This window comes from Amblyomma americanum, chromosome 1, assembly GCF_052857255.1.
Source record: "Amblyomma americanum isolate KBUSLIRL-KWMA chromosome 1, ASM5285725v1, whole genome shotgun sequence".
NCBI classification, from domain to species: domain Eukaryota; kingdom Metazoa; phylum Arthropoda; class Arachnida; order Ixodida; family Ixodidae; genus Amblyomma; species Amblyomma americanum.
Genome location: NC_135497.1, coordinates 407165058 through 407309236, shown reverse-complemented (window position 1 = coordinate 407309236; position 144179 = coordinate 407165058). Strand labels below are relative to the sequence as shown.

The window sequence follows — 144179 nt, the reverse complement described above, 5'->3', positions numbered from 1 at the left end:
CCTAGCAACAAGATTGCTGTGACTGAAGAAAGACAAATTTTCAGGCTACTTTTAATTTCGGTTGCTGGGATTCGATATTGCAGCGGCACCAAGCATATTTGTTCACGGCTTTAAGCACGCCATCACTTACGAGTGATTAGCGAAATCAGTGTAAAAATGCAGTTTTTGAACTATGGATGTCAAATGTTGCCTGATGAATGCACTTCTGAAACCAGCGTACCATGTAGTATCATGATGACAAGTTATTTACTCAGAAATCATGAATTTTCCAGAGACTGACAATTTTTTTGTGCTTCACAACATAGCTTCCCGCAAGGGCTTTTCTTGCGAAACATAGCTCACACATTTAGTGCATGATCTACAAGCTAATCTTGATTGTAACATTCAAACTGATGCCATTTTTTATTATTCTGTAACAGCCTTTCACACCGTACCTCATCTACATTTGCTCCTAAAGTCAGAGCAGCTAAATTTACATCTTTGCATGAATCGAGGATTTTCTAACTGGTCCCAGTTTTTTTTTTAACAGCCAAATTTCTACCTCACTCGCTATAACAGGCATCTGACAAAGCTCTGTCTTTTTTCCACTGCTGCTGTTAAAGATTTACCATTGCATAGCAAACATGTAAGGTTTGCATGTTTGCACTGCCGGCTTATCTATTGCACAATAACACATCCCCTCAAGCAGCTATTCAAAAATGATCTTAATCAATTTCAGCAGTGGTGTGACCAATGCCTCATATAACTAAAAACTAATAAATGCAAACCTGCCTTCTTTCTCAGTCACCAACAGCCCCTCCTGTTTGTCTACATGGTCATCACCTCCACAGGTGAACTTGTACAACCTTATGCTAAATACCTTGGCAAAACCTTAAGCAGTGATCTTTCTGGGTTTAATCTGTGGCAATGTGTTTGAGTGCTCGCCTCGGCTTCGGTGGGCCGGGGGCTCGATATCCGTGGCCGCCGGTTCACCCGGCACCTCCACCAATAATGTAACATGAAGGCGTCTAACACAAACACGGAATATACTTACAGAGGGAAAGCACACAGCGCGGCACAGCCAAGCAACCGGGGAAGCTGGGCTCAGCACTACCAACGCGCTTTGTTATCTTCACGTTGCACACCCGAGCGGAGCATGTGGTTCACGTCTATGGCCGTAACAATACCACTAACGTCATATTATTTGAAAACAAATATGCACCGCAGCAAGTAAAATTACTAGCATATACACCACTCATCAGGTTTAGACTAGAATACGCACATCCATGCCAAATAAAACTTAACTAACACACCTAAAGCTTAACAAAATCATGCCGTAAGATTCATTCACTCCAATTACTCTTAATACCAGCCTAACAGCAATAAAATTTCAGTCCGAACTTTTGAACCTTGGCACTGATTGCCACATCTCTAGCCTTTGCTTTCTTTATAAGGCATTTCACAGCTCGCTCAATCAACTTCCATACATAACCCCACCTTGATGTACAGTCTTTGCCAAAAGTAACCGAGCAGCCGCGACGGCCACTGCAGTGGGCTCTCAGCCTATTAAATATTCTGAGACAGTGACGTGCCCCCAAGGTGTCTTCACGGCACAACATTGCAAGCCACCCACTGTGTCTGAGGGAAGGACGCCTCGGCCGCTTCCAAGAACAGTTGGGAAGCGCCCATTAGTCCCTCCTCAGAGGAAGAGCGGTGTGGATGTGTGACAACTATTTATGTGTGTGAGGGCTGGTTGTGCGAAGGGACAATCGCGTTGCCAAGGTCAGCAAAGCCAGACACCCAGCGACCCCGGAGAAGCGAGGCTCTCATTTCGACACTCTCCGGCCTGTGTTTCTTTTCTCTTTATGTAGTGGCAAATAAATCCTAGTTCGTTGTTTTCAAAGACGTCGTTCTCCCGTACGTCACTGAAAAACGAACACAGCCAAGCGGCGACGCTGCTGGTCCCCGGCACTGGCCACTGCTGCCCGGCTACGAGCGTAAACTGGGTGACTTTAGCCTGTGCTCTCTCCCTCCTTCCTTGGAATATAAGAAGTGAGCAGGTAGTATGTGCGGCGAGCAATTTCACGCCTCCGAAGTGCTGTCATACTGAGCACGAGCGCAGGCTTACGTCAGCCAATTTACACTCGCAGCCAGGAAGCAGCGGCCAGCGCGAAGATAGCTGGGTCATCGCTCGGCTGCTTGCGCAGCTGCTCGGGCACTTTTGGCAAATGCAGTACATCCTATTGCATTGTGCATCCTTTTCATATTGCTTGACCACTTCTTGGAACCGCTGTATTGCTGGCTGATTTTATCCCTCGAACAACTGTTGACTTAAATGGCCTTCCTCACGTCATTGCTGCCGTCACCAGGCCATTGACATATGTGACGACGACTAATCATACTGAAACACTGCAATCATCACAGACATGGAATCATACCCCTTACACCTCGAAAGGGGTGTTTATAAAATGGATCGAAACAAAGCATGTCCACGCAAGCTGTCCAACCTCCTAGAATGGACTTCAGATACTGGTAGAGAATGCATGCCTTCGCGCATGCTATGCACCGCTCTTTTCATATCACTCAAAGTGGTGGTGCCTGGCCGGAGCACAACGACACACACTTTCTTCAAATTTCCACCTTTCCTGACCAATCATATGTGGAACCTGGCAGGAGGGTGAGATAGCATTTATACGATGCAGGTTGCGTTTGTGCACGTCCTGTCTTGAAAGCAAGTAACGAACAGATGCAGCATATCCATACTGCATTGCATACATAGCAGGCAACGCTGCCAAAGCTAGCATGCCTGTTAGCACATACAAAGTCCGCGCCAAAAAAGTAGTTCACCCTACAACCAAAGTGAACACAAGCATATTTCGTTGCGACATATTTTAAGTGTCTTGAATGGCAATCTCCTGGACTTCGCATCACCTCTTGCCACATTTTCATCCTTCAACTCGTCAAGACTTTGAGAACTAAGAATGACTGGTGGTCTGATACATGGCAGGCAGGGCGAATCGCCCTTAGTCCATCCGCACCTAAAAATTAGTTCACACTCGGTGACAATTACAGAGGGTTCAAGTCCTCAGCGGCTCACAGCTTCCAACATAATTTTCAGTGCTACCACTTCGTTTTATATCGCTCTTTGGTTTCGTTAAAACACTCCAGAGTTTTCGAGAAGGATGAATGATAGGTGGGGGAGAAATACAGGTTAGCACATGCACTACTTCTGCAGTCTCTGCTGTGTTGCCTGCTACGTATGAAATAGAGTACAAAAAAAGGGCACTTAGGGCTAACAATTGGCCCATGCCTTAGAAATGCCGTTTTCAGTTGTTTTGAGGGAAGTGCTACTGCATAACTCCTGGCGTCAACACCACTGTCATTCAGCCAGCAGAACAGCAAGCGAACATGCACCAGCCTTTGACATGGCCACTTCAGTCGTCCAGTTATTGGGCAGTCACAGTGCCCAGTGAACAATTTGTGTTTTTGTTTGCCTCTGTTGTATTAGTGCACTGCTGATGTAGGATCTCTGTGTATCGTAACCTCCCTGCAGTGCTCTGTGGTAAAATAGTTTCGTGAACTTTCGACTCCTACCCAACCCCTGCCTTGCAACCGCTGGAAGCTGGGCACCAAACGGCCATCTCTTTTTCTTACTTGGTAGTTCGACTTAAGCTGAGCTTGTTGCATAAGTCGAGGACATCATATGCGAGACTGGAACAGCTGCCCCCCCTCCCATCCCCCACACTCTAAGAGTCTGGGTACACGCCATTAATGTGTATGTCACAATGAACTAGTTTTTAAGTTTCTTTCCAAATGTTCATTTGGATGAGCAGTGGGGCCTTGTTAAAATACACCCATCTAAACCAGACCACTGTTTATAAATTAGCCACTCCCAATACAAATATTTCTTGTCGAGGTACGGAAGTACAAAATTTAGGCAGCGACACGATGCTTCACTGCAAATTCCAATATTTTCAAAAGTTAACGTGATTAGATTAAATGCAAAATCTTTCTTCAAGACATGTGGCCATGCATAGTAAATTTATTGTACAGTAAATATTTCACACGCTGTTTTTACTACATAGCTGCACTAAAAAAAGGCGATCTCTCAGTTTGTCTCCATGGTTGACTGACAGGTGAGCTTACTGAACTTTGTGGTTACAGAATGCGAAGTGTTTAAAATGTTCTGCCAGCAGATGAGTCATTCTGCTCACCAAATTTTGTTTGCAAAGTAGAAAAAGTCATTTCGTAGACATGACAGTAGCTCTTGCAGCCACTGTCATGCAGCCAGGCCTGGATGGCACGATGGTGCCCAAAGCGTCGCCCTGTCGTCTCAGCAACATGGTAATGATAGTGCCATTTTACAGGTGGAGGTGATGAGGGTAAAAAGACTGATTAAAATTTAGTGCACTTCCACTGTGTGCACCTCATTCTGTGATGCATCCGCTGCGCGGCATGGTGCTACTGGGAAAGAAAAGTGACAATCGGAATGGGTGTTTTTCTAGTAATCTCCGCTATTTTTACAACATGAAGTCACCGTTCAGATCTTTCCACGAATGGCATCTCATCCAGCAATGGTATGACAAACTGAGGCTTGTGATGTACTAAGTCCAAAGCTATTATCTTCCAAGCATATGAAGTTGCCCACATGTAGTTCCCGCCTCAACACAGAAAGCACAGTCTGGTTCACTGCCATCTTTGAGATGGAGATTAAATGGATAAGTGCAGCACTAACAGTGTACTGCACAGCAGGTGTGCCCACACCTGGTGAGTACATCTGTTTGGGTTAGATGACGCCAGCACAGTTGCAAGCTATTTCCCTGAAGCAAGACCACACCATCACTGCATGCAAAGAAATTTTTCACTGCACGGGGAAGCTGACTACAGTCGAGCCCGCTTATAACAAACATAGCGACACGCGGCGTCCATTCATTATATCCCGAAGATCGCAGTAAGTGGACCACAGCTTTAAAGACAGTTGCTTGTCAAAACACAAATTTTTTTCTTTGCGAAAGTCCGTTATAGACATCTCTTTGCAGCGCAGATGCGATGAGGGAGGTTTCCAGTCTATTTAAAGCAGAAGTGTACTCTTCGCCGAGGCCCTTGGCATAGACAAGTTGTCTGAGGCCCTCTATTGCTACAGGTGCGCTTATGTGTGCTGGCTCCAAAGTTTCGTCCTCAACCGCGTCACTCTCGTTCGTCCCGCACTTTAGAAACCATGTGCTCGTCCGTGCATGGTTCCGCGGTGTCGGCATCGTCATCGACAGAAATAAAATCAATCCACCCAATGTCATGGTCACCCACGTCGGAGTCGACAACCCGCTGCCACAAATCGCCGCCGGGCTGGTCATCTTCCGAAGCATCAGGCTCAGCATCAGACAATCGACGAAGCCGGCATTGCGCAGAAGCAGTTCCGCTTGCCAGTGGCCGTCACCTCTGCCTAGGCTGCTTTCATCATTTCTACCGCTGAATACAATGAAAATAGGCACGGTGTTCCCGTCCGCCATTCCGAATTACCACGGCCCGAGATTTTAACGAAGCCAACGAAACGTCCGCACCGCAACAAGAGAGAGAAAAGCGTGCGATGGGGTAGACGCGCAATGCATACAGGCGGCAATCAAGCCAATCAAGCTGTAGATATAGATGCACAGTGCCAGCAGAGAGACCAATGAGGGGCATTCATGAGCGTCAGTGCAGCCACCTCTTGGCTCCCACAAAAGGCCTGCTTCACGGAGCGTGGCCTCTGCAATGGGCACATTTGATTGCTGAGGCCACGCGCGGATTTGCAAGAGAGTGACGAGAGGGGAGCGGAGTAGTGAGGAGGGGCAGGAGGATGATCTTGGAAGATGCATCGGCGGGGAAGTGTAGCTCGCTTGAAAGCGGCACGAAACAGGGCGGGCAGTCCGCCTGCGATGAGGCTCGGCCCGAAAACATACCGCGCGCCAGGCGCACAAAGGGGTCGGAGGCAGGTTATCTCGCATCGCGCCGCTGGGTTTACGCCGTCCATTCACTGTAATCGATCAGCAGGGATTAATGGCGTTCGTTATACGTGTGATTTTGTGCCATTGAAACAATGTGTAGTTTGATGGTCGCGCAGGTCTCGTTCGTTATAAGCGAAAGCTCAAGTGGGGCCATTATATGTGGGCTCGACTGTAGTGTGTGCGTGTGTTGGGTTTTATGGCGCTAAGCAGCTGAGGTTTTCATGCGCCAAACTAGGGGTAGTCAGATCTCCCTGTTGTGCTGGCAGAATAGTTCTTAAAAAATCCACAATTTTCTGATGACATTTCCTTTTTTTGGGAATGAACCACTCGTTAAAAGTCTACTATTGCATTCTCTCCTAAGAGCAAGCTAGGGTGGAAAGGGACATGTTTGTGGTAAAATATTGTAAAGCACTTTTTTCTTCAGTTTTCTATTTTTCTACATGAAAATCAAACATGGTTTACTATGACCACTTTGACTATGAAGTTGCGCAACGCGCATATGTCCAATGCGAGGATGGCATCACATTACTTCAATAAAGCATTCTTGGTATTGACACGACTTCCATACGCCAAAGATGTGCTTCACCACTCATCATCCCAAGTGAACTGCCATTTCTTATTAGTTTACTCTTTACTAGTTTTAACCAACCATTGTGCGGAGTGTTTACACTGTCTAGTTTGCTTTGGTGAGCGCGTGCCGCACAACTGCCAGCTCTTTCATTATCGGATTGGCTGACATGGCTCGGGACCTAGCATAATTTTACTGTTAGTCTATTTTTGGCTGCTGCTATACTGTGGATTATATCTTCTATTAATGGTTGTACTGCGTTACTGCAGTGTAGCCCTTTTAGAATGCTTACAGAGTGTGTGTTAGACCTCTTGTATTATTTTCCCCGTTGCAACGCAGACACCGTAGCATTCGGCTTTGAAGAATGATGAGCTCTGCAATAATCTTATCGTCTACCAGTTGTCTTGTACAACTGCGCTTCCAACATAAACTGCTGTTTTTAACCCGTCTATGTCGAATTCAACGCAGTTCTCATACAAGTGTAAGGTATTCTCACAGGATGTGCTTCGGTGGGGTTTGATTCTTATGAAAGCGTGTCAGAGAAAGATCCCACACTGCAGGGAGGTTGTAACATGGAGGGAGTGCACGGTTTCAGCTTGTGCACCGTACCTGGCTATGTTTCCATAATTCCAGTTCGATGCATTTATCCTCAAATCGCATTAGTAATGGCCTGACTGCTTGTTGTTTATTACCGACTATTGTTCTGGACGTGCACTGGATGACTATGGGCTAGCAGAGGTGGTGTAAAAGTTTGGTCTATTTGGTTTATGGGATTCAACGTTCCAAAGCGACTCGGGCTATCAGAGAAGATGTAGCGGAGGACTCCGGAAAATTTCGAACACCTGGGGTTCTTTAACATGCACTGACATAGCACACTACATGGGCCTCTAGGATTTCGCCTTCATCGAAATGTGACCGCCACGGCCGGCATTGAACCCGGTCTTTAGGGTGAGCAGCTAAGCACCACAACCACTGAGCCACCGCGGCGGCCGGTGCTCTAGAAGTGATCGAATTCTAAGGATGTATGCGCATGTCAGCATAGTTCTATATTCAAGGGGTGGCTCAATCGTTTCGACATAAAGGCTAGTTATGGGTGATGTTCTGTGCGCGCCTGTTGCAAGGCACAGTCCCAAGTTGTGCACCGGGTCTAGCTGTTTTAGGCAAGACGACGTCGCTGATCTGTAAATCGTACACCTTTAATCTAAAGCAGAACATACTAGGGAAGGGTAAGTATGTATAAGGCAAGTCTTGTGGGCACTGAAGTGCACTTGAGTTGAGCAGAGCGAGTCCTTTGAACTAGCAGACATTATGGCCAGTAGCCACGGGCTGATATTGCAGTTTCTAGCAGCATTTGTTCTTTTCATGCGAGTGAGGAACACTCGAAGTCATAAAAGTTGTTTCTGGGTCCTAATGCACTAAAACATATCTGACAGATAGGTGGCAAGATCATCATCATCAGCAGCAGCAGCACGACTACACCAACTGAAGGGCAAAGGCCTCTCCCATGCCTCTCCAATTAACCCGGTCCTTTGCCAGCTGCGCTCTCCCTATGCCTGCGAACTTCTAAATCTCGTCCGCTCACCTAACCTTCTGCTGTTCCCTGCTACGCTTACCGTCTCTTGGCAAGCGTAGCAGTTTGGAAGTGCCACATCGGCCACAAGCGCAGATGAATAGTACAATTTTTTAAAAATACATACAAAATTCGAGTGCTGCTTTCAGAGACGATGTAGTAGAGGACTCCGGTGCAACTTGACTCAAATGTACGGGACCATTCGCAGGTTATTCTACATTTCATATATTTAAACGCACACCACAAATTTCCTGAAACGTGTCGTGCAGAGCCCAATTTTACCCGATTAGATGACACAAGTACTGCTCGCAAGAATGGTCACCAAGTCTCTCGGGCAAAAGCCTTGCTGGACTCGCAGCATGATAGCATATCTGCGTGGTGCTTGTGACACGGGAAAGACCGCGTTGTCTGACACTTACGTAGAGTCCTCCTTTACTTCCTTTATGGGTATGCAGTAAGCAACAACCAAAGGTCGCTCAGGGTAGCAGGGTGCAGTCAAAGAATACAGGCATGGCAGGGGAAGGCATTCTAGTCCCCAGGGGCAATGGTATCAGGCATTTTACGTGGATGGGGTGGCTGTAGCTGGCCCTAAGCACACCTAATTAGAGATCAATAAGAAAGGTTCCATAGCAGACAAATCCTGCCTGTCAGTGGCGATTATCATCATGTGTCTCTACAACATCTCTCTAAATAGCATCAGAACAAGCTCAACTTGCACTTCAACTGGCCGTTTGCTAGAGGGGACCCACTACTGTGCATGCGCATCACCATTCATGCTTTTGCCTGCACAGTCAGCAACAAGACTGCACTGAATGAGATGGCGCACAGTGCCGTGTGGAGGCTACACGTGCATGCAGAATGCCAGAGCTATTTTATCAGTACACTGGAAAAAAGCTCTGCCTCCCCACCCTCCCTTAGAAAGTAATGAAACAATTCTACATTTTCGAGGCTGGCTCTGCAGGTGGAAAAGAAAATATTCTCGTGACGAAGGAAAGAAGATTACAAGATGAGTGGATGAGAGTGGCACAGATGAGGAGAAGATGGACCTTAATCTGAGCTCCTACAGTAAATGACTTGCACCGAACTAGTGGACATGAGTGAAAACAGCTTCACTCCCAATATAACAGCTATTTGCAACAAACAATGAAGCAGTGATTCTTTAGCTGAGGGAGTCTGAATACTAGCTCTTGGTTTTCAATTAAGGGGTGCAGAGACCGATAAATGAAAGTGTTAACGGACCCCGCCCATGTTTCGTCAGCAGCACCTAATACTTTTGTGTTCTTGTGTTCCCGCTTCAGTTAGTCTGTTCATATGTTTCATCTGACACTGATGGCACAGGTTTGAACTTTTCCACTGCACAAGTAGCACACAAGTCTCAGGGGGTAAATAAAGCAGGCATGCATAGCCTTCACTTCAATGTGTCCTACTGCATGGAGGCTTACAAATGTACCAGACACAGGCTGTCCCAGATCAAAAAACCCTGCTTAAAGGTCCCTCTGGGAATGCCAGGCGGCTGCTGAGGTTGCACTGGACATTCAGGTCTAACGTGCACCTTAGGAGAACCACGACCACTGTAAGCATGGCCGGCTAGAGAAAAGAAACCCCACTTAATATGAACCCATGCCAGACACTCCTTAGCTCAGCATATGGCGCACATGGACTTGGAGCCTAACACGTGCATGCCCAACATGTTTGGCATGCACATGTTGGGCATGCATGTTGCCCAACATTGCATGTGCAAGCAAGACAAGCTCCCAACTCTAGCAGAGTGCAAGAGAGATACGAGAAAGGGCAAGAGCTAGTGCTCTTTAATAATAAATACAAAAATATTAGAAATCTCACTTAAGCAGAAACACAACAATGCCAGAAATGTGGTACCAAAATTTGGCCCCAAAAAGTGGTGCCGTAACAAAACTTGCAATTGGTCAAGAGCGGGAAAATACAAAATGAAACCAGTAGTTATTACTAGTACTTGCAACCCACCCACCACAAAGGAATAGAAAATAATTTCAGTGGACTGAGAATATAATTATAACGGAATTGCAATGCTTTCGCATTACTCGCATGCTCCTTAAGTGCCACTCAGTAATTTTTTTTCGGTTTTACCGTGCCAATGTGAGGAACATGCATAATGAAGAGAACAGAAATACTGCTGGAATGGAGAGTACGCCACACGATTTGTTCTTTTTGCAGGCATGAGACATGGCAGCATGTGATTGATCTAGGGGGTATACAATATGGGTAGAACAGAGGGCACAGCCTGCACAGCAAAACAAGCCATGGAGCAAAGTGGACATGCACTGCAATGATGGACTGGATGGTGTAATGGCTAGCAGGCAGCATTTAGAGCCAAAGGTGCCAAAACCACTAAAGTAACACGCACTACGATACTCGGGGTCAACTTTTTGGCAATGCAGCAGAGGCTAGGTAGGAGAGGGAAAGAGATTGACCTTTGTCTCCGTGTTGTGGGGAGTGGACTCCTGAGGCGTAGTGACCCGTACCATCTCTCCCATTCCTCCCTTTTCACCCCTCCGCCCAACAACAAAACCCCACCACCCATGGCATGCGGACAAATGCCAGTCTGTCTGTTTCCTACCTAGCCTCTGCTGCATTGCCAAAAAATGTTGTCTGTTAACATAGTTCCTTGTGCCAGCCACACATGGCCAGACATCTTTTCACTGGGTCATTGCTACAAGAGATTGATTCTCTCCAGTGATCACTCAGCAGTGAGCAGTGAGGTCAAGGCTTGCGGCCTAGGGATGCGGTCGGTCACGTGATAAACGGCAGAGAAGGAAGGGGATAGGTCCTCTGTATTGTTTTCAAGTAATTTTTAACTTGATAGTTGGCTAAATTGGCCGGATATTGTGCTCTTGCAATGGTCAAATTTATTAAAGTTTTCACGGTATACGATCGCTGGCGAGTATTCGGGAATCCACGAATATCAATTTTCGAATAACAATACGAATCGAATATCAAACATATTCGATTAGTATTCGAAATTTCGAATATTCGCACACCCCTATTAAAGAGCTCACAGTGCCTACTGGTTTCACTAACAGCCATCATGAGCCTAACAAGTGCAGCGCTTCCTCCAGGCTACTCAAGGCCTGTACAAGTAACCTCTGCAGGAAACTTCCAATGACCTTTCGTATAGAGCGGTACGAGAGGTTTACAGTCGTGAAGCACCTCCACTGAATGCAATCGCCAACAGCAGAAATGAGCAAGCGTAAAGGCTCAGGTCATATAAAGCATTGAATGTCACATACCAAGCCTGTAGCCATCTGTGCTGTCTGCTGCTCCTGCAGACCTTGGACTGTGGACTGCAGCAATGACAAGGTGGATACGTTGGCTGCAGCACATTCATCCACAAGTTTCCTGGCTTCTGAGGTGTGTGCCACAAATGCAGCCTGGTGTTGCTGAATGAGACTGCACAGTGGTGCTGCAGGCCAAAAGAAAGTATGCGGTCAGATGGAGAGTTCTTATTCATGGCTTAAAAAAATGAAAAAAACCTGAAGGAAACTCAATGCTAGGTAGTCAATCTTTGCAAGCCAACCTTTATAAAAGCCATTCTCTCCTAAAAAGTACCCAGGTTTTCTCTATAAATTCAGTGCGTGGCAGGTAAATTAGACCTGCTTATTTGTATGCTTCATGAAGAATTTCATTCTTTCATGACTGTCATAGGGCAAGTGAATTCATGTTTTGGGATAAAGTCTAGGTAGTTGTGCTCTTTGACCAGCTATTCGAGACAATGCCGTCACAACCCTGTGCAGCCTGTCAGCCACGCAAATTAGCATACTTTCCGTGCACAAAATACTACAGTAGTGCCTAAAAGGGCCCTGCCACGGAAGTCAAGCATTAGGTATTTATTCTTTATATGCAAAGCATGTGACATTTTGATGCCTTAAAGGCCAAAGACATCGCCGAAGTCACAATATTGAACATTTTATCTTCTCTAGAAATGCTGGTTTCGAGCCGATTGTGTCGAAACACACTGGCAATTTTCGGCGGTGGAAATAAGGTGGCAGCCAGATTGGGTGTTCCCTTTCAGACTGGCTAATTCTCAGATTGTTTTCTGCTCCTCTAGTGAGTTCCAGCCATTGACCTAATGTCAAAGCATTTCACAACTCGCATCACACAACCCACTGAACAGATTATGAGCAAAAAGATATAGAAAGGTATATAACAACTTCAAGGATACAACTACAGAAAAAAGCAGCAAATGGCCCTTAGTAGAGGCCCCTTCCAACAAATGGCACTGACCTATTGCCACAACATCACGGTCAACTGCCCAGCACCTGCTAGCATAGCACTGCAGGTGGCTACCAGGAACAAAGTAGTTGACCATAGTGTCACACATTAAACTAACATCATTGGTTGCAAAGCCTCCTTTTAGGACCAATCCCTTGTTCGTTCTCGAAATGCATCTTACTATATTCTGAATGCAAATTGTCTGTTAAGCTCGAGAGGAGTGGATTATCATTACAGATCAAATATTTTGCACTCTTGTATACCTATAGCCCTCCAGCAACACCACTGATCACTAGTTAGTACACACACCAAGGCTTGCAAGCAATGAGACAGGTTTCGAGTGTGGTGCAGAAAAATAATGCGTGAACATTGCATGTTTCAATTAGAGACACGTCAAAAGAACATCGCCACAGCTGAAATCAGACAGGAGGAGATGTCATGCAGAAATACTGCATGGTACTTTAAAAAGCCTGGTAGCGCACACATCACAGCACACTTAGGCTGACCACCGGGGGCTGATAAATTTCTTAAACCATGATCAACACACGTGACCATCTGCAGTATAATCTAGTGAACACTTGGCAGTTGCTCAACTCTGCATCTTTCCACTGTACAGTTTCAGAGGTTAAAAAGATTGGAAGGACCACTTTAGACTGCAACCTAATTTCCAATTCCGCAATAGAAACAGTCCCTTTACACTACACTATCATAAGAAGTCTACTTCAGTTTTAGGGACCCCAAAGTGCTGACTACACCTCCGTTATTGTTCGATGCAAAATCCAAGTGGTAGTGAATTGGGCAAGCAAAGGTACTGTCGAGTGAACCACCTAAAGCTGGTGTCCACTTGAACCAGGAGAAACAGAGAGAGAGACTGCAATGCAAATGCAAAGGCGGCTCTGCTTACTGACTGCTCCAGTGATGTCAGATGGCTGCAGACCTACTGGAGGTCTTGATGTAAGCACCTCAAAACAGCCATGGTCTGTGTCAGCACGGCCCGCTGGAACAAATCAATAAGCCGTACTTGATGTCACTGATGCCAAAAAGACTTTTGATGAGCCAAGCACCCAAAATCAAGATTAGCCAAAGGCACACTTATACTGCACAAAAATTTCTTATGCTCCTTTCTTGCTACAAGCAGAAAGAAGACAGAGGATAAAACAAAGGCTTTTCAGCTTCCTCCAGGGCAAAGCTAGCATCAGTGCTCTCTCCACAACCCAGAAGCTGCAAGATACGAGAGTCACAGCTGCGGCATATTGTGTTTACAGCAATATAGCCCTAGTTTTTTTTTTTTTTTACACCGCGAGCTGTATCCGTCATGAATTACAAGTGGTGTCTGGTGGCGGTTCAGGGAAGCTTATCCGGACCAGTGTGCAGCTGGCATGACGTTGCTAGTCAAGCGCGCATTACGTCACACCTCAGAAGCAATAGACTGGAATAGGCAGCCGCTGCTAGATCCCCTCAATGAACTAAAGGTAATGACATCTCCTCCCTCCTCCTCCTCCTCCTATGCTGGTGCTCCTTCTCTCAACTCTTCTTGGACACCAACAGTGGCAGCAGCTAGGCCGGGTGCGCATAGTGGATGCACCCAACGCTCCCGCCCGTGGTCGAGCCCGCGACAGTGGATACCCTCGAAGTGTTTTTCGGATGGTGCCTTCTTCCAAATCTCACTTGGAACTTAACGCTGCCAAGAATAATTGGAACGACATGCACTCTGGGTGCAAATATTTAGCTTTTACTTTTGTTAAAGACACGTACAGTCTAGGCTTTATATGAACCGGTGGTGGTGTAATGCTTCCGTAACATATTCTACACTCAAAGGCACGTTTTCAAGCATAATCTGTTGTGCCTTTCAGGACGTAGTTGCCCACTAGTCTTAAATTTTATTTCAATTTTTTAGTTCTGCAAAGCTCGGCAATTGTTTTGCAGTGACTATGCCCCAGATACATCACAGGCTAAGGTTGAAAGGATCTGAGTGGCTGTAGTTACTTGTGTTTGTGTGTAGACTGGTGAACACGATGCCCTTTACATGGCTGTGATCAAAAGAATTTTTATGTAGGATGAATTGTCTTAGTTGACTGTTGTAGTTACTTGTGTTTGCGTGTAGACTGGAGAACACGATGCCCTTTACATGGTTGTGATCGCAAGAATTTTGATGCAGGATGAATTGTCTTAGTTGACTAACGGCAACCACAAAAGTCTTAACCATAGCTATGCGCGAAGCAGCAGCACTGCGTGACTCAATAGAATGCTGTTCGCTTGGGTGACTGAATCTTGCGTCAACACAGGCAATATTAGCTGATAAGAGGACACTGGCTTCTGCTGTGTAATTTTCATGCATAACGTGAAGCAGCCAGCCAGTTTTGCACCTCTAATCTGTGGCCACGACGACGACTGTGAATATGTTTGCGAGTACATTTAACGAGGGTCCTCGCTTGCATACTCAAATGTTAACTGCGAAGATCCAGTGCATTGAAGAGAGCTGCTGTTATTGTGCCTAGGCAGAGTAATGGCTGACTTTCATAACCCCGCCAGAGGAAATACATTCAGCAATAATAGCAACATCATAGCTAGACCTGCACTGCGAGCAGCATGAACAGTGGGGATGCAATATTGAGAACCGCTGCTTTAGTCTCGAATTTGTGAGTGAATGAATCCAACTACAACAAAAGAAATACGTCCCGCAATGCACGCAACGTCACAGCTAGACCTGCACAGTGAACATAGCGTGAACGGCGAAGCTCTAACATGAAACGAAACTTTTGAGACGAGCCCGCCAACGGGTCCAACTACAACCTAACGAATATGCCAGACAATCCCCGCAACATCAATCCTTGAGCTGCAGAGCCAGCAGTGGGAACAGCAGGGCTCAGACAACACGACGCGTGGTTTTTGTAGTCAGCACATCATCCTCATCATCAGCCTGACTACACCTAGAGCCAGAGCAAGGCAAAGGCCTCTCCCATGTCTCTACAATTACCCCGTCCTTTGCCAGCTGCGCCCACTTTATGCCTGCAAACTTCCTAATCTTGTCCGCCCACCTAACCTTCTGCCGCCCCTTCCCATGCTTGCCTTTTCTTGGAATCCACTCTCTTACCCTTAAGGACCAGCGGATATCTTCCCTTCGCATTACATGCTCTGCCCAAGCCCATTTCTTCCCCTTGATTTCGACTACGATGTCATTAACACGCATTTGTTCCCTCACCCACTCTGACAGCTTCCTGTCTCTTAGCGTTACACCTATCATTTTTCTTTCCATAGCTCACTGCATTGTCCTTAACTTGAGTTAAACCCTTTTCATTAGCCTCCACATTTCTGCCCCGTAGGTCAGTACAAGTAAGATACAGCTGTTTTACACTTTTCTCTTGAGGGATATTGGTAAACTGCCATTCATGATCCGAGAGAACTTGCCATATGCACTCCACCCCATTCTTATTTTTCTAGTTATTTCCCTCTCGTGATCCGAATCAGTGGTCACTACCTGCCCTAAGTAGACTGATTCCATCACCGCTTCCAGCACCTCGCTACCAATTGTGAACTGTTGTTCCCTTGCTAGACTGCTGAACATTACTTTGGTTTTCTGCATGTTAATTTTTAGGCCCATCATTCTGCTCTGCCTGTCTAACTCATTGATCATGCTTTGAACTTCATCTCCTGAGTGACCCAGCTAGGCAATGTCATCAGCGAATCACAGATTATTTAGGTATTCTCCATTAACTCTTACTCCAACTGTTCCCAATTCAGGCCTTGGAATACCTTCTGTAAACAGCCAGTGAATAGTATTGGTGAGATCGTGCCTCCTTGCCTGATGCCCTTCCTTATTGGAATTTTACCGCTGACTTTATGGAGGACTATGGTAGCTGTGCAGTTCCTATATATATCTTCCAGCATTTTGACAAAAGGCTCTTCTACCCCCTGATTACGCAATCCCTGTATGACTACTGATGTTTCCACTGAGTCTAATGCTTTCTCGTAATTTACTTCAAAGAAAGACTGCATTCGCTCGTGCTTCACACCAAATCTGTTTAAAAAACACTAATGAGTAGTGAAGATGGTCACTTGGCTCACAAAGGCGCAGATCCAGCACGTTAACCAAGTTTGTCCAGCCTATACTGTGGAGCCAAACCATTCAGTGAGCCGCGTGCTTTCTCCAAGATGGTATAACGAAAAGTATTTTGATGTTGACTCCTTGGCTGTTGCGCCCATAAGCACAACGAAAGCTAAGAAAGCTCAGTGTCATCGCAATATGCAAACACTCTCAACTCAGGCAAAACCCTTCCCGCTAAAATTCCGTCGCACAAAAACAAGAGGACGAATGCCTGGGAATGCCGTTGGCATCTGCTATGGAGCAAAAAATGCTTTAATACATGACTATGGCGCTTCGACCAATGGCAGGATCAGCTCTCCCAGGGCGTGGTAGGTAAGTGGGAAAGCAGCAAAGTTCAAAGGTCATACTTGCTTTCGATACATTCAAGGGTTTTAGCAGCTGCACGCTTGGTGCGGTTATTCCAGCTGTATTATCACTGGCATGGAGCATGCATCAGCCGCTACTGTTCAGTATAAGTATAGATGTAGAAGAGACTCATGTGCATGACCGTGAGCGAAAGCGACGATGAAGACTAAACCCAGCTGTGCTCGCTGCTATGCAGGAAACTATACAGGAAATCGATGCAGAGCTCAAACTGAACATCGTCACACAATGAAAACCAAGTATCAATAGCAGAGCACAAGCCACCCGGCAGAGCATACAAGATGCAGCAGTTGGACAACAGCACCCCGAAGCCACCAACCAGTGATCAACATCTAAGCAGAATCACCTAACTGCAGTTTCATTTTATTGCAGTAGCATGTGCCAGTGCACTGTCATTATTGTATGCGCCACCGAGCGCAGCCCATTTTTTTTTTCGTTTATTCCCGGAATCATTGTTTAAAGAGATACTGCATTAAATTGCAGGTGCGATTATCCAAAGTTGCAGTCTTTATTTCATGTATTTTTGCACAAATGGTGTTATTTCGTACGCTTTGTGCGTGCACGCCTACCAGGCGGGAGGCGGGGGTGACGTCACATGTCTCATGGCGGCCTGCACCCCGTCGCATCGTGCTGGCATCACTTAAGATGTCGCGCCTGTAAGCTCAGCGTTGGCGGCATGAAAGCGTGAAAGACAGAAAATTACAGCCTGGAAAGTAACAGTGGGAGTAACGATTACAGTAAAACCTCGTTGATACGTTTTATTTTTTAACTGCGGGAAAAACGTATTATCCGGGAAAACGTATGATCCAAACCGCCTGATTTTGAGAAATGTAACTGTAGGATGGGGTAAAAAGACATTTATTGACACCTTCACTTTATAAAAATGTCGATTGGCATTTCTCGGCATAAGAGCTGAACAGATCCCATTCCAGTGTTCACTGAATTCAGTCCGCGTTCGCGCTGTCTTTAGCGCGGAAGGAAATTCGTAACGCATCCGGTCCGTCGACGGCAGTGAAGAAAGTAACCAAAATCTCTTCGTCATTTTTCGGATGCCTCGCCCCTTTGCTTCCAAGTATTGTGGAAAAGCCACCGCGGCGGCTGATTGTCGAAGTGTTTCTGCTTTTTAAGCCGCGTTTCACAGACCCGGCCCGTTCGTATATATGCGCATCGCTGTAGCTCGTAAGAAGCTTCGCCTCCTTTCCCTTATGCACCGCGAAGAAACTTCATACCGCGTCCCCGCAGAAACGGCCGTCGAGAATGCTAGCGCGCCGTTTTTATATTTTGCCCTTGATAATGGTGCTTCACCTCGTGGCATCAAAGTATTGCAGAGAAGCCACCACAACGGGTGACTGCCGCAAAAACCATGTTGCGTGCCCTCTCGTTCGGCCCACTTGTATGTTTGCACATGTGCGGTTGGTCAATAAACGTATTATACGACCGCAGTTTGTCGAAATTTCAAACGCAGTAGCCTGGAAATCGTGTTTTCCGGGAACGTATTAACCGGGAAATAATATAGTGCAACTCTATGGGGCTTTTTTTAATGTCCGCGCTGTTGAGCGTACGAACCGGGAAATCGTATGAACCGGGATCGTATCAATGAGGTTTTACTGTATATCATTCAGATATCGAAATGACTATGGACCAGAGACATGGATAGGAACCCGCCGAGTAAAATGAGCCTTGAGGATGACATATCGCTCAGTCGGGCGCCGCGAAGTGGTAGCTGTGATATAATAATCCAGTTTGATATGACCCAGACAAATTTTCTTGAGTTAGGTATTAAAAGATTTCCTTTGCCAAAGGCAATTCAATGTATCACCTTCATGAATTGCTCCAGCTACACAAAAAGAGCAGCCGCAGCGCTGGGATGGGGCGGGGAGGGGGTTTTGAAATAGGACTTGTATATCACGTAAGCAGCGCGAACAGTGGAGTTACTGCACGATGTATAAAAGCAGCCAACTTAATTGCATCGGCACAGCGAAAATATCAACTCGACGCTGAGGCAGCATCCGAATATCGAGCGCTAGCACACCGAACATAGGTCGCCGGTGTGAATCCGTGCCGCGAGCTAGGCTCCAACTAGTAAGTTTATGCTGTACAAAACGCTTAATCGTATGACACCATCTGGAACATTCTGCGGCAAATGGTTGGCCCACAAATTTTACATGAACATCGGGACTGAGTGTCCAGACTGACTCCTGCCAGACAGTAATATATATATTGGATCGACATAGTTTAGTCTCGAGTTGGGGTGCTAGGGTATCACGTTGCTACCTGTTATTTTATTCCATTACGTAACCACCTCGGTTACCATGGCAACCACTGGGTTAACATTTGTGTTTATCGATGACACCTGAAACGCTAAAAGTAGAGCTTAACGCTCTAAAAGTATCCAGCATACAGTTTTTGTGAATGGAGCACTGTTACTACGCTGCCAGACTTGCGTGCCTAACTACCACAAACGGGGTCCGGTGCGTGATGCTCGTGGCACTGGCCTTTTAGTAAACTGCCAACGTTGTTACTTTCTGAAGGTCTCCGATATGAGCAAAGAACCTCTCCGCTCATTTTTTCTTATAATGGCGCATGCTCGCATGAAAACAGTATAACACGATATATTTTTTTTCTGCCCATTCAAGCATGCATATATATTGCCTGCTGGCAGTTTGTTTGGTGAATTTGCTGCTAATTCGGAATAAGGAAGCTAGAGCATTTATAATGTACATTTCTGTTCCGCCTGTCATCCGAGATGATTTTTCATCAAAGGTTGAATCAGCGAAACACTGGAACCAGTGAAAATATTTGGAAATTGTCTCTTGACAAGAAAAATACACCTGTAACAAATGCTGCATGTTTTAGCCTTCATATTCTCTGTAATTATGTGCACTAATATGTGCTAAAGAGTCACAGTTTTTCAGTAAACAGTGCTATATATAAGTTACCTGTAATTTTCTTCTAGTTTGGGTCCCTTTTTCGCTAAAGCACGGCAGTCATGCTTTCGGTTTGTACTTTCTAGGGAATATTACTGCCTTGTATTGCGAGGTGGCGCACAGCTGAACTGGAAGACGGTGATGTAGCGCTTTCGCACTTGCGCTATAGCTTATCAACCGCCATTACCGTGGTATTGAGGACAACAACAACTGCTTCCTCCTGCCTCGCTCCAGGTCTTCAAGAATGTCTCCCTCACAAGTATACTTCACATTATATATGGCAAAGCGTCAGGTTTGAGGCACTGTTGTTTCAGTGGGATGAGGATTCGCAACAGAGAAAGATTTATGTTGCAGTCGCTGTCGATTAAATTGCTGCGATAAAAATTCGAACCTAGAAGGTTTGTCGCGGAGGTTCGCCTGCGCCACATGGAACCATTCTTCAGAGCTTAGCATCCTTTGGGAAAGCATGACATTGCGTGTCTCTTCCCCCACTGCACTACTGTTACAACCTTTAGCGGAATAATACTTCAGCACCCCGAACCTTCAGTGGCCTGCGCAGCAGCGTGAATCAAATTCGAGTTCAAACGACTCCGGACACAAGCGGTGGCACTCGCAGCGCATCTCCTACGCAGCGCGTAGCATCCACGCAGCTGCAGCAGGTGCATGCTGCGACATAAGCGGCCAAGCCGGCCGGGCGCAGAGGCATGGAGACATGTGAAGTCACAGCTTCCCAGGGCGCCACCGCCAGATGCACCAGTTTAAGGAAAAAATGAGGGGAAAAAGTGCTTTCCCCTGGCTTCGTGCAAAAAAACGATGAGGTTTCAGTCGACTTAGGAACGCCAGCTTTCATTCGAATACAAGCCGCCGCGGTGGCTCAGTGGTTATGGCGCTCGTCTGCTGACCCAAAGGACGCGTGTTCGACCCCGGCCGCGGCGGTCGAATTTCGATGGAGGCGAAATTCTAGAGGCCCGTGTACTGTGCGATGTCAGTGCACATTAAAGAACCCCAGGTGGTCGAAATTCCCGGAGCCCTTCACTACGGCGTCCCTCATAGCCTGAGTCACTTTGGGACGTTAAACCCCTATAAACCAAACCATCATTCGAATACAAAATTAAGACCGCCTGAAATTTTATGCAGTATCCCTTTAAGAATGCACCTCATGTTATTAGTGAGCTAGCACTAGATGGGTCATAAGTGAAAAAGACATGTCCAGGTGAAGCCTCCACCTGCCAGCTGTGGCCGGCAGTATTTAGGGGGATTTCCCTTCTCCACCTGCCAAAAGAGAAAAGGAAATCCAGCTCTCCACTTGTAGGCAAGAGGATAGACAGAATGTCTGAGACAGACTGAACCAAGAACGACTGAGTAAGAAACTGAAGAAGACAGTAAAGCTCAGCCCTAATACTATGATGCAATAGCGTTAATATGTTAATACCCCTACATGTGGAAATGGTAACTTGATTTTAGATTCACAGATCGCTGCAAGTCATCCTACCAGTCCTGGTGCAATGGTGTAGCGGTTAAACGCTGGGCTACTGTGTCAGCAGTGGTATGAGCATTCTTAGCGATCAGTGAATGTGAAGTCAAGAATTATAAACGATCTGCCACTGCCCTGCGATGGCAGGTACTGCCCCCGGTGGGGCTTGTGCGATTCAGGTTGCTCTTCCCGGGCAACCTCTCGTGAACAATCATTATTTGTCACAGTGGTCACTTTGCTGTGACAAATAATGCCACCCCGCCAACCCGTCAAGTGGGAACTTTGCTCACAATCCAGTGGGCAGGTTGTGATGGCTGCACAAGGCCACATGACCTACCTAGGTCGCCAGAGCGGCCAGTTGCTCCGGATGCTCTGGCTGCGAGGCTTCAAACAGTCGCCGATGCAGACACCAGACAATTTTTCCGACATTGGAATATTAATGCTCTCGTGTTAAAATGAAAATTACTCACAATGGGTGAGCAAAATTAAATGCATCTGACACAGGCAGCTGAAATTGCCGAGGAGAAGCAATGACGTGCGGCCCTACACTCCAGCTTATCGACCTAAACAAGGACGTAAATGCTAGCGCACCTAAGCCATGTTTAGCTAAACCTGGTAAATGGGGGCCATTTTTGTTTTTGAAACCAAGGTGAGAGTAAAAAGATCCCTTTTCCGCTGCCCCTCAAGAGAGCTACAGCAACCTTCACCACACAACTCGTAAGACGCTGGCAGAAGCCGCCTTTTAGAAGACCCTAGAGCCATGGAGCACTCGCTGATAAGAGAACGCCCTGAGTGAAGCAGGGAAAGAAAAGGAGGGAGAACGGGCATAGGAATGGGCTGCACGAAACAGAATCAACGCTGACAAGGTAGTGACGGCATGAAAGAAAGGGCTCTGAAATACCTTCCGAGGAGAGCACATCAACTCACTCAATCATTGTATTGTTTTGTCATGAGTACCAGAGCCGAATAATACACTTCTGCACACAGAAGAGTACCCACAATCACGCCCGAAAGTTGGCAAGCCCTTTCCGAATGCTTTTTCATGCTCGCACCCTCCTCCATTGCACCGCTCCAATGTATAGCTGTTCAGAGATGGCTATTGATTAGTCTTCCAGACATCACGCAGCTACCATGGATGTGACCAACAAGTGGCATAGCTCCAGCGAATCACGAAGCTGCACCTCCGGCTATGGGGTCGGTGGAGGAGCTCTGACCTTTCAGTGTGCACAAGGTGACAAGAGGCGAGGAAAAGGTGCGAAGACACTGAAATTCAAATTTTGACAACAGATAACAAAGCTTCCACACAGCACATCAAAAAAATTTTTCCTGGAGGACATTCATGAAGCAGCATCTTTTAACATCACAGGCACACGTAAACTTTCTTAGAACCCGTTTCAAAGCCCCTTTAAGATGTCAAAAGGCTTTGCTTCGCCCAATGGTGCCACATGTATTTTCGTACCTCACAAATATGAACAAATTCATTGCTTCCGTGTATTTTACCAATCTCATTTCCTTTTTTTCCCCAAGTGTTTGGCTGTATTGGTTTGTAATTTATAATCAACTTGTTTATTTTGCGAGAACTGTAACTTCCTCATCCTGTTACATTTCATTGCAACGTCGTACTTGTGTAAACAAGTTAACGCTGGTGCCGCTAACCCCCAGAGAAACGTGGCTACCTGGAACAGTTTGTACCTATTTAGCACGGAAGAAAGCAGCAGCAGAAGGAACGTGCAAAAAGATCAGTGACGATTTTTATAAGTGAATTTGTGTTCCTGAAGAGCAATCTCTATTCCCACACAAGCAATGGCACCAATTTTTCTGCAGTGGTCGCATGATAGGTTTGTGCTCTTCACAATGATGCACACATGTGTGCTCTGCTATACTGGACGAATAATCCGTTGTGCTCCAGCAATCTCCTTGTGTCGTTTTTTTTGCATGTGCATTCTTTGTCGCACTACTTTTTGCTCACGCAATCGGTCATTGCAAAAGACTACACAAAGCAGAAGGAGATGGAACGCAGCACCTTAACAGTCATTTCAGAAAACGACATGCACTCACCAGCTTTTGGCGTGGTGTCATCAGCACATGTCACCTGCAATAAAAAAATGCACAGACATCAAAGCTACACTAACGAATGCAGGGCACCCCTTTTCTGCTCACCCACAACGGTGGCGAGAGCATGAATGCAGAGCCTATAGTGCATCCCATGACTAACTTGCAGCACTACCAAAGGCAGAGACCTCCTCACCCAATCAAGAGGGTGCATTAAATGTGTTCTTGCGTGCTTAGCAGTCTGTGTGTCGTCTGCTTGCAGTGTACACAGATATGGTTAGGAGTATAAATCGACGCTATGTACCGTATTTACTCGCATAATGCTCGCACTCGCGTAATGCTCGCACCCCCCACATTGGCTATCAAAAATAGGAAAATTTTTTTTTCCCCGCATAATTATCGCACCCCCAAAATTACTGCCGCGAGCCGTCTGCTTGTCATAGCGATCGCCATCTATTGACTGCGGCCACAACTAACTGCCATGGTTGGGCGCGCGTGCTACTAGGCGGCGGTACTGTGCTATCATCCGCTGCCACCACCGCTACCGCTCATCCACTCACCACCGCTACGCCATTTTGCGAAGGTGTCTCCAGCTCTCCGGTGTCTCGTAGGCCTCGTTTGCCTTGTTTGCGTGTTGCACCGTGCTCTTTGTGCCGCTTCGCCATGGGACGCTTCGCAAGCTACACAGCTGCTTTTAAGCTAAAAGCTATTGAGTATGCGTTGGAACATGGCAACCGCGCCGCCAGCAGACACTTCGGCATCAACGAGTTTTGCGTCCGGTATTGGAGACGGCAGCACGACGAACTCAAGACGACTGGTAAGACGCGCCGGGCCTTCCGTGGACCGAAGACTGGGAAATTTCCTGCCGTCGAAGCCTCTTTACTGGAATATATCAAGGCTCGAGGAGCAGATGGGTGTGCTGTGTCGATTGATTTGATACGGGACCAGGCGCTCGTAATCGCAAGAAAGGAGGGCATTCCGGTGCAAGACTTCCGCACTAGTAACGGGTGGGCCACACGATTTATGCGGCGCAATGGACTCTCGCTCAGGAGGCAAACGACGCTTTGCCAGCGCCTGCCCGCAGCCTATGAAGAGAAAATAGTGGACTTCCATCGATTCATTATCAGGATCCGGCAGTAGAAAAACTTCTTGCTCTCCCAGATAGGGAACGCGGACCAAACTCCGCTGAATTTCAATATGCCCAGCAGCAGGACAGTCGAACAGACAAGTGCCCGGACTGTGCACGTCAGGACTACAGGTGCCGAAAAACAGAGGTGCACGGTCATGCTAGGCATGACGGCGGACGGGCGGAAGCTCCCACCGTACGTCAATTTCAAGCGGAAGACCCTCCCGAAAGGAAAGCTCCCCCCGGTATACACGTGCACGTCCAAGAAAAGGGGTGGATGACCTTATGGTGGACTGGGTGAAGACTGTGTGGGGGCGGCGACCGGGAGCGCTTCTTTTTCCGTCGCTCCTCGTGCTTGATAGCTTTCGGGGCCATCTTCAAGAGTCGGTTCGGGCGAAGTTCAAGGAACTGCGCACGGACCTGGCTGTTATACCCGGCGGCCTCACACCAATGCTACAGCCTCTTGACGTATCTTTGAACAAGCCATTTAATGATAACGTCCGGAGGCTGTACGCAGAATGGATCGCCGAAGGTGAACATGCTCCGACGCCGGGCGGCAAGATCAAAAGACCGTCCGTGGAGCTGCTGTGCAGCTGGGTATCAGAGGCATGGGGGATGATTGATGTAAACATGGTGGCCAGAAGCTTCAAGAAAACAGGAATTTCGAATGCCCTGGATGCGACCAAGGACCACCTAGTGTGGGACAACGAAGAAGCATCGGAAGATGAAGAAACCATCGATTCCAGTGTCGGCACGGACTCTGATGAAGAGTAGGATTGCCTGCAGGACGTACGCAACGCGAGTAGTGACGGGGAGGTTGCGCGTGGCAAATAAAGTGCTTTAGCAGCTTGAGCTTACGTTCACCCTGTACTTTCATAAAGAAGGTAAGTTATGCTTGAAAGTAATGTTTTTGTTATATTTACAATTGCGGACCTGACAATCCTGATCTTGCACCCATTCATCTTTGCATTTAACACTCCGAAACATTTGCTTGAAAATTTTCCCCGCATAATTATTGCACCACCAAACTTCGCGTTGATTTTCAGGGAAAAAAAGTGCGAGGATTATGCGAGTAAATACGGTATGTACCATAAGCGTAAGCACGCTTACATCACCTAACGACAAGCATTTTGCAGGGCGTTATGCCATTTGTCACATTTGCACTTTTAATTCAGTGTATGCAAACGCAGACTCAACAATAAGTCCAGCCAAGTGGTGCCATCTGGTTCTTAAAACACGAACCATTTTTGTTAACGCACTTCTTTACAGGATTACAAACGGCACAATTGTCACTCTAAAAAATAAAAGCCAATTCATCGCTCATACGTTTTGTGACTGGAGTGAGATGAGATGAAGAGAAAGCTTGGTGCCTCATTTATGGCTAAGGAATGTACAGAGAACTGCAGTAACAATGATGAATTTAGTCTGAGGCAAAGGATCCTGCTTCGAAGGGTATCGCCATTTTGAAAACAATGTTTTAAAGCACGTGAGAGTCGCAAACGTTAAACTCTGAAAAAAGTATATGTGACGTGAGCGTACGTTAAGTCTCAATATGAGAGTGTCTGGCACATGCACACTTAAAGAATGCTATCCCATATGCCCGTATGCTTACCTGCTACTGGTGCTACATTCCGCAGAGTGAGAAAGTTGCCTGTGCACTCATCACAGCTTTGATAGTGCTGCAAGGAACTACTGGCATGCAATATATTTTGTGGTCAGATGGAGCCAGAAAAAAAAATGAGTCGCTCCAAAATAACCCCCAAACTCTGCCCGCATAACATGCACAGCTACTGGTGCATTGCATCTTGCTTGCACCAGATAACAAGAAATTTTGCAATGCAGACACCTGTTGATGACTGCTCTTAATCTTTCATTCCAGAATCGGTGGAATGCATTGTTTTATGTGTTGAGATGCTCATTGCCTCATGTGCTATTCTGGGTTATTACCCAACAAAAAAAAGTTCGCAAATCTACTACTGCAAGAGTGACATGACCATGTGCTACCAAACCCCATTCCATCACAGCTCAAGAAAAAAACTCACTTCTTGTGCGCAATAGCACTTTGCATGCATCTGGTTCTGAATAAAAAATTGAACCAGGCAGTAAAACTAAAGCAAGAAAAAAAGCACACAGGAGCGTATCGCGCTCCTTGCCAAGGCTCTCATGTCATTTAGAAGCCACTCGAAAGAGTGAAGCGATATGATCATGAGGGAACTGGATGATTGACGAAAAGATGCATGATGTTTATATAGAAGATACAGAAACATTGGCTGAAGTTGATTCCTCAATGCCCTGCTGGGCCAGTACCCAAAATGCAAAAATGGGAGCACGCGGTTTGGAAAGAACTGCGAATTTGGAAGCAGGCAGACAAGAAATGTGCAGTGACACCAGTGAGAAGCTGAGAGAGATGCAGAATGCAGGAGGCAGACTGAGGGGAGAGACAATAGAACAGTGAAATTTTAATGCAATGTCTGGAACAAGATTTCAAGGCACGGCAGCAAAGACGGGAGGCAGGACCTGAAATATGGCTTGCTCGAGAGACAATTTAAGTGGTGTACATTCTAGCATGAACAGCAGTACACAGTAGCCATCGTGTTATGCATGTGCTGTTGAAATGCAATTAAATGGGCTTCATAAATTTTATCTTTACCATTTGTTTGTTCATTCATACTGGTTGTTAATTATATACGGCCAATGCCACCAACAGCAAACTATTTAATGCGTCCACAGGCATCGCCACACTAACAGTACATGAAAGATGGTATGATATTGGGTCGGGTTCCCGTTCCTGTTGGAAACAGCTGCGTGCAACACTTGCCCAATTTCACTGCAAAACTAGCATTTGTGGCAACATGCCAAGTGCAGATTCTGTGGTGCAGTTAGGTACTGTGCAGCTGGTGCAGCATACCACCACTGTTTCCTGCATCTGGAAGCCAGTGAGGAAATGCTACCTTTCTTCTTTTTCTGTATAAATCCAGGGAGAGAGCTCGAACAATCAATGGAGCGGAGGCCAAGTGCAAACAACTCACAGGTGCATCGGGACACGGAAAGAAGCGACAAACCTCTGAGTTCTCCTGGCCTTGTGGTGAAGGTGGTGGTGAGGCAGGACTCTGCAAAGCTGGGTGGCAGAACTGCACCAGAGAAAGAAAGAAACAACTTTCTTGCCTGCAAGTGAATGCTAAGCTTAAAGCAGACGTGCATAAACTGCACAAAACAGACTGTCAGTCGTGTGTAAGCATAAAACGAACATCCACCAGCGTTTCAAATGAACCAGCAGCCCACCAAAGGGTAAGTGAGTGCCTGCTCTGTGACGTCCAACAAGAACTCCAAAGCAAAGCTCCAGCGGTGGCATAAAAGTCTCACTACAAGGATGACACAAGCGCTTCTTTCTGGTGCAGAAACACTCACCCCAAAAATTGTTTGGTTTTAGTTATGGGGCTTGACATCAAAAAGAGACTCAGGCTATGAGGGATGTCGTAGGGAGGCCTCCAAACAGTCTCGACCAACTGGGGTTCTTTAATGCGCAGCAACAGGCCTCCAGCATTTCGCCTTCATCGAAATGTGACCACCGTGGCTGGGATTGATGGTGCGTCTTTTAAGATCAGCAGCCAAGCACCATAATTACTGAGCAACAGCGGCAGCTTAGCACAATAAAAAGAAACAGTGCCTTGGTACACCTTATACAAAAACATCTTTCCCACTTTCCTGTTCCTGACAAGTCTGCTACAGTCTTGATAAAGCCACCAAAGCATGCAGGCTATCTGAAAAGTGCTAAATTCGACCAAATAAAAAAAAAACTAAGGTTTTCTTTAAGCAACTCATGCCATCATGCAGACACTCAATTTCTACCCGAGCACAAGGATTCTCACGAGATTTTGAGCCTCTTTCTTATTTAAGAAGATTTCGTGCAAGTTACTGTCTCAAGCGACCGAACCCCATAAAATGCTACAACATTTGTTGACCAGATTTTTGTCATATGCTGTCAAAAGCTACTACATTTGCTATTCCCTTCCTATGAACGCTGCAAGGAACATGGAAAAGCCAAATTATTGAGGAAAATGATGAACTACACCTCATAGAAGACTTCAAATTTTAGTTCAGCATTTCATGGAGCTTCTATTGCATTTCTCGCATGCCAGCAGTACAAGGAGACAGGCAGGACATCCAAAAAATCTGCCCTCTTCACATGGGTGTAGTGTGGTGCCTTTGCCGGTTGCCAAATGGTTTGGTTTGGTTTATGGTGGTTTAATGTCCCAAAGCGACTCAGGCTATGAGGGACGCCGTAGTGAAGGGCTCTGGAAATTTCAACCACCTGCGGTTCTTCAACGTACACAGACATCGCACAGTCCACGGCCTTCTAGAATTTCACCTCCATCGAAATTCGACCACCATGGCCGGGACCAAACCCACGTCTTTTGGGCCACCAGCCGAGTGCCATAACCACTGAGCCACCACAGCGGCCAGGTTGCCAAATGCCTCAGCACAACTGACTAGAACCTACCGTTGCATCTAGAATACTAGAATAGTTAGTCAGGTGCATTTCCTACTATGCACATGGTTACCTTGCTCTTGTGGGTGGTAGGAATGATCAACGGCCTTAAAGCATTCCCATAGAAAACCCACAACCTGAGGTTTACATCAAAGTTGCCAAAAACTTTGTAGCTTTTCGATAATCATTACTCTTTGACAAAGATGTGTTGTGTCATAAGTAACGCAGAATGTTGCCTCAAAACTTTAACCAGGCTTGTGTTAGTACCACGTGCTCATTTTCCTCAATGACCGATAACCACGTGTGCTTAAGGATTTTTTTAGAACAGAAATGGTGCAGTAACTCTCACTTCTCGGCGAACACCTCAACAGCCCCATAAGGGAAGGAAGGAAGGTGGGAGTAACAGAAGAGTAAGGGCTGCCGTAGTGGAGGGCTCTGGAATAATTTGACCACCTGGGGATATTTTATGCACTGACACTGTTCAGCACAATGTTACGTGCACTGCTTTTGCATTTTTTTCACTGCGTGGTTCAAGTGTACACCTACAAAGTGAGCCAGTCATGAGTCTTTCCTTTCCTCAAATCCAGCGGGGAACCTAGATTGCAAATAAGGAATAAGGCTAGCGCCATGAGATAGAAACACGAACGCCGACTAAAAGCTTGTTTCCAACTAGAGATCCTATTTTTCACTCCCGGCATGTTTGAATTGTCCACCGGGAAAGTGAGTCAGTTAAGTGCTTTTCCTTCACTCAAATCCAGTGCAGGATCTATCTAGCCCACTTCTAGCAGCGTGGTTAAGACTGCGAATAAGGCTGGAGCTGGTAACCAGACTGTCTAACTTTCTTCAAGCAAGTGCGCCGTGGCCTGTGCCAAGGATGATTGAAAGGGGCAGTCCACGATGCAGAATCAGGCATGCATCTCTGGTTGTGCACACTGCTTTCTAGTCCCGTCCTGCACTGCACCCGCAAGCAACGCTATTTCAGTCCCGGCCGTGGCAGCCTCATTTCGACCTTCCCATCTTTTTTGGTGCTGCACGCTTGAGGTGTCCACCAAAAAAATTAGCCAGTTTTTGCCTTTTCCTTACTCAAATCCAGGGGAGGATCTCTACTGTTGTGAATAAGGTTAGACTGGGAACTCAATAGTATTATTTGTTTCGTGCAAGCGGGCCCTCGAGACCATGAAGTGCGCAGAGAACACAATCGATCTGAGACTGCTATCTATCATAAGAAGACAGAGTATGCACGTGAGCATAGAGGTGCCCAACAAGACAGTCGCCCGTGAAACGTCGAAAGTGGCCTGCAGCTCCAGGTATCTCGACCACTAATGCAAGTAGGTAAGCTTAGCTCTACTAATTATTTCACCTTTCTTGAAAAACTTCTTGAAATAAGTATGACGCTACTACATCTCTTTCCCCATTTTCCCGCTTACTTTAACGAAGTAAGTTCTACAGAGAAACCTTGTTATTGAGAGAAAGTAAAAAGTGTTAAAATAGTTCGCTATAGCTGAAATTTTTAATATAAAATTTCATCAAAAACACTCCCAACAGCGGTGAAATTTAGTCATTGAACAACCCACAAACCTCGCGATCTTTACTACAGAAACGAAGAGACGTTTTGTCAGGTTTTGGCGGCATTTCGAAGGCGCTCGCGGATCCTAAGGCCGCAAAAAACCCCCCGCACAGCACAAGCGCAGATTGAGCACCGGCTATGGTGGCTTTCTGGCATCACAGCAGTGTCGCGTGGAAAGCGGTATGTCAGAGTGAAAGCTATCGTTTTCACCACTTGTGCGACAGCAGACATGAGTGCAGAGTTGTTACTGCAAGCTTACAACCACTTGCGCTGTTTTTTCCAGGGTGCTAACAATGGATGCCAGAGGTGTGAATGTCTGCTGACTGCAACCCACAATCCGCTGTTGGCAAGGGCGAGATAAAAGTGCAAACCTTGGCACGAACGCTTGCCACATCGCCGCCAGTCACTTTTGCAGTGCGGCGAAGCTGCTGCCTGCATCTGAACGGGCAGTTCATTAAATTATTATTATTTATTGATACCTCACAGGCCCCGAAAAGCATTGAGTGAGGGGGACATCAAGGAAAAGGCATATACCGAAATAATAAACAACAATAACATTACATTGGACACGGTACAATATTCATTTCATGGCCAACCACGTTCGATATATAAAGTAGAAATTTTGTGTGCTTGTCAAAAATATTTACGAGGAAATCAATATTGCCAATAATTAGCAATATTCATGCTCGTTATATCAAGATTTAACTGTATATGTTTCTACTAGGGAATGATGTTTACCCCACCCTGTCTTAGCCCATGTGCATTTTTCTAATAGGATCTGTGCTGAGCGGTGCCATGAGCATCTAGTAATTTATTCATTGTGCATAATGGTGGCCGGTCAGTACTTGCTGCTTTACAAAGGTATAAATTATGGCAGGTAGTGAACTCACGTGCACAGGTGGGGTAGGCTCAGGAGCCACATCCCGTCGAACGGCTGTGGCCTGTGGTTGACTGTGCCTGTGCACCGACCCGAATCGCCTGAAACGACATAGCAGAATGAACCAACTCTTCTTTTGAAAGATATCAGCTCAGAAGACAACACACTTATGTGATCGATGTTCACGAACTAGAGTCAACACAAAGTGCAAGCTTTTCTTGTCGTCGCCATAAACAAAACAAAAACAGAAGACATGTAAAACAAATTCCCAGACTTCATGCCCTGGGCCGAAGAAGTACCAGCGATAGCAGCACTGCCCTCTCCCTTTCTCTGGTGGGCAATGTCCACGTGACTTCGGCAAAGTGGGATCACATGAGAAAAGGTTGAAAGTTGACACAAGCATTGATTTCTTTGAAGTTAGTCCTTCAAAACACTGGGTTCAATTGCAGGAGTGCACGTTGCCCATTCAGTAATTAAACCAGCCATAATTCCACAAAAAATGCGTTCTTTGATTCCGAAATCTGATGAAATGGCGAGGTGTTATCAGGAATGATTGTAGCAAACCACTAGCGATCGGAAATGTCAAGTCCTTCGCATCTGCAAAAAGCTCCGGCCTGCAGCGTGTAGCATGTAGCAGTGGGCCCGTAGAGCGAACAATGGGAGATGGTGAAAACGCGAGAAAAACAACCAACCACACTGCACAGGACCGAAAGCGACAATGCAACACTCAGTGAACCAAGGTTACGAGTGGCTAACTTGCACTATTTCACAAACGGAGCATACATCCATAATGGTGCCATTTCTGCTACCCTTCCCTACAGTTCTTTCTTTGTGAGGGTTTTCTTGTTTTTAGGCATGCGCAAATCATTTGAAATTTTGAAAAACCAAATCAAATATATTCTTTGAATGAATCGAATAATCCAGGTAAATAGTAATCGAAATGAATCTAATCCATTTCCAAGTTTTTGGATAGTTTTCAAATAATTGGCACGAAATTCGAACATCACACAGCAATTTTTTCGACAATTGTTTCAAAAACAAGGCACACTCCAGCATCACACAGCATGCTCCCGCAGTTGGTTTTGTGCATGCTGGAAAGTCAACCAGTGGGAAGAAGGGCTCCGCAACAGCACTCGGTCCATTCGTATGGCGTTCATAATGCTCATACATCAGATCTTTAAGATTCAGCGACCCATATGGGTTCAGCCAGGTTAAGCAAACCTTCCCTTCATGACCAATATTGGGGGCATAAGGTTGAAATTCATCTCTCTCAACAACTCGGAATTTCCACTAGTCTGTTGGCAAGTTGCCTTCAGTAACCAACAGCAATTTTCTTATGCGTACAACATGACCGTCATAGAGTGAACCCTCACTTCGCTATTTGTGTAAGCTCTTGGATATCAGTGTTGAGTCTGCTGACAGCTAGAGCCTTATGTCCATGACTTATTGCGCCACCTATAGCGCTTTGTTGTTCCGCGCGAATATTCCTTTTGTTTAATAATCACTCAAGCAACAAATATACACAGATACATTCAAATTGTATTAGATTCGGTTATATTACTAACCCAATTCATGCAGGATTCTGTTTTTAAACACATTCTTTCCTTAGCTTCTCTATTCCAGTGCAAACTATTGGGAATAAACTAGTCTGAAAGCGGAACCCATCGCAAGTGCATCGTTCCTTAAGGCCTCTCCATGCAGTCTGGTGGGCCATAATACTAGCTCTGTGGTTCCATGCGGCAAGCCTAAACAGACAAATAGTTTATAGATTATGGGGTTTATCATCCCAAAGAGACTCAAGCTATGAGGAACACTGTAGTGGAGGGCTCCGGATATAATTTCAACTGACTGGGGGTTCTCTAACGTGCTCGGACATAACACATTACACTGGTCTCTGGCATTTTGCCTCCATCGAAAGGCAACTGCCACTGACAGAATCGAACCAGTGTTCTTCGCGTCCGCAGCCGAGCTCCATAACCAGTGAGGCACAGTGGCGGCTAATCAGACAAATGTCATTTTCAAAGTGTCATTCCATTATCTCTGGAGTTATTACTGCACTGAATGCACCAGTACCACGGGCTCCTATGTTTGCTATAATGGCTTTTTATCCGGTAACTGAAGAAGACAGATCAAGCGTGGGCCAGGCTACATCTCTGTTATCTTGTGACCCTGCAGCCTCCTCTTCAGGAAGTGCTTGCCACGTCATTTTCGTGCATGCACAGCTGCCTATTTGGCAGCAAGCATGCAACGCTTTTGTTTCTCGGAATTCATGCGAGTGGGAATGTTATGCGAGGACGCTGCTTCGTGCTAGTAGCAAAATGAAGACGGATTCCACGAATGTGGCGCCAAGCGCGAAACCTTGAGAGACTCTCGGCATATGTCGCCATAGGGGCAAGCTTCTCGGCATATAGGTACGGTACTGAAGAGTCATTTTCCTCATAAAATCAGTGAACGGGAAAGTCGTCATTGAGCGTGCATTAAATAGACGTGTTAAAAACGGCCTCGGCAGAGCATTGCCTGGCCTCTATACAGGGTGTTTCACCTAACTAAGCCTTTCCAAAATTAAAAAAAAGTAGGCTTTTTGACTTTGAAGAGCACTTTTTCAGCACAGCATTGTCACCAGTGTAGTACATCAAAATTCAACTAAGACATGCTAACTAGCAGGCTGGACAACTAAAACTGATAGTTCAACTTTTTAACTACAGATCGGCTCATTATTTATTGAGAGGTATGTAGCCCACTATAAGCAATATCCATATCAGTGTTTATAATTTTGAAAATGTGGCTGCCTTTGCTACTATGGCCCAAAAAATTTTGGCTGCATGACGAGAAAATACATGCGCATTCGAGAAGCTTGTAGGCAAAGCAACCCCTCCTATGCATCTAACTTGTCGAAATAGCCAAAATTGTTTGGCCCACAGCATCGAGGGTAACAGTTTTCTGATATGGATATTACTTACAGAGGACTACCCGCCTCTCAATGATTGAGGATCCTAACAGTAATAGCAGTTAACTATTCAATATCATTAACCAGCCTGCTAGTTAGCATGTGTTAGCTATATTCTGATGTACTATGCTGAAAAAAGGTGCTCTTTAACTCCAAAAGCCTATTTTCAAAATTGTGGAAAGTGAAACCCTCTGTATAGAGGCCAGATCTAAGTGATTCAGCCAATGCACGCGTAGTACGATTGTTCGCGGAGGTCGCTGTAGAGCCGGCGAGCGCTATGGGCATTCAAACAGCGAAAGGAACCTTACGAATGCGCCAAGCAGCGTTGCACGCGCCAGCTTCGCGAATAATAAGCGACTGCAGTCTGCGGCGCCTATAGCAGCTGTAGCGACCCTCGTGACTAGCGCGGGATACGTGCCGGAGAAGAGCAGATGGCGCCCACACGCGGTAAGGCTGCTTCGACGCTGGCGTCTACTGAACGGCAGAGCGGCGTCCGGCAGAGGGCAAGGCCCCACACCGTTCTGCGCAGGGTGTGCTGGCGCCACCTCTTCTTCGGCACGCGACGCTCGTCACGCGGACCGCTACACACAAAGAGTGCCCAAGGAAGCCGAGCGCGCGGTCCAGCTTACAAAAATGGCCGATGACGGAACTTCCTCAAAACCCGAGTGCGGCTACCACCATTTATCAGATGTCCTAGAATGGGCTACGCCTTCTCTGCGTAAAGCATTTCATGCTTACATGTGCTATTGACGACGAGATAACTTATTTCCGGGCCTGTCCACTGAAGCACAGCATAAACGATGCTTAGGTCATTACTGAAAAAGACAGCTTGCCTGTTAGGGTTGCAACTCTCGCCGCGCATGTAGTCGGCGCAGATGCAAATCCCCTGGATCGTCACCTTGCAGTGGAATTGAATGCTGATGAGAGGCAGCTGCAGTCCACTCGATTGCCAGCGAGCGTCGAGCCAGTTGTTTCGAAGCCGACCGACGCCAGACACTCCGAATATATGCGCGCGTAGGAGATCGCCTTGCGGTGGAAATGAATGCTGATGGGAGGCAGCTGCGGCCCACCAGATTGCCAGTGAGCGTCTAGGCAGCTGTCTCGGAGCCGACCGACGCCAGACACTCCGAATATATGCGCGCGTAGGAGATCGCCTTGCGGTGGAAATGAATGCTGATGGGACACAGCAGCAGTCCACTCGATTGCCAGCGAGCGTCGAGCCAGTTGTTTCGAAGCCGACCGACGCCATACACTGCGAATATATGCGCGCGAACAGGTCTCAGAACAGCCCAGCCAGCCACTTCGATTCTCGGCTTACCTGGCTGCTGGGACGAGGCCGACCAGACGGCTTGGGCTCCCGCTTCGGGGACCCTGTCCTTTGTCTCCGATCTCGATGGATGCCGGACATAGCCGGAGCTCATGGTATCAGCGGAACAAGGCTGCACAAAATGCCTGCGCGCACCTTAAACAGAAGGCATAATAAGGCATCACGCCACTGTGCAATGCAGGCACCCTCACACTGTGGTGGCGACAAACAGGTTTACCTGACGTCCAGATGAGCAAGCCTTGGATCCAGGACGCCCACAGTTCGCCGAAGAGCGTCCCTGCAACCAGCCACGACGACAAACGTGCTCTGAAAGAATGCCAGCACACGAGATGATCAAAGCCGAGAGCTCGCGACTTTTTTATTTCTTTCTCGGTGCTTCCATTACATGATGATGATAGTCGTTCGCTGAAATCCGGTTGTGTGGCGCCCACATTCGGCGCTGGCCGAAATTAATTCCGTAACTGACCCCTTTGCGCTTGACTTGTTCCTCGTGTGCCGCAGCTGTTTCGACTGCGAAAGAGCAGCAGTTATCAGTGTCATGTTTTGCTTTACGCCGTTGGCAGACGAAACAAGCTACGAAGATGTGTTGTTGTTGGGCTCGTAAAATGGCACATGCCCCCAGGGGGGTTGGCCAGTGGTAGGAAATTCCGGCTAGTTTCGGTTTCAACTACTTGACTGCACCTGGCGACTGGAGATGAACTGATACTTAAAAGTGAATGATTCCTGCCCACGCAGGTAGCGCGCGAAGGCTGCTGCCGTCGCCGTGTGGTCTGAGCGGCCGCTGTATGCGGCTGCTGTTTTTTCGATGGTGGTGGTTCTAATCCGTCACGGGGACGAAGTTTTTTCTGCTGGACACCGGTCATGGCCACGATACCTATGTAGCACCGAACACTAGAATAGTGTTATAAAAATTGTATATAAGTAACAGTAATGTTGCATGTTCCATTTTAATGTTACATTAACATAAACAATTAACACATAACGTGTGTTAAATAGAAAGCGCACTTTAACGCAGTCAACAAACATTGTTTTAATATAGCCTTCAAAATGTCATTATAATGTTAGTCATAACTATAGAACAACATTGCAAATATATTTCCAGCAGTAATTTCCAGAACTTTTCCCACTGTTTTTGCAGTAAAGATGTTTCTCAACTAGCAGTGCTTTGCAACCACATCTCTTTGATAGTCGCCATAGACTGCATGCACAGCCTCATTTCAGAAACTGAGTTTCTGGAATGGAACTTCAAACAGTCGCCTTTTTAGCGATGAGGAACGACGACAATAGAGAAGCAAGTGATCTATGCTGTTTCCGTCTCAGCACAATACGGATCGACAGAATGGCAAGATCGCAAGACTAGGCCTGTAGAGGTAAAACTTTAGTTGCGGCACCGGGTAATTTTTATGGAGGAAAAACGCTAAGGCGCCCGTGTGCTGTGCGATGTCAGTGCACGTTAAAGATCCCCAGGTGGTCGAAATTATTCCGGAGCCCTCCACTACGGCACCTCTTCTTCCTTTCTTCTTTCACTCCCTCCTTTATCCCTTCCCTTACGGCGTGGTTCAGGTGTCCAACGATATATGAGACAGATACTGCGCCATTTCCTTTCCCCAAAAACCAATTATTATTATTATTATCACCGGGTAACATAGTCATGCCAAGGAAACTTCACGTTTGCGAGATCTCTGGCGATCAGGGAGTTTGCGAGATCGCCAAGCTTTAAGGCGGGTTTCTCTCTGACGAGTCGCAAACGTCGCGCGACCAATTTAAGGCAATTAGTTACGGTTTCTGAAGTACTGCAAAGCGGGGAAGGAGCGTAGTAGGTCGATTTAAACCTGTCGCGCGACCTCCGCGACTCGCCAGTGTGAATCCGCCTTTACTTCTCCAAGGGAATATGAGATGCCGAAAATCGTCCAAGGAAGTAAGCGCTGATGCGCCATATTCTCACATTAAAGTGCATGTTTGAAACTGAGCCGCCGTAATAAACGCTAAGGTTGGATTTAGGGGGTAATCGATTGGATCACTCAAGGCTGCCTTCGTTAAAGTATCAGCTGATTCATTTAAATAAAGGCCGCTGTGTCCAGGAATTCACCCAAACAAACCGAATTGTTTGGACATGCGGAGGGATCAGAAATGTGAGTGTTCGAAATGGCTGCGACTCAGTAGACGCGGATAGGGAAGTGCATAAAGATGATGAGTCAGCAGTTATCACCGCAGAAAAACAGTTGGGTAGCAGAGCGAGAACCACCGCTAGAAACTCAGGCAAATAAATAAGGGTAAAATCTGGAAGGCGAGAGAAAAAACACCAGCCAAGGGATTGGAATAAAATGCCCACGCCTGCCTTTTCTTCACACACCGACCGAGGCATCGGTCGCAATTGCAACATGCGAGCGAAGATCATCACGTAGTATTGCAGCAACATGCTATTTAACAAGGGGAAATGCATTAATTTGACATTGCGTGGATAAAAATAATCGAAGATGATGTCCACAAATGAGGTGATGGACCAATCCAGAACAGTTTCCGGTATTCGCACATTGAGTGCTCCTAGCAAGGATTCAAACAGACCGAGTTGGGGAGTTTGAAAACAAGAGCATCCGGCACCCATGCAGGCACACCGCCGGCTGACCAAACAAAATAAACTGGGACATATGCTGCTCCGAATCGCATAAACTTAAGAATGTTTGTACCGTCAGGAGGCAAAACCTTGCGGATAGAGATCGCACCCGCGCTTCAAGATACGAAACACTGTTGGTCACATATTTAGGGAGACCCACACAGAGACGCAGTGCTTCTCGCTCTAAGAACAGAAGAGGGCGCAGTTGGTATGCAGCCTCTCCAGAAAACAGAACGCAGCCAAATTATAAGATAGCGCGGATACACAATTTATCAATCATCAGAAAAGCGTGTCTGCGCATACGCATACCGCAGCGGGGGCTAAGTACTCAGCCCGCGCAGCAGATCGACCGCTCGAGTACCTTTCGCAGCAATCTGATCTATATGTGTGTCCGCAAAGAGAGATCTAGAGATGTCATATGCTACCCCGAGATACTTTACAGAACATACTTGTGGAAACAGATGTGCCTCAACGGAAGGAGTCGCAGCACTGAGTCAAAGCGATTGGCATCACCTTGTATGCGTAATTACGGTGACTGAGGCGGGAATTTGGAAGCGAATAACCCGAAACACGGGCGTGCAACGAGAATTGTGCCTGATGAAATAGCCTTTAAAAATTCGACCGCCACTATAGTTGCCGTCATAAACATATATCACTACAGTGACTAAAAAGTTTACTAAAAGATCTTTATTATTCAGTTGATTGGTGACATTGATCCTCTAACTAAAAGTCCGCGTGGTGCCATTATCTGCGGGCAGTAAAGTCTTTCTTGTTTGTTTTAAAATCGCTTGGTTATTAATATCTGAAGAGCCTATATACGGAACATCCTGTATATATCTCTGCTTTTGAAGTAAAGAGGAATTTTAAGTGAGAGCTGTGCTTCTGTCAGGATATTGTGGGCGGTTTGATGGTTGGTTGACGCCGAAATCATAACTGATCAGGCCAACCTGCCCATCACTGCACTCTGCGTTAAGTTTGGAGAGCGGTGGAGCGACAAACTTCTCCACCTCGCGTGCAAAAGATGACTCGGACTGGTGACCGGCGATAGGGGCCACGCCTGGTTAGCCGTTGACCGGAGCCATGAGGCGTATAAAAGTTCGGTAACGACATTTAACTCACGTAAACATCAACTATGAAATGTTACAGAACAAAGCCCAGCAAAATAGTGTCGGTACACAGGCGCGACGGAAATACCAAGCACAATGAGGCCGCAGACAAACTATTAACACGAAGAAGGAAACACGAGGGCGATAACTGTACAGCAACGTTACAAGATTAAAGCGATGCTGTACAAAAGATTAGGACGAGCAACAGTGGGAGCGACAAGACAACGAAAAGAGTTCAGGCGAGAGGGGAAAAACGGTGGCTTAGCTGCGGGGTGGCAAGGTCCGGTCGCGTCGGGCTGCGGATGCTCGTCGCAGGGCTGATGGGGTGCTGCGAACATGGCCCACGAGTCTTCGGGGCCGCCGTCACAATAGGCGACAGATCCCCGCCTAGGCTCGCTTGCCGACCACTTCCCTGGCTGACCTCACTCACGACCGCACGCACCGAAATCTCCAAGCCATCTGCTCGGCTCGCGGTTTTCGCGCCGCCGCGTTCTCGTGGCAAACAAACAAACAAGCAACCAAACAAAGCTCAAGGCACAGCGCGCCAACGATTCGCAGACGTGAGAGAGAAAAAAATATAAGCGGAAAGGAACGCAGAAGGAACGCGAGAGAAAGCCACGGTCCTAACGAGGAGCGTACACGCAAACTTGCGAAGGTCGGGAAGGGTGCGGGGCGTTGAACCCACAGCTCCCCGCTCCTACAACGTACAAGTGCTTGCGTCCAGGCGGCAATATGAGGGAGTAGCCTTGACTTCCCCTCCAGGGTCGCCAGAGGTTAACCGTCCACGCAAGGGGGCAAAACCTTCGCCGCCGCGTCGGGACATGTTTGCGAAAAACAGAGTCGCCGTGGTACTTGGGCCCAAAAGTAAAAGGCAGGCAGACATGAACTTTGTGAGTGTTTCTTTCCGTTTTTTCAATTGGTCTGCAAGAAGTGCAAAGATTCAAAAAATTAGCTGCGGTTTAACTACTGCTGCACCTGGTTAGAGAGCGAAAGCTGTGGTGTATCGGACAACTAGACGCGGCTTAGCGCCTGCAACGTTGAGTGCGTTCCGCGCACTAGATAGGCAGCACGTTCACCCGGCCGCCCTGGCAGTTAAATTGATGGTTGATCGCGAGGGGTTGGTCAGCCAGTGAACGCTGCGGCCTATTGCTGCAGTGTCTGCCACAACGTTGTCAGCGCTCATGCATGCAGCCCACATCTCTTTCTCACCATGGCCACGTATCTCAAAGCGCGATTGAGGCGTCCACTGACCCGGGGAGCCAGTTATGCGCTCAGCCTTTCCTCAAAATCATTCTAGAAAGAAGTCAATGCCTACGCCAATGAACACAATTAACGCCGACGGCCTATAGCTTCAGTGACGCGTTACCGCCACACCGTTGTCAATGCCAACGCATGCAGCGCACATCTGTCTACCGCCACGTAGCTTGAAGCGCGACTGAGATGTCCACTTCCCGAGGGGGCTGCTATGCGCGTTTCCTTTGCTTTCGAAGCTCCCTTTCTTCATCCGTGTCAGAGCAGCTTCACACGCGCCTCGCGCTGAAGGTCGCTTGAGGTCAAAGCGACGGGGTCGGCGAAGCTCGCCTAACATGCCCTTGTAAAGGTTTCGCTTCAAAACATCCAGCAGCTCAGCAAATTACGATTCACACAAAAGAGCATCAGCTGGACTCTGATCCGAGTGCTCATAATCCTAGAACTTCATACTTTTTTTTTTTAGTGCCTCCGCTAACGAAGCGAAAAACGAAGGTGCAAGCCAACTCGTGTAGCTGTGAGCCGACCGACTGAACCCTTAGAAAAAAATGCGTGACGAGTTTCTTATTTAAAGTAAATAATTTTGGGCGTCACATTTATCACCTATTTCTGATTACTTAGGAGTCAAGTTTTATTTATTTGCACCAGACCTAAACAATACAGGGCCAGGAATTGTGGCAACCGAGGAAGGAAGGTGGTTCCAGTCATACGACGTGCGAGGAATAAAAGAATCCGAGAATGTTTTAGTTTTGCACGTAGAAATGCCTACCTTATGTAATCTGTGCGGCGTGAAGTACCGTATTTTCCGGTGTATAAGACGCGGTTTTTTTCCAAAAATCTTGCTGGTGCGTCCTATACAAGGGTGCGTCTTATATGCGAATTTTTCGTTTTTTTTTTTTTGCGGGTTCAGAAATTACTCAGGTTCATGCTCAAGCTTTTTTCACCGAAAAAATATCGCTACCAATGATGCGGTAGTAGCACGGTTAATATTTCAATACGGGGACCGCCGTGCGCAGCTTTTTTTAGGTGAACGTTATCATGAAACGGCGGGGATGACGACTTCCAGAATCGCAAACACGCGGTCGTTTCGGAGGCGCAAGCAAAAGTAATGTGAAATTCCCAAAGATGGCGACAGTCGCGCTTCTCGACATTGTCAAGACAAGTCAAGCCGGCGTTCTTTTTTAGTAATTCTTTGCAACTTCGCAACCGTGTACGTATTACGTCTGTGTTGGTGACTTCGGCGTGTGTTTTCCACTACCTACACCTGTCGTGCTCGGTCTTACTACAGTATGCCACCGAAGTTGCGCAAGAGCTACACCGCAAAGTTCAAATTATCTGCGGTCGAGTATGCTACCGAAAACGGAAATCGGGCTGCGGGCCGCCATTTCGACGTCACCGAGAAGATGATTCGCACGTGGCGACAGTCGTCCGCCAAACTGCAGGCGATGAAGAGCGGAAAGAAGGCTGACCGCGGGAAGAAGGCGCGGTGGCCTGAACTTGAAGACCGGCTTCTCAAGTGGGCTCTTGAACAACGGGCTCAAGGTAGGGCTCTGTCAACCGTGCAGTTGCGCTTGAAAGCACGCGCTTTGGCGAGTGAAATCGGTGCCGCTGATTTTGTTGGTGGGCCGTCATGGTGCTATAGATTTATGCAGCGCAAAGCCTTGTCAATAAGAGCGCGAACGACAATGTCTCAACAACTACCAGACGATTTCGGAGAGAAAGTGGAGAAGTTCCATGAATTTGTGAAGAAGGAAGTCGAAAAGAATAACATCATCGACAGCCACATCGTAAACATGGACGAAGTGCCTCTAACATTTGACATCCCTATGTCAAAACGTGTCGCTCAGAAAGGTGATAAGACTGTCACAGTACGAACAACTGGGCACGAAAAGTCTCACTTCACTGTCGTACTTGCGTGCTGTGCTGACGGAACAAAGCTGCCGCCGATGATAATTTTTAAAAGGAAAACGATGCCAAAAGAAAGCTTTCCGCCTGGTGTTATTGTCACAACTAACCAGAAGGGCTGGATGGATGAGCAAATGATGGGAGTTTGGCTCGAAAAGTGCTTTTCGAAGCGCCCGGATGGATTTTTTCACTCCCGGAAAGGCCTTCTGGTTATGGATAGCATGCGGGCGCACATTACTGACTTGACACTGAGGCAAATCAAGGCGAAGAACTGTACCCCTACAATAATACCCGGTGGTTTGACGAAGGTTCTACAGCCTTTGGATATTTCCGTCAACCGCAGCTTTAAAGCTGTTTTGCGACGTATTTGGGAGGCGTGGATGACGGAAGGCGAGCACAGCTACACCGCAACTGGACGCATGAGGCGCGCTTCTTACAGCGAAGGCCTGGAGTGCAGTTAGAGTGGCAACCATAACTGCAGGGTTCCGGAAGGCTGGCCTGCTAGCTTCATCGCCAACCGAGCACGACGACAATCAGACCAGCGGTTCTGAGTATGAAGAGAATGCTTCAGCCGCGTTGCCTCCAGAAATGGGCGAGCTTTTTGAGAGCGCATCCGAAGATGAAGACTTCGATGGTTTTAAGTAAAAATAAAATGTTGTTATGGACATATGGGAGAGTTCTTTCGTCGTATTTTTCTTTCTTTTTTGCTAAAACGTGGGCGGGTATGGCGTGAGTGTTGCCTTTTGCGATCACTTAGCGTTGCTTAAGAACTTCTCACAGGCCGCCGCGGTGGCTCAGTGGTTATGGTGCTCGACTGCTGACCCAAACGACGCGGGTTCAATCCCGGCCGCGGCGGCTAGAATTTCTTTGAAGGAGAAATTCTTGAGGCCCGTGTACTGTGCGATGTCAGTGCCCGTTAAAGAACCTCAGGTGGTCGAAATTTCCGGGGCTTTTCACTACGGCGTCTCTCATAGCCTGAGTCGCTTTGGGACGTTAAACCCCGTAAACCATAAACCAAGAACTTCTCACAGATAGGTAGGTAGGTGGGTAGGATAACTTTATTTAGCTATACGGAGCTTTTATGCGATCAGATGAGTCCACCCATGGTTCATTTCGCGATGGTCGATCAAGCGTGTTTAATTAACCCTGACTAGCCTAAGTGGGTAAATTGGGGTGCGTCTTATACACGGGTGCGTCTTATATACCAACTTTTTTCAATGAGAGCCTTCATATATGGCGAGTGCGTCTTATACAAGGGTGCGTCTTATACACCGGAAAATACGCTATATGAAGGGGGAAGAAGTAACTCGTAGCGAATGGAGTCATTATGAAATATTTTGTGAAAAAGGCACAGGCGTGAAGTTAGGCTCAGGGTAGTTTTCATAGCGGTTACGCTTGATGTACGCCGAAAGTCATAGAGAATAAACCGCGCTGATTTGTGTTGTACCATCTCCAGTAGGTCGCTCAAACTCTTAACACCAGGGTCCCAGATTCATGAAGCATATTTTAGTTGTGAACGTACGAGTGTCGTATAGAGTGGAAGCTTGATGTTAGTTGGGGCTGCGTGGAAGTTACGTCTCAGATATCCGAGCATGCGATTAGCTTTGCTAGTGATGTGCTAAATGTGCGCATGCCAGCTAAGGTCAGACGTAATATGAATTCCGAGGTACTTATATCTTGTAATTGGATCAAGTAACACATCATTAAGAGTATATACGGGCAATTCACTATTAACGCGATAAATGCGCATTAGTTTGCACATTTCAGCATTTAAGGTCATATTCCAAGTTTTGCACCATGTTGAGATAGCGTTAAGGCCAGACTGAATCATGTGCTTGTCACTATCATTTGTTATTTCCCGAAAAAGGGCGCAGTAATCGGCAAAAGGATGTACAGAAGAAAGGTTACTGGGTAAGTCGTTGATAAATATAAGAAAAAGCAAGGGCCCCAAGACGGTGCCTTGGGGCACACCGGAAAGAACAGGGTGGAATTAACGTTGTTAACGGCAACAAATTGCTGACGATGGGTAAGAAAAACTGTTAGAAAAGAATGTTAGTGTCTAATCCTACCGTGGTTGCGCAGTTTTAGTAACAAAAGATGTTGGGAAACCTTATCAAATGCCTCCGCGAAATCTAGGAAGATGGAGTCGGCAGTCGAGCGGCAATCTGAAATTGCGTGAAGTTTGTGCGTGAATAAGAGTAACTGTGTTTCGCATGAATAGGATTTCCTAAAACCGTGCTGAGAAAGATGGAAAAACGAGTTTTATTCAAGGAAAGTTACAATATGTGAAAATAGTATGTGCTCTAAGATATTGCATGGGATGCTGGTAATAGATATGGGCCGGTAGTTAAAAGGCGAATTTTTATTTTCAGATTTATGCACAGGAACCACGCTACCTATCTTCACATCGGCTGGTAGTTCACCGTTTTCCAATGATTGCTGAAATATTTCAGTTAAGGCAAGCGAAGAATACATTTTAGTACTTTTCAGGAACTTTGTAGTAATGCAATCAACACCAGCACTGGAGAATATCTTAAAATTATCAATTATTTTAACTATACCGTCAGGATGGAAGCCAACAGGGTACATTGGGAGGAAGTTGAGGGAAATCCGTTTCACCACTTGAAAAAAAAGCTCGAAAATACATCATTCAGTACATTTTCACTTGAATTCGTGAGTGTTATTCTAGCCGTTTCAGAGGGGTTAATGACGCTCCAAAATTTTTTGGAGTTATTGAGCAACATACCCGGTATAGTGCTATTCTGGTAATTGGCTTTAGTGTTCTTGACCGCAGAATTGTATGTGTAAGCTGCAGAGCGATAACGGGGCCAATGATGTTCAGTGCGTGATTCTTTAGCTGAACGGAAGAAGCGTTTCTTACGGTTAGACAAGCGCTTAAGATACGCGTTATACCATGGCGCATGCTGCTGATAAGATATTACGCGAGTGGGTATGAAACGGCTGGTGAGATCTAAGATTTTCTTCTTGAATAAGAGGCAGTTTGCGTTCACCGATCGCGAGTCGAATTCGTCCAAAAGGGTGGCCAGGAAAGAACCTATGTTCATAATTAACTTTGTTTAAATCAGCGCGATGATACATGCGTATTATTTTACTGTGACTAGCCGATTTTTGTATGGGAATGTTCACAGAAAAATTGCGCAAAGAATGGTCGCTAAACTGGGGCATGTAGGTTATTTCTGAGCACAGTTCTGGGCATGTTGTTAGTACGAGGTCTAATGTATACTTGTTGTAAATTCAGTAATTCTTGCAGGCTGAGTAACAATTTGGGTGAGATTAAACAGTGAGCATAAATTAATGAATTCCTTGCATAGTGTCGAAGAGGAGGATGGTTGCACCGATGACCAATCGATGCCCGGAAAGTTAAAATAACCCAACAGAAAGATCGATGACGAAGGGTAACGCGTTACTAAACATTATGGTATCATGAAGGTCTGCAACAAATGTAGGAGATGCATTAGGCGGTCGATAGCATGCGCCTAGGATTATTCTCTAGTAGCCTCGTTGAAGAGATGCCCATATAATTTCGATGCTTGATGTTATGTGAAGTGAATATGATATTTTTTACTGACTGCTATTTGTACGCCACCACCTCGCCGATCTTTCCTGTCACAACGATAGAAGTGGAAATGATATGGTGAATCGAATATTTCAGATTCACGTATGCATTCATGCAGCCAAGTTTCAGTTAGGGCGACGATGTCAGCGGAGCACGCACTTATGGCAGAGGAGAGTTCTGTATGTCTTTTGATGACGCTTCGGATGTTAGTAAATAAAACTGATGTTTGAGCTGCGCTTAGACAACGGTCACTGCCCCTCGGTAACCGTTAGGCAGATTTACAAGTGCTATAGATGCAGCGGAGAGAGACGAAGGCGCATGATGGGTTATCGGCTTGGCGCGTTCTGCGTAAATCTCAAATGTTTTATCGTTTACAGGGTCATACATGTAGGATCTGTCGTTCACGACCAACTTATTGTATTTTAGCTTAAAAGATCGGGAGCCGGGCAGTGATTTGGCGAAGCCAATCAGTTTTTTGCGTGATTGGCGTGTAGTGTTGTGATCGGGCTTCCTTCCTGCTGTGGAATTCGGCGAAGAGACGTGACTGCAGGACTGCCAGAGGGAACGACAACAATAGCGTCCCCACGTGTTCGAACAGGAATGCTGGAAGCAGCGACGATAGCGTCCCCATAGCAACGATAGTGTTCAACAGGAATGCCAGCGACGACCATAAGCGTAGTCGTTCCGGTCACCAGTGCAGGATCTTTCGACAGCTGCGGGGAGACAGCCTGCATTCCTGTGTCATGCAGCTGCCCTTCGGACGCAGGTGCGCGGCCACCTGGAGGCTGCGGGGACGACAACGTGACCGGGTCCTGATCGCTTTCCCTCGACCGAGCTACGAAGAAACATCAGGACAGCCATATACCGTGGGTGGTATCGTCAGTGGCATCGTGTGATTGGACATCATTCTTCGAACTGCATTCCCCAGCTAGGGATCTGGGGAATACGAAGAGTATTTAAGGAGCTGCTGGTTTGATGCCAGAAAGAGCCCCCCCCCCCCCCCCCCCTTCTTGAGAGGTATCAGAGACTCCCGACTCATAAGAATCTCTCTATACCAAGATGCACTCTCAGTTGCCCGTACTTGTACATACTGTAAACAGTCCTTGTATAAAGTTTTCCACGTTTTCTTCCTCCGATCGTCCTCGTCTCTTCTCCGGCCCAGTCACGCTACCTGGATCCCAACAACTGGTGGCAGCGGTGGGATGCTGCTACCTGAGATCCAACAGTCGCAAACGAGTATTCTTCGGTCACTTGAACGCCTTCTTCTTTGAAGTGTTTTTTACACTTCAAAATTTTTTCTCTGGTTTTGAAGTTGTTGAACTTCACAATCACCGGACGGCATCCAGAATCGGAATACCGCCCTAATCGATGGGCCCTATCTATGTCATTCGGCGAGAGTTCGGGGTCAGTGTATTTTGACAGGACGTTTAGAAGCTTTTTTTTCGTTTCATTCCATGTTTCATGGTCATTCTCATCGGCGATACCATGAAAAACTAGATCGTTTCTACGACTCTGGTCTTCTAATTCATGAATTCGTGCCTGCAGCAGTTGATTTTGTTTGCGAATATCTAAAGCAGTGCATTAGAAACCCTGTTTTACTTCGTCAATTGCTTCAAGTGAGTGTTCAACTGTCGTAAGCCTGGAATTCATACTGGCGAGGGTTGAATTAATACTCTGCTGTCCACTCCGTAGTTCATCCATGGTTTTCTTAATATCTTCGTTACTGGCTGAAAACGCGGCTGACTGTTCAAGATACGAAGTATTTCCATGTTTTGCTCCGATTGTGCTAATACGTCATTAGCGGCAGGGTTACTCTCCTCGATCGATATGTGCCTGCGCTCGAATCACCGCCGATTATTTTAGTGCGCGTGTGAAAAGGACCTGGATTTACTTCCACATCTCCCGACAATAGCAAAAGAAGACAGCTGTTGAAGCATTCAGTCAACACGCCCAAAAATACCCGTAGGCACGGGAGCAGCAGTAAGCATCGATTGTCACTTTTATTAGCATACAAAGGAATGCATAGTTACGCCCCTGCATGGCAAACAAAGGCGGCCTTTTAGCCATTGTCGCTGCAGCGCTGCTCTCGTGCCCACTGAAGCGGTCCCACGGACACCAGCGCTTAAAATACTGGCGTTGAACTTGCTGTCGATCACCATGCCGCAGCCATGGAGTGATAAGAACTGTTCACAAATCTTGAGGGCGCCGCCTGATGAACGAACGGAGGCAAATGACAGGAAGCAAACTGCGTCACATGGTGCAGAGAAGCCCTGTCACGGGCAGGATGGCAGATGTAGTTGCTGTGCGCCACAAGTGGAAGCAGCACCTGCATCGCAAACAAAGGCGGCCTTTTAGCCATTGTCGCTGCAGCGCTGCTATCGTGCCCACTGATGCATTGCTGATTAAAATTTGCCACCGAGTTTCATGGTTAATGCGTGAGGTGTTTTTTTCTTGTTGACATCCTCATGCATTTGGAATCTCTACATGTTAAAATCCAGGAGAATTTCTGCATGGTTTAAGATGCGTCCGACTAGTTTGTTGTTAAAAAAAAAAACAACTTGAATGCCATTTTTTGTAAAGCTTCTTTAAGCTCACACAGAGAGGCTGCGGCAATGCTCTCTTAGACGTAATGTGAACGTGCACTAATAATTAAATACGCAGCTTTGGCTGATGTGTGGCACAGTCCAGTCCAAGTCCTGCACAGTCATTTAAGCGAACCGCTTTCATTAACCAACTGCAAGAACCGAGTAACAAAATCAATATATGGCACTAGCTAGTCCACAGTGTGAGTTTATCGAAGCAAACAACATCGTACCGAATAAATACGCATGCGCGCGTCATTGGCTTTTCCATACGCCGTTAAAATATACTTTAGGGCAATGGGACTGCGCCTCAGATACAACGAACAACCATGGCGGCGTAACTCGGTTAGTACGAACGAGAGGGCGCCGTAAACTCGGTCCCACGGTATAAAAACTCAGGCAGAATAGAAGAGCACCGTCTCGGGGTGTCCTTGACACCCTCTCACGAAAAAAACCGGGGGACCTAGAAACTCAATAAAAAAAAAAAATGTCGATACTGGCAGTCGAGCTGACAACACGGTGCCTTCCACACCGGAGACGCACACACCTCTCCGCCACACAGCCACATCGGCCACCGAACGACCCGTCACAACAGACGGCCCTGCTGCAAGCGCTGCTCAAGCTTCCGGTCAGGACTCCTCAATGGGGAAGCCACAGACACCTCCGGCATCGCCCCCCCGCCTCCCAGCCCCGTGCTGCTGCAAAGGGCAGCTCCCAACAAACAAGCCCCGCGGCCACAGCTCCTCCAGCGAGCACCATACAGCACAGCCACAGCGACAACGCCTCTGCTACCTCTGCCGTTCTCACCACCTCCAGTCAAAGCGCAGCAAATTCTGCCGTGATCCCCAAGCACGACGCACAGCCAAAAAACGAGAGTGGAAATTATTCGAAAATCGTTGCCGCTCCCTCTCCGGCATCCCAAAGAACATCTAGCCTCTACCAACTCATTACGGAAGCATTCACTGAAGCTAACTACGCGCGCGCTGCGCACGCTTATGCAAACAAAAAGCCACGCTCAACGCCCCGCCGCAGCTCCCCCTCCCCTCACAGGGCAGAGACAGCTGGGCAAGCTCCAACCAGCCCCTTCCGCCGGGGAAGCCGCACCGACGGAACCGCCTCCGCTCCACCCCTGCCGCGTCGTCTGCTACGCGCTCGCCCAACCTCGGCCTGTCTGCTGCACGCTTCTCTGGACGGCCGCACCAAACCAAAACAAGTAGCTCTTTTTAAGCTCCATCGACGAGTTCGGGCCCGACTCCCTCGGCCACTACAATGCCTACACTGCGGCGTTTATGGCCACGCTACTGCAGCCTGCACAGCCAAACCCCGTTGCCTTCGTTGCGGGGCGATCAGCACGCGTCGCGCTGCGACTCAGAGAATCCGCGATGCGTTATCTGCCGCGACAACACATTTCGACCGAGCCACGCTGCGTGCCCCCGTTTGCAGGAAGAGGGAGCGATTGCGATTGCTCTCACCAGCTCCGAAAAGCCCATAACAAGGCAAGAGGCTGCAGCAGCTGTCGTCAGCTCAAGGAAGACGGACACCCATGCTGAAAACCAGGCAAGCGCCGAGACAGCCAACGGGAACGTTGCACCCATCTCCGCTCACTCGTCCAGCGGCTCAATGCGGGTGCCCTGCAGCGGTTCTGCACACAACTGTTCCCCGCCTGCCAGCCACGGCTTCCGCTCCTACCGCGACATCATCGCGCTGGTCACCCACCACCTGCGTCCAATGCATAGGACGAACCTGATCAGCGGGATGCAGTGATCACTGCCCTCACTGCTGCCCTTCGCGCCCTTATGGAGCAGCTTCCGCTGTCATCACCAGAACGAGAACTGTGCATCGTGGCCCTCGCCGCTCAGCAAGCACTGATCCATCATGGCTAGAGACCGGCGCGAGTGCCGGTCGTGAGCAGAGGTGGGCAACCTCATGAGGTCGACCTCAACCTGACGTCGTGAGGTGAGGTCGGCGACGGCTCGAAATTTTGTGAGTGAGGTCAGGAAATCAGACGTCAACCTCACGCGTGAGTTTGAGGTTGAGTGAGGTCGATCCTTTTTGAAGATGTCGCGTCTTAATCCGACGAGTGCCGTTTCCGAAGCGGAGTTGGAGCACATGCAGTGAAGCTTGTTATTCGGTTTCCCCTGTTTGGACAACCGGATGCGGCAGTCCGCTCTTCGCTTTTGGTGCTGCGCCGTAACGTTTGTTCAGCCGGAGCCTAGAGGAGTCGACGCACCCCTGAAGTCTTCCTGGAAGGAGTGCTCCAACTCCCGGGAGCGCGCTAAGCATATAATTCACGTTGATCTGGATGAGCTTTGTCTGATGCCGCAGACAAAAATCAGGGGGCACTTCGTGATCTAACGCGCGATGAGGCGAAGCCTTTTGCGCGGTGTTGCTTCCCCTGCCACATTTTGTGTGCTGAAACTACTAATCAAAGACTGTGCGATTGTAGACTGAAGAATCGTCTGCTGGCGCCTTGCGCATGCGCAGTGCATTCAACGTGCCCCTACTTTCCAGTTAAGGCATACTACACCGCGCGTCTAGTGTATGACAAGCCGGGAACAGAGCCAGCTGCGAGCGGGAACGTCAGCCGGCCGCAGGGGCACGTCGTTTTTAAATGGTTCATTCCATAAGCTTCGAGGCAGTCTATCCCTTTGCTGCGGGCTCCACGCGCTCGCGTGGCATACTACACCACTACGTCACTGATGACGTCATCAGTTTGAATAACAGCTACAGTGTGACAGAAATGCGACCGGACATGATGGCGAGTCATGAGCCTATAAAAGCTTTCGCCTTAATAAGTTTATAGTCCAACAAGCACTCAATAAATTGGTTTGCTTTGGTTTATGGGGGTTTAACGTCCCAAAGCGAATCCCGCTATGAGGGACGGCGTAGTGAAGGGCTCCGGAAATTTCGACCACACTGGGGTTCTTTAACGTGCACTGACATCGCATGCACAGTGCACGGGCCTCTAGAATTTCGCCTCCATCGAAATTCGGCCGCCGCGGCCGGGATCGAACCCGCGTCTTTCGGGCCAGCAGCCGAGCGCCATAACCACTCAGCGACCGCGGCAGCACAATAAATTCGTCGCAGCGCGGATGGCCCAAAGAAAGACTGCTTCGTTTTCATGCTCATTGCCAGCGCTGACTCCACGGCTGTTGCCTTGCAGTCGAGTAAAGGCGATCCTGCTATACACTACACGGTGACTTAACTGGCGAGAGAATGTGATTCAGGCAGTTCCTAACAAGTACGCCTGCAAATTTCATGAAAAAAAAAAAAAACACGAAGCCAGAAAAACCTGTATAACACCGTCGAAGGTTTTGATCGGTGTCTTCTCCTTTCGAATCTCAGACTAGTTCTCTATATTCCCGTTTCGGAATGCAAGCATATATGCAAAAATAATTTCAGTGTTATATCCTTCCGAATAACCTGGCTTTTGTCTTCTGTTCCTTGTTCCTTCTCGGAAATTCATGTATTATGCCGAAACACCGCAGCACGGGGAGATCGTACCAGCATATGATGTTATAGCGGTAAAAAAATGCAAAACTAAACTAATGTATGATCATGTGGTAGCTAATTCCTTTTACTTTCTTTTTATGAATAAAGATGTGTGAACAGAACTTATTACGTGCATGGTGCTGTACTGCTGAGTCTCTGTTCCATACCTTCTAATATGATTCGTAATGCGGCACACTGTTAGCTTCTGTTTTAGTGTGCGATTTCGGCTGTAAGTTTTTATTAATTCGCATTTTTTTTCTTTCCTCGTGTGGATCAATTAGGTTGGCGGCCTGCCTTGCAGACGACCAGGCATATCTTTCATTTAACTCTTTTGCAGAGACCCATCGATCACCTTAAACGGCTTCGCGGAATGCTCGCGCGGTGCTCGCGGGTCAAAAAACGTCGATGATGCCGGCGTAGCATTCATTAGTTCAGTTTAGAAGGAAAACAAGTGATTGACTTAAAACACCTTGTCTCAAACTGGTTGACGAAATGGTACCCAGAATTCTGTTCAGGTGTATGGGTATTTAGGTGGTGCTTTCTTTCTTTTATTTTGTCCGGGGGGGGGGGGGGGGGGGGGAGGTCGTAAATGATTTCGCTGTGGCGAAATTTGAGCGGAGCGCCATGGTGCACTTGGCAGACAGAGTGGTTCACGCTCTGCACTCGAGGCCACTTGTTTTGACCTGTGTGATTTTAATATTCGGCAGTGTTGAAAGACGTAACCTAGCCCATTCTTCCAAAGTGCCGCGAGATCGCGGAGTCATCGGAGAATTGCCAGTATTTCGAAACCAATACCATCGCCATCTGGAGGGCAGTGGCGGAAACGTGAGAGGGCCTTGACCTCCCGAGAACATCAGCATCATTTATTATTAGCTGCAGGTATTCCTGCTTTTATCGCAGAATAATTGTTTTCGGTTGCTGGGTAATGCGCAATATTTAATCAATATTCTGGCAACCTTTAATTTGGTTGCGGTATATCAGACTTCGCTGGGGTCATAAAGATACATTATTAGCGTCATCATCATCAGCGCCATCATCGCGAGGATCAATGGCATGTGTCGTTGCATGATGGTTGCAGCATGTCATACATGAAAACTGGCGCGTTTCCCTGCTGGACAATCCGAATGTCATTAATGTGGACCGGGTTGTGGGCACTGTGCAATGCGTCATGCGCGCACGTGAGTAATGTGGGATCCATATGGATCTTCAAATGTGGATGGGTGGGTACCTGGTACGACGTGAGATTACATTATTGTCACGCGACTAGGTGTGACGTGTGTGTGTGCTGCTAGTTTTATTCTCATTAATTGTGCCAGTGCTGTCCGCGTCTTCCTTTGCTCTCACTCACGCGGAAGACGTAGCTCATTTTTCTGTCTCGATGCATTCTTGGCGGCTCGCTGCCGTAGCAGAGACAGAGCAAAGATTTTGTCTTGCTTCGTTGCGGCTGTCAACTGAGAGGCTTAGGGCGCAGCACAAGGTACGTCATCTGAGCTGAAGAAACCTAGACATGGACGGGAACAAAGTCTGCCTTGCCTCAGTAGTAAAACATAGCCCTGCATCAGAGAAAAAGTATTTCGAATCCTCACCCGCTCTCGCGCACTGCCAAAAGAGTCTCCCTCTGAAACGGCCGCAGGAAAGAATGGTCATGTATATATATTAACAATTCAGTCATACCGAAGGGTTAGCCGCCACTCGTTTAGAGGCATTTTTAATAAAAGCGCATGTACAGCATGTTTCAGCTAACTTGCACCCATGGAGAAACGACTAAGCGCTGAGCTAATTTTCGACTAGTGCAGGCTTCCCGGCAATGATCTTGTCAAGGGAAGCACATTAAATTATGCCTGCTCTCCCTGTTACACAGCTAAAGGAGTTGAAATTTGTGGGGTACAAGACTACCGCATTTTCCTCCACCAGACGGTGGCCAGTGCGCGAACGCCTCAAGCTGGTACGCTGCAGAGACCACCCGCACTTCTTTCACGATCAAGCCCCTATTTTATTTTGGGCGGAATTAGGGTTAGGGGAGGGGCTATTTTTCGAGCTCAAATCGGGTGGAAGCCACTGCAGAAATCTTGTACGGAGGACCGCAGCCACAATCCGCTCGGGTCTCCTTTTTACAAATAAATGTTTATTCCCTCTCTCCCTCCTCCACCAGCTGGTGGCGAGTGCGCGAACGCCAGAAGCTATATATAATTGGCTTTATGGGGGAAAGGAAATGGCGCAGCATCTGTGTCATATATCCTTGGACACCTGAACCACGCCGTAAGGGAAGGGATAAAGGAGGGAGTGAAAGAAGAAAGGAAGAAAAGGGTGCCGTAGTGGAGGCGTTTCTATCTGCCCCTCCTGTGGCACGTTACTCGTGGTAATCATTTTTACCCACGACTGTACAAGTAGCGCCTGTATGCAGTTAGCACGGAGATTTGCCTTCCCTGCCGGTTGAGCACAGTGTCACCCCCATCCATTTATATGCTCTACTATTGCGCAAAAATGTTCATTGTGAAAGTTCCAGAGCGCCCTGCAAGAGGCCCACTAGATGTATTTTCTTCGTAAGAAGATCAGAGACTTTCCATTTATTTAATTGAATATCAAACATGCCGCTATTGACGGAACCCAGCTACACTAATCCACAATCAATGGCCATGCCATCAGTTGCTCAGATTGTAAGACGATGCGCGTAGGCATTTTCCATTGTTAAATCATGATAATGAACTGAGAGCGCGACTACGCCGTTGCCGTTGCATGGCATAGCACCGATAATTTCGAACAAAACAGCAGAGTGGCGCCTATGCTGCAGCATCATGGTTATATCTCCTCCTATGCGTCGACCAGCTGCAACGAGTACGAGCTTCAAAAGCGTGTCGGGCTCCATTTCGCCGCTCTTAAGATCGAACACCTCCTGATCATGTCATCTGTTCGGCGACGGCATCTCTCGAGAAGTGCAGGCAGACAAGACAACACGGATGCGACAGCACGGCACCTAACAGCTCCGTGTCGCGGCGGCGTCCATTCTCTACTGTTCAAGGGAAGCAGGGGTGCGTGCTCCTTTTTCGCCGACGAGCGACTGCAAGGGTAGACTGTAAAAGTCAGCGCGAGACCACGCTCGGCTAATCGCTACAAAGGAGACGGACAATGACTGGGGCGCAGGTAGCGTGGTACATGGCAACCAGCGACGTACCATCGACAACGACACAGTCTCCCCTTGTTCCCTTTGGCGGACAGCCAAGCCAGAAATGAAGAACCCATACTGACAAAACGATGCTTGCCCTAACGACGGCCAGACTTCTCCCAGAAATTATGGAGGCTTCTACTCCTCGATGGCCACCCTGGAGCACTGCCAGCAGATACCCTTTCATGAAAGAGGAGCGGCTGGGCGAAGACCGGGTTCATGGCGCTGTGAGGTGGTCACACGCAGACGCCGGCAGGAGGGACACATACCGATGTCGAATACCGGTGCCCTTGTTCCGGTCGAACCGCCTTGCCTCCACGTCCAGCTGACTTCGCCCAGAAAAACTGGAGCCTTCTACTCATCGACGGCCCCCCTTGATCAGTGCCAGCAGATACTCTTTCTGGAAAGAACAACGGTTCGGCGAAGACGTGGTCCGTGGCGCTGTGAGGTGGTCGGACGGCAGCCCCATGAACCGCGAGCAGGGTGACATCGTACACCGACGTCGAATGCCGCTGTCCTTGCTGATGACTACGGTCTTGTGGGCGGTTACCTTGATACGTCCCAACAGGAGGCGGCCATGGCCAGTGACTACCGCTGAACGTGCCACGGAGCTGGTTGGAGGTAAGAATAAGGACGGGCACCTGGGCGACGTGATCCAGCCGGCGATCGGCTGCTTGCACGAGGGCATGGATCCAGTCGTGCTGTTTTTGTTTGGTGGTAGACCAGTGCAGCACTTGAGGCTCGTTAGATGATGTCTGAGGGTCGCCGGAGGAGGCATCAGAAAAGCCGAGAAGCGGCAACCGAAAGAGGACAGGCATGATTCCACAGCCATCTGTTGTTGTCGTTCCTCTTCTTCTGTCGCTCGCGCCACGTGTGGGTGTCACGGGACTCGTGAAGGCGAATTTGTTTTCTTTTCTTGTCGTTTAGCATCTGAGGTACGAGAAAAGTGACGAACTAGCGATCGTGTTGGGAAAACTTGCGTGCGAACGAATATCTGATAGGAGTGTTTCGGTTTACACTTCATAAAATGAGTCACCTCTACAGATCTCAAGTGAATAAATTTTCCGTGCATCAGTTCGCGCCATTCACACCCTCAGAGTGGCTACGCGCTTGTTAAGGACTTCACAATAATACTTTTACAACTGACATCTCCGCTAGAAAATTATTCAATGAATTTTGGTCCCGTTAGCATAAGGCTGCTGCATTTTTGGGCACATGTTTGGAAATTTGTAATATATTTCCTTCGTGTGCTCGATGCTCTCGTGAAAGTACCCCGTGCGGAGGATTGAAGTGGTTCTACTAAGCGGTAAAGCCCCGTGGTAAAATTCTTAACCCTTTCAGGCTTATAGGATAATGGAAAGTTGGTCGAGTTGGTTTTGCTTCGAAAACAGCAGTAATTGTAATGTCATGTCATTACTTTTTGATAGCAGTAATTTGTAATGTAATTTAATTACTGCTGTGGGATTTCTAGGAAAGTAATTAGTAATGAAATTTAATTACTTTTCAAAAGTAATTTTTCCATGTATGATTTCTAAGAGAGTAATTAGTAATGAAATTTAGTTACTTTTCAAAAGTAATTTTGCCATGTATGGTGTGTGGTCAGCGGCTGCCTACTTGTCGGTGTCCTTAAGTTGTTACGCGAACGATGATACACACCCAGTTTCCTACACGTGACAATGTTCATGAGAAAAAGGAATATTGTGACAAAGCCGACAAAGCTGGCAGTGGTGCGGTACAGAGCACTCGCTACAGAGCACTCGGCCATTCCCTCCATGCAAATCATATCTCTGCCATCGTTCATCGCGCCTCACTCTTTGGTCGGCCACCACGTAACAATATTATACACCACACAGCATTTGCATGGAGGGAATGGCCAAGAGCATTTTCCATTTGGTTTTCATGTTAAAGGAGTATAGGCACATAATTGTGGGGGCATGTTTTCTTCTCTACAATGATGTGGAAAATACTACTACACATGAATCACCATGTAATATTTGCCCACGGCCGCTAAATAATTTATAATTTTTTCTGTCATGCTGTTTCGGTTTCAACAGCCCAACAATGGCGGCGACGTCCAAGAGTGATTTGTGTCACGTGAGGCATAGAAAAACGCCCATATAATCACTGCTTCATCGTTATAATTTACTGCAGTGCTGAAGCCAGCCTTCCTCAAGAGCCGGAATGACAACTAATGTGGAAGCAGCGATTATATTGCAGTTTTTTCATGCCTCACGTGACCTGTAGGCACACATTTTCGTCACAGTCCTCATTCGGCTGTTGAAACTGAGACCGAAACAGCACGAGAAAGAAATGCGATTATAAATTATTCAGTGGTTTTAGAAGAATACCAGGTGGTAATCCATGTTTAAAAATGCCTTACGCATCATTACAAACAAAAAACAAGCACCCGAAGGTTAGGTGTCTATACTCCTTTAATTCTTTAGACCCACCATTCTGCTCACTGATTTTGCTTTGCAGTTCATCTCCTGAGTGACTTAGCGATATCACCTGTGAATCGCAGATTACTAAGGTGTTCTCCATTAACTCTTATCCCCAACTGTTCCCAATCCAGGCCTCGGAATAGGGCAGGTATTCCTAAAAACCTGCTGTTTACAGGAGGCACTTTGTTGCAGAGGAGGCATTGTGGAGACTAATTTTTTTGCATGATTGGTGATGTATTAGACACCGCAGTCCAAGACTTCTTTAGCACAGTTTGGTATTGACACTGTTGCTTCCATCATTGGCAAAACGCCATCCAATGAAAGTAATGCCTACATGGAAGCTGAAGACAGCTAAACCTGTACTGTTGGAAAAAACTGCATGCGTGCTAGACACTTGCTTGTTCACTCAAATACGGCCTAATAAAGCAGCTGGGACACGGGACCTGGCTTACATGCCTTCAAGGCTGCGTTAGTAGCCATGTGATTAAAAGGTTTCACCTGCGCATTCTTTGAAATGCCCCAGGTATCATCTTTTACCAGGTCAATGGATATACTCAGGCTGGTTTCAGTTTTGGCATATTATTACGTAGCGACCAGCCGAATAATAAGCGGCGATGAATGATGGCAGTGAGATGATTTTAATGGCCACTCGCCTATAGCGCGACCTTTCCGTTGCCACACCACTGCCAGCTTCGTCGTCTTCGTGACAATGTTGCCGCTTTGCACATAGTTTTTCCGCAGTGCCACGAGGTACGCCTTAACGAGGCTTTACTGTACCTGTGAGTACTAAGGTTGCTGAATTTGATGCGTCTCAATGCGAAATCTGAACCGATTCATACACCTCCTGCATTCATACGCCCATGAGCCAACTATAAAATTGAAGTTCTGATCTATTGCTATGCGATGCGTTCTGAACAGGTGCTGCCCTTGATGGTCTCACAGATAACTTTGACCACAATGGCAACACAGGCATCAAAGGTTGCCTCCAAACTATAGCTCCCCACCATTCATGGCATGTTTTCCGCTGCTCTACTGTCTTTTTCCACAGTGGCGCACTCATAACTCACCCCAGTTCTGACTTCGGGGCCAATCCAGCAAACAAGTCTTACGCAGTGCTGTTCGGATGGACCTTATGGCCATGCCACTGCTCTAATTACACCCCACCACTTTCGCTCGGCCCCATGGCGAATGGGAAGGAGGAAGTTGGAGCACCATAAAAGCCAAATCTACAACAAGGACGTAGTGCAGTGGCCTCGCTCAAAGCTCTTGCCCTGAGATCAAACAGCACAGGTACTTCTGGTTGAGCTTACAACTTCATCATGCCAGAGCTGACAGCTCACCAGCCACACACACCGAAACAAATTTTTAATTACACATGCCAATAATGCCACATCTATTAAGATATGGAAGATGGTGTGAAGCAATCTATGCTCTAACCAACCCAAAATTCTTACCACTTCAAGTAGATGACCTCGATTCTCTTCGGCAATGCATCCAGCTCATTACTGTTCACAGCTATGGTAAATTGTCATTTTTACCTCTCAGATTTTCTCATCAAGAGGCACAAGGGCAATTGGTTAACTGTCTGGTTCTTGGGACCAAGTGACATTAAGCAATCACTACAAGTTCTGGGCAAACACTCCCTGAAGAGGCCACCGAAAATCTTGCACCAAAGTTGCAAATTATACTGTTTGAAAGGGCACTACATTTTTATTTATTAACACTGCATAAGGCTTGTTAGCTGGATTGGCCCCGCAGTCAGAACTGAGGTGAGTTATGAGTGGGCCACTGTGGATAAAGACAGTAGACATGTATTAAAACCTCCTGCCACAGAGTTTTTTCAGAAAAGGCAAACTGAAGAGTTAAAAACATAACAGAGCGGAAAACGAGGACTTCAAGGGTAGAAAGCACAGCACAAGCGTTTGTCCTGTGTTTTCTACCTTTGAAGTTCCTGTTTTCCGCGCTGTTAATTTTTTAAATATGCATCACCAACTCGCCCGCGCTTGTCCTCTGTTTTCTACCCTTGAAGTCCCCGTTTTCTGTGCTGTTAATTTTTTGAATATGTATCACCAACTCGCCCGCCTTGCTATCGTGTTGAAGAGCTATACTATTCATCCACATCCTTGAGGTTTTTTTCCTCCCATAATTCCTACTGCACTAGAAGCCGTGTGATGGTGCTTGAATCTGAATGCCACACACCCATATGCATGCAGCACACATCCTTTACCAGCATAGCATCACGTAAGATCATGCCAATGCCCCATTTGGGGACAAGGGGTGCAAGCACATAGAACAGTAGGAACAAAACGCACACACTAATGTTGCGTGAGTCACTCCTGTGCTCTGTCTTTTGGGCTGCATGTCTCAAGATGAACAACCCCTTCCCCATTTTCCTCAAAAAGTGAAACTACAACAGATATCTACTCCTAACTTGTGAAAACAAACCGACAAACATAGAAGGAAGAACATAAACATGTATTCTCCTTGTCTTTCCTTGTATTCTTCAATTATGGGAACTGTTTATGGGGGTTTAACGTCCCAAAGCAACTCAGGCTATGAGAGACGCCGTAGTGAAGGGCTCCGGGAATTTCGACACCTGGGGTTCTTTAACGTGAAATATGGGAACTACTTCCTCGTTTAGCTATCTGTCCTACCTACGTTCGTCTTTGACTTCTCGCCTCTCGCCACTGCTTGTCTCTAGGGGCACAAACCCTGCCAGTTTCACAGCAGGAGGCCTACTTTCAAAATTATAATTTGCTAGATCAATGACAGCCTAGTTGCTTTGTTCAGTATACAGGAAGGCTTTGTTCATTGGGGGTCTGCAGGTGAAAGCTGTTGTCTTAATAGTGAATGTTCCCACATTTCCTTTTTTATTCTTTTTCTATGTAATGGCTAGGACAAAAAACTGTTGCCAACCCAATGCAAAGGAAGTAGCCACATAATCATAAGGTCTCTTCCATTTGGCTGCACTTTCTGCACTAGTTCAAGAAGTGCAGCACAAGTTCTAGGCTGGCTTGCACTCGCCGAAATGGAAGCGCAGCTGCGGTGCAGCAATATGGCGGTGCCCATGTGTAGGTCGAAGAAGTGGGAAAGGTATGACACTAGTTATTTAAAGAAATGATGACAGTTCTTTGCTGAAAGGTTTATGGCTTATGGGGGTTTAACGTCCCAAAGTGACTCAGGCTATGAGGGATGCCATAGTGAAGGGCTCTGGAAATTTCGACCACCTGGGGTTCTTTACCATGCACTGACATCACAGTACACGGGCCTCTAGAATTTTGATGGAGGCAAAATTCTAGGGGCCCGTGTACTGTGCGATGTCAGTGCACGTTAAGGGAGCATAGAGACCTAATTTTGGTGGCATATTTTATTCTTTATAATGAAGCGGAAGACACTACAATGCATGAATCACGATGTGGTATTCGCCTACGACCGCCAAATAATTTATAATAGAATTTTTCTGTTATGATGTTTCAATTTAAACAGCCGAATGAGAGCTGTGACGACAAAGAGAGGTTTTAGGTCATTAGAGGCATAGAAAAACTGTGATATAATTGCTGCTTTATCGTTTTAATTTACTGCACTGCTGAAGGCAGCCTTCCTCAAGAGGAGGAATGACAACAAATGTAGAAGCACCAATTATATTGCAGTATTTCACGCCTCACATGACCTACAACCTCTCTTTAAGGTCACAGTCATCATTCAGCTGTTGAAACTGAAACCGCACGAGAAGGAAATTCAGTTATAAATTATTTAGCAGCCGTACGAGCATACCACGTGATAATCCGTGTATAATAATGCCTTACACCTCATTTCAAAAAAGGTTGGTTTGGTATGGTGGTTTAACTTCCCAAAGCGACTCAGGCTATGAGGAACAGTGTATTGAAGGGCTCCGGAAATTTCGACCACCTGGAGTTCCTTAACGTGCACTGACATCGCACAGTACACGGGCCTCTAGAACTTCACCTTCCATCAAAATTCGACCCCCGCCGCCGGGATCGAACCCATGTCCTTCGGGTCAGCAGCTTCCTTAAAGAACACCAGGTGGTCAAAATTTCCGGAGCCCTTCACTACGGCGCCCCTCATAGCCTGAGTCGCTTTAGGGCTTTAAACCCCCATAAACCATAACCTTTCAGCAAATAACTGTCATCATTTCATTAAATAACACGTGCCATACCTTCTCTGCTTCTTCGACCTATACATGGAGGAGCTGAGTGAGACGTCATAATGAAAACCTAAGCGGTCAAGTCGAGTCGCATGGGCAGTATTTCAGCGCTAATTCGTAAGCCGCCTGTGTGTATACATGCAACAATTTTTTTTTCTGTGAAACGACGATTTCCTTGAGCAGGTTCATGGTAAGACTTCTTTGCGATTTGCTGCTTGAAAATTATTCCAAGTGTTTCAGGATTTTGGTGGTCGTTGTTGTCGGCAGCATGTAGTTGGCAGCAATTTCGTGACGTCAGCAAGGCTATCAGACAATCGGGCCTGCACTCGACCATTCGTTTTGGAAGCGGCCAGTGCCAAGCTGCATTTGTAACTGTCTGAACTGATGCTGTATGCTGCCGGCACCACCGCGGAACTTCACAGAACTAGTGCAGAGTGTGCAGCCAAATCAAAGAAGCCTATAATGACCACAATCTGAACAAAGTGGTAGTTTGGGCTTGTTGGTATAGCATATTAGAAGGCATAGCGCAGCACAACGGGACAAAGAAAAAGAGCACACAGGAGGAGCGCTTATCCTGCGTGCTCCTTTTATCTGCCACATTGTGCTGTACTGTCTTTTTCTAATATCACCACAATGACCTGTCACACACTACAACAGTGCCTTGTGAGCTTTATACCCCTAACAAGCTTCCAAACAGTCAAATGACATCATGCACATTGTCCAGTGTTCATCTCTTTAAGGTCTCTTTGCAGCATAAGCTGTAAAAAGGTCTTAAGATTAGAGGCCTTAAAAAGGAAGCTTGCTTTTCCAGTTGCCTCGTGCGCTCTATGCTTGTTGGCCACCTAAGTCCAAACACCTTCCCCACGTAAAACCGATGTTTGGTGCAGGTGGCACAGCACTCATTTCAAAATTATCACAGAAGGTGGAGGGCTCACCTTGTGGCGCCTTAAAGCCTTTGCTGCCTCAGCATTTTAACGTCCCATTTGTTCAGCCTCTGCGCCAACAAGTGAACGCCGGACTCGAAGCAGGTATCGAGAAGGCTCGTGCATACCAGAAAACTGCCTGCCAGTTTTTCAAGAGCTGTTTTCTGAAATAAATATGAATGTAAAAGAAGAACATGTTTCGCTCTGCAGACACCAAAGCGTAATCGCTTATCTCGCCGCAATTTTTGCACCTGTTTTAAAAAGCGAATTGTAACAAGAGCACACAATTGTAAAGTGCAATTAAGTCAACATTCAACAAACTTTCCAGCCACGGGGTCACAAAAAAATCGAACCGCGTACAAAACTCATCGCACAAACGGTTAGTTAAACTCACGACCGGCTTTATTAGTGGTTCAACTGGACTGTTGTCAAAAGTCTCCCGCCTATTTTCGGAAGCACGCAAAAGCTGGTAATGCGTGTTTTACATGACCATGAGTTACGTTGGGCTGGGTTGACAAAAAATATAAAAATACGCTCAGCGCTTGCTCTTTTCCGTAGACCCGCACAGAGCTTTTGAGCAGAACTTACGATAAAACAGATGAGTCTTTCCCTCCGGGCCTTTGGGTTCACTGGCGGGCAAGCGGGCTCCGTGCTAGTCCTGGGTTATCTGCTAACACAAAATATTCGGGCGCAAGGAAGTTGACAACGGAATGCTGAGTGTCAGATAACTGGCAATCACTCAGTATGTGCATGCCAAAAGATAGAAAGAACAAATTACGTGCAACACGATCGCACGCCCATCCCGCCGACCGGCCTTAGTGCTACTGAAAAGCAATGCTCGGCTCGGCTCTAACTGCAAAAAAATTGCCAGGCGTGACGTCTTCTCTTCAAACCGGATGCGACGTCATGGGTTGAAATAACGCTTTCGTTATTTCAACCTGGTTGTAGCAGTCACTGCCCAGTCGAGCTGACTGGCAGCCGGTCCGGCTGGAAGCCAGCCGGCACCACTGCAGTAGATGCCGATCGAGCCGAGGGCAACCGATTATTCTACCCGGAGTCGAGCCGAATGCATAGCCGAGCACCAAACTTCCCAGACTGCTCTGCCTGCTACACAAGTAGCTCCCGAGGCTCTCCACCCACACCAAAGGCCAGCCCGGAGGGTCCAGTGTTCACAGCACGAAGTCGCCGCAGAGCAGCAAGGTAAACGGGAGTGGGTATCGACCACGGGTCACTTTATTCGAAACTTACTGGTGAACGCCAGTTTAAATGATTTCCCACAGCATGTGCCGGTCGCAGCGAAGCTTGCTAGAGGCCAATAAACCCTACAGACGTGGCAGCTTTTGGGACATTATACCACCTTGTCCATACGGGTATGCGGCCTAATGTAACGATTCCATCCCAGTTCTATTCCCTTTTCACCTTTGTTACTGGATTAAGCCCTTCCTCTCACAGTGATCGGCGTTTCAGAGCTGACGGCACCTAACGAAAAAGGTCGTCCCTCTCTACCGGCCCAAGGCTTTGCGAAGTTTGTTGCCCCAGAGAAAAAAATAAAAGAATCCAAAATTGTGCATCCTTTAATCGCGAACCGGAAAAAGTCGCCATGTTCACAAAGGTGAGATGTTATTCCCTTAGATTTTGGTGCGCGAAATGGTCTTCTTTGCTCGAAAATTGTTGTGCGTAATCAGCCCCCTTTTTTATGACTGGGACGCACGTACCTAAGCTTGCCGGGCGCTGAGAAGTACCGTCTTTGCCAAAAGTGATCAGGCAATAGCGGTTTGTTTTTTAGCCGCGTCGCGAAACAGTTATGTCAGCCCTTGTGCTCTGAATCTGCGTAAAGTAAGGCGAACCGTTGTCCTCACGTTATGACGCCTTTCGGTCTTTAGGGGTGCCGTAAAGGCTCCGTTGTACGGTTGAGAGGCAAAAACCTATTGCTCGTCTACACTTTTGGCAAAGGGGATACGTAGTTGTTGACTTGTCGCGGTTCTGCATCACGTACGCCGTCAGAAGTACGCGATATAATGCGTGCACACTTTCATTAACTGAAGTCAAGAAGTTGCCCCCACCTGCACCACAGAAATGTCCTGGTAAAAGGCACCAATAAAAATGTACACAGATGGAATAGGTGTCTCAGGTATCATGCGGTACAAGTTTTTTGAAGGGTTAAGAAGTATTTTGCCGACACCTTGCACAGGTTTAAAAGTATAAAGAATTACTCTAAAGTACGAAGAATTAGTTCAATTTCACAAAGTAAATGCGCAAGTACTGCTGCAGATCCTCCGTCTAAACCGTGCTCCACGCGCGCAGTGGCATGCAGGCACGCGCCCCACCTTGCTCCAAATCGCGCAACTGCGCGCGTGCAGCAGGCATGCGTTAATCCGCTATATACATACGTCTACGCTAACACGTCTCCTCTGTGCTAAAGCTATCTAAGATTGATATTCTTTTCACCTTAAAGCCCCACCACTTGTACAGAAGGCTTATCGTGCTGTAGTCTATATTTAAACTCTCAAAACAAACGTATGCGCGAAAAAAAAACTGCCTTCATCCTGGTACACCGCGATGGGATGGCAGCGCCATTACAGAAGGATTCTCACTGTGCCTGCCGAGTGGTCTTGCTGCGACTCTGCAGTCTCCACGTCGTCCTCATCCCAACAAGGAAGACGCTGAGCACTCGTAACGGCCGCGAAAATGCCGGTGGCGCCTTCCGCCCTTGAGTGATAAACACCACGCCGTTTGATATGGCGCGCTGTTTCTAATTCTCGATACGGTATCCGTTACAGCACTTCTCTTTGCGCTGTGTAGTGTTGCGGCGAAATCACTGGTCCAGCAAAGAAGCAGCGCAATTATTTCTTGACGGAGACGCTTATTTCTGTGACAATGTGACCTCACATCACGAGGGGGAGCGGACGCCGGCGTCGAGGAGAGTGGACGCATCCTATGTGCGCTCCGCAAATTTTCGATGTTTTCGTCGGTTTTGTCGTTTGTGCTCGCAAACCACTGAGCTATTTCAACGCCGGAAGTCTTCGCGACCACCGGGATACCACTCTTTCGGCAAGTGCAGCCCTCTTTTGCAATTTCTACAGACTTTTGGACTCACGCCACCCGGCCAGGCTGCTAAGCCTAACCTGGTGAGCGGCTCTTCGAGCCGCCCGCCGAGCGGACGCACAGGCTGGCTTGTCGCGGTGTAACTCAGCTGCGCCATGTCTCGCATGGAAGTAACTGTGGAAGGAGAGAGTATCCAGCCTGGAGAGCTCCACTCTCAAGTAGGTTGGTTTAAGGTTAATTATTCCAAAGTCAAGGCCCTCTCGAAGACAGGGGAGGGAGAGCAAGCTGGCGACCCGACCCGAGATGGGAGGCAAGACAAAGCTTCAGCGCACATAATGGCGATAAAGAGAGAGGGAAGGAAGCTGGCGAGGCAATCTGTTGGCACGCAGCAGACGCGCCTCTCCCCCGACCTTCATAAAATAGTGCTCAGACCGAAAGGGGGTCTCAAACTGATCATGGAACGCACTGACGCAACAGTGGCGGACGCGGTGAAGATAGCGGCAGGTTTTAAACCGGCGGAAGTTAAGGAAGATATCGTGCTCGTCAACCACAAGCAAAACTCGATTCTCATAGGCCCCCTCATAGATTCTCATAGGTTTGCTGTCTCTCTTACATTTTCATTGTCGGGTGATTGATGCTAGATGCATGCGCTGAGCATGCCCTGTTAGCCTTGCCGGGCAACGTATTTTCACCAATAAAAAAAAGCGCAGTTAACAGTCCAGTCGTCGTGTCTGTGCATTATTTCCTCATCCTTCGTCAACTCGACCGGCTCTGCTCTTAAATTTATATATGTTCTGTTGGAGCATAATCACAGTGTAGCAGCCCATTGAGTATGCCTTACGCGACACTAAAATGCCATGCTGTTAAATGAGTTGTCATTTTAGAAAAAAACATTGCTGAGCGGTAGACATTAAATATGGAATAAACTAGCCTTTTACGCTCGTGTCGTTCCAGACCTTCGCGGTTATTTTCAAGGGCTGTATTTGTAAGCTGTCTATTTTCCGTTGTTCGTCTCGCGTCCGTATGGTCCGGTGTCTTTGGTCACTCAGATATACCCGTAGCTTTGAAGCGTCTGTGGAAAGCGACACGGCCATTGGGCGGTTGGCGACCGGACCGAACCATTGGCTGGCATTGACTGCGATATGCGACCACTGGTGAGGTGTATCGCAGCGCTCCGTCAACAGCAGGCGGCAGGACGTGCCCGCTGGCTGCCATTGGTTCTGATATGCATGCAGCCAACGGTGAGGTTTGGTCGCCTTCTACCCAATGCCGGGGTCGCTTTCCTCAGACGCTCGGAAGACGCGGGTATATGAGTGACCAATAACAGAGGACGAGAGACGGATGCGAAATGGACATTTTAGAATGGACAGCTTATACAATACTGCCCCTGAGGCTGAAACGCGGGCGCGGAATGCTTGGCCGTTTTGGCTTTCATGGCTGCGCAGGAGAGGCGGGCTACCGGTACGTTCCACGTAGCATCTACCTCCGTGTGCGCTAACGACTGATTTGACAGCCGCAATCGGCACGCAACCCCTGCCTAAGCGATTGCTGGACGAGGAAAAACAGTCGCCCGCAAGCACTAGGGAGTCGGAACTAATCGTCTTCGGCGGGCCAGAAACCAATGCGCGCAACAAGCGAGAACGGAGAGCGGTAGCTCCCTAGGAAATGATATGCGACGCACAAGCTTGACTGAGGCACAACGTAAAGCAGACGGACAGAATGTTGCTGACACGAGAACCACCACAAGAAATCTCCAACCGCTGAATTTCGTCTTTGGAAAGTACCTTCGCAGTGTTCATTGTCTAGACTTGGTGGCACCGTTCAGCTCCATGAGCCTACGGCTCCACGAGTCGCAAATATTGGTATGCTGGAGGCTGTGTTCGGGCAGCGTGATTGTGTGTATGCAGCGTAACGTGTAAGCTGAGCGTGCATCGCTTCGACTGTCACTTTTGTTCCTTTGCAGAGTATAGACAAGGAACCGGGAGTTTCTATTGCTATCATGCTGCATCAGTTATCTTCATCACTGGGGCAGCCCAGGTAGCCAAACCATTAACTCCTAGCTCGAAGAGACCTTCAAGCACTCGTGTATAACTGCAATGCAAAAGTACCCGAGGTCACACAAGAGAAACGATCCTCGGTTTAGACAGGAGGAGAGATATCCGTCCTTTTTTCTGTGATGAACCAGAATCCGAAAACATTCAAGAGCAGGGCTTCTCAAAACTTCCCAGTGCAGTTCGTGTGGAACAGCAGCGGTCGCCTAGTCCCCCATTAGGGTTCTTGTAGCAGTTCTGGTGGTCTAAAGATCTGAACAAGCAAGCCGAACAGTGATCTCTGTGTAAACAGTCAAGAAACTCAACAGCGCACATACAGACTTCAATGCCAAGGTAGGTGTATAGTGGTCTCCTCGATTTGTCTGCACTTTCCGCACTAGTTCACAAAAGTGCCGTGTCAGTGTAGTGCCAGTTCTTGCGGCGCGAGTGTAGCCCGACACTAGTGCTGTCGGTGCAGCGCCCAAATCGAGTGCAAAAGTGCAGAAACTTTCGTCTGCTGCGGCCATGTACGTGTTGGTGTTTGTCGCGTGTTTTCACATATGCGCGAGATTGTGCTAGCTGCATTGCACGCTGTGTATTTGCTCCAAGTGGCACATCTCGTGGAGCGGCTATGAACTTTGTTAATTCCAAAAGTGGTGAAGAATTTGACACCGTTCATTCCGTTGCGTTGTTTAAAGGGGCGCAGGCCGGTCGACCGTCACTGATTCAACGGGTACTTCGAAGAGGCAACAATTAATTAGACAGGTTATTCAGACTACCGCTCGAGACGATCTTTTACAGTCCATACGCGTGATTCAGGCTGCTTCCGTCCTATCGAAAAGTGACTACGGTTGTCCGCCAAGAGTTGCCTGATCTATATTTGAACTCAATCGCGTTCACTTTCGGCGGACGGTGACGGCGACGTGACTGTCAGAGGCTAAGTGGCAGGCGAAGGTGTGGGCTAATGGCGACCTCAAGCCCAGTCGCTGTCGTAAGCGGAGGTACTGATGTCGCAGCGAGCCACAAACGTTGCGATCGCCCACGTATTATAAAACATCTCACAATCTGCCTCTTATGGAAGCGCTCCGTCGTGCTACGTCTATAATAATAATTGCACACAAAAGAGAAATGGTGTAAGCAACGTGCGAGGCTGGACAGAAAGATGCGAACCCATACTCAGTACGTACTTCCGTACGTGCGCCATGCCAGCCAGCCGCTTACGCGCGTACACAGACACGCGCACACGCGCGCGCATACACACACGTATACGCACACTGTCATTTCAGCTGTTTGGTGAGGGCCCGGCGCAGATGCCGCGTCTGTCACGGGTACGCGGCCGTCTCAAACATGGTCTCAACGCCGCTCACAAATCAAGCGGCCGCGGAGCTGTCTGCTACGGAGCGCGCCAAGCACCTTGCGCTATACTTGCACGAGAAGAGAACTCGCCGGGAGGCTAGTGCAGCAGTGCAGAAGAACTCGTGCAGCACGAGGCCAAATCGAGTGCCGAAGTGCAGGTGGCACTAGCTGCACTGTCAAATCGAGTGCGAGAGTGCCGCACTTCCTGAACTGGTGCAGAAAGTGCAGCCAAATCGAGGAGACCTAAGGGCAGCAGGTTTCTGGCGCACACGCAGGCAGCTTTCTAAGGAGGCGATGGTTTAGCGTACGCACGCAATTTTCTGGAAATAGCGTATCGTCTTTGCAGGGCTTACGAAGGCAACATGGCGGCACCCTGCTTGCCCACTTCGGTTCTAAAATACCTCTTCATTGCGTTATTCGGCGCTCAACTGGCTTTAAATGGTTGCATTGGCTTCCGATTCTTGTTTTCTCACTCGGACACAATGCTATATGTGATAAGTTGTCGGTAATTTTGAGATAGCAGTCTATTTTCAAGCCTGTAAGCCTAACAACAGACTGTTTATGCTGTCGTCATGGCAACGGTCGTTTGTGCCATGTTTGTATGGCTATTTATTCAGAAGTTTCGGTTTCGCACATGTGTGAGAACTGAAACTGAAGAGCAGTACAGCGAGAGGGAAGTTCTAAAGCCCCTAGATACGCTTTGCTTTTTTTAGAAAAGCTCATGAAGGGACTTTAGGAAGTTCTTTTCTGACGTGCGGTGGCACTAGGTGCTTACTCAAACGTGGCTGAACTTGGGTTTTGTTTGGCCACTGAGTGCCTGTTGCGGAACGGTCCGCAAACGCTCATCTAAAAGCGTCGTTCACGGCTTGGATTTAGCGTGCGCAACCGTCTTGCGTGTTGCGTACGCAAATGTTATGCTAAAACTGTCTATTGCTTCCAAAATTACGGTCGTGATCGCTTCTGTATCGAGTTTCAAATGTAGTACTTGCCCATAAGATGGCACGGTCAAAAAAAGGGATATGGCAAATGGAGCATAAAGAGAACATTAAAAAATAATCGCTTCACTAGCAAGATGGGCAGTGATAAACCGGCACGATGAAGCGCAAGCTTCACGAAACCTGGTGAGAGGATCAGTGGTGAATCCTTTGATGTAGACGGCTCAAGTACGACTGGCTACAGTCTGATCAACTTCGCCATTCTCCGCAGCTTGTTGCAAGACGTCGCTTGAATAAATAGCGCAAGGGAGGAATAACTTTGAAAGAAGCTATTGACAGGTGAGGCAGTTTGGCATCCTCTATAATTGTCACCTACAGCGAAAGCGATGCTCTAAATGCGCTCCAGACGTCCAGGCGTACTGCTGGACGCCTTTGAGGTAAATTAAAAGCTAGTTTATGCACTTCGTATTTGGGGAAAAAGGGTGGCATCTGGCCGCACCATATGTGTTTTGTAATATTGCCCTCGACAGAATGGATGGAAAAAGAGCGTGTTGACTGGACAGAATTCTCTCTGCTGACAGCAAGGAAGACTGAATAAAAAGAAACACTAAGAAGGGTTTGACACGTGCAAAAAAGTCAGTAGTATGCAAACATAAAGCTTCATTTATCTCAAATTGCGTTTTTTATGAATTGTTCAGACCCAATGTACCTTTTCTCATGAAGCATTCATCCGATTCTAGTGAAACTTTGCACATCTGTACCACATCCAATCCTATATATTCTGAACTAAAAAATATCACCGATGATATGCGTAACACTGGCAAAAAGTTACACTGAAAGACACCCTGCTGTGGCTCTCTGCATGCAGAGATATTTTAGCAGCACGAACTTCAAACAGAATACGATATGTGTTTAGTTAAGATTTAGTGTATGGGTATTTATAATAACTTTACCGCATATCATCTCATTCCTCATTGTGGCTGCAAAGAAAAGGTACACTGAATAATTAAACACCTGAAATTTTGGGAGTGAGACTCAGGAAAGGTAAACCATCTAGACATAAACAAAGTGTTTCATTTCATTCTATACCCAAGGGCATCTTTTGTGAGCACATGCAATTTAATGCAAATATCTGCACTCATTTCTAAAATATTACGTTCAAACTAATATGTGCCATTTACCCTACCATACCTCCTTAAAGTGTGACCATCGGTCAGTAAACGTACTTCAACAAAAATTCTTTTCTATTAGCAGTAGGCATTTACTTCTGGGAAATTGCATAGTTCTACTCTTAATGGTCACGTTTTCTGGGCTACATTGTACAGGTGCTAACTTGGAGCGTGAAGGAGGAACAATCTGCCACATTTATTGTGAACAACTACACAATGGTGTTTGGGCAAAAACCAGTGGCCCTACTAGCTCGCAGAAATGCTCAGCACTATGTGCTAGAAACAGCAAAAAAAGGGCCCTGGACTGAAAAACTAAATAGTGGTGCCAGCACTGACACAACAAATTCATCAAACGTCTCAAGCAGGTATCAATACAGATGTTTCAAAGAATCTCAGGCCAAGAATTTGAAGAGGCAGCCCAAGATGGAAAGCAGCCAGCCTAATATGAAACCAGAACTTGCATGAAACCACTGAAATTAAGGAATTCTATGAGACTTTCAAAGGTTCTCTGTTGGTGTCAATAAAACACCATGCACAAAACATTTATAAAATTTCCCTGCTAAATTTGTCTGACAGGGAAAGGCAACCAAGAATAACATTTGTTTCCAGAACGTATACATACTCTAGCGTTTCTAGCATGCCATCCCCTCTAGTCATGAGAGACAGGCTAGATGCGATGTTTTAGATGCCATGATGGGGCACAAAAGAACCTTTAAAATCAGACAGGTTGGAGGAAATGCAGGAAAACGCAGAGCTAGGTACTTCAGGACCACCTAGGGTGCCGCTTAGAAGCAATCACCGTGGGCTCGAGGTTCGGAAGAGGAGGAGCCTTTAGGATGTGGTGGTAAAATCTTTATTGGATGCACTGGGGTGGTTTTTAGGGGAGAGTGGAGGGTTTCACTGCTACATTGCCTAGGTGGTAGTCATTATTCCGGGACACCATTGACGGTAGCTGCTGACCGTGCTCTTTGAAGCAGAGCCCTCTGGGACTCCAGGTCCAAGCAGAAGACAGCGTCACCTCCCAGCCCTCTCTCATTGGCTCATTTATTCTCTTAATCAGATTTTTCTGGCAAAGTCCATACCATATGATATGTATCTGTCCACTTCACAAAGCTTGCAGTACCCAGAAAAAGTCTGGTCAATGTGTTTTAAAATTGCGGGGCTTAGAAATGACAAAGTTCGCAGCTTTCTACAGTGCCGTTTTTCAGTTCTGTCCTTTATATAATGTACAGCATCAAGTATTTTCTCTGCAATGGTCTGTAAAACAATAGTAAACATGCATCACATTGTAGAATTTTCCCATACATGCCAATAATTTACAACTGAATGTCTCCTCCAACTCAGTTTGCATTTTGGGTTCAGCAGCTGAACCGCAACTACATGTCACAAGTAGGAATGCGGTCATGTGAAGCACAAGAAAACTGCAATGCAGTAACTGTCAGCCAACTTGCCATCTTCCAGTCTCCTACAGCAAGTTGATAAAAGAGGAGAGAAATTTAAAACTTCGAAGCAGTAGTTCTTGTATGCCCCAGTGATGACATCGCTGTTCTAAATAAAGCGAGCATTAAAATTTCATACCCACTGTGATGGTCTAGTGGCCCAAGGGCAGGGGACCGAATACTGGCGGCCGCATTTTGATGAAGGCAAAATGCAAAATGTGCTAATGGGCTGTGCGATTTCTGAGCACATTAATGAAGCCTAGGTGTTCGAAATTAATCTGGATCCCTCCACTATGGCTGTCATAGCTACATTTGCAGCTTCACCATACAACACCACACAATACCATACCATATCATACCAAGATTGGGTGTCCTTGCCTTTAATACCAATTATGACTATTTGGAAGATAAAATTAAGTGTAAGGCCATAGAATATGTTGACAGTTGTCTAGACGATCTAAAAACAATGGCCAGAAAGAATAACTACACCTGAAGGCCTTTGTTGCCGAAAATTCCACCCAGCCGCCTAAAAACGCTAAGGCACTAAAACACAGCCAATACTAGTAGCCACCCGTGCTGCAAAGAATAACAAGTACTCAGTTGTTGCCAACAGCTGTACTTTTATTTCAATAATTAATTTCGAATTCCGTCATGGTCAGCCTTTCATGCTCCATAAACATGGAACACGGGATCAGCAAACAGCTCCTCCCTCTGCAAAGAGAGGAAAAGGAAAAGAGGTCAAAACAACACCATGAAGGCAATATTATAGTATGCGTTTGCAATACAATCCTGGATGCATTGCAATGGACGATTTCTCTTTCCCTGCTGATTTCAGAGCACACGCCACTTTTGCAGCCAAAGCGCCACTCGAAATCGCAAAGCACTAGACCTAGAGCCATCGGCATAATTTTTCAAAACAACCAAAAGAGGGGCAAGACCCTCTGTACGGTCTTTGAATATGGCTACTTGGGCACCTGACATTTCACTCAGCAGCTAAGCAGTGCCAAGTCTGCTGCACTTTACAAATGAATTGTTTCGCAGTAAGGAAGTAATTACTCATTGGCATCCACCCAAGCACAGCCAAATGGCAAAGGGAGTAATTACTCCCTTATTACAAATTTAACCACCTTGGGGGATTCCCCTAAACATTTGACCAAGGATTGTTTGGCAGTTTTCATCTAATGTATATTACCACCCACAAGTTGACTCTGAATATCAGTCGGCCTCTACCTACTACATAGTTCACGCCAGCAGAAAAAGTTTACAAAAAGAACAGTGTATACAACTTTTGTCAAAAATGCACAGCGCACACTACTAGCTTCCTAGCCTTGCTCTGTGGCTAATGGTGCAACCCCAAAGCACCAGACCTCTTGAAAATGGGAGGAATTCTCGTCCTCACCCCTGCAAAACTTGGCCCTTTCATGGATGCTTGCACTACGGCAAAGACCTCTGGTTGTACATTTTTGACAAAGCCTGCAATACTGTTCACAATACACCATGTATAATTCATTGTCACACGACTATGCAATGGTTCGTCTCGATTTCTTAAGTCAGGGCCTCAGTAACATGTCACAACCTGAAGGTTTGCACCAAGAAATGGTGCAGTGTTCTGATAAAACCCATGTTTGTTTTTTCTCTAAACTAGCAAAGCCAAATATACGAAGTGTTCAAAGCTCGGCATTCTTACACCTGACTACCTCTCGATCTCTGCCAAAATGAAATGAGCAGCTTTTTGAGCCAAGCCCTGCTTAATACCAGGGCATCAATAAATTAAATATGTCAACCAAACGACTGACAAAATTTGGCCCGAGAAAACAGAAGGAATGCAGATCCTTGCATGCAATTAAAACCTAAACCAATAGGTACAGCAAGGCAGTGCATTTCATCATCCCAATTTCATTTCAACAGTGCAGCACTTGCATTACAAAGAAGACAAAGAAGTCCACATGCGACTTGCCAGAGCAGTGGTGCCGTGGATGGTCGAGCAGGTGGTCTCTTCCGAGCAATCCGTCACCGTACGCAAGCAATGCCTCGGAGCCAAGCGCACTACTGGACTAACCCGGGCCCGGGTCAGCAGATGGGGAGGAGATGGAAATTGCGGAGATGTGGTGGCCCTGTCCCACACCTCCGCTGGAGCTGGAAACACCAACAGCACCAGCAGTAGGTGAGGTGAGACCCATTATGTTCTGAAGGAGAATATCAGCGATAAGAATTTTCTCACTAAACTGCACTCTACAGCACAAAATTTATGGTGTTCCAAACACTTAATACTCCTTCATACACTTCACACCCCTTCACTATGCTGCGCAAACTACATTCTTCTTCTCATTCACTTGTGGCCCTTCTAGCAGGTGCTATGCCCAATGACAATCTTCTCACAGCCGCACCAAGCTGAAGCTTCCCAAGCATCGAGAATGTTCATATGAGGTGGATCAGCCCAGCTTTACAGCGTCCAGAATTCCCTCCCAGTTGGCCATGGGAAAAACTCAGCAAAATATGTGCACATAAATAATCTTCAGCCGCAAATACAAAAATGCATTTCTCATACTTGAACTTATGGATTTTGTTAATTTCTGATGCTAGGAATTTCATTTCAAAAGAAGATTTTTGCAGCCTGGTGGGTTGTGTCAATACAGTACACTCCCTTTAAGACCACCATTAAAATTTTTTCGCGTTCTCAAAAGTGCCCCAAACAAAATAAGAGAATGGCAATTGTGTCCGAATAAATAATTGCCTTGCAGCGAGAATATATTTGAAAATGGAACATTTATTGCCTCATGCATCAAGTGAGCTAGAGAGTGAGGGCAGAAGAAAATCTCATGCCATCCTACTTACAGTAGAATGTCGGTGATACGAACACAGTTGATAACAATTTCGCGATATGAATTCGCAAAATTTCCCGACCAGAGTGCATTGTGTTTGATGTGCGGATTTTGCGAACTCTCTCCCAATTGCCTCTACGGATGATATGAACGCGCGAGCCGTGATCACACCCTCGAGCATTAAGCGCTGCCCGCACATTGCCGACTTCGCGATCGCTAATCCCACGGTATGCACAGAGCACAGTGAGTGGCGGTGCATGGTCCACACACATCGCTGAAGTCGCGATCGTTAATCTCGTGGTACGCGCCGCGTGCATACAGTGAGTGGCGGTGCGCGGCCCGCAAAAATTGCGAAAGTAGCAATCGCTAATCGTGCGGTATGCACCGCGAGTAGTGAGCTGTGGCTGCAGAGCAGCGAATAAATGCCGTCGGCCATAAACAGACCGGTGTGAATGCATTTTTTGTGCTTATGCATACGAATTTTGTTTGTTTGGATACAAAATTTTGGATGATACGAATTTTTTTGCGACACCGTGAGATTCGTATCACCGAGATTTTACTGTATAAACAGCACTGGTCATTTTTTTTACTTTCTCTCATCTTTTTTAGCCTCTTCCGCCACAAGCGATGGTATTTGTGTTCAGAGCACTCTGAAGGTTCCCAGCTCACCAGCTGGGCACATACCTTCTGCAGCATGGCTGTTACCAACATTACGACCAGGTGCACCACGCGTATTTCTCAATGCCACAGGCAATGCATGTACAGTGCCCAAATCTGGTCGCCTCTGCGCCGCACTGAATGTGTGCTGCGGCAGCACATGCAGCTCGACCAAAAGGTCCCCTGCCTTCATCAAACCAGCATGAAAGCTTCTCCCAAGTCAACTTGTTCCCAAGAAAGAGCACTCTCCGCAGTTACGGGCAAAGGTGCATGGAATATCTTAAACGGAGACGCAGCTTTCAAATCCCAAAATTTGGATACAAAAATTAATTTGTTGAAAACTGTATCTCTTTATATGCCTAGTTTCTATGCTGTCTCGAACTTTCGCTGCTGAAATTGATCGGGAAGGACACTAAAAAAATTGTTTCGTTAACTGCGGTGGCTTTGCATTGCAAGGAACAATGGCCTTTTGCTCAGTTACTGTTTTCTGCCTAGATACTCACCTTGTGGAGCATATTTCTTCATGACAGTTTTGTCCATTTTGACCCCATTTGTTTTGTTGCACTCCTAGGACCATGGTGCAGACCAAGACATTCTTTGCTTTTCAAATTTGGGAATTTTAAACATCTTGTCTGAAATTTGCTTCACTCTAGATATATCTAAACGTACACTGCATCACAAAAATTCAAAATAAAAATTTCTGCTTAGCGAAGAATAATTCTAAGAATGTCTCGACCTGTAGCATGCTAGTAGGAACGAAGTGAATATTGAACCAGCATTCTGCCACATTTTCCTAACTCAGTAGTGTTTTCACAAGGCTTAGAGGAATAATTAAAAAGCAATTTTGGGGAGATATAACAGTGAAATTTTGTAAGAGTAGACATGAAATTATTTCTAAAGTGCCCAAAAATTTTCACGTATATATAACAATAAATAATAAAAAAAGAATGTGCATAGCCGCATCCCTCATTAAGGGCAGATTTCTCAGTTTTGTGGCATTGTTGGTTTAACATGTAGGAGAAACGAGAAGTAGAGAGGAGTAAAGTCATTCGTCATTCTACGGATTTGGGCACCCTCCGTGCACAGTGGTAGGAGTGTAGCGCCAACCAACGCTGTGCCATGCTGACACTCAGTTCGGCACTCCCAGGTGATGCCTTGGTGCAGGCGGCGCCATTCGCTAGAAGACGAAAATGAAGTGGAGCAGGGCGTATCAGGAGCACAAGCCGAGCATGTGCAGGTTCGTCCTAGAAACCTGCTTTGTTGCGACTCAAGTTTTGACGCTCCACTGCAACTCTACAATTTCCTGACAGGAGCTACTCTTTGTGCCGTACGTGAAGCTGAGCAATGAGCAGCCATGGCTGCGTCAATGAATGCTGCATTATACAATTGTGTTAACAAAAAAGGAAGCTTTTTCAACAATATACTGTTGCACAATTTAAGAGTTCAAAGACCAGATGCACTGAAAGCAGTATCCATACAGTCAAGGTCTCTGTCTTGACATCATTGCCAGAAGACCCACCGACTGCAGTGACTAGGAAGCGGACAGAGTTGTGGTAGAACTCTAGAAGATCCTGGTGGAACAGTTCCCGGTAGTTGGTGAAGTCCGGTGAGAACAAGTCTGGCACCACAGGCAAGCGGCTGCATTGACCACCACTTGAGGTGCTGATGTCAGCATTGCCAGTGGTGCCATCTGTCTCGCGACTGCCCATGGCCGTGAAGTTAGCGCCCAGCATGTAATGAGCACGGAAAGAATCGAGCATTGCTGTTATGAAAAGAGGGCTCTTGAAGATAGCAGCCAGCAGAGTGATAGCACAACAGGTTAGTTAAAGCACAATGCAAAACTTTCAAGTACAATAACGCTGTGTGTTTGTGTGCACATGCATGTGTGTGCAATGTCAGTTCACAGTGACCCCATAACACCCAGGTAATGAAAAATTGTAAAAACGTTATGAACTCACAGGCTTTTTATCCCAAGTGGTCTATTGGGAGACTTACCAAGAAAAAGATGGTAAATGCACAATTTTAAATGTCTAAGGGAATTAAACCTGTGCACCAAATAGGCAGGCACATACAATAAAATGAGAAAATTTGAAAGCTGCTCTGTCACCAGCCACTGCAGTATTAAGATAGAAATTTTGGAAGTTTTGATGTTAGGTTTAGGTTTCCAAACCATTTATTTTTCAGCAGACCTCATGCATGTCTAGCAGCAGGTATATTTCTTTGATAAGTATGTTTGAAAAGGCAGTTTCTTCAAATTAGCGACTCGATCATGTAGTTCTGCGAGCACAGCTGAAAATTATTCAGATTTTTACACCCTGTAGCATAGGTGCTAGGTCGAGGATTAGAGGTTTAAAAACACCAGGTGGTTGAAATCTTTACAGCAATTTTCACTATGGCGGCCTCCGCCTGTTTTTCGCTCCCTCACTCTTTCCACAGTACGGTCGAAGTGTGAAATGAGAAGTGAGACAGTTACTACACAGTTCCTCTCCACAAAACCTATTCTCAGTGCAAAAAAATGCATTTATCCAGGAAACTAATAAATGAACAAAAAATTCATACTCCTGGCCACAATGGCTGAACTTATGACACTGAGGATATTATGAAACTGCACTTGCTAAGCACTATTCACCATGGCAATCAAGTGCAAAATTATTTTGGAGGTGTGGTTTTCGCGGTCCTCCTGGAGCTCCCCATTACCAATTTGGTGTCTGCTCACACCCCTTACTGCCAGCTCCACTCCATATACACTGCCTTGCCACCATCATGGAAAAAAACGTACATATAGCTAGCTGGTAAACTGGACGCAGTGTCAGTTTAGTGCCACAAGATATTGCCACAAATCTTTATTGTTCACGCTCAAAAGTGCCGACACTCGGCTTTGCCATTTGTTTGTGAGGCAAGATGTAACCAGACTTATCTCGAATGATCGCACCAACACACAATTGCTTCCACATTGTCCCAGTTTGTTGCAGTTGCTTTGGTGCCTTATCTCAATTGTTCCTTGCAAGCTTTAAACTGAGCAAAGTGGAGAGCAGGACGCACTGTGTCCGCTGACTATGGAGCACACTTGCCACAGCTGTTGCCGAGCTGCTCAGTTCTTTGCAAGTGCATGTCCACCCACTTTGTTTGTGAGGCAAGATGTAACCAGACTTATCTTGAATGATCGCACCAACACACAATTGCTTCCACATTGTCCCAGTTTGTTGCAGTTGCTTTGGCGCCTTATCTCAATTGTTCCTTGCAAGCTTTAAACTGAGCAAAGTGGAGAGCAGGACGCACTGTGTCGGCTGACCATGGAGCACACTTGCCACAGCTGTTGCCGAGCTGCTCAGTTCTTTGCAAGTGCAAGTCCACCCACTAAAGAGAGAGTTTTATGTCACTTTGCTCACTCATTGTACATGGCATTGTCACCACTAAGCGACATCTAGTGAATGTTCTGGGCAATACTACATGCACCAGGCACCTCCCTCAAGCCGCGATGCCAGCCCTGTTTCTCACCAGAAGACCTGTCACCAGCCCATCAAGGCAACAGGCATCTGCAGGGATCCTAGCGGAGAGCACCCGAAAGTGAAAAGCTGCCTCAGCATCTACATTGAGCCCGCCACCAATGTCGACCCTGACCGTCCTGCATCAGCCACGGACGCCGCCAACATTCAGTGGCACCCCAGGCAAGGACCCCGAGCCGAGGAATGGTTGGAACAATGCAAGCGCATGGGATCCTTCAACAATTGGGAGGATGTGACGAAAATCAGACAATTCTTCTCATTGGAGGGCTGAGCATGTGCATGGTATAACCACGAGTCTTTCCCAAAGACATGGGAGCAATTTAAGAAGGAGCTTTGTTAAAGGCATTCACGAGCGTCGAACGACTTCGACCTCAAGTCCAATGACCAGCTTCCCAACGATTTCACCCTTTGTTATGTTGAAGAAATGAAGCACCTCTTTTGCTACACCAACCCCAAGATGACCAAGGAAGAGAAAGTGAAGTGTCTAATTTGCGGCGTCAAGGGCCAACTCCTTGCCGGCCTCATACAACATCTGCTGAAAACAGTCGCAGAATTCACCAAAGAAGCCTCCATGATCGAGAAGACCTTCAACACCCGGACTCGGCAGTACAACCACCCACCTCAAGCCAGTGCAATTCACCTGGACACAACCACCACCACCATAACCAGTAATAGCTTGCGAGAAGTTATCCGCGAAATCATCCGCAAGGAACTGAGACAACTGCTGCCATCTTCCTCACAGCCTGAAGTAGCGACTCTCGCATTTCCGTCTCGAGCATTTCCTTCGACTGTGACTGCAAAGAGGTGCCCTGATCACTGTCTTGTATGTTTTTGTGCATTTGGCAATTGCAACAAGTGCTTAATTATGGACTAATATGGGCAAGAAGTGCTTTGTACATGGCTGATATAGTGGCTACACATCCTGCAAGGAGCAGGTATCGCTTTTCAGCGCTCCGAAAGACAAAGCTTGCTTAGAAGTGTGGTGAAGGGCCATCTGTGCAGTGACAGTGTTGTCCAATCCACTGCCCATGTATGCGAAAAGAATTTTGACACCGGTTACGTCAGCAAGTAGTGGTCTGCAGTGCACGATGATATCATGTTGGCCAGCACAACTCGTGATTCTTGCATCGGATGCAGTTCCAACGATCTTACCGAACGGTCCCAGCTAACTGTCAAAGCCCGTGAAGAGGAAGAAAAGACCCGAGAGCAGGGAACCAAAGGGTGCCCCTGAGAAAAAGATGAGTGTCAGAAGGTGAAGCCTGCTAGATGATAGCGTGCAAGGCATGCATGAAACCGATTCAACGCCTGCTATCATTTGTGACCAGGACACTGAACGTGCTGGCTCGCCATGCCCTGGCTCTTCGTACGGCAGGAGCCACAGTGAGCACAGAGAAATGAACTTCATGAATGTCAATGTTCGCGATGCTGATGCTGCTTTATGCCATGGAAGTGATAGCGAAAGCGACGGTTTTGAACGTCTTTTCCAAAATCCATGCCTTTCACAGCTACTGTCCAAATATTGGTCGTGGAACAGGGTTGACCTGGGAGAGCAGACGACACTTGTATTTCATCTAACGCAAGCAAAATCAACTGCACCTGACCAGCCAAGCAGGCTTGTTCATGTTCTCATCTAGTTCGAGGCCTTCATGAATTCGAAAGGAGTTATAATGAGGAAAATCATTACTTTGGAAGCACTCGGTCTTGCTCATGAACTGTCACTTAAAGATATGCAATATGCTGAATGCAAAGAGGTGAGTGCATACCCTGACGTGCGCCCGCACAACTCAGTGATGTTCACAGGAACTGGCATCACAAGTAATGCTTTTGTGCGCATCGAAAGCAGCCAAGCAACGTGCAGTCGTTGCGTGTAATTGGAGTAGACACTTCAAATTCATCAAAAAAGGGTTCTTGCAAGGAGAGAGCGGCACAGACCGTATAAGCGAATCCGGGTTTCAGGCCCTGAGAAAATACCTGCCATGATGACTGCAAGTTATTCAGCGTGTCCAAAAGCAGAAAGAACAAGTAAAAAAAGGATCAACATAAAGTCAGAGAACTGGAGGGTGTAGGTGGGAGACTCGACCAGATCAACTTGCCAGAAATCTTGTGAACTCTCATTAAGCAGTGCATGTCAGCTACAAAAACTACAACTAAAAAGAACCGGTGTTGTGCTGAGTCCTGATTTCTGATTTCTCTTGTGCCTTCATATCTGTAGCCCTTGAATATACATGTTGCTGAGGGAAAAGGAGGTGCTCCCTCTTCCATGTGCATCAGCCAACAGAAGATACTTGAGCATGGTGAAGAGAAAATGCGGATTTGACCACCATTTATTTAAAGCATTCAAAAAAACATGGCCACTACAGATGCTTTTCGGCGGCACAGAATTGTAGTATTCGACAAGATTTAGGTTCGCAAAGAGATGGCAGTCCAGTTAAAAGCAATTTCGTATTCATGTTTTGTAGACTACGATTAGGAAGCCCCATTAAGAAAATAATTGGCCGACCATAGGCTGGTGTTCATGTTTGGCTAATTCGGACACGAACTTTCACAACCAATCGCCGTTTTCACTAGCAAATGTCTGATCCGAGGAACCATCCTTGGCCAGCTAATAATGAAGGCATTAGTCTATTTGGAGGATGCACGCGTCTTTGTAGACTCGATTACGTGTGACAACGCTGTGAGGAACTGCCGCATGTGGGAACAGTGCAATATTAGCGATGATCTTCAAACTACCCGGAACTCCATTGCGCACTCCCTTGATGAAAACCTGAACGTGTTAGTCTTCTCAGATGCTAAAATCTAGTGAGATATGTTCAAAATAGCCTGCTGGCACAGAAATTCTGAATATCAGCGGTGAAACGAATATTGTGGACCCATTATAACAAGTTTCATATGGCAGACACCAAGGGCCCAGGGTGTCTAAGAGTATGCCCCAAGCTTTATCTCAACACAAAAACTGCCGAGATGAGATGATGCAACCAGACTATTCAGCAGGAGTGTTGAGGATGAGGACGAGGAACTTGAAAATGTTAAAAGGGACAACGGAATTCACGCGTGTTTAGCGACCTCTTTGACGCACCCAACTGAAATTTTCCACTGGAAGGGATAAAATCAGGAAACTGTTACAGTGACACCCTGCATTCATTTTTAAGGTGGCTAGACATATGGAAAAGGGAAGTGCCTTCAGGGCAAGTTTTTGAAGGACACCTCCAAACCTTCCCATGTTTGGGAACTGAAGTGCGATATGATAGTAGCGAACAGTGGGTTTTGTCGCTTTCTGAACTGAAGACTTTTTTCAGCTCAAATCTGGTCAAAGAGACCAAGCTGCAAGAGCTTAAATAAAGTGACTCATTTGTTGAAACCGAAACTTAATGTGAAAAGGTTCTCGATCATGACAACACTAAGTCAGAAGAGATGGATTGCATAATTTATTATGCGACAGGATACCTTTGCCACCAGCTGCTTAAATTAACACCGTGTGAAGAATGTCGACGGGGAGAGCGTGTAAGCAGTTTTCCGAGAACATGCTGCGAAGCCTGATTACAATGAAGCCTGATTACAATCTCACGATTGACAAAAAGTTATATAAGCATGCATTGCATCAAAGTTATGGCAGCGCATCTTCCAAACCATTATGTTGCAATTAGGATGCGGCAGTTCAGTAAACAAAGAAGATCGAACAGCTGCAACTTGCTCAAGTTGAGAAAGCTAGCGAAGCTCAAGTAGGCCAACATGCTGTTCTGGCATCTGAGGAGTCAAATATAAAGGCAATCTTGGTGCAAATGGACCACCGTCAACTGACAGAATGAGGGCGCATCTTTTGTGAATTCTACGAGGCTTCAAATGTCTGGCGGCGCAAGATAACATGAAACTTAACAGCTGCGCAGCAACTTTGATAGAACCGAAGGCTTGTGCTCGCTGGCAGTTTATATGGCCCATGCTTACTGCCACAGTGTATAAGTGCGTCAGCCAAAGGGAACAAAGACATGCAGTGCTGTTTGTGTTTCTGTGTTGTAGTTCTGGCTTTTCAGCATTTCAATTTTTGTTTTCGGCTTTCAAGCAGGCAGATGCCGGTTTCCTTAAACGATACTAGCGACTTATTTATAATGCTTGAGATTACGTTTCTCACAATAAAAAGAAAAATTGACTACAAAGTTTTCTTTGGTCATTATATCCCATATATCATTCAGAAATAGACTATAGCATTGTTCAAATTGTGCCGTAATGCGGGACGCCTGACAGGCTTGAGCAAAGCACAGCTTGCACATGTTTGCAGTTGTGGGGGCGCATCTGCTCTCGTACTTCTTCGACTGCTTTTACATGCCACTTACTTGAGTGTTTTCAATAAATACCACTATCATGCATGTTTCTAGTAAACTTCAAATTTGCAGTCTAATGCAGCCAAATGCCTAGAAGACAGCTGCTAGCGCTGTGAATTAAGCGGTCACTTATGCGAGACATAAAGGAACATCCCTCCAATTAAGAAGAGCCGTTTCAAGCAGGCGAACATCATATATGCATCGAAATCAAGACCCTGTGCCAAGTGCGCCCATAAAAACGCCAGCAAGACGAGCAACCAAAACGGCCCCCAGCACTGGTGCTCCCTCTTACTGCTGCGTCATGCATAAAAGTAACACTAAATGAAACTGCCTTGCTCACTTCTTCCACCATGCTGCTGGCTTTGCACAAGTATCGCTCCGAGTTTAATGCTTTTAACTGCACACATGCTGTCATGCTATCACATATATTAGTGGGGGCAGGGAAAAAGAAAGAAAAATGATGTTGCCCAGCCCACACCGCCTAAGGCACAACGGGCTAATCATGCTATCACATGGGGAACTACATACCGTAAGTCTGGGATGGGTGCAAGGGGAAGGGGGGTATACATAGACTTACTTTTGGAGTCAATCTTTTGGCCAGCGAGAAGCGCGAGTAGAGGAGTTGAATATACACAACATATCATGTACATTATGAGTTATGACCTTTGTAGAATTTGTAGGACAGTTTTGCGAAGTTTCCATGTAATTTGCACACCCCCTATCTCAAGCCTTAATTTTAGAAAAAAAAGTGCACAAATTACTCCAGTAAATACAGTAGCTTGTTTGTGATTAGAGCTTAGCTGTCAGTTGGCACAGGCCCATTTGAACTTCTCTAAATGACCCTTTAACTAAAATACTGCTTAATTCACAGGGTAAATCACTTTAAACACTCTTCTCTTCAGAGGACTGATACAGAGTTGAACACTAAGTAATGATGTTGCGATGTAGGCATATCATATGATGAACACTTTAATTGGCTATTGTTAATTAGCGTCCTGTGGTGTTCCCATTGCCGATTCTTTTTTTAATGGAAGTTTTTTGTGTCACCTGAATTTTTGTATTTTTGGCACAGCTGTGTTCCGACCTGCTATGAACAAGTAACACGATTGCTGTGACTGAAGAAAAATAAATTTTCAGTCTCCTTTTAATTTAGGTTACAGGGATTCGATATTGCAGCTGCACCAAGCATCTTTTTTCATGGCTTTAGTCATGCCATTGTTTATAGTCATTAGTGAAATCAGTGGATGAAGTAGCGGTACACTGTATGACCCTGACTTACCCTGGCGATGCATTTGGAGTGGACTGCAGCGCCCTGTAGTTACTGCTAGCCTTGTATGTCCTGGATCCATCTGCATAACAAACAGCAACGCTGGTCACGCCATCTTCTCTTCACTCCGGGGCCAGTCAAACAAAACACCACAAGACACACTCAGCGGCAAGTAATGATGTGTTGGAATAGTTTGAGCAGCACGAGAAATCCCGCCATGGTAACCGCTCAAGTGATGCTATTTTCAGTTTTTCACAGAACAGCCTTCAGTGAGGCACTGAAGGAATTCTAGCCGTTTCCTTTAAGGGAATCCTAAATGAGCCCCTGAATTTTTGAGCTATGACCCAGCAACAAGATTGCTGTGACTGAAGAAAGACAAATTTTCAGGCTACTTTAGTTTCGGTTACTGGGATTCGATATTGCAGCGGCACCAAGAATATTTGTTCACGGCTTTAGGCACGCCATCACTTACGAGTGATTAGCGAAATCAGTGTAAAAATGCAGTTTTTGAACTATGGATGTCAAATGTTGCCTGATGAATGCACTTCTGAAACCAGCGCACCATGTAGTATCATGATGACAAGTTATTTACTCAGAAATCATGAATTTTCCAGAGACTGACAATTTTTTTGTGCTTCACAACATAGCTTTCCGCAAGGGCTTTTCTTGCGAAACATAGCTCATACATTTAGTGCATGATCTACAAGCTAATCTTGATTGTAACATTCAAAGTGATGCCATTTTTTATTATTCTGTAACAGCCTTTCACACCGTACCTCATCTACATTTGCTCCTAAAGCCAGAGCAGCTAAATTTACATCTTTGCATGAATCGATGATTTTCTAACTGGTCCCAGTTTTTTTTTTAACAGCCAAATTTCTACCTCACTCGCTTTAACAGGCATCTGACAAAGCTCTGTCTTTTTTCCACTGCTGCTGTTAAAGATTTACCATTGCATAGCAAACATGTAAGGTTTGCATGTTTGCACTGCCGGCTTATCTATTGCACAATAACACATCCCCTCAAGCAGCTATTCAAAAATGATCTTAATCAATTTCAGCAGTGGTGTGACCAATGCCTCATATAACTAAAAACTAATAAATGCAAACCTGCCTTCTTTCTCAGTCACCAACAGCCCCTCCTGTTTGTCTACATGGTCATCACCTCCACAGGTGAACTTGTACAACCTTATGCTAAATACCTTGGCAAAACCTTAAGCAGTGATCTTTCTGGGTTTAATCTGTGGCAATGTGTTTGAGTGCTCGCCTCGGCTTCGGTGGGCCGGGGGCTCGATATCCGTGGCCGCCGGTTCACCCGGCACCTCCACCAATAATGTAACATGAAGGCGTCTAACACAAACACGGAATATACTTACAGAGGGAAAGCACACAGTGCGGCACAGCCAAGCAACCGGGGAAGCTGGGCTCAGCACTACCAACGCGCTTTGTTATCTTCACGTTGCACACCCGAGCGGAGCATGTGGTTCACGTCTATGGCCGTAACAATACCACTAACGTCATATTATTTGAAAACAAATATGCACCGCAGCAAGTAAAATTACTAGCATATACACCACTCATCAGGTTTAGACTAGAATACGCACATCCATGCCAAATAAAACTTAACTAACATACCTAAAGCTTAACAAAATCATGCCGTAAGATTCATTCACTCCAATTACTCTTAATACCAGCCTAACAGCAATAAAATTTCAGTCCGAACTTTTGAACCTTGGCACTGATTGCCACATCTCTAGCCTTTGCTTTCATTATAAGGCATTTCACAGCTCGCTCAATCAACTTCCATACATAACCCCACCTTGATGTACAGTCTTTGCCAAAAGTAACCGAGCAGCCGCGACGGCCACTGCAGTGGGCTCTCAGCCTATTAAATATTCTGAGACAGTGACGTGCCCCCAAGGTGTCTTCACGGCACAACATTGCAAGCCACCCACTGTGTCTGAGGGAAGGACGCCTCGGCCGCTTCCAAGAACAGTTGGGAAGCGCCCATTAGTCCCTCCTCCGAGGAAGAACGGTGCGGATGTGTGACAACTATTTATGTGTGTGAGGGCTGGTTGTGCGAAGGGACAATCGCGTTGCCAAGGTCAGCAAAGCCAGACACCCAGCGACCCCGGAGAAGCGAGGCTCTCATTTCGACACTCTCCGGCCTGTGTTTCTTTTCTCTTTATGTAGTGGCAAATAAATCCTAGTTCGTTGTTTTCAAAGACATCGTTCTCCCGTACGTCACTGAAAAACGAACACAGCCAAGCGGCGACGCTGCTGGTCCCCGGCACTGGCCACTGCTGCCCGGCTACGAGCGTAAGCTGGGTGACTTAAGCCTGCGTTCTTGCCCTCCTTCCTTGGATTATAAGAAGTGAGCAGGTAGCATGTGCGGCGAGCAATTTCACGCCTCCGAAGTGCTGTCATACTGAGCACGAGCGCAGGCTTACGTCAGCCAATTTACACTCGCAGCCAGGAAGCAGCGGCCAGCGTGAAGATAGCTGGGTCATCGCTCGGCTGCTTACGCAGCTGCTCGGTCACTTTTGGCAAATGCAGTACATCCTATTGCATTGTGCATCCTTTTCATATTGCTTGACCACTTCTTGGAACCGCTGTATTGCTGGCTGATTTTATCCCTCGAACAACTGTTGACTTAAATGGCCTTCCTCACGTCATTGCTGCCGTCACCAGGCCATTGACATATGTGACGACGACTAATCATACTGAAACATTGCAATCATCACAGACATGGAATCATACCCTTTACACCTCGAAAGGGGTGTTTATAAAATGGATCGAAACAAAGCATGTCCACGCAAGCTGTCCAACCTCCTAGAATGGACTTCAGATACTGGTAGAGAATGCATGCCTTCGCGCATGCTATGCACCGCTCTTTTCATATCACTCAAAGTGGTGGTGCCTGGCCGGAGCACAACGACACACACTTTCTTCAAATTTCCACCTTTCCTGACCAATCATATGTGGAACCTGGCAGGAGGGTGAGATAGCATTTATACGATGCAGGTTGCGTTTGTGCACGTCCTGTCTTGAAAGCAAGTAACGAACAGATGCAGCATATCCATACTGCATTGCATACATAGCAGGCAACGCTGCCAAAGCTAGCATGCCTGTTAGCACATACAAAGTCCGCGCCAAAAAAGTAGTTCACCCTACAACCAAAGTGAACACAAGCATATTTCGTTGCGACATATTTTAAGTGTCTTGAATGGCAATCTCCTGGACTTCGCATCACCTCTTGCCACATTTTCATCCTTCAACTCGTCAAGACTTTGAGAACTAAGAATGACTGGTGGTCTGATACATGGCAGGCAGGGCGAATCGCCCTTAGTCCATCCGCACCTAAAAATTAGTTCACACTCGGTGACAATTACAGAGGGTTCAAGTCCTCAGCGGCTCACAGCTTCCAACATAATTTTCAGTGCTACCACTTCGTTTTATATCGCTCTTTGGTTTCGTTAAAACACTCCAGAGTTTTCGAGAAGGATGAATGATAGGTGGGGGAGAAATACAGGTTAGCACATGCACTACTTCTGCAGTCTCTGCTGTGTTGCCTGCTACGTATGAAATAGAGTACAAAAAAAGGGCACTTAGGGCTAACAATTGGCCCATGCCTTAGAAATGCCGTTTTCAGTTGTTTTGAGGGAAGTGCTACTGCATAACTCCTGGCGTCAACACCACTGTCATTCAGCCAGCAGAACAGCAAGCGAACATGCACCAGCCTTTGACATGGCCACTTCAGTCGTCCAGTTATTGGGCAGTCACAGTGCCCAGTGAACAATTTGTGTTTTTGTTTGCCTCTGTTGTATTAGTGCACTGCTGATGTAGGATCTCTGTGTATCGTAACCTCCCTGCAGTGCTCTGTGGTAAAATAGTTTCGTGAACTTTCGACTCCTACCCAACCCCTGCCTTGCAACCGCTGGAAGCTGGGCACCAAACGGCCATCTCTTTTTCTTACTTGGTAGTTCGACTTAAGCTGAGCTTGTTGCATAAGTCGAGGACATCATATGCGAGACTGGAACAGCTGCCCCCCCTCCCATCCCCCACACTCTAAGAGTCTGGGTACACGCCATTAATGTGTATGTCACAATGAACTAGTTTTTAAGTTTCTTTCCAAATGTTCATTTGGATGAGCAGTGGGGCCTTGTTAAAATACACCCATCTAAACCAGACCACTGTTTATAAATTAGCCACTCCCAATACAAATATTTCTTGTCGAGGTACGGAAGTACAAAATTTAGGCAGCGACACGATGCTTCACTGCAAATTCCAATATTTTCAAAAGTTAACGTGATTAGATTAAATGCAAAATCTTTCTTCAAGACATGTGGCCATGCATAGTAAATTTATTGTACAGTAAATATTTCACACGCTGTTTTTACTACATAGCTGCACTAAAAAAAGGCGATCTCTCAGTTTGTCTCCATGGTTGACTGACAGGTGAGCTTACTGAACTTTGTGGTTACAGAATGCGAAGTGTTTAAAATGTTCTGCCAGCAGATGAGTCATTCTGCTCACCAAATTTTGTTTGCAAAGTAGAAAAAGTCATTTCGTAGACATGACAGTAGCTCTTGCAGCCACTGTCATGCAGCCAGGCCTGGATGGCACGATGGTGCCCAAAGCGTCGCCCTGTCGTCTCAGCAACATGGTAATGATAGTGCCATTTTACAGGTGGAGGTGATGAGGGTAAAAAGACTGATTAAAATTTAGTGCACTTCCACTGTGTGCACCTCATTCTGTGATGCATCCGCTGCGCGGCATGGTGCTACTGGGAAAGAAAAGTGACAATCGGAATGGGTGTTTTTCTAGTAATCTCCGCTGTTTTTACAACATGAAGTCACCGTTCAGATCTTTCCACGAATGGCATCTCATCCAGCAATGGTATGACAAACTGAGGCTTGTGATGTACTAAGTCCAAAGCTATTATCTTCCAAGCATATGAAGTTGCCCACATGTAGTTCCCGCCTCAACACAGAAAGCACAGTCTGGTTCACTGCCATCTTTGAGATGGAGATTAAATGGATAAGTGCAGCACTAACAGTGTACTGCACAGCAGGTGTGCCCACACCTGGTGAGTACATCTGTTTGGGTTAGATGACGCCAGCACAGTTGCAAGCTATTTCCCTGAAGCAAGACCACACCATCACTGCATGCAAAGAAATTTTTCACTGCACGGGGAAGCTGACTACAGTCGAGCCCGCTTATAACAAACATAGCGACACGCGGCGTCCATTCATTATATCCCGAAGATCGCAGTAAGTGGACCACAGCTTTAAAGACAGTTGCTTGTCAAAACACAAATTTTTTTCTTTGCGAAAGTCCGTTATAGACATCTCTTTGCAGCGCAGATGCGATGAGGGAGGTTTCCAGTCTATTTAAAGCAGAAGTGTACTCTTCGCCGAGGCCCTTGGCATAGACAAGTTGTCTGAGGCCCTCTATTGCTACAGGTGCGCTTATGTGTGCTGGCTCCAAAGTTTCGTCCTCAACCGCGTCACTCTCGTTCGTCCCGCACTTTAGAAACCATGTGCTCGTCCGTGCATGGTTCCGCGGTGTCGGCATCGTCATCGACAGAAATAAAATCAATCCACCCAATGTCATGGTCACCCACGTCGGAGTCGACAACCCGCTGCCACAAATCGCCGCCGGGCTGGTCATCTTCCGAAGCATCAGGCTCAGCATCAGACAATCGACGAAGCCGGCATTGCGCAGAAGCAGTTCCGCTTGCCAGTGGCCGTCACCTCTGCCTAGGCTGCTTTCATCATTTCTACCGCTGAATACAATGAAAATAGGCACGGTGTTCCCGTCCGCCATTCCGAATTACCACGGCCCGAGATTTTAACGAAGCCAACGAAACGTCCGCACCGCAACAAGAGAGAGAAAAGCGTGCGATGGGGTAGACGCGCAATGCATACAGGCGGCAATCAAGCCAATCAAGCTGTAGATATAGATGCACAGTGCCAGCAGAGAGACCAATGAGGGGCATTCATGAGCGTCAGTGCAGCCACCTCTTGGCTCCCACAAAAGGCCTGCTTCACGGAGCGTGGCCTCTGCAATGGGCACATTTGATTGCTGAGGCCACGCGCGGATTTGCAAGAGAGTGACGAGAGGGGAGCGGAGTAGTGAGGAGGGGCAGGAGGATGATCTTGGAAGATGCATCGGCGGGGAAGTGTAGCTCGCTTGAAAGCGGCACGAAACAGGGCGGGCAGTCCGCCTGCGATGAGGCTCGGCCCGAAAACATACCGCGCGCCAGGCGCACAAAGGGGTCGGAGGCAGGTTATCTCGCATCGCGCCGCTGGGTTTACGCCGTCCATTCACTGTAATCGATCAGCAGGGATTAATGGCGTTCGTTATACGTGTGATTTTGTGCCATTGAAACAATGTGTAGTTTGATGGTCGCGCAGGTCTCGTTCGTTATAAGCGAAAGCTCAAGTGGGGCCATTATATGTGGGCTCGACTGTAGTGTGTGCGTGTGTTGGGTTTTATGGCGCTAAGCAGCTGAGGTTTTCATGCGCCAAACTAGGGGTAGTCAGATCTCCCTGTTGTGCTGGCAGAATAGTTCTTAAAAAATCCACAATTTTCTGATGACATTTCCTTTTTTTGGGAATGAACCACTCGTTAAAAGTCTACTATTGCATTCTCTCCTAAGAGCAAGCTAGGGTGGAAAGGGACATGTTTGTGGTAAAATATTGTAAAGCACTTTTTTCTTCAGTTTTCTATTTTTCTACATGAAAATCAAACATGGTTTACTATGACCACTTTGACTATGAAGTTGCGCAACGCGCATATGTCCAATGCGAGGATGGCATCACATTACTTCAATAAAGCATTCTTGGTATTGACACGACTTCCATACGCCAAAGATGTGCTTCACCACTCATCATCCCAAGTGAACTGCCATTTCTTATTAGTTTACTCTTTACTAGTTTTAACCAACCATTGTGCGGAGTGTTTACACTGTCTAGTTTGCTTTGGTGAGCGCGTGCCGCACAACTGCCAGCTCTTTCATTATCGGATTGGCTGACATGGCTCGGGACCTAGCATAATTTTACTGTTAGTCTATTTTTGGCTGCTGCTATACTGTGGATTATATCTTCTATTAATGGTTGTACTGCGTTACTGCAGTGTAGCCCTTTTAGAATGCTTACAGAGTGTGTGTTAGACCTCTTGTATTATTTTCCCCGTTGCAACGCAGACACCGTAGCATTCGGCTTTGAAGAATGATGAGCTCTGCAATAATCTTATCGTCTACCAGTTGTCTTGTACAACTGCGCTTCCAACATAAACTGCTGTTTTTAACCCGTCTATGTCGAATTCAACGCAGTTCTCATACAAGTGTAAGGTATTCTCACAGGATGTGCTTCGGTGGGGTTTGATTCTTATGAAAGCGTGTCAGAGAAAGATCCCACACTGCAGGGAGGTTGTAACATGGAGGGAGTGCACGGTTTCAGCTTGTGCACCGTACCTGGCTATGTTTCCATAATTCCAGTTCGATGCATTTATCCTCAAATCGCATTAGTAATGGCCTGACTGCTTGTTGTTTATTACCGACTATTGTTCTGGACGTGCACTGGATGACTATGGGCTAGCAGAGGTGGTGTAAAAGTTTGGTCTATTTGGTTTATGGGATTCAACGTTCCAAAGCGACTCGGGCTATCAGAGAAGATGTAGCGGAGGACTCCGGAAAATTTCGAACACCTGGGGTTCTTTAACATGCACTGACATAGCACACTACATGGGCCTCTAGGATTTCGCCTTCATCGAAATGTGACCGCCACGGCCGGCATTGAACCCGGTCTTTAGGGTGAGCAGCTAAGCACCACAACCACTGAGCCACCGCGGCGGCCGGTGCTCTAGAAGTGATCGAATTCTAAGGATGTATGCGCATGTCAGCATAGTTCTACAGTCGAAACCCGCGATAGCGAAATCTCGAGAATACGAAATTCTCGCCGCAACGAAATATTTCCGAGATCCCGGCAAATGCCCATAGGGGCCAATGTATTTCGTATCTCTCGGTAACGAAACATTTTTGTACCGCAATCCCACGATAACGAAATTTGCTGCAGCGTCGGTCCGCATACTGTCTCCCATATTATGAATAACAGCGTCAAAAAAGCACTCAAATTGAGCAAACTGCAATAGCGCGCTTGCGTGGCTACAGCGAGAGCATTGGCGCCTGGCAACCTTGCAGCCGGAAAAACTTTAAAAACTTTAGCCACCTTGAGCCGGTGCTAGCCACCATACCGGCGCAGCGCGTGTCCTCTGTGATCGGTTCCGCGTGGTTGTTTATCTCGGAGGCTATGTTCAGGGAAGGCAGCCTCGCAGCGACACCATCAGGGGGCGACACTAGATCATCAGCGCTGCACTTTTAGGCCTGCGAGCGGTGCACATGTGTTCGTTGTGTGTGGTGGCGGTGTGTATGAGCAGCAGTCCGCACGTTTGCGTTTGAGATGTCTCCGCCAGCCAAAAAACGTGTGCGAAACTGACGACACCGAGGACCAAGGTCCACAACATGGAGAGACGGTAAACCCGAACCCGAGGAATGTGTTGGACGCCTTTGACACGATCCGGTCGTTCTTAGGCGCACACGACGACGACGTGGCAATGGATCACTTCTTGCAGTGTGAGAATAGAACCATGAAGTTGCTGCAAGGCAAGGCTCGGCAAACTAAGCTGACTGACTTTTGGCAATAAATTTTCTTTTTGCGGGCTGTTTTCTATCTTTTCTGTCTCATTTTCGCGGCAACGAAATTCTCGCGAAAGCGAATTTTTTTGCTGTCCCCGGCGATTTCGTTATTGCGGGTTTCGACTGTATATTCAAGGGGTGGCTCAATCGTTTCGACATAAAGGCTAGTTATGGGTGATGTTCTGTGCACGCCTGTTGCAAGGCACAGTCCCAAGTTGTGCACCGGGTCTAGCTGTTTTAGGCAAGACGACGTCGCTGATCTGTAAATCGTACACCTTTAATCTAAAGCAGAACATACTAGGGAAGGGTAAGTATGTATAAGGCAAGTCTTGTGGGCACTGAAGTGCACTTGAGTTGAGCAGAGCGAGTCCTTAGAACTAGCAGACATTATGGCCAGTAGCCACGGGCTGATATTGCAGTTTCTAGCAGCATTTGTTCTTTTCATGCGAGTGAGGAACACTCGAAGTCATAAAAGTTGTTTCTGGGTCCTAATGCACTAAAACATATCTGAAAGATAGGTGGCAAGATCATCATCATCAGCAGCAGCAGCACGACTACACCAACTGAAGGGCAAAGGCCTCTCCCATGCCTCTCCAATTAACCCGGTCCTTTGCCAGCTGCGCTCTCCCTATGCCTGCGAACTTCTAAATCTCGTCCGCTCACCTAACCTTCTGCTGTTCCCTGCTACGCTTACCGTCTCTTGGCAAGCGTAGCAGTTTGGAAGTGCCACATCGGCCACAAGCGCAGATGAATAGTACAATTTTTTAAAAATACATACAAAATTCGAGTGCTGCTTTCAGAGACGATGTAGTAGAGGACTCCGGTGCAACTTGACTCAAATGTACGGGACCATTCGCAGGTTATTCTACACTTCATATATTTAAACGCACACCACAAATTTCCTGAAACGTGTCGTGCAGAGCCCAATTTTACCCGATTAGATGACACAAGTACAGCTCGCAAGAATGGTCACCAAGTCTCTCGGGCAAAAGCCTTGCTGGACTCGCAGCATGATAGCATATCTGCGTGGTGCTTGTGACACGGGAAAGACCGCGTTGTCTGACACTTACGTAGAGTCCTCCTTTACTTCCTTTATGGGTATGCAGTAAGCAACAACCAAAGGTCGCTCAGGGTAGCAGGGTGCAGTCAAAGAATACAGGCATGGCAGGGGAAGGCATTCTAGTCCCCAGGGGCAATGGTATCAGGCATTTTACGTGGATGGGGTGGCTGTAGCTGGCCCTAAGCACACCTAATTAGAGATCAATAAGAAAGGTTCCATAGCAGACAAATCCTGCCTGTCAGTGGCGATTATCATCATGTGTCTCTACAACATCTCTCTAAATAGCATCAGAACAAGCTCAACTTGCACTTCAACTGGCCGTTTGCTAGAGGGGACCCACTACTGTGCATGCGCATCACCATTCATGCTTTTGCCTGCACAGTCAGCAACAAGACTGCACTGAATGAGATGGCGCACAGTGCCGTGTGGAGGCTACACGTGCATGCAGAATGCCAGAGCTATTTTATCAGTACACTGGAAAAAAGCTCTGCCTCCCCACCCTCCCTTAGAAAGTAATGAAACAATTCTACATTTTCGAAGCTGGCTCTGCAGGTGGAAAAGAAAATATTCTCGTGACGAAGGAAAGAAGATTACAAGATGAGTGGATGAGAGTGGCACAGATGAGGAGAAGATGGACCTTAATCTGAGCTCCTACAGTAAATGACTTGCACCGAACTAGTGGACATGAGTGAAAACAGCTTCACTCCCAATATAACAGCTATTTGCAACAAACAATGAAGCAGTGATTCTTTAGCTGAGGGAGTCTGAATACTAGCTCTTGGTTTTCAATTAAGGGGTGCAGAGACCGATAAATGAAAGTGTTAACGGACCCCGCCCATGTTTCGTCAGCAGCACCTAATACTTTTGTGTTCTTGTGTTCCCGCTTCAGTTAGTCTGTTCATATGTTTCATCTGACACTGATGGCACAGGTTTGAACTTTTCCACTGCACAAGTAGCACACAAGTCTCAGGGGGTAAATAAAGCAGGCATGCATAGCCTTCACTTCAATGTGTCCTACTGCATGGAGGCTTACAAATGTACCAGACACAGGCTGTCCCAGATCAAAAAACCCTGCTTAAAGGTCCCTCTGGGAATGCCAGGCGGCTGCTGAGGTTGCACTGGACATTCAGGTCTAACGTGCACCTTAGGAGAACCACGACCACTGTAAGCATGGCCGGCTAGAGAAAAGAAACCCCACTTAATATGAACCCATGCCAGACACTCCTTAGCTCAGCATATGGCGCACATGGACTTGGAGCCTAACACGTGCATGCCCAACATGTTTGGCATGCACATGTTGGGCATGCATGTTGCCCAACATTGCATGTGCAAGCAAGACAAGCTCCCAACTCTAGCAGAGTGCAGGAGAGATACGAGAAAGGGCAAGAGCTAGTGCTCTTTAATAATAAATACAAAAATATTAGAAATCTCACTTAAGCAGAAACACAACAATGCCAGAAATGTGGTACCAAAATTTGGCCCCAAAAAGTGGTGCCGTAACAAAACTTGCAATTGGTCAAGAGCGGGAAAATACAAAATGAAACCAGTAGTTATTACTAGTACTTGCAACCCACCCACCACAAAGGAATAGAAAATAATTTCAGTGGACTGAGAATATAATTATAACGGAATTGCAATGCTTTCGCATTACTCGCATGCTCCTTAAGTGCCACTCAGTAATTTTTTTTCGGTTTTACCGTGCCAATGTGAGGAACATGCATAATGAAGAGAACAGAAATACTGCTGGAATGGAGAGTACGCCACACGATTTATTCTTTTTGCAGGCATGAGACATGGCAGCATGTGATTGATCTAGGGGGTATACCATGTGGGTAGAACAGAGGGCACAGCCTCCACAGCAAAACAAGCCATGGAGCAAAGTGGACATGCACTGCAATGATGGACTGGATGGTGTAATGGCTAGCAGGCAGCATTTAGAGCCAAAGGTGCCAAAACCACTAAAGTAACACGCACTACGATACTCAGGGTCAACTTTTTGGCAATGCAGCAGAGGCTAGGTAGGAGAGGGAAAGAGATTGACCTTTGTCTCCGTGTTGTGGGGAGTGGACTCCTGAGGCGTAGTGACCCGTACCATCTCTCCCATTCCTCCCTTTTCACCCCTCCGCCCAACAACAAAACCCCACCACCCATGGCATGCGGATAAATGCCAGTCTGTCTGTTTCCTACCTAGCCTCTGCTGCATTGCCAAAAAATGTTGTCTGTTAACATAGTTCCTTGTGCCAGCCACACATGGCCAGACATCTTTTCACTGGGTCATTGCTACAAGAGATTGATTCTCTCCAGTGATCACTCAGCAGTGAGCAGTGAGGTCAAGGCTTGCGGCCTAGGGATGCGGTCGGTCACGTGATAAATGGCAGAGAAGGAAGGGGATAGGTCCTCTGTATTGTTTTCAAGTAATTTTTAACTTGATAGTTGGCTAAATTGGCCGGATATTGTGCTCTTGCAATGGTCAAATTTATTAAAGTTTTCACGGTATACGATCGCTGGCGAGTATTCGGGAATCCACGAATATCAATTTTCGAATAACAATACGAATCGAATATCAAACATATTCGATTAGTATTCGAAATTTCGAATATTCGCACACCCCTATTAAAGAGCTCACAGTGCCTACTGGTTTCACTAACAGCCATCATGAGCCTAACAAGTGCAGCGCTTCCTCCAGGCTACTCAAGGCCTGTACAAGTAACCTCTGCAGGAAACTTCCAATGACCTTTCGTATAGAGCGGTACGAGAGGTTTACAGTCGTGAAGCACCTCCACTGAATGCAATCGCCAACAGCAGAAATGAGCAAGCGTAAAGGCTCAGGTCATATAAAGCATTGAATGTCACATACCAAGCCTGTAGCCATCTGTGCTGTCTGCTGCTCCTGCAGACCTTGGACTGTGGACTGCAGCAATGACAAGGTGGATACGTTGGCTGCAGCACATTCATCCACAAGTTTCCTGGCTTCTGAGGTGTGTGCCACAAATGCAGCCTGGTGTTGCTGAATGAGACTGCACAGTGGTGCTGCAGGCCAAAAGAAAGTATGCGGTCAGATGGAGAGTTCTTATTCATGGCTTAAAAAAATGAAAAAAACCTGAAGGAAACTCAATGCTAGGTAGTCAATCTTTGCAAGCCAACCTTTATAAAAGCCATTCTCTCCTAAAAAGTACCCAGGTTTTCTCCATAAATTCAGTGCGTGGCAGGTAAATTAGACCTGCTTATTTGTATGCTTGATGAAGAATTTCATTCTTTCATGACTGTCATAGGGCAAGTGAATTCATGTTTTGGGATAAAGTCTAGGTAGTTGTGCTCTTTGACCAGCTATTCGAGACAATGCCGTCACAACCCTGTGCAGCCTGTCAGCCACGCAAATTAGCATACTTTCCGTGCACAAAATACTACAGTAGTGCCTAAAAGGGCCCTGCCACGGAAGTCAAGCATTAGGTATTTATTCTTTATATGCAAAGCATGTGACATTTTGATGCCTTAAAGGCCAAAGACATCGCCGAAGTCACAATATTGAACATTTTATCTTCTCCAGAAATGCTGGTTTCGAGCCGATTGTGTCGAAACACACTGGCAATTTTCGGCGGTGGAAATAAGGTGGCAGCCAGATTGGGTGTTCCCTTTCAGACTGGCTAATTCTCAGATTGTTTTCTGCTCCTCTAGTGAGTTCCAGCCATTTACCTAATGCCAAAGCGTTTCACAACTCGCATCACACAACCCACTGAACAGATTATGAGCAAAAAGATATAGAAAGGTATATACCAACTTCAAGGATACAACTACAGAAAAAAGCAGCAAATGGCCCTTAGTAGAGGCCCCTTCCAACAAATGGCACTGACCTATTGCCACAACATCACGGTCAACTGCCCAGCACCTGCTAGCATAGCACTGCAGGTGGCTACCAGGAACAAAGTAGTTGACCATAGTGTCACACATTAAACTAACATCATTGGTTGCAAAGCCTCCTTTTAGGACCAATCCCTTGTTCGTTCTCGAAATGCATCTTACTATATTCTGAATGCAAATTGTCTGTTAAGCTCGAGAGGAGTGGATTATTATTACAGATCAAATATTTTGCACTCTTGTATACCTATAGCCCTCCAGCAACACCACTGATCACTAGTTAGTACACACACCAAGGCTTGCAAGCAAAGGGACAGGTTTCGAGTGTGGTGCAGAAAAATAATGCGTGAACATTGCATGTTTCAATTAGAGACACGTCAAAAGAACATCGCCACAGCTGAAATCAGACAGGAGGACATGTCATGCAGAAATACTGCATGGTACTTTAAAAAGCCTGGTAGCGCACACATCACAGCACACTTAGGCTGACCACCGGGGGCTGATAAATTTCTTAAACCATGATCAACACACGTGACCATCTGCAGTATAATCTAGTGAACACTTGGCAGTTGCTCAGCTCTGCATCTTTCCACTGTAGAGTTTCAGAGGTTAAAAAGATTGAAAGGACCACTTTAGACTGCAACCTAATTTCCAATTCCGCAATAGAAACAGTCCCTTTACACTACACTATCATAAGAAGTCTACTTCAGTTTTAGGGACCCCAAAGTGCTGACTACACCTCCGTTATTATTCGATGCAAAATCCAAGTGGTAGTGAATTGGGCAAGCAAAGGTACTGTCGAGTGAACCACCTAAAGCTGGTGTCCACTTGAACCAGGAGAAACAGAGAGAGAGACTGCAATGCAAATGCAAAGGCGGCTCTGCTTACTGACTGCTCCAGTGATGTCAGATGGCTGCAGACCTACTGGAGGTCTTGATGTAAGCACCTCAAAACAGCCATGGTCTGTGTCAGCACGGCCCGCTGGAACAAATCAATAAGCCGTACTTGATGTCACTGATGCCAAACAGACTTTTGATGAGCCAAGCACCCAAAATCAAGATTAGCCAAAGGCACACTTATACTGCACAAAAATTTCTTATGCTCCTTTCTTGCTACAAGCAGAAAGAAGACAGAGGATAAAACAAAGGCTTTTCAGCTTCCTCCAGGGCAAAGCTAGCATCAGTGCTCTCTCCACAACCCAGAAGCTGCAAGATACGAGAGTCACAGCTGCGGCATATTGTGTTTACAGCAATATAGCCCTAGTTTTTTTTTTTTTTTTACACCGCGAGCTGTATCCGTCATGAATTACAAGTGGTGTCTGGTGGCGGTTCAGGGAAGCTTATCCGGACCAGTGTGCAGCTGGCATGACGTTGCTAGTCAAGCGCGCATTACGTCACACCTCAGAAGCAATAGACTGGAATAGGCAGCCGCTGCTAGATCCCCTCAATGAACTAAAGGTAATGACATCTCCTCCCTCCTCCTCCTCCTATGCTGGTGCTCCTTCTCTCAACTCTTCTTGGACACCAACAGTGGCAGCAGCCAGGCCGGGTGCGCATAGTGGACACACCCAACGCTCCCGCCCGTGGTCGAGCCCGCGACAGTGGATACCCTCGAAGTGTTTTTCGGATGGTGCCTTCTTCCAAATCTCACTTGGAACTTAACGCTGCCAAGAATAATTGGAACGACATGCACTCTGGGTGCGAATATTTAGCTTTTACTTTTGTTAGAGACACGTGCAGTCTAGGCTTTATATGAACCGGTGGTGGTGTAATGCTTCCGTAACATATTCTACACTCAAAGGCACGTTTTCAAGCGTAATCTGTTGTGCCTTTCAGGACGTAGTTGCCCACTAGTCTTAAATTTTATTTCAATTTTTTAGTTCTGCAAAGCTCGGCAATTGTTTTGCAGTGACTATGCTCCAGATACATCACAGGCTAAGGTTGAAAGGATCTGAGTGGCTGTAGTTACTTGTGTTTGTGTGTAGACTGGTGAACACGATGCCCTTTACATGGCTGTGATCAAAAGAATTTTTATGTAGGATGAATTGTCTTAGTTGACTGTTGTAGTTACTTGTTTTTGTGTGTACACTGGAGAACACGATGCCCTTTACACGGTTGTGATCGCAAGAATTTTGATGCAGGATGAATTGTCTTAGTTGACTAACGGCAACCACAAAAGTCTTAACCATCGCTATGCGCGAAGCAGCAGCACTGCGTGACTCAATAGAATGCTGTTCGCTTGGGTGACTGAATCTTGCGTCAACACAGGCAATATTAGCTGATAAGAGGACACTGGCTTCTGCTGTGTAATTTTCATGCATAACGTGAAGCAGCCAGCCAGTTTTGCACCTGTAATCTGTGGCCACGACGACGACTGTGAATATGTTTGCGAGTACATTTAACGAAGGTCCTCGCTTGCATACTCAAATGTTAACTGCGAAGATCCAGTGCATTGACGAGAGCTGCTGTTATTGTGCCTAGGCAGAGTAATGGCTGACTTTCATAACCCCGCCAGAGGAAATACATTCAGCAATAATAGCAACATCATAGCTAGACCTGCACTGCGAGCAGCATGAACAGTGGGGATGCAATATTGAGAACCGCTGCTTTAGTCTCGAATTTGTGAGTGAATGAATCCAACTACAACAAAAGAAATACGTCCCGCAATGCACGCAACGTCACAGCTAGACCTGCACAGGGAACATAGCGTGAACGGCGAAGCTCTAACATGAAACGAAACTTTTGAGACGAGCCCGCCAACGGGTCCAACTACAACCTAACGAATATGCCAGACAATCCCCGCAACATCAATCCTTGAGCTGCAGAGCCAGCAGTGGGAACAGCAGGGCTCAGACAACACGACGCGTGGTTTTTGTAGTCAGCACATCATCACCCTCATCATCAGCCTGACTACACCCAGAGCCAGAGCAAGGCAAAGGCCTCTCCCATGTCTCTACAATTACCCCGTCCTTTGCCAGCTGCGTCCACTTTATGCCTGCAAACTTCCTAATCTTGTCCGCCCACCTAACCTTCTGCCAACCCTTCCTATGCTTGCCTTTTCTTGGAATCCACTCTGTTACCCTTAAGGACCAGCGGATATCTTCCCTTCGCATTACATGCTCTGCCCAAACCCATTTCTTCCCCTTGATTTCGACTACGATGTCATTAACACGCATTTGTTCCCTCACCCACTCTGACAGCTTCCCGTCTCTTAGCGTTACACCTATCATTTTTCTTTCCATAGCTCACTGCATTGTCCTTAATTTGAGTTAAACCCTTTTCATTAGCCTCCACATTTCTGCCCCGTAGGTCAGTACAAGTAAGATACAGCTGTTTTACACTTTTCTCTTGAGGGATATTGGTAAACTGCCATTCATGATCCGAGAGAACCTGCCATATGCACTCCACCCCATTCTTATTCTTCTAGTTATTTCCCTCTCGTGATCCGAATCAGTGGTCACTACCTGCAATAAGTAGACTGATTCCATCACCGCTTCCAGCACCTCGCTACCAATTGTGAACTGTTGTTCCCTTGCTAGACTGCTGAACATTACTTTGGTTTTCTGCATGTTAATTTTTAGGCCCACCGTTCTGCTCTGCCTGTCTAACTCATTGATCATGCTTTGAACTTCATCTCCTGAGTGACTCAGCTAGGCAATGTCATCAGCGAATCACAGATTATTTAGGTATTCTCCATTAACTCTTACTCCAACTGTTCCCAATTCAGGCCTTGGAATACCTTCTGTAAACAGGCAGTGAATAGTATTGGAGAGATCGTGCCTCCTTGCCCGATGCCCTTCCTTATTAGAATTTTACTGCTGACTTTATGGAGGACTATGGTAGCTATGCAGTTCCTATATATATCATCCAGCATTTTGACAAAAGGCTCTTCTACTCCCTGATTACGCAATCCCTGTATGACTGCTGATGTTTCCACTGAGTCGAATGCTTTCTCGTAATTTACTTCAAAGAAAGACTGCATTCGCTCGTGCTTCACACCAAATCTGCTTAAAAAACACTAATGAGTAGTAAAGATGGTCACTTGGCTCACAAAGGCGCAGATCCAGCACGTTAACCAAGTTTGTCCAGCCTATACTGTGGAGCCAAACCATTCAGTGAGCCGCGTGCTTTCTCCAAGATGGTATAACGAAAAGTATTTTGATGTTGACTCCTTGGCTGTTGCGCCCATAAGCACATCGAAAGCTGGGAAAGCTCAGTGTCATCGCAATATGCAAACACTCTCAACTCAGGCAAAACCCTTCCCGCTAAAATTCCGTCGCACAAAAACAAGAGGACGAATGCCTGGGAATGCCGTTGGCATCTGCTGTGGAGCAAAAAAGCCTGCTTTAATACATGACTATGGCGCTTCGACCAATGGCAGGATCAGCTCTCCCAGGGCGTGGTAGATAAGTGGGAAAGCAGCAAAGTTCAAAGGTCATACTTGCTTTCGATACATTCAAGGGTTTTAGCAGCTGCACGCTTGGTGCGGTTATTCCAGCTGTATTATCACTGGCATGGAGCATGCATCAGCCGCTACTGTTCAGTGTAAGTATAGATGTAGAAGAGACTCATGTGCATGACCGTGAGCGAAAGCGACGATGAAGACTAAACCCAGCTGTGCTCGCTGCTATGCAGGAAACTATACAGGAAATTGATGCAGAGCTCAAACTGAACATCGTCACACAATGAAAACCAAGTATCAATAGCAGAGCACAAGCCACCCGGCAGAGCATACAAGATGCAGCAGTTGGACAACAGCACCCCGAAGCCACCAACCAGTGATCGACATCTAAGCAGAATCACCTAATTGCAGTTTCATTTTATTGCAGTAGCATGTGCCAGTGCACTGTCATTAATGTATGCGCCACCGAGCGCAGCCCATTTTTTTTTTTTCGTTTATTCCCGGAATCATTGTTTAAAGAGATACTGCATTAAATTGCAGGTGCGATTATCCAAAGTTGCAGTCTTTATTTCATGTATTTTTGCACAAATGGTGTTATTTCGTACGCTTTGTGCGTGCACGCCTACCAGGCGGGAGGCGGGGGTGACGTCACATGTCTCATGGCGGCCTGCACCCCGTCGCATCGTGCTGGCATCACTTCAGATGTCGCGCCTGTAAGCTCAGCATTGGCGGCATGGAAGCGTGAAAGACAGAAAATTACAGCCTGGAAAGTAACAGTGGGAGTAACGATTATATCATTCAGATATCGAAATGACTATGGACCAGAGACATGGATAGGACCCTGCCGAGTAAAATGAGCCTTGAGGATGACATATCGCTCAGTGGTAGCTGTGCGAAGTGGTAGCTGTGATATAATAATCCAGTTTGATATGACCCAGACAAATTTTCTTGAGTTAGGTATTAAAAGATTTCCTTTGCCAAAGGCAATTCAATGTATCACCTTCATGAATTGCTCCAGCTACACAAAAAGAGCAGCCGCAGCGCTGGGATGGGGCGGGGAGGGGGTTTTGAAATAGGACTTGTATATCACGTAAGCAGCGCGAACAGTGGAGTTACTGCACGATGTATAAAAGCAGCCAACTTAATTGCATCGGCACAGCGAAAAAATCAACTCGACACTGAGGCAGCATCCGAATATCGAGCGCTAGCACACCGAACATAGGTCGCCGGTGTGAATCCGTGCCGCGAGCTAGGCTCTAACTAGTAAGTTTATGCTGTACAAAACTCTTAATCGTATGACACCATCTGGAACATTCTGCGGCAAATGGTTGGCCCACAAATTTTACATGAACATCGGGACTGAGTGTCCAGACTGACTCCTGCCAGACAGTAATATATATATTGGATCGACATAGTTTAGTCTCGAGTTGGGGTGCTAGGGTATCACGTTGCTACCTGTTATTTTATTCCATTACGTAACCACCTCGGTTACCATGGCAACCACTGGGTTAACATTTGTGTTTATCGATGACACCTGAAACGCTAAATGTAGAGCTTAACGCTCTAAATGTATCCAGCATGCAGTTTTTGTGACTGGAGCACTGTTACTACGCTGCCAGACTTGCGTGCCTAACTACCACAAACGGGGTCTGGTGCGTGATGCTCGTGGCACTGGCCTTTTAGTAAACTGCCAACGTTGTTACTTTCTGAAGGTCTCTGATATGAGCAAAGAACCTCTCCGCTCATTTTTTCTTATAATGGCGCATGCTCGCATGAGAACACTATTACACGATATATTTTTTTTCTGCCCATTCAAGCATGCATATATATTGCCTGCTGGCAGTTTGTTTGGTGAATTTGCTGCTAATTCGGAATAAGGAAGCTAGAGCATTTATAATGTACATTTCTGTTCCGCCTGTCATCCGAGATGATTTTTCATCAAAGGTTGAATCAGCGAAACACTGGAACCAGTGAAAATATTTGGAAATTGTCTCTTGACAAGAAAAATACACCTGTAACAAATGCTGCATGCTTTAGCCTTCATATTCTCTGTAATTATGTGCACTAATATGTGCTAAAGAGTCACAGTTTTGCAGTAAACAGTGCTATATATAAGTTACCTGTAATTTTCTTCTAGTTTGGGTCCCTTTTTCGCTAAAGCACGGCAGTCATGCTTTCGGTTTGTACTTTCTAGGGAATATTACTGCCTTGTATTGCGAGGTGGCGCACAGCTGAACTGGAAGACGGTGATGTAGCGCTTCCGCACTTGGGCTATAGCTTATCAACCGCCATTACCGTGGTATTGAGGACAACAACAACTGCTTCCTCCTGCCTCGCTCCAGGTCTTCAAGAATGTCTCCCTCACAAGTATACTTCACATTATATATGGCAAAGCGTCAGGTTTGAGGCACTGTTGTTTCAGTGGGATGAGGATTCGCAACAGAGAAAGATTTATGTTGCAGTCGCTGTCGATTAAATTGCTGCGATAAAAATTCGAACCTAGAAGGTTTGTCGCGAAGGTTCGCCTGCGCCACATGGAACCATTCTTCAGAGCTTAGCATCCTTTGGGAAAGCATGACATTGCGTGTCTCTTCCCCCACTGCACTACTGTTACAACCTTTAGCGGAATAATACTTTCAGCACCCCGAACCTTCAGTGGCCTGCGCAGCAGCGTGGATCAAATTCGAGTTCAAACGACTCCGGACACAAGCGGTGGCACTCGCATCGCATCTCCTACGCAGCGCGTAGCATCCACGCAGCTGCAGCAGGTGCATGCTGTGACATAAGCGGCCAAGCCGGCCGGGCACAGAGGCATGGAGACATGTGAAGTCACAGCTTCCCAGGGCGCCACCGCCAGATGCACCAGTTTAAGGAAAAAATGAGGGGAAAAAGTGCTTTCCCCTGGCTTCGTGCAAAAAAACGATGAGGTTTCAGTCGACTTAGGAACGCCAGCTTTCATTCGAATACAAGCCACCGCGGTGGCTCAGTGGTAATGGCGCTCGTCTGCTGACCCAAAGGACGCGTGTTCGACCCCGGCTGCGGCGGTCGAATTTCGATGGAGGCGAAATTCTAGAGGCCCGTGTACTGTGCGATGTCAGTGCACATTAAAGAACCCCAGGTGGTCGAAATTCCCGGAGCCCTTCACTACGGCGTCCCTCATAGCCTGAGTCACTTTGGGACATTAAACCCCTATAAACCAAACCATCACTCGAATACAAAATTAGACCGCCTGAAATTTTATGCAGTATCCCTTTAAGAATACACCTCATGTTATTAGTGAGCTAGCACAAGATGGGTCATAAGTGAAAAAGACATGTCCAGGTGAAGCCTCCACCTGCCAGCTGTGGCCGGCAGTATTTAGGGGGATTTCCCTTCTCCACCTGCTAAAAGAGAAAAGGAAATCCAGCTCTCCACATGTAGGCAAGAAGATAGACAGAATGTCTGAGACAGACTGAACCAAGAACGACTGAGTAAGAAACTGAAGAAGACAGTAAAGCTCAGCCCTAATACTATGATGCAATAGCGTTAATATGTTAATACCCATACATGTAGAAATGGTAACTTTTGATTTTAGATTCACAGATCGCTGCGAGTCATCCTACCAGTCCTGGTGCAATTGTGTAGCGGTTGACCGCTGGGCTACTGTGTCAGCAGTGGTATGAGCATTCTTAGCGATCAGTGAATGTGAAGTCAAGAATTATAAACGATCTGCCACTGCCCTGCGATGGCAGGTACTGCCCCCGGTGGGGCTTGTGCGATTCAGGTTGCTCTTCCCGGGCAACCTCTCGTGAACAATCATTATTTGTCACAGTGGTCACTTTGCTGTGACAAATAATGCCACCCCGCCAACCCGTCACAGTGGTAACTTTGCTCACAATCTAGTGGGTAGGTTGTGATGGCTGCACAAGGCCACATGACCTAGGTGGCCCACCTAGGTCGCCAGAGCGGCCAGTTCCTCCGGATGCTCTGGCTGCGAGGCTTGAAACAGTCGCCGATGCAGACACCAGACAATTTTTCCGACACTGGAATATTAATGCTCTGGTGTTAAAATGAAAATTACTCACAATGGGTGAGCAAAATTAAATGCATCTGACACAGGCAGCTGAAATTGCCGAGGAGAAGCAATGACGTGCGGCCCTACACTCCAGCTTATCGACCTAAACAAGGACGTAAATGCTAGCGCACCTAAGCCATGTTTAGCTAAACCTGGTAAATGGGGGCCATTTTTGTTTTTGAAACCAAGGTGAGAGTAAAAAAATCCCTTTTCCGCTGCCCCTCAAGAGAGCTACAGCAACCTTCACCACACAACTCGTAAGACGCTGGCAGAAGCCGCCTTTTAGAAGACCCTAGAGCCATGGAGCACTCGCTGATAAGAGAACGCCCTGAGTGAAGCAGGGAAAGAAAAGGAGGGAGAACGGGCATAGGAATCGGCTGCACGAAACAGAAAGCAACGCTGACAAGGTAGTGACGGCATGAAAGGAAGGGCTCTGAAATACCTTCCGAGGAGAGCACATCAACTCACTCAATCATTGTATTGTTTTGTCATGAGTACCAGAGCCGAATAATACACTTCTGCACACAGAAGAGTACCCACAATCATGCCCGAAAGTTGGCAAGCCCTTTCCGAATGCTTTTTCATGCTCGCACCCTCCTCCATTGCACCGCTCCAATGTATAGCTGTTCAGAGATGGCTATTGATTAGTCTTCCAGGCATCACGCAGCTACCATGGATGTGACCAACAAGTGGCATAGCTCCAGCGAATCACGAAGCTGCACCTCCGGCTATGGGGTCGGTGGAGGAGCTCTGACCTTTCAGTGTGCACAAGGTGACAAGAGGCGAGGAAAAGGTGCGAAGACACTGAAATTCAAATTTTGACAACAGATAACAAAGCTTCCACACAGCACATCAAAAAAATTTTTCCTGGAGGACATTCATGAAGCAGCATCTTTTAACATCACAGGCACACGTAAACTTTCTTAGAACCCGTTTCAAAGCCCCTTTAAGATGTCAAAAGGCTTTGCTTCGCCCAATGGTGCCACATGTATTTTCGTGCCTCACAAATATGAACAAATTCATTGCTTCCGTGTATTTTACCAATCTCATTTCCTTTTTTTCCCCAAGTGTTTGGCTGTATTGGTTTGTAATTTATAATCAACTTGTTTATTTTGCGAGAACTGTAACTTCCTCATCCTGTTACATTTCATTGCAACGTCGTACTTGTGTAAACAAGTTAACGCTGGTGCCGCTAACCCCCAGAGAAACGTGGCTACCTGGAACAGTTTGTACCTATTTAGCACGGAAGAAAGCAGCAGCAGAAGGAACGTGCAAAAAGATCAGTGACGATTTTTATAAGTGAATTTGTGTTCCTGAAGAGCAATCTCTATTCCCACACAAGCAATGGCACCAATTTTTCTGCAGTGGTCGCATGATAGGTTTGTGCTCTTCACAATGATGCACACATGTGTGCTCTGCTATACTGGACGAATAATCCGTTGTGATCCAGCAATCTCCTTTTGTCGTTTTTTTTGCATGTGCATTCTTTGTCGCACTACTTTTTGCTCACGCAATCGGTCATTGCAAAAGACTACACAAAGCAGAAGGAGATGGAACGCAGCACCTTAACAGTCATTTCAGAAAACGACATGCACTCACCAGCTTTTGGCGTGGTGTCATCAGCACATGTCACCTGCAATAAAAAAATGCACAGACATCAAAGCTACACTAACGAATGCAGGGCACCCCTTTTCTGCTCACCCACAACGGTGGCGAGAGCATGAATGCAGAGCCTATAGTGCATCCCATGACTAACTTGCAGCACTACCAAAGGCAGAGACCTCCTCACCCGATCAAGAGGGTGCATTAAATGTGTTCTTGCGTGCTTAGCAGTCTGTGTGTCGTCTGCTTGCAGTGTACACAGATATGGTTAGGAGTATAAATCGACGCTATGTACCGTATTTACTCGCATAATGCTCGCACTCGCGTAATGCTCGCACCCCCCACATTGGCTATCAAAAATAGGAAAATTTTTTTTTCCCCGCATAATTATCGCACCCCCAAAATTACTGCCGCGAGCCGTCTGCTTGTCATAGCGATCGCCATCTATTGACTGCGGCCACAACTAACTGCCATGGTTGGGCGCGCGTGCTACTAGGCGGCGGTACTGTGCTATCATCCGCTGCCACCACCGCTACCGCTCATCCACTCACCACCGCTACGCCATTTTGCGAAGGTGTCTCCAGCTCTCCGGTGTCTCGTAGGCCTCGTTTGCCTTGTTTGCGTGTTGCACCGTGCTCTTTGTGCCGCTTCGCCATGGGACGCTTCGCAAGCTACACAGCTGCTTTTAAGCTAAAAGCTATTGAGTATGCGTTGGAACATGGCAACCGCGCCGCCAGCAGACACTTCGGCATCAACGAGTTTTGCGTCCGGTATTGGAGACGGCAGCACGACGAACTCAAGACGACTGGTAAGACGCGCCGGGCCTTCCGTGGACCGAAGACTGGGAAATTTCCTGCCGTCGAAGCCTCTTTACTGGAATATATCAAGGCTCGAGGAGCAGATGGGTGTGCTGTGTCGATTGATTTGATACGGGACCAGGCGCTCGTAATCGCAAGAAAGGAGGGCATTCCGGTGCAAGACTTCCGCACTAGTAACGGGTGGGCCACACGATTTATGCGGCGCAATGGACTCTCGCTCAGGAGGCAAACGACGCTTTGCCAGCGCCTGCCCGCAGCCTATGAAGAGAAAATAGTGGACTTCCATCGATTCATTATCAGGATCCGGCAGTAGAAAAACTTCTTGCTCTCCCAGATAGGGAACGCGGACCAAACTCCGCTGAATTTCAATATGCCCAGCAGCAGGACAGTCGAACAGACAAGTGCCCGGACTGTGCACGTCAGGACTACAGGTGCCGAAAAACAGAGGTGCACGGTCATGCTAGGCATGACGGCGGACGGGCGGAAGCTCCCACCGTACGTCATTTTCAAGCGGAAGACCCTCCCGAAAGGAAAGCTCCCCCCGGTATACACGTGCACGTCCAAGAAAAGGGGTGGATGACCTTATGGTGGACTGGGTGAAGACTGTGTGGGGGCGGCGACCGGGAGCGCTTCTTTTTCCGTCGCTCCTCGTGCTTGATAGCTTTCGGGGCCATCTTCAAGAGTCGGTTCGGGCGAAGTTCAAGGAACTGCGCACGGACCTGGCTGTTATACCCAGCGGCCTCACATCAATGCTACAGCCTCTTGACGTATCTTTGAACAAGCCATTTAATGATAACGTCCGGAGGCTGTACGCAGAATGGATAGCCGAAGGTGAACATGCTCCGACGCCGGGCGGCAAGATCAAAAGACCGTCCGTGGAGCTGCTGTGCAGCTGGGTATCAGAGGCATGGGGGATGATTGATGTAAACATGGTGGCCAGAAGCTTCAAGAAAACAGGAATTTCGAATGCCCTGGATGCGACCAAGGACCACCTAGTGTGGGACAACGAAGAAGCATCGGAAGATGAAGAAACCATCGATTCCAGTGTCGGCACGGACTCTGATGAAGAGTAGGATTGCCTGCAGGACGTACGCAATGCGAGTAGTGACGGGGAGGTTGCGCATGGCAAATAAAGTGCTTTAGCAGCTTGAGCTTACGTTCACCCTGTACTTTCATAAAGAAGGTAAGTTATGCTTGAAAGTAATGTTTTTGTTATATTTACAATTGCGGACCTGACAATCCTGATCTTGCACCCATTCATCTTTGCATTTAACACTCCGAAACATTTGCTTGAAAATTTTCCCCGCATAATTATTGCACCACCAAACTTCGCGTTGATTTTCAGGGAAAAAAAGTGCCAGGATTATGCGAGTAAATACGGTATGTACCATAAGCGTAAGCACGCTTACATCACCTAACGACAAGCATTTTGCAGGGCGTTATGCCATTTGTCACATTTGCACTTTTAATTCAGTGTATGCAAACGCAGACTCAACAATAAGTCCAGCCAAGTGGTGCCATCTGGTTCTTAAAACACGAACCATTTTTGTTAACGCACTTCTTTTCAGGATTACAAACGGCACAATTGTCACTCTAAAAAATAAAAGCCAATTCATCGCTCATACGTTTTGTGACTGGAGTGAGATGAGATGAAGAGAAAGCTTGGTGCCTCATTTATGGCTAAGGAATGTACAGAGAACTGCAGTAACAATGATGAATTTAGTCTGAGGCAAAGGATCCTGCTTCGAAGGGTATCGTCATTTTGAAAACAATGTTTTAGAGCACGTGAGAGTCGCAAACGTTAAACTCTGAAAAAAGTATATGTGACGTGACCGTACGTTAAGTCTCAATATGAGAGTGTCTGGCACATGCACACTTAAAGAATGCTATCCCATATGCCCGTATGCTTACCTGCTACTGGTGCTACATTCCGCAGAGTGAGAAAGTTGCCTGTGCACTCATCACAGCTTTGATAGTGCTGCAAGGAACTACTGGCATGCAATATATTTTGTGGTCAGATGGAGCCAGAAAAAAAAATGAGTCGCTCCAAAATAACCCCCAAACTCTGCCCGCATAACATGCACAGCTACTGGTGCATTGCATCTTGCTTGCACCAGATAACAAGAAATTTTGCAATGCAGACACCTGTTGATGACTGCTCTTAATCTTTCATTCCAGAATCGGTGGAATGCATTGTTTTATGTGTTGAGATGCTCATTGCCTCATGAGCTATTCTGGGTTATTACCCAACAAAAAAAAGTTCGCAAATCTACTACTGCAAGAGTGACATGACCATGTGCTACCAAACCCCATTCCATCACAGCTCAAGAAAAAAACTCACTTCTTGTGCGCAATAGCACTTTGCATGCATCTGGTTCTGAATAAAAAATTGAACCAGGCAGTAAAACTAAAGCAAGAAAAAAAGCACACAGGAGCGTATCGCGCTCCTTGCCAAGGCTCTCATGTCATTTAGAAGCCACTCGAAAGAGTGAAGCGATATGATCATGAGGGAACTGGATGATTGACGAAAAGATGCATGATGTTTATATAGAAGATACAAAAACATTGGCTGAAGTTGATTCCTCAATGCCCTGCTGGGTCAGTACCCAAAATGCAAAAATGGGAGCACGCGGTTTGGAAAGAACTGCGAATTTGGAAGCAGGCAGACAAGAAATGTGCAGTGACACCAGTGAGAAGCTGAGAGAGATGCAGAATGCAGGAGGCAAACTGAGGGGAGAGACAATAGAACAGTGAAATTTTAATGCAATGTCTGGAACAAGATTTCAAGGCACGGCAGCAAAGACGGGAGGCAGGACCTGAAATATGGCTTGCTCGAGAGACAATTTAAGTGGTGTACATTCTAGCATGAACAGCAGTACATAGTAGCCATCGTGTTATGCATGTGCTGTTGAAATGCAATTAAATGGGCTTCATAAATTTTATCTTTACCATTTGTTTGTTCATTCATACTGGTTGTTAATTATATACGGCCAATGCCACCAACAGCAAACTATTTAATGCGTCCACAGGCATCACCACACTAACAGTACATGAAAGATGGTATGATATTGGGTCGGGTTCCCGTTCCTGTTGGAAACCGCTGCGTGCAACACTTGCCCAATTTCACTGCAAAACTAGCATTTGTGGCAACATGCCAAGTGCAGATTCTGTGGTGCAGTTAGGTACTGTGCAGCTGGTGCAGCATACCACCACTGTTTCCTGCATCTGGAAGCCAGTGAGGAAATGCTACCTTTCTTCTTTTTCTGTATAAATCCAGGGAGAGAGCTCGAACAATCAATGGAGCGGAGGCCAAGTGCAAACAACTCACAGGTGCATCGGGACACGGAAAGAAGCGACAAACCTCTGAGTTCTCCTGGCCTTGTGGTGAAGGTGGTGGTGAGGCAGGACTCTGCAAAGCTGGATGGCAGAACTGCACCAGAGAAAGAAAGAAACAACTTTCTTGCCTGCAAGTGAATGCTAAGCTTAAAGCAGACGTGCATAAACTGCACAAAACAGACTGTCAGTCGTGTGTAAGCATAAAACGAACATCCACCAGCGTTTCAAATGAACCAGCAGCCCACCAAAGGGTAAGTGAGTGCCTGCTCTATGACGTCCAACAAGAACTCCAAAGCAAAGCTCCAGCGGTGGCATAAAAGTCTCACTACAAGGATGACACAAGCGCTTCTTTCTGGTGCAGAAACACTCACCCCAAAAATTGTTTGGTTTTAGTTATGGGGCTTGACATCAAAAAGAGACTCAGGCTATGAGGGATGTCGTAGGGAGGCCTCCAAACAGTCTCGACCAACTGGGGTTCTTTAATGCGCAGCAACAGGCCTCCAGCATTTCGCCTTCATCGAAATGTGACCACCGTGGCTGGGATTGATGGTGCGTCTTTTAAGATCAGCAGCCAAGCACCATAATTACTGACCAACAGCGGCAGCTTAGCACAATAAAAAGAAACAGTGCCTTGGTACACCTTATACAAAAACATCTTTCCCACTTTCCCGTTCCTGACAAGTCTGCTACAGTCTTGATAAAGCCACCAAAGCATGCAGGCTATCTGAAAAGTGCTAAATTCGACCAAATAAAAAAAAAACTAAGGTTTCCTTTAAGCAACTCATGCCATCATGCAGACACTCAATTTCTACCCGAGCACAAGGATTCTCACGAGATTTTGAGCCTCTTTCTTATTTAAGAAGATTTCGTGCAAGTTAGTCTCAAGCGACCGAACCCCATAAAATGCTACAACATTTGTTGACCAGATTTTTGTCATATGCTGTCAAAAGCTACTACATTTGCTATTCCCTTCCTATGAACGCTGCAAGGAACATGGAAAAGCCAAATTATTGAGGAAAATGATGAACTACACCTCATAGAAGACTTCAAATTTTAGTTCAGCATTTCATGGAGCTTCTATTGCATTTCTTGCATGCCAGCAGTACAAGGAGACAGGCAGGACATCCAAAAAATCTGCCCTCTTCACATGGGTGTAGTGTGGTGCCTTTGCCGGTTGCCAAATGGTTTGGTTTGGTTTATGGTGGTTTAATGTCCCAAAGCGACTCAGGCTATGAGGGACGCCGTAGTGAAGGGCTCTGGAAATTTCAACCACCTGCGGTTCTTCAACGTACACAGACATCGCACAGTCCACGGGCTTCTAGAATTTCACCTCCATCGAAATTCGACCACCATGGCCGGGACCAAACCCACGTCTTTTGGGCCACCAGCCGAGTGCCATAACCACTGAGCCACCACAGCGGCCAGGTTGCCAAATGCCTCAGCACAACTGACTAGAACCTACCGTTGCATCTAGAATACTAGAATAGTTAGCCAGGTGCATTTCCTACTATGCACATGGTTACCTTGCTCTTGTGGGTGGTAGGAATGATCAACGGCCTTAAAGCATTCCCATAGAAAACCCACAACCTGAGGTTTACATCAAAGTTGCCAAAAACTTTGTAGCTTTTCGATAATCATTACTCTTTGACAAAGATGTGTTGTGTCATAAGTAACGCAGAATGTTGCCTCAAAACTTTAACCAGGCTTGTGTTAGTACCACGTGCTCATTTTCCTCAATGACCGATAACCACGTGTGCTTAAGGATTTTTTTAGAACAGAAATGGTGCAGTAACTCTCACTTCTCGGCGAACACCTCAACAGCCCCATAAGGGAAGGAAGGAAGGTGGGAGTAACAGAAGAGTAAGGGCTGCCGTAGTGGAGGGCTCTGGAATAATTTGACCACCTGGGGATATTTTATGCACTGACACTGTTCAGCACAATGTTACGTGCACTGCTTTTGCATTTTTTCACTGCGTGGTTCAAGTGTACACCTACAAAGTGAGCCAGTCATGAGTCTTTCCTTTCCTCAAATCCAGCGGGGAACCTAGATTGCAAATAAGGAATAAGGCTAGCGCCATGAGATAGAAACACGAACGCCGACTAAAAGCTTGTTTCCAACTAGAGATCCTATTTTTCACTCCCGGCATGTTTGAATTGTCCACCGGGAAAGTGAGTCAGTTAAGTGCTTTTCCTTCATTCAAATCCAGTGCAGGATCTATCTAGCCCACTTCTAGCAGCGTGGTTAAGACTGCGAATAAGGCTGGAGCTGGTAACCAGACTGTCTAACTTTCTTCAAGCAAGTGCGCCGTGGCCTGTGCCAAGGATGATTGAAAGGGGCAGTCCACGATGCAGAATCAGGCATGCATCTCTGGTTGTGCACACTGCTTTCTAGTCCCGTCCTGCACTGCACCCGCAAGCAACGCTATTTCAGTCCCGGCCGTGGCAGCCTCATTTCGACCTTCCCATCTTTTTTGGTGCTGCACGCTTGAGGTGTCCACCAAAAAAATGAGCCAGTTTTTGCCTTTTCCTTACTCAAATCCAGGGGAGGATCTCTACTGTTGTGAATAAGGTTAGACTGGGAACTCAATAGTATTATTTGTTTCGTGCAAGCGGGCCCTCGAGACCATGAAGTGCGCAGAGAACACAATCGATCTGAGACTGCTATCTATCATAAGAAGACAGAGTATGCACGTGAGCATAGAGGTGCCCAACAAGACAGTCGCCCGTGAAACGTCGAAAGTGGCCTGCAGCTCCAGGTATCTCGACCACTAATGCAAGTAGGTAAGCTTAGCTCTACTAATTATTTCACCTTTCTTGAAAAACTTCTTGAAATAAGTGTGACGCTACTACATCTCTTTCCCCATTTTCCCGCTTACTTTAACGAAGTAAGTTCTACAGAGAAACCTTGTTATTGAGAGAAAGTAAAAAGTGTTAAAATAGTTCGCTATAGCTGAAATTTTTAATATAAAATTTCATCAAAAACACTCCCAACAGCGGTGAAATTTAGTCATTGAACAACCCACAAACCTCGCGATCTTTACTACAGAAACGAAGAGACGTTTTGTCAGGTTTTGGCGGCATTTCGAAGGCGCTCGCGGATCCTAAGGCCGCAAAAAACCCCCCGCACAGCACAAGCGCAGATTGAGCACCGGCTATGGTGGCTTTCTGGCATCACAGCAGTGTCGCGTGGAAAGCGGTATGTCAGAGTGAAAGCTATCGTTTTCACCACTTGTGCGACAGCAGACATGAGTGCAGAGTTGTTACTGCAAGCTTACAACCACTTGCGCTGTTTTTTCCAGGGTGCTAACAATGGATGCCAGAGGTGTGAATGTCTGCTGACTGCAACCCACAATCCGCTGTTGGCAAGGGCGAGATAAAAGTGCAAACCTTGGCACGAACGCTTGCCACATCGCCGCCAGTCACTTTTGCAGTGCGGCGAAGCCTGCTGCCTGCATCTGAACGGGCAGTTCAATATATTATTATTATTTATTGATACCTCACAGGCCCCGAAAAGCATTGAGTGAGGGGGACATCAAGGAAAAGGCATATACCGAAATAATAAACAACAATAACATTACATTGGACACGGTACAATATTCATTTCATGGCCAACCACGTTCGATATATAAAGTAGAAATTTTGTGTGCTTGTCAAAAATATTCACGAGGAAATCAATATTGCCAATAATTAGCAATATTCATGCTCGTTATATCAAGATTTAACTGTATATGTTTCTACTAGGGAATGATGTTTACCCCACCCTGTCTTAGCCCATGTGCATTTTTCTAATAGGATCTGTGCTGAGCGGTGCCATGAGCATCTAGTAATTTATTCATTGTGCATAATGGTGGCCGGTCAGTACTTGCTGCTTTACAAAGGTATAAATTATGGCAGGTAGTGAACTCACGTGCACAGGTGGGGTAGGCTCAGGAGCCACATCCCGTCGAACGGCTGTGGCCTGTGGTTGACTGTGCCTGTGCACCGACCCGAATCGCCTGAAACGACATAGCAGAATGAACCAACTCTTCTTTTGAAAGATATCAGCTCAGAAGACAACACACTTATGTGATCGATGTTCACGAACTAGAGTCAACACAAAGTGCAAGCTTTTCTTGTCGTCGCCATAAACAAAACAAAAACAGAAGACATGTAAAACAAATTCCCAGACTTCATGCCGTGGGCCGAAGAAGTACCAGCGATAGCAGCACTGCCCTCTCCCTTTCTCTGGTGGGCAATGTCCACGTGACTTCGGCAAAGTGGGATCACATGAGAAAAGGTTGAAAGTTGACACAAGCATTGATTTCTTTGAAGTTAGTCCTTCAAAACACTGGGTTCAATTGCAGGAGTGCACGTTGCCCATTCAGTAATTAAACCAGCCATAATTCCACAAAAAATGCGTTCTTTGATTCCCAAATCTGATGAAATGGCGAGGTGTTATCAGGAATGATTGTAGCAAACCACTAGCGATCGGAAATGTCAAGTCCTTCGCATCTGCAAAAAGCTCCGGCCTGCAGCGTGTAGCATGTAGCAGTGGGCCCGTAGAGCGAACAATGGGAGATGGTGAAAACGCGAGAAAAACAACCAACCACACTGCACAGGACCGAAAGCGACAATGCAACACTCAGTGAACCAAGGTTACGAGTGGCTAACTTGCACTATTTCACAAACGGAGCATACATCCATAATGGTGCCATTTCTGCTACCCTTCCCTACAGTTCTTTCTTTGTGAGGGTTTTCTTGTTTTTAGGCATGCGCAAATCATTTGAAATTTTGAAAAACCAAATCAAATATATTCTTTGAATGAATCGAATAATCCAGGTAAATAGTAATCGAAATGAATCTAATCCATTTCCAAGTTTTTGGATAGTTTTCAAAAAATTGGCACGAAATTCGAACATCACACAGCAATTTTTTCGACAATTGTTTCAAAAACAAGGCACACTCCAGCATCACACAGCATGCTCCCGCAGTTGGTTTTGTGCATGCTGGAAAAAGTCGTCCAGTGGGAAGAAGGGCTCCGCAACAGCACTCGGTCCATTCGTATGGCGTTCATAATGCTCATACATCAGATCTTTAAGATTCAGCGACCCATATGGGTTCAGCCAGGTTAAGCAAACCTTCCCTTCATGACCAATATTGGGGGCATAAGGTTGAAATTCATATCTCTCAACAACTCGGAATTTCCACTAGTCTGTTGGCAAGTTGCCTTCAGTAGCCAACAGCAATTTTCTTATGCGTACAAGATGACCGTCATAGAGTGAACCCTCACTTCGCTATTTGTGTAAGCTCTTGGATATCAGTGTTGAGTCTTCTGACAGCTAGAGCCTTATGTCCATGACTTATTGCGCCACCTATAGCGCTTTGTTGTTCCACGCGAATATTCCTTTTGTTTAATAATCACTCAAGCAACAAATATACACAGATACATTCAAATTGTATTAGATTCGGTTATATTACTAACCCAATTCATGCAGGATTCTGTTTTTAAACACATTCTTTCCTTAGCTTCTCTATTCCAGTGCAAACTATTGGGAATAAACTAGTCTGAAAGCGGAACCCATCGCAAGTGCATCGTTCCTTAAGGCCTCTCCATGCAGTCTGGTGGGCCATAATACTAGCTCTGTGGTTCCATGTGGCAAGCCTAAACAGACAAATAGTTTATAGATTATGGGGTTTATCATCCCAAAGAGACTCAAGCTATGAGGAACACTGTAGTGGAGGGCTCCGGATATAATTTCAACTGACTGGGGGTTCTCTAACGTGCTCGGACATAACACATTACACTGGTCTCTGGCATTTTGCCTCCATCGAAAGGCAACTGCCACTGACAGAATCGAACCAGTGTTCTTCGCGTCCGCAGCCAAGCTCCATAACCAGTGAGGCACAGTGGCGGCTAATCAGACAAATGTCATTTTCAAAGTGTCATTCCATTATCTCTGGAGTTATTACTGCACTGAATGCACCAGTACCACGGGCTCCTATGTTTGCTATAATGGCTTTTTATCCGGTAACTGAAGAAGACAGATCAAGCGTGGGCCAGGCTACATCTCTGTTATCTTGTGACCCTGCAGCCTCCTCTTCAGGAAGTGCTTGCCACGTCATTTTCGTGCATGCACAGCTGCCTATTTGGCAGCAAGCATGCAACGCTTTTGTTTCTCGGAATTCATGCGAGTGGGAATGTTATGTGAGGACGCTGCTTCGTGCTAGTAGCAAAATGAAGACGGATTCCACGAATGTGGCGCCAAGCGCGAAACCTTGAGAGACTCTCGGCATATGTCGCCATAGGGGCAAGCTTCTCGGCATATAGGTACGGTACTGAAGAGTCATTTTCCTCATAAAATCAGTGAACGGGAAAGTCGTCATTGAGCGTGCATTAAATAGACGTGTTAAAAACGGCCTCGGCAGAGCATTGCCTGGCCTCTATACAGGGTGTTTCACCTAACTAAGCCTTTCCAAAATTAAAAAAAAGTAGGCTTTTTGACTTTGAAGAGCACTTTTTCAGCACAGCATTGTCACCAGTGTAGTACATCAAAATTCAACTAAGACATGCTAACTAGCAGGCTGGACAACTAAAACTGATAGTTCAACTTTTTAACTACAGATCGGCTCATTATTTATTGAGAGGTATGTAGCCCACTATAAGCAATATCCATATCAGTGTTTATAATTTTGAAAATGTGGCTGCCTTTGCTACTATGGCCCAAAAAATTTTGGCTGCATGACGAGAAAATACATGCGCATTCGAGAAGCTTGTAGGCAAAGCAACCCCTCCTATGCATCTAACTTGTCGAAATAGCCAAAATTGTTTGGCCCACAGCATCGAGGGTAACAGTTTTCTGATATGGATATTACAGAGGACTACCCGCCTCTCAATGATTGAGGATCCTAACAGTAATAGCAGTTAACTATTCAATGTCATTAACCAGCCTGCTAGTTAGCAAGTGTTAGCTATATTCTGATGTACTATGCTGAAAAAAGGTGCTCTTTAACTCCAAAAGCCTATTTTCAAAATTGTGGAAAGTGAAACCCTCTGTATAGAGGCCAGATCTAAGTGATTCAGCCAATGCACGCGTAGTACGATTGTTCGCGGAGGTCGCTGTAGAGCCGGCGAGCGCTATGGGCATTCAAACAGCGAAAGGAACCTTACGAATGCGCCAAGCAGCGTTGCACGCGCCAGCTTCGCGAATAATAAGCGACTGCAGTCTGCGGCGCCTATAGCAGCTGTAGCGACCCTCGTGACTAGCGCCGGATACGTGCCGGAGAAGAGCAGATGGCGCCCACACGCGGTAAGGCTGCTTCGACGCTGGCGTCTACTGAACGGCAGAGCGGCGTCCGGCAGAGGGCAAGGCCCCACACCGTTCTGCGCAGGGTGTGCTGGCGCCACCTCTTCTTCGGCACGCGACGCTCGTCACGCGGACCGCTACACACAAAGAGTGCCCAAGGAAGCCGAGCGCGCGGTCCAGCTTACAAAAATGGCCGATGACGGAACTTCCTCAAAACCCGAGTGCGGCTACCACCATTTATCAGATGTCCTAGAATGGGCTACGCCTTCTCTGCGTAAAGCATTTCATGCTTACATGTGCTATTGACGACGAGATAACTTATTTCCGGGCCTGTCCACTGAAGCACAACATAAACGATGCTTGGGTCATTACTGAAAAAGACAGCTTGCCTGTTAGGGTTGCAACTCTCGCCGCGCATGTAGTCGGCGCAGATGCAAATCCCCTGGATCGTCACCTTGCAGTGGAATTGAATGCTGATGAGAGGCAGCTGCAGTCCACTCGATTGCCAGCGAGCGTCGAGCCAGTTGTTTCGAAGCCGACCGACGCCAGACACTCCGAATATATGCGCGCGTAGGAGATCGCCTTGCGGTGGAAATGAATGCTGATGGGAGGCAGCTGCGGCCCACCAGATTGCCAGTGAGCGTCTAGGCAGCTGTCTCGGAGCCGACCGACGCCAGACACTCCGAATATATGCGCGCGTAGGAGATCGCCTTGCGGTGGAAATGAATGCTGATGGGACACAGCAGCAGTCCACTCGATTGCCAGCGAGCGTCGAGCCAGTTGTTTCGAAGCCGACCGACGCCATACACTGCGAATATATGCGCGCGAACAGGTCTCAGAACAGCCCAGCCAGCCACTTCGATTCTCGGCTTACCTGGCTGCTGGGACGAGGCCGACCAGACGGCTTGGGCTCCCGCTTCGGGGACCCTGCCCTTTGTCTCCGATCTCGATGGATGCCGGACATAGCCGGAGCTCATGGTATCAGCGGAACAAGGCTGCACAAAATGCCTGCGCGCACCTTAAACAGAAGGCATAATAAGGCATCACGCCACTGTGCAATGCAGGCACCCTCACACTGTGGTGGCGACAAATAGGTTTACCTGACGTCCAGATGAGCAAGCCTTGGATCCAGGACGCCCACAGTTCGCCGAAGAGCGTCCCTGCAACCAGCCACGACGACAAACGTGCTCTGAAAGAACGCCAGCACACGAGATGATCAAAGCCGAGAGCTCGCGACTTTTTTATTTCTTTCTCGGTGCTTCCATTACATGATGATGATAGTCGTTCGCTGAAATCCGGTTGTGTGGCGCCCACATTCGGCGCTGGCCGAAATTAATTCCGTAACTGACCCCTTTGCGCTTGACTTGTTCCTCGTGTGCCGCAGCTGTTTCGACTGCGAAAGAGCAGCAGTTATCAGTGTCATGTTTTGCTTTACGCCGTTGGCAGACGAAACAAGCTACGAAGATGTGTTGTTGTTGGGCTCATAAAATGGCACATGCCCCCAGGGGGATTGGCCAGTGGTAGGAAATTCCGGCTAGTTTCGGTTTCAACTACTTGACTGCACCTGGCGACTGGAGATGAACTGATACTTAAAAGTGAATGATTCCTGCCCACGCAGGTAGCGCGCGAAGGCTGCTGCCGTCGCCGTGTGGTCTGAGCGGCCGCTGTATGCGGCTGCTGTTTTTTCGATGGTGGTGGTTCTAATCCGTCACGGGGACGAAGTTTTTTCTGCTGGACACCGGTCATGGCCACGATACCTATGTAGCACCGAACACTAGAATAGTGTTATAAAAATTGTATATAAGTAACAGTAATGTTGCATGTTCCATTTTAATGTTACATTAACATAAACAATTAACACATAACGTGTGTTAAATAGAAAGCGCACTTTAACGCAGTCAACAAACATTGTTTTAATATAGCCTTCAAAACGTCATTATAATGTTAGTCATAACTATAGAACAACATTGCAAATATATTTCCAGCAGTAATTTCCAGAACTTTTCCCACTGTTTTTGCAGTAAAGATGTTTCTCAACTAGCAGTACTTTGCAACCACATCTCTTTGATAGTCGCCATAGACTGCATGCACAGCCTCATTTCAGAAACTGAGTTTCTGGAATGGAACTTCAAACAGTCGCCTTTTTAGCGATGAGGAACGACGACAATAGAGAAGCAAGTGATCTATGCTGTTTCCGTCTCAGCACAATACGGATCGACAGAATGGCAAGATCGCAAGACTAGGCCTGTAGAGGTAAAACTTTAGTTGCGGCACCGGGTAATTTTTATGGAGGAAAAACGCTAAGGCGCCCGTGTGCTGTGCGATGTCAGTGCACGTTAAAGATCCCCAGGTGGTCGAAATTATTCCGGAGCCCTCCACTACGGCACCTCTTCTTCCTTTCTTCTTTCACTCCCTCCTTTATCCCTTCCCTTACGGCGTGGTTCAGGTGTCCAACGATATATGAGACAGATACTGCGCCATTTCCTTTCCCCAAAAAACAATTATTATTATTATTATCTCCGGGTAACATAGTCATGCCAAGGAAACTTCACGTTTGCGAGATCTCTGGCGATCAGGGAGTTTGCGAGATCGCCAAGCTTTAAGGCGGGTTTCTCTCTGACGAGTCGCAAACGTCGCGCGACCAATTTAAGGCAATTAGTTACGGTTTCTGAAGTACTGCAAAGCGGGGAAGGAGCGTAGTAGGTCGATTTAAACCTGTCGCGCGACCTCCGCGACTCGCCAGTGTGAATCCGCCTTTACTTCTCCAAGGGAATATGAGATGCCGAAAATCGTCCAAGGAAGTAAGCGCTGATGCGCCATATTCTCACATTAAAGTGCATGTTTGAAACTGAGCCGCCGTAATAAACGCTAAGGTTGGATTTAGGGGGTAATCGATTGGATCACTCAAGGCTGCCTTCGTTAAAGTATCAGCTGATTCATTTAAACAAAGGCCGCTGTGTCCAGGAATTCACCCAAACAAACCGAATTGTTTGGACATGCGGAGGGATCAGAAATGTGAGTGTTCGAAATGGCTGCGACTCAGTAGACGCGGATAGGGAAGTGCATAAAGATGATGAGTCAGCAGTTATCACCGCAGAAAAACAGTTGGGTAGCAGAGCGAGAACCACCGCTAGAAACTCAGGCAAATAAATAAGGGTAAAATCTGGAAGGCGAGAGAAAAAACACCAGCCAAGGGATTGGAATAAAATGCCCACGCCTGCCTTTTCTTCACACACCGACCGAGGCATCGGTCGCAATTGCAACATGCGAGCGAAGATCATCACGTAGTATTGCAGCAACATGCTATTTAACAAGGGGAAATGCATTAATTTGACATTGCGTGGATAAAAATAATCGAAGATGATGTCCACAAATGAGGTGATGGACCAATCCAGAACAGTTTCCGGTATTCGCACATTGAGTGCTCCTAGCAAGGATTCAAACAGACCGAGTTGGGGAGTTTGAAAACAAGAGCATCCGGCACCCATGCAGGCACACCGCCGGCTGACCAAACAAAATAAACTGGGACATATGCTGCTCCGAATCGCATAAACTTAAGAATGTTTGTACCGTCAGGAGGCAAAACCTTGCGGATAGAGATCGCACCCGCGCTTCAAGATACGAAACACTGTTGGTCACATATTTAGGGAGACCCACACAGAGACGCAGTGCTTCTCGCTCTAAGAACAGAAGAGGGCGCAGTTGGTATGCAGCCTCTCCAGAAAACAGAACGCAGCCAAATTATAAGATAGCGCGGATACACAATTTATCAATCATCAGAAAAGCGTGTCTGCGCATACGCATACCGCAGCGGGGGCTAAGTACTCAGCCCGCGCAGCAGATCGACCGCTCGAGTACCTTTCGCAGCAACCTGATCTATATGTGTGTCCGCAAAGAGAGATCTAGAGATGTCATATGCTACCCCGAGATACTTTACAGAACATACTTGTGGAAACAGATGTGCCTCAACGGAAGGAGTCGCAGCACTGAGTCAAAGCGATTGGCATCACCTTGTATGCGTAATTACGGTGACTGAGGCGGGAATTTGGAAGCGAATAACCCGAAACACGGGCGTGCAACGAGAATTGTGCCTGATGAAATAGCCTTTAAAAATTCGACCGCCACTATAGTTGCCGTCATAAACATATATCACTACAGTGACTAAAAAGTTTACTAAAAGATCTTTATTATTCAGGTGATTGGTGACTTTGATCCTCTAACTAAAAGTCCGCGTGGTGCAATTATCTGCGGGCAGTAACGTCTTTCTTGTTTGTTTTAAAATCGCTTGGTTATTAATATCTGAAGAGCCTATATACGGAACATCCTGTATATATCTCTGCTTTTGAAGTAAAGAGGAATTTTAAGTGAGAGCTGTGCTTCTGTCAGGATATTGTGGGCGGTTTGATGGTTGGTTGGCGCCGAAATCATAACTGATCAGGCCAACCTGCCTCTGATCTCTGATCTCTGCGTTAAGTTTGGAGAGCGGTGGAGCGACAAACTTCTCCACCTCGCGTGCAAAAGATGACTCGGACTGGTGACCGGCGATAGGGGCCACGCCTGGTTAGCCGTTGACCGGAGCCATGAGGCGTATAAAAGTTCGGTAACGACATTTAACTCACGTAAACATCAACTTTGAAATGTTACAGAACAAAGCCCAGCAAAATAGTGTCGGTACACAGGCGCGACGCAAATACCAAGCACAATGAGGCCGCAGACAAACTATTAACACGAAGAAGGAAACACGAGGGCGATAACTGTACAGCAACGTTACAAGATTAAAGCGATGCTGTACAAAAGATTAGGACGAGCAACAGTGGGAGCGACAAGACAACGAAAAGAGTTCAGGCGAGAGGGGAAAAACGGTGGCTTAGCTGCGGGGTGGCAAGGTCCGGTCGCGTCGGGCTGCGGATGCTCGTCGCAGGGCTGATGGGGTGCTGCGAACATGGCCCACGAGTCTTCGGGGCCGCCGTCACAATAGGCGACAGATCCCCGCCTAGGCTCGCTTGCCGACCACTTCCCTGGCTGACCTCACTCACGACCGCACGCACCGAAATCTCCAAGCCATCTGCTCGGCTCGCGGTTTTCGCGCCGCCGCGTTCTCGTGGCAAACAAACAAACAAGACACCAAACAAAGCTCAAGGCACAGCGCGCCAACGATTCGCAGACGTGAAAGAGAAAAAAATATAAGCGGAAAGGAACGCAGAAGGAACGCGAGAGAAAGCCACGGTCCTAACGAGGAGCGTACACGCAAACTTGCGAAGGTCGGGAAGGGTGCGGGGCATTGAACCCACAGCTCCCCGCTCCTACAACGTACAAGTGCTTGCGTCCAGGCGGCAATATGAGGGAGTAGCCTTGACTTCCCCTCCAGGGTCGCCAGAGGTTAACCGTCCACGCAAGGGGGCAAAACCTTCGCCGCCGCGTCGGGACATGTTTGCGAAAAACAGAGTCGCCGTGGTACTTGGGCCCAAAAGTAAAAGAAGGCAGACATGAACTTTGTGAGTGTTTCTTTCCGTTTTTTCAATTGGTCTGCAAGAAGTGCAAAGATGCAAAAAATTAGCTGCGGTTTAACTACTGCTGCACCTGGTTAGAGAGCGAAAGCAGTGGTGTATCGGACAACTAGACGCGGCTTAGCGCCTGCAACGTTGAGTGCGTTCCGCGCACTAGATAGGCAGCACGTTCACCCGGCCGCCCTGGCAGTTAAATTGATGATTGATCGCGAGGGGTTGGTCAGCCAGTGAACGCTGCGGCCTATTGCTGCAGTGTCTGCCACAACGTTGTCAGCGCTCATGCATGCAGCCCACATCTCTTTCTCACCATGGCCACGTACCTCAAAGCGCGATTGAGGCGTCCACTGACCCGGGGAGCCAGTTATGCGCTCAGCCTTTCCTCAAAATCATTCTAGAAAGAAGTCAATGCCTACGCCAATGAACACAATTAACGCCGACGGCCTTTAGCTTCAGTGGCGCGTTACCGCCACACCGTTGTCAATGCCAACGCATGCAGCGCACATCTGTCTACCGCCACGTAGCTTGAAGCGCGACTGAGATGTCCACTTCCCGAGGGGGCTGCTATGCGCGTTTCCTTTGCTTTCGAAGCTCCCTTTCTTCATCCGTGTCAGAGCAGCTTCACACGCGCCTCGCGCTGAAGGTCGCTTGAGGTCAAAGCGACGGGGTCGGCGAAGCTCGCCTAACATGCCCTTGTAAAGGTTTCGCTTCAAAACATCCAGCAGCTCAGCAAATTACGATTCACACAAAAGAGCATCAGCTGGACTCTGATCCGAGTGCTCATAATCCTAGAACTTCATACTTTTTTTTTTTAGTGCCTCCGCTAACGAAGCGAAAAACGAAGGTGCAAGCCAACTCGTGTAGCTGTGAGCCGACCGACTGAACCCTTAAAAAAAAATGCGTGACGAGTTTCTTATTTAAAGTAAATAATTTTGGGCGTCACATTTATCACCTATTTCTGATTACTTAGGAGTCAAGTTTTATTTATTTGCAGCAGACCTAAACAATACAGGGCCAGGAATTGTGGCAACCGAGGAAGGAAGGTGGTTCCAGTCATACGACGTGCGAGGAATAAAAGAATCCGAGAATGTTTTAGTTTTGCACGTAGAAATGCCTACCTTATGTAATCTGTGCGGCGTGAAGTATATGAAGGGGGAAGAAGTAACTCGTAGCGAATGGAGTCATTATGAAATATTTTGTGAAAAAGGCACAGGCGTGCAGTTTTGCGTCGTGATGCAAGTGAAGTTAGGCACAGGGTAGTTTTCATAGCGGTTACGCTTGATGTACGCCGAAAGTCATAGAGAATAAACCGCGCTGATTTGTGTTGTACCATCTCCAGTAGATCGCTCAAACTCTTAACACCAGGGTCCCAGATTCATGAAGCATATTTTAGTTGTGAACGTACGAGTGTCGTATAGAGTGGAAGCTTGATGTTAGTTGGGGCTGCGTGGAAGTTACGTCTCAGATATCCGAGCATGCGATTAGCTTTGCTAGTGATGTGCTAAATGTGCGCATGCCAGCTAAGGCAACACCCTCTCAATGCTAAGGCCTCTCCACCGGCCGCGTGACGTCACGCCAAGGGACCGTGCAGGCCCCGCGCTCCGCGATTTCAGCGCGCCGCGCCCGTCTGCACTATTCGGGTACTGCCGTACGTAGCTGCCTTATAAGTGATTCCTTCATTTTCATTTTTGTCGTTGCTGCAGAAAAGAAATTCGCTAGTTTGTGCGCGCCTTAGGCTATCATTTTATCTGCTTTATATATTTTTTTTATTGCAGAACACCTTATTGTCAAGAAAGTTCGAGCTGCTAATACAGTTTTTTATAATAAACAATTTAGCATACGGCCGCCAATTTCGCATTATTGGTCATTATAATAAAAAATTGATTAGTTAATTTCAATTAATCATCTAATTATTAGGTTCTATCACGTACATGATGTCTGCCGTGCGGTAAAATCCATCCGCACAGACCGCACATGCGTATATCTAGTTGTTAAAGTAGAAGTTCGTGAACATTGAAAAAAAAAACACCGTCTACTGCGCATTGTGTTAGTTTTATTCTGTATTGTGTTTTGCTTAAAGCTTTCACACACAGCAATAATGACACTCACAATAATGTTGCGCTGTTGAGTATTTGTACAGCTAATCTGACCCTTACAATAAAAAACGACGAGACACCAGCAATGAAGTGTGCGCAAAGCATTTTTATTGCTTGGGAATAAAACTTACTTCTTCTTAAGCGTTGCTGCTTTCCGGGCTGCGGCCTTCTGCTGCGCATTGTCTTGTATGGCATCATTTCTTAGTTTGCAAAAGTTGTTTAGAACAACGTTGGTTGCAACGCGTACTACCAAGCGCAGGAGAGTTTGTGCAGTGTGGCCATTTTCACATGTCTCAATGTCGTGTTCGTCCAGGAGGGAAATCGTCTGTGAAATCACGACACCACGTTGATTTCTACAGGAGAGAAAATCTTCCGCGGTTGCTCCAAAAGACAACTTCTCTGCAACTAGTTTAGTCATCAGTACCATGTGAACTGTGCATGGCTGGGGAAACTTCAGCCCTCCTCTCGACAGGTTAGCTATCATGGCAGTATTTTCCGCTTCGATCTCTCGATTTTCAATCACCAATGTGCTGAAGCAAGCAGAACATGAAAGCTTCTTTAAAGCAGCATGAGCAGCGTATCCTGCAATGTAGACAATAGCATCCATGTCAGAGTGGGCGTGTGTAATATCGTCGTCGCTGACAGCCACAGAAAAGTTGCATGGGACAAGATCCTCACTTACGTCTTCAAACTCTGTTTCCTCGCGTGGAAATGTCAAAAGTTTTTGAAGACGAAGCTTCTTCTCACATTCGTAGAGCTGACGCACGGAAATGTGGTACTGTGATCCTGCCAGCTGGCGGTAACGGCCGAACCGGTCTTCTAGCGCATCCGTCTGAAATTTGCCCAGCAGTACGTACTTGAAGTGAAGTTCTTCTAAGCAGTAGCGCGAGAGTTCTACCAGAGAATAGCATGTCACTCGCAAAGCACTGTGAGTCTCTTTCGTCAGCGAGCCACTGGTGATGTTTATTCTTGCCCAAGCGTCCAACCAGTCCACAACGCCGCTCAGGAAAGCTAACTGTGTGTCATCAACAGACCTTACAGGGTCTTGCATGCTGTCCCTTAGCCTCTGGCCTTTGCAAGGGGTCTTAACATTGACTATTTGCCACCATGTGAGGATAACGTCAATGAAAAGAGCAGTCGACTCAGCTTGAGGAATCTTGAACGCGGAACCATGTGTCCTGAGGGCATTTGAAACAAACTGATTAATGACGTCGAGAGCGAGCTTTACATTTTGCCGCTCCATTGAGGTTGGATTCACGGCTTTTGCGTTCAGTCTGTAAGCAGCCTTCACAAGCGACGTCTTCTCTGAAGAATAAAGCTGCCGCACAGCTGCGAAAGAAGCAGCTTTCATACGAGGAGGCCCTTCGGGCATTGCTCCCCTCAAGTCCATTTCAGGGAAATAGAGGCATGTTCCAGGGTTTTTCTGGTTAATCCAATTGTTCCTAATGCACTTCAAGAGATGCACAGGATCGACCACGTAGAAAAGAGGGCGAGCGTTATCGGCTGGATGGGGATAGACAATGCTCACCTGAGGACTTGTAGCAAATAACGACATCATCTTGCGGTTCAGAGCATTGTTGTCCGTTATCACAGCGATAATTTTGAGCCCCATTTTCTCAACATTAATGATTATGTTCTTAGCATGCTCGTGCAAAATTTCTGCGCTCAGTTTGCTCACAGGTAATATGTGAATGACGTCCTTGTTTGCAGAAAGGAGTGATTGTACCATGAACACATGGGCTGTTGTTGCTGGTTCCGTTGAATGAACCGACGATCCTACTATTGTGCCCCCTTTGTAGTCGAAGTATGGTTTTATGTGGATCTCATCGATCATCAGGGTCACTGTCTTCTCGTGGTCTTTCATTGATTTGACTCGTTCTCGGATGTAGGAGAGACAGTGCGGTTGATTTTGCTCCACAAGAGGGTCAGCTTTGTAATTTGAGCAAACACGGCGCAGTGTGGAAGGATGGGGCAGAATGATTCTTGATGCAGCTCTTGTGAAGTGATATGCGTGAGGAGAAATTGAATTCAAAATACTGGCGAATACCAGCAGCTCTGCGCTATACACATGCTGTTTCGCGAGGAGAAGCTCTATCTGCTCAACCAGAAATTTCAGCAAAGAAGACTGTTCTTTCGTCGTATCACTGTCCTCAATGAGGTCTGCAAGCAGTGAACCGACAAACTGCAATACTTTAGCATGTTTCGACTCTTTCGTCACCTCAGGTATATTATGCAAGCCTATCTCGAGTTCTTCTAGCAGCAAGGACAGGCTGGAGGTGTCGCATACTTGAGCTGGCAGAATCCTGCCTGAAGGAAGCGACAGAAGCTTCACTCCATTCAAGAAAACAGAAAGTGACAGATCAGGGAGAACTACCAAGGCGCATTTCACATTAGGTGAAGGATCATTCTCGATGAGAAGGAACCTAACGCACTGCTCATCGACAGAAACGGTCCAGAATTTCGTGTTGCAGATTCCAGGCAACTTAGATTTGAACTCCTCGTAAGATGAAACTTTGTTTCTTTTCTGTTCAAGCTCATTAGACTGAAGTGACTTCCTCATAGCCTCCTGCAAAGCAGCGTTTTCCCTTCTTGCTTTTTTCGTCTCTGGCGATTCACTCCGTCCAGGCGTTGAGGACAAGTATTTTGGGCAGTTTGGAAAAACAGAAGGCGCAGCATCAATCTTCAACTGTAGCCTGTCACGCTTCACCTCTATTATTTTCCCTGTCAGTTCATCTTGGTGTGACAACGTCGTAATGAAGTCGCCTGCGTGGAAGTGCAGTTCACACACCTGCACGAGAAAATGAAGCAAGGCCATTCGCCATGACTCTCCATTGCCTAAAACACTAAGTAAAAAGAGTCTGAATAGTGAACAGCTTTTACATATTTACACAGCTTTTACACAAGCCTTATGCACATCCACAGAACTAAATGCTTCCTGGACAATTCATACATAAGTGTAAGAAGTGATATCATTGCCTACAAAGACAGCATGCCTTTCCGGGAGCGACAGCTCACAACTAAGATAATTACCAGCGCCTATTAAGCAATATTTCAGAGTCTTACCCTCGAATGCTCTGTAGGTGTGAAATCCTTCCGTGGAATGGCTCGCAACCAGGCTTTTCTTCGTACTTCGTCTCTTGGGAAGCAATAAACACGTACTTTGGGACCATTCTGGTAGTTCCCGCGGCACCCGGGAACACAGCACCGGCCCATGTTTCACGAAGTTGCACTCGCTACACGGCAGGCAATCAGTTTCCCATTCGTGCGCTAGCACAGGTACGCACGCCACACAAGAAACGGCCACACGAAACAGACACAGCCGTGCGAGGAGCGAACGGAAATGCACCCAACGCCAGGCTGAAAGACTCAAGCAGCAGCTAGACGCTCACTGCAAGACTGCGTTCGTGTCTGTGCTTGCCCGGGCAAGCGCGAGCACATCGAGGGAGACAACCGAGCGGAGCGGAGCCGCGCTTGGTGAGCAGCCTGACCGGACACTTGGCGTGACGTAGCGCGTGTGGAAAGGAGGGCCTGGAGAGGCCTGAAGAAAGTATTTAGAGGGTGTTGGCTAAGGTCAGACGTAATATGAATTCCGAGGTACTTATATCTTGTAATTGGATCAAGTAACACATCACTAAGAGTATATACGGGCAATTCACTATTAACGCGATAAATGCGCATTAGTTTGCACATTTCAGCATTTAAGGTCATATTCCAAGTTTTGCACCATGTTGAGATAGCGTTAAGGTCAGACTGAATCATGTGCTTGTCACTATCATTTGTTATTTCCCGAAAAAGGGCGCAGTAATTGGCAAAAGGATGTACAGAAGAAAGGTTACTGGGTAAGTCGTTGATAAATATAAGAAAAAGCAAGGGCCCCAAGACGGTGCCTTGGGGCACACCGGAAAGAACAGGGTGGAATTAACGTTGTTAACGGCAACAAATTGCTGACAATGGGTAAGAAAAACTGTTAGAAAAGAATGTTATTGTCTAATCCTACCGTGGTTGCGCAGTTTTAGTAACAAAAGATGTTGGGAAACCTTATCAAATGCCTCCGCGAAATCTAGGAAGATGGAGTCGGCGGTCGAGCGGCAATCTGAAATTGCGTGAAGTTTGTGCGTGAATAAGAGTAACTGTGTTTCGCATGAATAGGATTTCCTAAAACCGTGCTGAGAAGGATGGAAAAACGAGTTTTATTCAAGGAAAGTGACAATATGTGAAAATAGTATGTGCTCTAAGATTTTGCATGGGATGCTGGTAATAGATATGGGCCGGTAGTTAAAAGGCGAATTTTTATTTTCAGATTTATGCACAGGAACCACGCTACCTATCTTCACATCGGCTGGTAGTTCACCGTTTTCCAATGATTGCTGAAATATTTCAGTTAAGGCAAGCGAAGAATACATTTTAGTACTTTTCAGGAACTTTGTAGTAATGCAATCAACACCAGCACTGGAGAATATCTTAAAATTATCAATTATTTTAACTATACCGTCAGGATGGAAGCCGACAGGGTACATTGGGAGGAAGTTGAGGGAAATCCGTTTCACCACTTGAAAAAAAAGCTCGAAAATACATCATTCAGTACATTTTCACTTGAATTCGTGAGTGTTATTCTAGCCGTTTCAGAGGGGTTAATGACGCTCCAAAATTTTTTGGAGTTATTGAGCAACATACCCGGTATAGTGCTATTCTGGTAATTGGCTTTAGCGTTCTTGACCGCAGAATTGTATGTGTAAGCTGCAGAGCGATAACGGGGCCAATGATGTTCAGTGCGTGATTCTTTAGCTGAACGGAAGAAGCGTTTCTTACGGTTAGACAAGCGCTTAAGATACGCGTTATACCATGGCGCATGCTGCTGATAAGATATTACGCGAGTGGGTATGAAACGGCTGGTGAGATCTAAGATTTTCTTCTTGAATAAGAGGCAGTTTGCGTTCACCGATCGCGAGTCGAATTCGTCCAAAAGGGTGGCCAGGAAAGAACCTATGTTCATAATTAACTTTGTTGAAATCAGCGCGATGATACATGCGTATTATTTTACTGTGACTAGCCGATTTTTGTATGGGAATGTTCACAGAAAAATTGCGCAAAGAATGGTCGCTAAACTGGGGCATGTAGGTTATTTCTGAGCACAGTTCTGGGCATGTTGTTAGTACGAGGTCTAATGTACTTGTTGTAAATTCAGTAATTCTTGCAGGCTGAGTAACAATTTGGGTGAGATTAAACAGTGAGCATAAATTAATGAATTCCTTGCATAGTGTCGAAGAGGAGGATGGTTGCACCGATGACCAATCGATGCCCGGAAAGTTAAAATAACCCAACAGAAAGATCGATGACGAAGGGTAACGCGTTACTAAACATTATGGTATCATGAAGGTCTGCAACAAATGTAGGAGATGCATTAGGCGGTCGATAGCATGCGCCTAGGATTATTCTCTAGTAGCCTCGTTGAAGAGATGCCCATATAATTTCGATGCTTGATGTTATGTGAAGTGAATATGATATTTTTTACTGACTGCTATTTGTACGCCACCACCTCGCCGATCTTTCCTGTCACAACGATAGAAGTGGAAATGATATGGTGAATCGAATATTTCAGATTCACGTATGCATTCATGCAGCCAAGTTTCAGTTAGGGCGACGATGTCAGCGGAGCACGCACTTATGGCAGAGGAGAGTTCTGTATGTCTTTTGATGACGCTTCGGATGTTAGTAAATAAAACTGATGTTTGAGCTGCGCTTAGACAACGGTCACTGCCCCTCGGTAACCGTTAGGCAGATTTACAAGTGCTATAGATGCAGCGGAGAGAGACGAAGGCGCATGATGGGTTATCGGCTTGGCGCGTTCTGCGTAAATCTCAAATGTTTTATCGTTTACAGGGTCATACATGTAGGATCTGTCGTTCACGACCAACTTATTGTATTTTAGCTTAAAAGATCGGGAGCCGGGCAGTGATTTGGCGAAGCCAATCAGTTTTTTGCGTGATTGGCGTGTAGTGTTGTGATCGGGCTTCCTTCCTGCTGTGGAATTCGGCGAAGAGACGTGACTGCAGGACTGCCAGAGGGAACGACAACAATAGCGTCCCCACGTGTTCGAACAGGAATGCCGGAAGCAGCGACGATGGCGTCCCCATAGCAACGATAGTGTTCAACAGGAATGCCAGCGACGACCATAAGCGTATTCGTTCCGGTCACCAGTGCAGGATCTTTCGACACCTGCGGGGAGACAGCCTGCATTCCTGTGTCATGCAGCTGCCCTCCGGACGCAGGTGCGCGGCCACCTGGAGGCTGCGGGGACGACAACGTGACCGGGTCCTGATCGCTTTCCCTCGACCGAGCTACGAAGAAACATCAGGACAGCCATATACCGTGGGTGGTATCGTCAGTGGCATCGTGTGATTGGACATCATTCTTCGAACTGCATTCCCCAGCTAGGGATCTGGGGAATACGAAGAGTATTTAAGGAGCTGCTGGTTTGATGCCAGAAAGAGCCCCCCCCCCCCCCCCCCCCCCTTCTTGAGAGGTATCAGAGACTCCCGACTCATAAGAATCTCTCTATACCAAGATGCACTCTGCAGTTGTCCGTACTTTGTACATACTGTAAACAGTCCTTGTATAAAGTTTTCCACGTTTTCTTCCTCCGATCGTCCTCGTCTCTTCTCCGGCCCAGTCACGCTACCTGGATCCCAACAAGTGGTGGCAGCGGTGGGATGCTACCTGAGATCCAACAGTCGCAAACGAGTAATCTTCGGTCACTTGAACGCCTTCTTCTTTGAAGTGTTTTTTACACTTCAAAATTTTTTCTCTGGTTTTGAAGTTGTTGAACTTCACAATCACCGGACGGCATCCAGAATCGGAATACCGCCCTAATCGATGGGCCCTATCTATGTCATTCGGCGAGAGTTCGGGGTCAGTGTATTTTGACAGGACGTTTAGAAGCTTTTTTTTCGTTTCATTCCATGTTTCATGGTCATTCTCATCGGCGATACCATGAAAAACTAGATCGTTTCTACGACTCTGGTCTTCTAATTCATGAATTCGTGCCTGCAGCAGTTGATTTTGTTTGCGAATATCTAAAGCAGTGCATTAGAAACCCTGTTTTACTTCGTCAATTGCTTCAAGTGAGTGTTCAACTGTCGTAAGCCTGGAATTCATACTGGCGAGGGTTGAATTAATACTCTGCTGTCCACTCCGTAGTTCATCCATGGTTTTCTTAATATCTTCGTTACTGGCTGAAAACGCGGCTGACTGTTCAAGATACGAAGTATTTCCATGTTTTGCTCCGATTGTGCTAATACGTCATTAGCGGCAGGGTTACTCTCCTCGATCGATATGTGCCTGCGCTCGAATAACCGCCGATTATTTTAGTGCGCGTGTGAAAAGGACCTGGATTTACTTCCACATCTCCCGACAATAGCAAAAGAAGACAGCTGTTGAAGCATTCAGTCAACACGCCCAAAAATACCCGTAGGCACGGGAGCAGCAGTAAGCATCGATTGTCACTTTTATTAGCATACAAAGGAATGCATAGTTACGCCCCTGCATGGCAAACAAAGGCGGCCTTTTAGCCATTGTCGCTGCAGCGCTGATCTCGTGCCCACTGAAGCGGTCCCACGGACACCAGCGCTTAAAATACTGGCGTTGAACTTGCTGTCGATCACCATGCCGCAGCCATGGAGTGATAAGAACTGTTCACAAATCTTGAGGGCGCCGCCTGATGAACGAACGGAGGCAAATGACAGGAAGCAAACTGCGTCACATGGTGCAGAGAAGCCCTGTCACGGGCAGGATGGCAGATGTAGTTGCTGTGCGCCACAAGTGGAAGCAGCACCTGCATCGCAAACAAAGGCGGCCTTTTAGCCATTGTCGCTGCAGCGCTGCTATCGTGCCCACTGATGCATTGCTGATTAAAATTTGCCACCGAGTTTCATGGTTAATGCGTGAGGTGTTTTTTTCTTGTTGACATCCTCATGCATTTGGAATCTCTACATGTTAAAATCCAGGAGAATTTCTGCATGGTTTAAGATGCGTCCGACTAGTTTGTTGTTAAAAAAAAAAAACAACTTGAATGCCATTTTTTGTAAAGCTTCTTTAAGCTCACACAGAGAGGCTGCGGCAATGCTCTCTTAGACGTAATGTGAACGTGCACTAATAATTAAATACGCAGCTTTGGCTGATGTGTGGCACAGTCCAGTCCAAGTCCTGCACAGTCATTTAAGCGAACCGCTTTCATTAACCAACTGCAAGAACCGAGTAACAAAATCAATATATGGCACTAGCTAGTCCACAGTGTGAGTTTATCGAAGCAAACAACATCGTACCGAATAAATACGCATGCGCGCGTCATTGGCTTTTCCATACGCCGTTAAAATATACTTTAGGGCAATGGGACTGCGCCTCAGATACAACGAACAACCATGGCGGCGTAACTCGGTTAGTACGAACGAGAGGGCGCCGTAAACTCGGTCCCACGGTATAAAAACTCAGGCAGAATAGAAGAGCACCGTCTCGGGGTGTCCTTGACACCCTCTCACGAAAAAAACCGGGGGACCTAGAAACTCAATAAAAAAAAAAAATGTCGATACTGGCAGTCGAGCTGACAACACGGTGCCTTCCACACCGGAAACGCACACACCTCTCCGCCACACAGCCACATCGGCCACCGAACGACCCGTCACAACAGACGGCCCTGCTGCAAGCGCTGCTCAAGCTTCCGGTCAGGACTCCTCAATGGGGAAGCCACAGACACCTCCGGCATCGCCCCCCCGCCTCCCAGCCCCGTGCTGCTGCAAAGGGCAGCTCCCAACAAACAAGCCCCGCGGCCACAGCTCCTCCAGCGAGCACCATACAGCACAGCCACAGCGACAACGCCTCTGCTACCTCTGCCGTTCTCACCACCTCCAGTCAAAGCGCAGCAAATTCTGCCGTGATCCTCAAGCACGACGCACAGCCAGAAAACGAGAGTGGAAATTATTCGAAAATCGTTGCCGCTCCCTCTCCGGCATCCCAAAGAACATCTAGCCTCTACCAACTCATTACGGAAGCATTCACTGAAGCTAACTACGCGCGCGCTGCGCACGCTTATGCAAACAAAAAGCCACGCTCAACGCCCCGCCGCAGCTCCCCCTCCCCTCACAGGGCAGAGACAGCTGGGCAAGCTCCAACCAGCCCCTTCCGCCGGGGAAGCCGCACCGACGGAACCGCCTCCGCTCCACCCCTGCCGCGTCGTCTGCTACGCGCTCGCCCAACCTCGGCCTGTCTGCTGCACGCTTCTCTGGACGGCCGCACCAAACCAAAACAAGTAGCTCTTTTTAAGCTCCATCGACGAGTTCGGGCCCGACTCCCTCGGCCACTACAATGCCTACACTGCGGCGTTTATGGCCACGCTACTGCAGCCTGCACAGCCAAACCCCGTTGCCTTCGTTGCGGGGCGATCAGCACGCGTCGCGCTGCGACTCAGAGAATCCGCGATGCGTTATCTGCCGCGACAACACATTTCGACCGAGCCACGCTGCGTGCCCCCGTTTGCAGGAAGAGGGAGCGATTGCGATTGCTCGCACCAGCTCCGAAAAGCCCATAACAAGGCAAGAGGCTGCAGCAGCTGTCGTCAGCTCAAGGAAGACGGACACCCATGCTGAAAACCAGGCAAGCGCCGAGACAGCCAACGGGAACGTTGCACCCATCTCCGCTCACTCGTCCAGCGGCTCAATGCGGGTGCCCTGCAGCGCTTCTGCACACAACTGTTCCCCGCCTGCCAGCCACGGCTTCCGCTCCTACCGCGACATCATCGCGCTGGTCACCCACCACCTGCGTCCAATGCATAGGACGAACCTGATCAGCGGGATGCAGTGATCACTGCCCTCACTGCTGCCCTTCGCGCCCTTATGGAGCAGCTTCCGCTGTCATCACCAGAACGAGAACTGTGCATCGTGGCCCTCGCCGCTCAGCAAGCACTGATCCATCATGGCTAGAGACCGGCGCGAGTGCCGGTCGTGAGCAGAGGTGGGCAACCTCATGAGGTCGACCTCAACCTGACGTCGTGAGGTGAGGTCGGCGACGGCTCGAAATTTTGTGAGTGAGGTCAGGAAATCAGACGTCAACCTCACGCGTGAGTTTGAGGTTGAGTGAGGTCGATCCTTTTTGAAGATGTCGCGTCTTAATCCGACGAGTGCCGTTTCCGAAGCGGAGTTGGAGCACATGCAGTGAAGCTTGTTATTCGGTTTCCCCTGTTTGGACAACCGGATGCGGCAGTCCGCTCTTCGCTTTTGGTGCTGCGCCGTAACGTTTGTTCAGCCGGAGCCTAGAGGAGTCGACGCACCCCTGAAGTCTTCCTGGAAGGAGTGCTCCAACTCCCGGGAGCGCGCTAAGCATATAATTCACGTTGATCTGGATGAGCTTTGTCTGATGCCGCAGACAAAAATCAGGGGGCACTTCGTGATCTAACGCGCGATGAGGCGAAGCCTTTTGCGCGGTGTTGCTTCCCCTGCCACATTTTGTGTGCTGAAACTACTAATCAAAGACTGTGCGATTGTAGACTGAAGAATCGTCTGCTGGCGCCTTGCGCATGCGCAGTGCATTCAACGTGCCCCTACTTTCCAGTTAAGGCATACTACACCGCGCGTCTAGTGTATGACAAGCCGGGAACAGAGCCAGCTGCGAGCGGGAACGTCAGCCGGCCGCAGGGGCACGTCGTTTTTAAATGGTTCATTCCATAAGCTTCGAGGCAGTCTATCCCTTTGCTGCGGGCTCCACGCGCTCGCGTGGCATACTACACCACTACGTCACTGATGACGTCATCAGTTTGAATAACAGCTACAGTGTGACAGAAATGCGACCGGACATGATGGCGAGTCATGAGCCTATAAAAGCTTTCGCCTTAATAAGTTTATAGTCCAACAAGCACTCAATAAATTGGTTTGCTTTGGTTTATGGGGGTTTAACGTCCCAAAGCGAATCCCGCTATGAGGGACGGCGTAGTGAAGGGCTCCGGAAATTTCGACCACACTGGGGTTCTTTAACGTGCACTGACATCGCATGCACAGTGCACGGGCCTCTAGAATTTCGCCTCCATCGAAATTCGGCCGCCGCGGCCGGGATCGAACCCGCGTCTTTCGGGCCAGCAGCCGAGCGCCATAACCACTCAGCGACCGCGGCAGCACAATAAATTCGTCGCAGCGCGGATGGCCCAAAGAAAGACTGCTTCGTTTTCATGCTCATTGCCAGCGCTGACTCCACGGCTGTTGCCTTGCAGTCGAGTAAAGGCGATCCTGCTATACACTACACGGTGACTTAACTGGCGAGAGAATGTGATTCAGGCAGTTCCTAACAAGTACGCCTGCAAATTTCATGAAAAAAAAAAAAACACGAAGCCAGAAAAACCTGTATAACACCGTCGAAGGTTTTGATCGGTGTCTTCTCCTTTCGAATCTCAGACTAGTTCTCTATATTCCCGTTTCGGAATGCAAGCATATATGCAAAAATAATTTCAGTGTTATATCCTTCCGAATAACCTGGCTTTTGTCTTCTGTTCCTTGTTCCTTCTCGGAAATTCATGTATTATGCCGAAACACCGCAGCACGGGGAGATCGTACCAGCATATGATGTTATAGCGGTAAAAAAATGCAAAACTAAACTAATGTATGATCATGTGGTAGCTAATTCCTTTTACTTTCTTTTTATGAATAAAGATGTGTGAACAGAACTTATTACGTGCATGGTGCTGTACTGCTGAGTCTCTGTTCCATACCTTCTAATATGATTCGTAATGCGGCACACTGTTAGCTTCTGCTTTAGTGTGCGATTTCGGCTGTAAGTTTTTATTAATTCGCATTTTTTTTTCTTTCCTCGTGTGGATCAATTAGGTTGGCGGCCTGCCTTGCAGACGACCAGGCATATCTTTCATTTAACTCTTTTGCAGAGACCCATCGATCACCTTAAACGGCTTCGCGGAATGCTCGCGCGGTGCTCGCGGGTCAAAAAACGTCGATGATGCCGGCGTAGCATTCATTAGTTCAGTTTAGAAGGAAAACAAGTGATTGACTTAAAACACCTTGTCTCAAACTGGTTGACGAAATGGTACCCAGAATTCTGTTCAGGTGTATGGGTATTTAGGTGGTGCTTTCTTTCTTTTATTTTGTCCGGGGGGGGGGGGGGGGGGGGAGGTCGTAAATGATTTCGCTGTGGCGAAATTTGAGCGGAGCGCCATGGTGCACTTGGCAGACAGAGTGGTTCACGCTCTGCACTCGAGGCCACTTGTTTTGACCTGTGTGATTTTAATATTCGGCAGTGTTGAAAGACGTAACCTAGCCCATTCTTCCAAAGTGCCGCGAGATCGCGGAGTCATCGGAGAATTGCCAGTATTTCGAAACCAATACCATCGCCATCTGGAGGGCAGTGGCGGAAACGTGAGAGGGCCTTGACCTCCCGAGAACATCAGCATCATTTATTATTAGCTGCAGGTATTCCTGCTTTTATCGCAGAATAATTGTTTTCGGTTGCTGGGTAATGCGCAATATTTAATCAATATTCTGGCAACCTTTAATTTGGTTGCGGTATATCAGACTTCGCTGGGGTCATAAAGATACATTATTAGCGTCATCATCATCAGCGCCATCATCGCGAGGATCAATGGCATGTGTCGTTGCATGATGGTTGCAGCATGTCATACATGAAAACTGGCGCGTTTCCCTGCTGGACAATCCGAATGTCATTAATGTGGACCGGGTTGTGGGCACTGTGCAATGCGTCATGCGCGCACGTGAGTAATGTGGGATCCATATGGATCTTCAAATGTGGATGGGTGGGTACCTGGTACGACGTGAGATTACATTATTGTCACGCGACTAGGTGTGACGTGTGTGTGTGCTGCTAGTTTTATTCTCATTAATTGTGCCAGTGCTGTCCGCGTCTTCCTTTGCTCTCACTCACGCGGAAGACGTAGCTCATTTTTCTGTCTCGATGCATTCTTGGCGGCTCGCTGCCGTAGCAGAGACAGAGCAAAGATTTTGTCTTGCTTCGTTGCGGCTGTCAACTGAGAGGCTTAGGGCGCAGCACAAGGTACGTCATCTGAGCTGAAGAAACGTAGACATGGACGGGAACAAAGTCTGCCTTGCCTCAGTAGTAAAACATAGCCCTGCATCAGAGAAAAAGTATTTCGAATCCTCACCCGCTCTCGCGCACTGCCAAAAGAGTCTCCCTCTGAAACGGCCGCAGGAAAGAATGGTCATGTATATATATTAACAATTCAGTCATACCGAAGGGTTAGCCGCCACTCGTTTAGAGGCATTTTTAATAAAAGCGCATGTACAGCATGTTTCAGCTAACTTGCACCCATGGAGAAACGACTAAGCGCTGAGCTAATTTTCGACTAGTGCAGGCTTCCCGGCAATGATCTTGTCAAGGGAAGCACATTAAATTATGCCTGCTCTCCCTGTTACACAGCTAAAGGAGTTGACATTTGTGGGGTACAAGACTACCGCATTTTCCTCCACCAGACGGTGGCCAGTGTGCGAACGCCTCAAGCTGGTACGCTCCAGAGACCACCCGCACTTCTTTCACGATCAATCCTCTATTTTATTTTGTGCGGAATTAGGGTTAGGGGAGGGGCTATTTTTCGAGCTCAAATCGGGTGGAAGCCACTGCAGAAATCTTGTACGGAGGACCGCAGCCACAATCCGCTCGGGTCTCCTTTTTACAAATAAATGTTTATTCCCTCTCTCCCTACTCCACCAGCTGGTGGCGAGTGCGCGAACGCCACAAGCTATATATAATTGTTTTTTTGGGGGGAAAGGAAATGGCGCAGTATCTGTGTCATATATCGTTGGACACCTGAACCACGCCGTAAGGGAAGGGATAAAGGAGGGAGTGAAAGAAGAAAGGAAGAAAAGGGTGCCATAGTGGAGGGCTCCGGAATAATTTCGACCACCTGGGGATTTTGAACGTGCACTGATATTGGACAACACAGGGCCGCTTAGCGTTTTTCCTCCATAAAACGCAGCCGCCGCGGTCGGGTTCGAACCCGGGAACTCCGGATCAGTAGTCGAGCGCCCTAACTACTGATCCGGAGTTCCCGCCACAAGCTGATATACTCTAGACTAATATGCACCACCCGGTGTTCTTTAACAACTAGCGCCCTTTATTTTCGGTTATCATTTTTTCCCGTAGTCGGGCGGCAATATCGGTGCTGTGTTTTGAAGGCTCAAATCGTGTGCATGGAGGAAACATTTGCCATAGATCAGATATTTCTCGGGAATTTTTTTTTTTGCATCATAAGACAAGTTAGTACAGCAGATCGTTTTACTGCTGCACATCAGATGTCGTGTTCTTTGCCCCTTCTCTCTTAAACAGCCTGGAAATTGCGGGCATCACTAAAAATGTGTTTGGCAATTATGATATTTTTGCTAATCTCTTACATATATTTCTTCGTGTGCGTTAACAATCTCCTACGGAGCACTGCCGCGTCTGAGCAAGTCCGGCCCGACTATATATTGTACAGTGTGAAAATATCCAACAGCACAACAAAGATTTTAAACGCGCAGGGTCCTTGGAGCGGCGTGTCAGTAGCGGGGGTAGCGCTTAATACAGCGACTCCGATAAGACGTCGGGTCGGTAGCCATGTTTTGGCCTCTCGGTTCGAAATCACTCTTTTCGTAATTATCGTCAACTTATTTCGCCTTATGAAAACTGGCGTTAAAAGCGGTTTAAGTTGATTTGACTGAAGGCAGCCCTCTGGGGTGTGATCTATCGATAGCCATAAATGTCTCTAATTACGTTGCTATCAGCTTGGTGAACTGCAAAACGAACATATTCTAGAAAACTAATTTTCGGAGACAAATCGAGTTTGACCGCATTTTTAAGAAATGTGTTCTGGGAGCGACATCTGGTAAAATCGGCTATTAACCAAAAACGAAAGGCCCTGTCCAACGTACGCGGCCATTTCACTCAGTGCACGGGCGTTTTTTCATCTCGCCTCCATTGAAATGCGGAAGACGCATGCCACATTCGATCTCGTGGCCTTGGGATCAGCTGCTGAACGCCAACGCCACACCGTGGTGGGTGGGAGGGCACACCCGCTGCTGCTACCGCTTCTGGATGCCCGCTCCCGCAACAGAGAACCGCACATGGTCCTTGGCACAGCCAGCCCTAACGGTAATACGTCGATTTGCGGGAAGACGTCTTTATCTCTCTACGAATCACCCAGTAGCCCCCTTCGCTTACCCCTGGCCACTACCCCCACCCGAAAGTCGTCGGACGGCCGACGACTACGGTATGCCTCCCACATTTATTTTTCTCAGACTGAGTATTAATCCGCATAGGGCTGTTTTCAGTTTGTGAGAGGAATAAAGAGTTTCTAACAAGCTCTGCCTCGGCCCATTTCGGCCAAACCGCCGTATACTTGCGACTTATTGTTCCACTGCTTGGGGAACACGTGCAACGCACAGTCGCCAGTAAAAAAGGATGAGCACAATGACCCCACTTGGTCGCCAAAATCGCCTAGTGCGGTTGGCGGGGCGCCGTGCTTTGCAAACACACCTTGCACTTTTGTTATCGGCGTGTTCGTAACCACAGTGCCAAGCGTTTCTATCTGCCCCTCCTGTGGCACGTTACTCGTGGTAATCATTTTTACCCACGACTGTACAAGTAGCGCCTGTATGCAGTTAGCACGGAGATTTGCCTTCCCTGCCGGTTGAGCACAGTGTCACCCCCATCCATTTATATGCTCCACTATTGCGCAAAAATGTTCATTGTGAAAGTTCCAGAGCGCCCTGCAAGAGGCCCACTAGATGTATTTTCTTCCTAAGAAGATCAGAGACTTTCCATTTATTTAACTCAATATCAAACATACCGCTATTGACGGAACCCAGCTACGCTAATCCACAATCAATGGCCATGCCATCAGTTGCTCAGATTGTAAGACGATGCGCGTAGGCATTTCTCATTGTTAAATCATGATAATGAACGGGGAGCGCGACTACGCCGTTGCCGTTGCATGGCATAGCACCGATAATTTCGAACAAAACAGCAGAGTGGCGCCTATGCTGCAGCATAATGGTTATATCTCCTCCTATGCGTCGACCAGCTGCAACGAGTACGAGCTTCAAAAGCGTGTCGGG

General features: G+C 47.0%; 2 protein-coding genes and 1 long non-coding RNA gene across 9 annotated transcripts in view; all 3 read right to left on the bottom strand.

Annotated features, from left to right (window-relative positions):
• Positions 1-35958, bottom strand: part of LOC144115766 (uncharacterized) — a 36508-nt gene extending 550 nt beyond the window's left edge. Inside the window, exons 1-8 of one of the 2 annotated variants that reach the window (XM_077650271.1) lie at positions 35818-35958; positions 35592-35725; positions 35107-35525; positions 31340-31427; positions 27456-27524; positions 23274-23307; positions 13251-13343; positions 11365-11537 (exon numbers count right to left, since the gene is read on the bottom strand). In XM_077650271.1, coding sequence (XP_077506397.1) covers positions 11365-11537; positions 13251-13343; positions 23274-23307; positions 27456-27524; positions 31340-31427; positions 35107-35525; positions 35592-35681 — 966 coding nt within the window. In that variant the 5' untranslated portion in view covers positions 35682-35725; positions 35818-35958. Of the gene's footprint in view, positions 1-11364; positions 11538-13250; positions 13344-23273; positions 23308-27455; positions 27525-31339; positions 31428-35106; positions 35526-35591; positions 35736-35817 lie in introns of both variants that reach the window. The other variant, XM_077650270.1, reaches the window with a different exon arrangement.
• A 37432-nt stretch (positions 35959-73390) lies between these two features.
• Positions 73391-125534, bottom strand: LOC144115764 (uncharacterized). Of its 6 annotated transcripts, none has more exons than XM_077650267.1 (12): positions 121568-121727; positions 121342-121475; positions 120857-121019; positions 117092-117179; positions 113210-113278; positions 109028-109061; positions 99862-99954; positions 97976-98148; positions 85371-85440; positions 77789-77959; positions 74748-74926; positions 73391-73501 (listed from the first exon to the last, which is right to left on the bottom strand). In XM_077650267.1, exons 2-12 carry the CDS (start codon positions 121442-121444, stop codon positions 73454-73456), a joined length of 1191 nt encoding a protein of 396 aa, XP_077506393.1. In that variant the 5' UTR covers positions 121445-121475; positions 121568-121727; the 3' UTR covers positions 73391-73453. The 6 variants fall into 6 exon arrangements, with proteins under 6 accessions (XP_077506393.1, XP_077506392.1, XP_077506390.1 ...); XM_077650266.1 differs by having other exon boundaries at positions 121342-121485; positions 121568-121726; XM_077650264.1 differs by having other exon boundaries at positions 120857-121275; positions 121568-121724.
• A 10132-nt stretch (positions 125535-135666) lies between these two features.
• LOC144102660 (uncharacterized) overlaps positions 135667-144179 on the bottom strand; it is a 17043-nt gene continuing 8530 nt past the window's right edge. Inside the window, exon 3 of the long non-coding RNA XR_013308226.1 lies at positions 135667-135898. This is a non-coding gene — a long non-coding RNA (uncharacterized LOC144102660). The remainder of the gene's footprint in view (positions 135899-144179) is intronic.

What these genes read in the sequence shown, in the direction of transcription:
- LOC144115764 (XM_077650264.1), bottom strand. Translation starts at nt 121,431, where the DNA reads ATGTCCGGCATCCATCGAGATCGGAGACAAAGGGCAGGGTCCCCGAAG. An exon ending in GAGAGTTGCAACCCTAACAG is followed by an intron (nt 117,180 to 120,856) that starts GCAAGCTGTCTT and finishes ATGTCGTTTCAG; the next exon opens with GCGATTCGGGTCGGTGCACA. An exon ending in TGACACCACGCCAAAAGCTG is followed by an intron (nt 99,955 to 109,027) that starts GTGAGTGCATGT and finishes GATTTGTTCCAG; the next exon opens with CGGGCCGTGCTGACACAGAC.